Source organism: Syzygium oleosum, unplaced genomic scaffold (assembly GCF_021117445.2).
Source record: "Syzygium oleosum isolate NSW1041296 unplaced genomic scaffold, Sole_v2.1 Sole_v2.49, whole genome shotgun sequence".
NCBI lineage: Eukaryota > Viridiplantae > Streptophyta > Magnoliopsida > Myrtales > Myrtaceae > Syzygium > Syzygium oleosum.
The window spans coordinates 170,527-272,162 of NW_026607533.1; the positions used below are offsets into that span (position 1 = coordinate 170,527).

The 101,636-nt window shown below is 40.1% G+C and overlaps 2 protein-coding genes and 2 pseudogenes across 2 annotated transcripts; all 4 read right to left on the minus strand.

Annotated features, from left to right (window-relative positions):
• Window positions 1–2,538: 2,538 nt before the first annotated feature.
• On the minus strand, window positions 2,539–9,684 carry LOC115693074 (protein ACCELERATED CELL DEATH 6-like). Its single transcript, XM_030620045.2, has 3 exons — window positions 8,774–9,684; window positions 3,935–4,494; window positions 2,539–3,331 (listed from the first exon to the last, which is right to left on the minus strand). Exons 1-3 carry the CDS (start codon window positions 9,534–9,536, stop codon window positions 2,543–2,545), a joined length of 2,112 nt encoding a protein of 703 aa, XP_030475905.1. The 5' UTR covers window positions 9,537–9,684; the 3' UTR covers window positions 2,539–2,542.
• Window positions 9,685–30,348: 20,664 nt separating this feature from the next.
• On the minus strand, window positions 30,349–37,516 carry LOC115693073 (protein ACCELERATED CELL DEATH 6-like). The gene is made up of 4 exons (XM_056307066.1): window positions 37,461–37,516; window positions 35,813–36,585; window positions 32,134–32,687; window positions 30,349–31,307 (listed from the first exon to the last, which is right to left on the minus strand). Exons 2-4 carry the CDS (start codon window positions 36,573–36,575, stop codon window positions 30,519–30,521), a joined length of 2,106 nt encoding a protein of 701 aa, XP_056163041.1. The 5' UTR covers window positions 36,576–36,585; window positions 37,461–37,516; the 3' UTR covers window positions 30,349–30,518.
• A 7,739-nt stretch (window positions 37,517–45,255) lies between these two features.
• On the minus strand, window positions 45,256–75,015 carry LOC115693072 (ankyrin repeat-containing protein ITN1-like; annotated as a pseudogene).
• A 3,565-nt stretch (window positions 75,016–78,580) lies between these two features.
• On the minus strand, window positions 78,581–86,477 carry LOC115693071 (protein ACCELERATED CELL DEATH 6-like; annotated as a pseudogene).
• Window positions 86,478–101,636: the final 15,159 nt, after the last annotated feature.

Here is a 101,636-nt window from a genome sequence, read left to right on the forward strand (position 1 = left end):
CCTTAATGAATTGAAACACTCCGAGTCCCCAACAGATGACGACGGTAGACGATAGCACGTCTTGTTTGCATATCTTGCATGCGCAGCAACAGTTGGCCAGGACACAGCAGCGGCAACTCCACCGGTGCTGATGATGAGGGTGGGGGAGGTGCAGAGGTTACCATTTTAAAGGCGTGAATAATAATCATTATGTTTTTATTTTTTATTTTTTATATTTTTTAATTCTCAAAAACAAGTTTGGAATATAAATTCGTTTAGCAACGCAACTTTTTATTTATTTATTTTCGGGACAAATTTTTGGCCCAGAAATAGATTTTGAAATAGAAATAAAAAGTAGATTTTTTTTTTACTTTTCTATTTCTATGATAGAAATAAAAATAACAACTCTTCTTATCTCTCATTCTCGCCGCTCGCCACCTCTCCTTACCGCCGCCCGTCACTGAACATCGCCACCCGCTGCACGCCGCTGGCGAATAGAAATTTAAGAACAATCTATCAAATGAACTTCTATTTCGAAAACGGAAATTTTTTGTCGTTATCAAACGCTACTTTCTAATTGAAAACTCATTCAGGGAATAGAATTAGAAAATTTTGGCCAGAAATTAGGCCAGGGAAGAGAATGATTTTCATTCGTGCCCTAACCAAATAAAAATCTTATTTTTGACTTTGACAATTTCTGTCTTGTTGTGGGAGAAGGTGCAACCACACTTCTCCTTCCTTCTTTTTCTAGCTCATGCTGTTTGGGATTTCTATTTTCTTGCATGGAAATTGACTTTAATTTTACGAGGTATGCCACAGCTAGATAATTGTCGTCTAGAGAAGGTAGGTTACCAAATCCTGTATGCTTCTAATTGTCCATCATGGATCATTGCAAACCTGGCTTAGGGTTTTTTGCCGAAAGGACGAAAAATTCAGGCCCGACTCGTTTGGGCTCGCCCTCGGTTCAATATATTATTCACGTAGTTTTACGAGGAACTTGAGCAATTGATTTTGTATTTGTTGTACCTATATGGAAATTTTTTTTTATCTATAGTGAACATTATTAATTGACTAAGATTTGCAGAAAAATAGAATAAGGAGGCTCTCCATTCGAGGAGCATCATTTTTCAGTGCCACTGAAGAAGAGAATCATTGGCAACATCAACCTGTCAATCTAGTAAGATATACTTCTTGAATGCACTTTTTATATATGAAATACTTCTCATCCCAATTTTATATTTGTAAATTTCCAACTATTTTCCTATTTTGGACTAGGCACTCTGCTAGGGTGTGATAATAGTTGGATTAGGTATAGTGAGAACTAGAATTAAGTGAATACGTGTCGCGATTAAAAGATGAACACAACAGATGAATCTATTATAAGGATAGCATCTCCGCATCCGTGGAATGGACCCACGCCACACGTTCCTCACTCAACAGACAGTGCTGTTTCAGGTCAATGACATTAGTATCTTAAGGACAAAGGAAGGTACGTTAACCCACAATTTGGCACATGACATCTATCGACAGATTTTCCCAATGTTTGCTACCTAAATCGGATGAGAATAACCTTAGAGTTCCATTCTACATGTCGATGCCAATCATCTTTGAAGTAAAAGCAGAGCTCGGAGATGGAACTCAAGCGCCAAACTCATTCGTATGCATAGGAATTGAGTGTCAATTGCAAAATTTAATTCCATGGAACACATGATACGACCACTCTCGTCACAAAATAGTTACATAAAGGAAAAGCTTGTTTATGCCATGCGATGTAGTGTTTCAATAGATTGCGAGCAGACACCTTTCACGTCGATCTAAGCCCCATCAAGAAATCGATTCGTCGTTCCTGTACATGCACAAAAATCTAGGTCTTCGAACACTGGACAAGTACGTTCCTTATGGTTTGTTTGGGAAGGAGAGGTGGGGGAAATGAAAGGGGTGTAAAGAGTTGAGTTAAAATTTAAATTTTTGTAAGGAGTGAAGAGAAATATTCTTCAATGTTTTTCTGGTTTTCTTCGCCAAAGGCTCGAGTTAGAGTATAGGTGTTGAGAATTATTTTCTCCGCAAATTGGATTGGTCCACGGTAAATCTTCCATTGCCGCTCTAGAAGAGCGATTTTATAAAACCGCAAGCTTCTACATGTTCAGAGCTAATGGATTGATTTCAGAGCAGCGAAATGGATGAAATGAGTCACTCGTCCATTCAATTGACACAGCATGTCGCACGACGCATGTTTCACCGTGAAATTTTGTGTAACTACGGCTAATCGCAATGCTTGATTTAATTCAAATACTTTAATACTCCTCATGCATGAGCTGAACTTTGCCTTAAAATTAAAACATGAGAATATGTAATAGATAAGGCAAATAGGACTTGGAAATGTCTGAACTCAGAATTTCCTGATCTAATACTACTATGTAAATTTCACGAGATTACATCCAAGTGTTCTAAAAGTTTAAGTTATGGTTTAATTCAAATACTTTCACAATCACCATTGATCTGAAGCAGTAGGAAAGCAACTGTAGAATGAGCCAAAAACACCAAGGCAAATATATTTTTATAACTAGAGATTGGGAGGATGTGGCGTGTCACCACATTTCGCTGTCGTCGAGTCATCAGCACGAGATTCACTAGCACCATTCGGAGGCTGACTCGCGGCGGTGCTGCTCGCCTTTCCATCCTCTTCCGAATCATCCAAAGTGTACGCCTCAACTCTCCAGAAATAAATGTAAGCGCGAATATTCCAGGACAACAGAAGACGGATAAGACGAAGGTTGTGCCAGCGGACGAAAAAATACCTTGACAATATGGCAACTGTGATAATGAGGACGAAGACGAGTCCCAAATAAAATATGGTGTTAGCAAGCCAAGGGAGTTTGCCAAGGGTCGAGATGACACCAGTTAAGAAAGCGACGGACATCGCCGCGAGGGCAATCGTTAGCAACGCTTCTGAGTGACTTAGTGCAGATGTCACCAAGTCGATGTCTTTTGTCTGCGCCCAAATGAGGTTGATGACCGAGGTTATTGAGCAGAACATCGCGATGGTGTTGCAAATCGCGAAGGCCTGGAACATTCTATTGTCCAGCATCGTAGCAATGCCTCGATAATCTTTGGAGGCCGCGTCTGTGCCGTTGAATCCTCCAGGAACTGCAAAACCAGCTGCGAAAGTCACAGTGGCCACAAGCGTTGCCACCACCAGACGGCTATTGATCACCTCCTTCATCAGGTTCAGGTTTGGCTTCTCTTTGCGTGATTGGACTATTGAAAATGCTTCATTTCGAGCTTCCGGCTTAAGTACAAGTATGTCCATGCTTACAGCTGACGTGGATGCCAACAAAACGTATGCGAAAAACTGACATTGGAAGCATATGAAAAGGAAAAAAAAGAACAAATTGTTACCACAGTGATGACGGGAATCAACTCTGGAGTATTCATGTAAAGGGAAACTTTTACTTCTAAAGATGCAGTGTCTTCTCCTTTCGAAGAATTAACACTAGAGTACGAGTCCATTTGAGATGAGAAAAGAGGCATTAATGAAATTTATATGGTCTATCGATGAATAGGTTGACTCTAGGATAATGTCATGAGATTATGCCAAATTTAGAGCGGTCAAATTTGCCCCATTGACCCCTGGCTTTTCAAGAAAAAACGAATGCAACATTGATCGTATTTATAGGCTCAACTAATCGAGATCTGTCACAATTTATCTCTACATTTTGTTGGAGATATTCTGCGTGTTTCTAACCGCGGACACATTCATGGCCACAAATTTTAACCACATCCTATCAAGACTTAACTAGAGACTTGTAGAACATCAATCTTGGAGGATTGAAAACCCCAACAATCCCGTCGGCTAGGAGACATAATGATTTGCACCCGAGATCAGCGCTCGACTAATGCATTGATCTATGAAATTTCCAATAAGTTGATAAATAAAATAGTGAATGTTACCTACCTTCCGCAACGTAGAGTCGCTTCCCCAGCGATCTAGAGCAATGTCAAGAGCAGTCATGCACTCGTGGTTGAGATGGTTGAGGCAAATTCTTTCATCCAGCACAAGAGGAATCAAAGTGGCGGGTTGTGAATGCATCGCGGCCAGGTGCAAAGCTGTATTTCCAGCGTGATCACTTTCATTTATCAGCATCCCCAATTCTAGATGTCTAAGTATATATCTCAGTGCTGAAGTTCTCCCATATTTTGCTGCGACATGAAGAACGGTTTGTCCTTTCCCGTTTAGCAAATTGGATATAGGGTGTAGTTTCCCGATTAGTTCAACATAACCCATCTTGTTCGCAATATGAATGGGAAGATCCCCATCCTTGTCCTGTTCTCGGGCCAAATATTCAGTTTCTGGTTGTATGAGTCTGAATAATCGAGCATGATTAGTTCTTGGTCGTGAGGGTTCCCATGGTCGAGGCCAATTCATGCAAGCTGCTAAATGGAATACATTACCGCCTCTAGAGTCGGTCATTGCAAATAGCTTCACGTCTTTCTTGAGTATCCGGGCAGCTAAATCTGGGATCAGGAGCTCCAAATTAGGGACCACATCCGCATAAACGTTGTACGGTGGTTGGGGCTTGGCTGGTGTTGATATATCTTAATCCATTTCGGGATTAGGATACCTTCGACACCTTAGACTCCGTTTGTTTTGCGGAAAATGATTAATTTAGAAAATATTTTCCTAAAATAATCACTCATGACACTTAAAAAAAATGAATGAACAAACAATATTTTCATTGTTCACAAAAATATTTAAATATAAATTGTTGCAGATAATGAAAATATTTTTTATTAATTATAATTTCAAGCAATGCAATCGATCAACTTTAGGAAAATATTTTTCAAATCGTTTATTTTTTGCGAAACAAACGGAGCCTAATCACTAATTTGATTGAATAAATCAAATGCTTCTAATGGTTTCCTAACCCATTCTCGGTTCAAACAATTTTATGGATCTTCGAGCTTTGAATCTCGAAGCATCTGACTTTCCTTCTCCAGCATGATGGACCAAGACCTGTGAGACTTTAGATAAATTTCGAAAGGATCCCGTTTATGTATTTTGGAGACTTCAGGTAAATTTTAGACCATTTTCATACAAAGCAATGCGACAAGGACATGTACTAAGGTTTTACTATAAACTTTTAGTAAATGACATGGCAGAAAAGGAAAATGATCTTTTCCTATTATGTTCTTCAAATTCTCGCAAGTATCAGGAAAATTTATTCTATTGTGAAGAACATTGCAATAACCTCCATGGGCACCGTACCAAAATGCCCATTGAAATATTTCTACCCTCTTTAGAATGAATGTCATCTTCATCGTAGCGAACATTGCAATAATCACATGCGTAGAATAAAAGAGACTACAAAATTAGTTTAAACTTGCATTCCTTGGTGAATGTTATCAACATAGCTGAAGATACTAATCCGAATAATCTAAAAATGTCTAATTATTTTCTGTAGTGAAATCACGTATGTGTGCATATGTTGATTTATTAATTAATTGATGACTAAAAAAAAAATATTTCTCCCTTCACACAATACAGGAATCTTATTCAATAATTAAGGGAAATTGACACGAGTGATCCCTTAATTTTTCTTCAATGTTCAATGTGGTCTCTAAATATTTTTTTATTCAATCTAATTACTGAACTTTCAAAAACTGATTAAATGTAGTCTTCACATTAAGTGCATCGCTATGTCACGTGCATTTTTCTAGCGTGAACTGCTATGTCAGCGTTTATCAAGCCAAACTAACGACGTAGATTGCCGAGAAAATATTGGGTACCCAAGTGATGCCATGTCAGCAAAATCATAGTCCACTCAGTGATGGACACGTGTCGCCCGGGCCCACCTGTGTCAGCCAAATTTTCAGCCCATCTCTTTTCTCTTGATCTCTCTCTCCTCCGCTTCACCCTTTTCCCTTGTCTGACCTTGAGCCCTAGCCACCGCCATTGTTGGCCACGGCGAAGAGGACCCTCGGAGTCTCCGGCAACGGGCTCACAGCCGATGAATGCTTGTCCCTTCGTGTGCCTCACGGTCGGGAACCTTGTATTGAAAATCCCCATTGCCGCCAAACCCGCCCGCTCCACCTCCACCCGTCGTCCTCCCCCTGCTTCCGTAAGATCAAGCTCAAGAGCTTCCCCCTCCAAACCGCCATGGTCGCTTGACCACCAGCTCGCGACCATGGTTACTCGAGGTCGAGCTCCATGGCCATGGTGGCCGCAAGCGTCGGGCTCGAGCTCCAGGGCCGGGGATGGAGAAGACTCCGGGTCCGCTTTTGGTTTCCATGGAGAAGATAAGGAATTGCAAAGGAAGCGGCAGAGAGAAAGAGAAGAGGGAGTCTCGTGAGGGACAAGAGGGGAGAGAGAAAGTGGGCCCCACACAGGAGAAAATATCCCTGAAAATGGGCCCAGGCGACACATGTCCATCACTGAGTGGACTATGATTTTACTGACATGGCATTATTGGGTACCCAATATTTTTCTCGTAGACTGCCATGTTGTTTTCCCATCTTAGCAAATCTTTTTTCGTTACTTTTCTGGCTAAAATAATGAGAGAGAGAGAGAGAGAGAGAGATTACGTGGAAGTCGCATGTACACCACATGGACACCAACATGGCAAATATAATAACTTCAAGTTAATGGAAATTATGATCACTTCAACGAATGATGTTAGAATTTTTAACGAAATGACTACATTATCAGTTCAAGGACTAGATTAAATAAAAACATTTAAACACCACATTAAATATTTAAGAAAAGTTCAGGATCATTCATGTCATAAATAATTAATAGAAATATTATATTTATATTGTCATTTAGATGACTAATAAATGAAAAAAAATCAACTAAAGTTTTTTCAATAGCCAATTTACTTGTTTAGTGTCTCTTATACCGTGATATATCTAAATTAACAAACTACATAAATTAATGTTCGAAAATTACTCAATTACATTATTTATAGACTAAGTGGCACAATGAAGCATTTTTTGTTTTAATTTATGTAAAGAGAAATGGGAAGAGAAGGGAGCTTTCTGACAATGCGGCTCAAGTATGATGAGACTACCTGATCCGCCAAAATCGTAAACGGGGTGTTCACTTTAGGAATATGATTCAATAGCCAATTTGTTGCTTCATTTATTATTAGAGGATGAGATTGGATCATATTTTATTAGGAGAGTAACGATGTAATTTTTAAGCTTTGCCCTTTTTCTTACTCAAAAAAAAAAAAAAGGGCACAGAGCTAGTCGCCCCAAGGCAAATATATTTTTCCCGGAAAAAAATAGGGAACGAGGCAAAAGATACAGGGAAGGGATCTACACAGACCCGGTCTATAATTTTTTTCAAAATGCATATCAATTACAAGTAATGCATTAGAATGTAGATTATCATGAGATATAACTAAAGATATTAAAGTTATTCACTTAATCTACAAATTCATGATTAAATTGAAATATGTGCTAATTTTTTCATGGATGAATTTTCATTTAATATCACATTGATTCATCATTACAATTACATAACTATACAAAAACTAAAATGATATATCTTTATGAAGAAATAAATATAGGATAGTTATGATGAAACTTTTAATAGACGTCTGTACTTGATTAAATATATTATGATTATTTTAAAGATAAATAAAGAAGTGTGGGGTCAATGGGCGCTCCGCGCAGCCCCACCCTATGCCCAATTCTACTGGGAAAACGGGACAGATTTAGGGTCAAATGCTAAAAATCCTATAGAGTCTGGAATGCATTTGAAGTTTTGTAGCTGTGGAATCCGATATTCAAACATAATTGTATTAATTGCAAAATTGATCTGATTTTCTTGACATCTCTTAGGTTATTTAATCAGTAAAGAAACAAATTCTAACTCTACTAGGAATTGAGTGTATCATTAATTGAGATTAACTGTATTAGTTTGGTCTAATAAAGGTGAGATATATAGATTCTTAATAAGTCTAATAAATGGCTGGCTAGTGTGGGCCAAGTACGGCTTGGCCCGTAATGAGAGGGTCCGTGGTCGAAAACTCTATAAATAAAACTCAAATGCCTCTTTTAACCTGATAATGCACAATTTGACTCACATACGGATCTAGAGAGGAATTTCTTCTCATGAGTGGCAATCTCATTAGGCTAGTATTTTGACGAAGGGTATAGGGAAGAAGCACTTGAGTTCGTGTTTGGAAACTGTTGCCAATTCCGCGTCAAGTTCAATGGATTCCAAACAAGGTATGCGAATCGATAACTTCTCAATTTACATGTTTCGATTTCTGATTATGATGTTCCTGGGTGTGCCATTTTTGTGGCCAACATTGAGATGGTTATGAGATTAACCAGACAGGTAAATCCAAAACCAAAATATGATAAATCATTTACCAAACTAAATCTACTCTGTTACAAAACTAAAAATATAATTAGTGGACCCTTAAACAAGACCAACTGTAATCTAACTTTATCATCAACAATCATCATTTCAAGCCTATCTTTCTCCTTTTGTCATTGTTAGTAGTTAAGATCAACAATACATGAGTTATTAGTAAAATGGTTGTGTTTGTAAATTTAAGCTGACTATTATGTTCTAATGGGAGTTAATTTGTTTATTAAGAAAATTATATGGCTAGTTGCTAGTGCTCTATGGGTATCCAACTACTATGGTAAGCGGGGTTTAAAATTTTATGTAAAAACCCATAACGGGTTTGGATAGGTGCAAAAAGTAGTTGCACAGATTTAAGACGACATCAGTTTACACATACATGGATATTTCCCACAAGCAGATTTAGGTACGTACCATAGTTACGACGCACAATGGCACCATGAACGGGTGCCAAGCCTTCTATCCTCGATGGTTCGAGCGAGTTCGAAAATAAAACCTCAAGTATCTCAGAGTCGTCAGTTTCGAGGGCCAGGTACAGGGGAGATTTCTGATACTTGTTCTTCCAGTACACGGGCTCCAAATCTTCCCTCAACAGATGACTCACAAGGCCAACGCCGCGAGTGAGCACGGCCTCGTGCAAAGCGGTGTTTCCATGTTTGTTCTTTATCCTCAGGATGTTCTCGACGTTGGGAAGCTCTCTTGCCTGGTGAATCAACATATAGGCGACTTCAAATGCCTTGGCCTTAGTGGCAATGTGGAGGGGGGTATTTCCCCAGTCATCTTTGGCGGCTATGAGGTCGGCATCGACATGATCAAGCAGGAGCCTTAGGATGTGGCTCTTGCCGGTGGCTGCTGCAATGTGGAGCAGTGAACCCCTCGATAGCCCCCGAAAATTGAAAATGGCAGATGAATCAGTTTGATAGGCAAGCATTTCGATCGTGGATCTGATATCTTCGACATTGGCGCCTTTGATTATATTAGCCAGTTTTTGAGCAGCTGCATACACTTCTGCTGGATCTTGTTGCTCCGCGGTTCGCGCAGTTTTTTCTTCCTTCATAGAATCCATTTCATCGTCTAACATATAGAGGGAAGCTCCTCCTTCATCCTTCTGGACCTCCTCCTTGATCGAGGTGTCCGTGCCAACCTCGTCCTCTTCTATAGATAGCTTGACCTCCATCGAGCCTAAGCTTTGCAAGTAATGTAGTTATTGCAAGGGAACAAGGGTTGTGTAAGAAGACAAAATATAAATCTAAATACGAAGCAACGCATTTATACTTTTATAATAGTTATCAGGGTCCTACAAAATTTTATATGGATCCAAACATAAACTTTTCTAATTTTAAAATCATTGCACAAAATCACGGTAGCGTGAACAAATACAAAATATTCATTATGAGTATTTAAGTGCAAGAAATTAATAAGACGGCATGGATTTGTGTGGTGGTTCGGCCGGAGGTACCTACTCCACAAAAAGAGATTGATAAGGTGTTTCACTTTAAACAAGCAAAAGATTATGAGTGCTAGCACAAAAAATCTTCAGAAAAATGAATCAAAGGGTAAATTAGAGGTTCGCCCTCTAAAAAGTCTCTTGAGAGAGAGAGAGGAGCTGCCGGGCAAACGCTTGTGGTAAATGCTGCCGGATTGAGCTTAGAGGCGGTGGTCGCTAATTGACATAGGTAGTTCAAAAGTCATCCAAACTTATTGTTAAAATTGGCAATACAAATGCATGTTAGAGACCGTTGTGACATGATGAAGAAGTTTAAGGATAGAAATCTAAAAATAATTTTTTCTCTATATGAACATGTAATAATCCGAGCGTGTTTACCCGTTAGATCCTTTTGTTCCGTAACTCGGGCATATTTATTCCAAATCAAATGCCCAACTCACAGCAATTAAAACATGATACTCAAAGATTATCTTATACGAAAAATGATAGACTAATTCGCTCAGAATATTGGTGAAATGGTGTGATCTAAACTTGCATAGAAAATTTGATTGACAGCCCAAATTGAAGGAAGGTTTTGCAAGCTCTTGCAAGCTCGTAGTACCCATTTTAGTGCTGTCCTTAAGAGTTAGCAAGAACGACAAATTCATTTGTAAACATGCAAGAGAAGTGGTTACCCGTACTATGAGTAAAAATATTTTTCTAGGTAAGAGAGAGCATATAATGGGCTCTTTGTAAACACTAAGAGGTGTGGTCGATAGTTTGGGGAGAGAATCTTCTGTGCTATATGTACAAAGTGTGAGAACGACTATACTTAGTTTATAGCAAGGTTGCTGCAGAAGGAAGTCAAGTTCTGCGGTGGCAGCAAATTCTACACTTGTAACACGGTGATGTTTATACTTTTGCCATAACTAAAGGAATTTAGACTATTTGGGCTACTAGAGCTCGTAAGAGGAGTAGGCACACCCGAAACGAACCTTTATAGATCTCATTTGCAATTTCTCTTTCTCTAAACTTTTTAATATCCATAGTTAATATCCACAGTGATCCTATAAAATTTTGTTGATTGATAGGAAAAATTTTGCTGATTGATTGGAGTTAAATTCTATATATGAACAACTATAATATATTTCTATGCATACTATGATCCAAAAGGTCTGTCATATCATCTTTTGATGATTGTCGCGACCTTCCTGAACCGGCCTGGTTGCCTAAGGGGTTTGGCTAATGGATTACTAAGTTAAACCTAACTCGAGCTCTCTCAAGCCCATTTCAACTCGCGACTTAAGGTTTAAGTTGTTAACATGCAAATCAATTTCATCTAGGAGTCGCCACTAATCAGTTTTTGGTAGGTCGATTAGACACCTACGTAAAGCATGGGAGAAATGCTTCACTTCTACGAACTAGAGACTCAATGGGTACGGAGACTTAATTACACTAATTGACCAACTAGTGCCCTTTCGGTACCTAACCTTGTTCAATCACCACCTAACATGTTCACACTAATTGGGAATCTCAAAATTCCATCCCTAACCAAGCTAAGGGAAGCAACAATCAATACATGAACCTAACATATATAATCAACCACATGCAAAGTTAAATTAAACGAGCATTTCAAAGTGTATGAATCAAGCAACGTGCAATCAAACAAGATACTAATCACACAAAAGGGTAAGAAAAACCAATTCCAAATCCCAAATAATGTTTTTTGATTTTCTGGATTTTTTTTTTTGGAATTTTTCTAATTTTTTTTATTTTTTTTTAATTTTCTGAATTTTTTGATGTTTTTCTAATGTTTTTTTCAGACTTTTTAACATTTTTTGGATTTTTTAACATTTTCGAATTTTTTTGGAATTTTTAATATTTTTATATATATTTTTTAATAATTTAATATTTTTATTAATAAAATAAGAACTTCGGACCGAGTCCCCTGACCCGATCCGCCCGACACCTGACCCGACTCTCTCGGACCCGCCCAGGATCCGTTTTTCTTTTTCTTTTCTGATTTTTTTTTCTTTTTATCCCTCTTTTCTTTTCCCTTTTTTGTTTCTTTTTATTTTTCTGTTTTTTTTATTTATTCTCTTTGACTTTTCTTCCCCTCTTGCGTGACTCTCTGCCCAGAACGTCCCCTTCTTCACTGTTCTTCACCAAGACAACTTCTGATTCTTTCACCAAGAACTTCTTCACGCGTCCAGCCGAGACCACGCCGGGAACCTCACCGCCGGCCATCGGCTCGGGCCGCTAGCGCCGACGGCGAACGCTGTCCGTACGCCGTCACCGCGGCCGACGCTTCGGCGACCACACCAGCCACTTAGAGAAACGGCCACAACTCTCCACGACGACAAACGCACTTTCCGACCATCTAGCTTTCGGCCCCAACGACAGACTCTAAGTGTGAAACAACAGGCATACACGCACCAAGCAAGGCATATAAAACTGACACAGTGGGGCTCCAAATCAAGACATCACCGGAAAACAAACAGTAGCTCCGACTCGTACACTCATCCGTGACCGATATCGGGGACAACGGAATATGCCATGCAAACACGTAAAAAAGGGAAAGCTTGGGGTCAGTAACTACACTAGAACCATTCAAGCATGTAACAAAACTTTAGAGCGTCGGTATTGCAAAAACGGATTCATAGTTTCACTTGGACATTTTGTCGAATAGGTGGTGGGCGAAAAAAAAAAAAGGATCCACAGGTCCGATTTTGACGGGGTTCACGGCGTGTTTTCAACATACAATGCTCAGAAAAGGTTTATGGAGTGTCGAATGAATGTTAGCCTCTGTCGACGGGGCCGGGCGACCACCGAATATGCTCAGTGTGCCTGGCACCCGAGAGGCAGGGGAGGAGGAAGCACAACAGGGGAGCAGAACCAACCCTCACCGACGAAGCACGGCGGCTTGGGGGGTTCGGCGGCGTCTTAGGTGGCCCTCCGGCAAATGGGTAAGACTCAAAACTCACCGATTTCACTCAACTCTCTGTTTTTTTCTCTGTTCTCTTCCCTTTCTTCCTCCTGTCTCTCCTCTCGCTCTCCGTCAAACCAGCCCCCCAGTATCTCTCGCCGAGCCTCCTCCTTTTAGACTCCCGCCGGTCCTTTCTCTTTGGCGTCCCTCCAAAAGGGTCCCCGGGTCAGTCAATGGATCGAGCTCTTTTTCTTTCTATTTCCAGCTCGAAGCTGCCACTGATCAGTCTGCCCTCACTGCTCTGCTCTGCTTCTCTGTCTTGGTCAAAACGCATACGGAGTAACAAACTTATAATGTTTATCAAGCTAATTGTAATTGCAAAAAGAGTAAGTGATTGCGAGCAGGCAATTTGAATACTTGAATGTGCATACATAGTTCAGAAGGTAACAAACTTATAATGTTTCGAAGATCCTCGAAGGAGATCAATTCCAGAAGACAAAGAAAACCATTGCCGAAACCCCAGATCTAACTGAATATGGCAACACCCAAAGAACATCAAAGAACAGAAGCAACGAGTTGAGAGATCAAAGAAACAGAACCTGAAGAAAAAACGAAGGGCAGGACTAGAGAAGAAAAATGTGTTGTCGGGATGCTGATGCTCTGAAGTGGAAGGTCCCAGAGACAAGGGACTCGAAGCGAGGATACATATTTCGCCAGCAATTATTGAAGTGAAGTCACCAAAGATGGGTCTGCTCGTCATCATCAAACTGTACGATGAAGCTACTTTAGGTGCATAATAGCTGGTGAAACTTAATTATATTTTGGCCTTTTGTACAGCTGGTGAAGAAAGACCGACAGCAGAGAGAGAGAGAAAGAGACAGAGAGAACAGTTAACAAAAATGTCACGGGGCGTTTGTATTATTGAAAGTTTATCAGAAATTGTTTTTAGAAAATTTAATTTCAGACAAAGTAAATAATTTTCTGGTGTTCGTGCCAAAACATGTTGAAAAAAATTAATTTTATGGTGTTTGATATCATGTGAATCCACTAAAATGCATTAATAAAGTCTAATTTAGGCTAATTTAATCAACAAGAATTAGCAAGAAATTAGGAACGATGATTTCTTACCATAAGCAGAAATCTTTTTTCCAAATATAAATTTATTGTTTTCAATTCACAAAAAACCCTTCTTGGTAGATTAACTAATTTTCCGTCATCCAAACATCAAAGGCCGAAAAATTTTCCATAAACAGTTTTCCCTTGAATAAATGGACCCTTGATCTATCTCTAAAAATTTGTGATAAAAGCTTGCTTGAGAGCTAATTGTAAGATGCCCGGAAGATTCTGCCACATAATAAGTCGATATCCTTCGTCACAAACATTAATCTTCCCAAATTATTAACTTAGATGCTGTGTTTTTCATTGACCCTTGTCATTCGTCAATCAACTAAGGAGGTTGTCATGTTTTGATTTTTTGAGGGCAACATCAACACTAATTTCGGATCAAAGGGGTGAGTAAACAAAAATTCGATGATATAATTACACTTTACTCGCACATAATATACGTAGCCAATAGAAAGACATTATTAAATATGGTCGACGTTGCGTGACACGGGTTCCATTTAAAAATGTCTTTTGAGAGTTTATTCCTCCGATTCATGCGATACGTGTTGATTTTTCTTTTAAGGGATGAAATCGAACGCTGACGACTTCATGTCAGCGAGGAAGATGACATTAATGTGGAGATGGAAAGTGAAGATTAAAGAATAGGAGAGAGAGAGAGACCTGAGAGGTTGAGATAGACTAGGGTCCGCGTGTACGTGAGAATAGACCTAACACTTGCGGGAATGGCCAAAAATATTTCTAGATTTCATCATTAGCCACAAAATTATCTATGCCAAAGTTTGAACTTTCTCCGTCTAGCAATTAGCCCTCGAGCTAGCTTTTTCACCTCTTCGGTCCGAAATTGTCGTAATCAATTCCGATGTGGAAAAATTATTAGATGACAAATTCTAAAATTGTCGTGTTAACAGACACTCTGAAAAATTTAAGTTAGGAACAATTTATTCATCATACGCAATTTCAACGAGAATGTTAACTTTACAGAGAATCTGATTTGATCATATTCCAACTAGTAATACTCCTGATGATTCTTCCAAAACCTGACTTGTTGAACCTTGAGTTCCGACTCAAAAAGAAAGAAACTTTGTTGAGTAAAATTTGGGGTCTTATGTACTGAGAATCATCAAACATTTGTCTTTTAAGGGGATTTTTTTCATCCAGGAAGAATGAACGATCAAACGGTATCTGTCCGAGCTGACGTAGTATGTTGGTTTGATCTATTAGACCGAAACCACATTCACACATGTGAATATCATAATAATACTAGATCTTAATTCAAAGATTGCATTATAAAGTATATTTATCAAAAGAGTGGACGGGATTGGTTTGCCAATATATTGGAGTTTTGGAGGTCGAATCTAATAGCAAGAAGAACATTTGTATGTTCCTAGAACATCGCATCATCGTCATGCCCAATAATTTATTTGATATATTTAGCTAATCCATAAATGATATATGTACATATACATATACATACATATATAATACGTATTGCTGTTTGGTATTTATAATTGTCTCGAATTTTATAAAATTCTATTATACGTATTGTCGTTATATATATATATTATATATATGATTGTCTTGAATTTTATAAAATTATATGATATTTCGTATGGGGAGATTCATTTCTATGAGTGACACAAATAATATATTTCTCGACAGCTCACAATTGGTGAGCCGAAATCTCATTATGCTGTACGGCCGAAGGCCCACACGACTTGCCCCAACGTGCGCATTTAGTCAGGCCACATTGCATTACACGTGTCACTACGAGAGATGCCTGGCGGAGAAATAGGTTCTCCACGAATAAAGCACGTGATGTTCGCTGAATTTTTTACCATGCTAGACAATTTCAGTCACGTCATGGGAGAAGGCGCAATATCACTTGTCACACTTTTCTCTTTTCTTTTTTCTTTTTGCAGTTTGGGATTTGTATTTCAATAGGTTTTAATATTGTGAGATATGTCGAAATTAAACAATGTAAATCGAACTATTCAGAGATTTGCGTACATCGTGAATCAAACTCGTAAATGATAATTGACCGTTTTACTCCAAGGCCAACCATATTAGTCATATGAAAAAGGTAAGTCACCAAGTTCAGGTATGCTCCTGATTGTTAATGTATGGTCCTGACCATTTTGTAAAATGGGTTGAGACTACAAATTTTGGGTCCGACTTATTTCGGTTTTCTTTATTATGAAGTTTTCAGTGAAACAAACATATAACCCAAGCATACAAAAGATGATATGTGATCAATTTTGTATTTGTTGTACTTGCATTGCAAGTCTTTATAGTCGAGACATATTCATTGGTTATTAAGATTAAATGGAAAAAATAGAAAAAAAAGGATGCTCTACATTCGAGTTGCATCATTTTTCATGCTACTTAAGAGGAGAACCATTAGCAACATCATTCTGTCAATCTAGCAAGAAGTACTTCTTGAACGTACTTTTGCATATAAAAAATGACTCTCATCCTACCTTCATGAATTGAAACGCCGAGTCCCCAAAATGCGCGAAAGTTACAAACAGATCATCGTGTGCGATTGACTTGGCGGCCAACTTTGATGATGAAGGTGAATCGGACGAGAAAAACATTGGAGTTTTATTCTACATGTCAAGACTACCCAACAATGATATTAAAGCATAGATCAAAGGAGGAAAAATACATATCTAGTTATTTTTCCACAATTTCCCCCCTCTCCGAATAAGGTATTGTAATTCTTCTCTATCTAACCCCTAAGTAGATTTTTGCGTCTGCTGCTCACTAGATTATACGCAACACGGATTAAACACCAAACTCATTTGTATGTATAGAAATTGAGCGCCAATTGCCAATGTTAATTCCATGAAACACATAATACGACCGCTCTTGTCACAAAATAGTAACATAAACGAAAAGCATGTTTATGCCATTCGATTTAGTGTTTCGATAGAATGCAAGCGGAACCTTTCACATCCTCAAAAGCCAGATTGAGAAGTCGATTTATTCTTCGTATATATGAACAAAAGGCTTGGTCTTTAAACATCAGGAAAATTACCAAAAAAGTCCTAAGCATAGTGCAATTGTGTCAATTCAATCCTAAACATTTTGTATTTATGCCAATTCAGTACATCCGGCTAATTTTGACCATAAATCAATAACACAAATGCCAATCGTCTTATGTAGCGCAGCTGGTATTAATGTGGACATTTTTTAATGATATTTTTAATAATTTTTTGAATTTTTGTAATTTTTTTGAATTTTTTCTATTTTCTTTTCTTTCTATTTACTTTTTTTTTTTTGGTTGAGTGGGGGGGTTAGGGCCGGCCGGGAAGAAGCAATCTCCCTGTATCTCAACTCCAAGCAATCTCAACTGGGCATGGAGTCTATGGAGCCATGGACGGCGGGCGTGAAATCAAAGATGAAGGAAGCATCGCGCCTCTGGTTCGAAGGATTAACGGACACGTGTTGCCTTCTCAGAGCCGTCTTCCTTTGCCTCAAGTACCGTCCTCTTCTTTGTCTTAGCTCATTGTTGCTCCTTCTGGCCTTGCTTTGGCCGGCAAAGGCATCGCGGCCCTCACCCAATCCGTTAAAAATTTGTGAAATTTGTCCACGGGCATAATTTACAACAAATTTATAGTTAGATATGATTGACAAGAAAAAAATGTCACCTGAGAATGCTATTGAGGTTTAAATCATGCGCAACAATGGTAACTTTGATTCAAATAAATGTGAGAAAACTAAAATTGCATAATAGTTCTAGTCACATATATTGCACATGATTAAACTGAATCATGACACCGCAAAACATAGGGAAGATTACCAAATCATTCATAAATCTATTATACAAATGACAATTCAGACCTAAAATTTTCAATTTTGCAAATGTAGTCTTACACCTTTGTACGAAATCTCAATAGAGTCCTATCGGCTAATTGGTGCCGAAATTGCTAATGTGGTATCCAGTAATTATCGGCCGTCTTACGTGGCACATTGATGTTAAAAGACTTCATTGGTACTTCGCACAAAGGTTTAGGTCTACATTGACAAAAGGAAGTTTAGGATTGAATTAAATTCTATGCAATAAGTTTAGAAGTGATTTGTTAATTTTTTCTTTGTGTTTATACTGTGGATATCTTATGTTACTACTTTTTGATGAGACGGAAACGGTGAGAACCACCTAGTCAAGGGGAGAATCACACTATTTGCCCATATTCAGGGGAGTTCATTACGTTTTACAGACATATTTTCTATGTTTTATTAAAATGTCACATGTAGAAGCATGCATGCATCGTCTCCGGTTCTACATTTTATTAGTTCTGCAGAGTATACATGCGTATGTGCACAACTCAATCTTATTGAAAGGAATGACTTTGTCATGGTCGAAAAATGGAAAACTGTTGGAAAATATCCCTAAAGGATTTTGATAATAACAAAACTTAACCCAAGTATTTAAAGAGTTCATTTGAGTGAGCAGAGGATAAACCATGCATAAGCTAGGTTCAAATTCTATACGTATACGAGTCAGATTTTACTAAGTCAGAAAAATTACTGCAGAAATGGTGCAGAACCAAATTAGGTTTTGCAAAACGGTTAGATTTTGTTAACGGACACTTTCGATATATAGATTTAAGTTTGTTAGAGTTTGTAAGTCAAAACCCCAGCTCATAGCGATAAAATGCAGTATTCCAAAATACCACGACCAATGGACTAATTGGCTTAGGAGATTGGTGAAATGATGTGATCAAAACCTGCAATAGTGGAATATTTGATTGACAGCCCAGATTGAAACAAAGTTCTACACGTGTTTTTCAAGGAATTTTGCCGAGACTTTTTCACAGAGGATTAGATGGATACAACAGCTACAAGAGAACTTGAGCATTGTCGGGAGATTTTTCAGTTACTCTCCTTTATAACCTTGTAATACTCATTTTAGTACTATTCCTAAGAGTTAGCAAGAGTAACAAACCAATTCGTGTAAACATAGGAAAGATGGGGTTGTACGTGCTAAGAGTGAAGACATTTGTCTAGGTGAGAGACAAAGTGTATAATGGACTCGTTGTGGTTTGTGAAGGCATTGGTCGAGTTGTGGTTTATCGTTTAGGGAGAGGATTAGCTGTGCTGTTTATACGAGGTGCAAAAATGACAATTGGTGGGTCCAATAGGGATTTCTGTAAAAGGAAAATCGGTTCCGCGTGATTTAGTAAGCAGCAAAATTTAGCATGTTGGAGGATCCTCAAAAGAGATCAATCCCAGAAGACAAGAAAACCATTGCAAAAACCCAGATGTAAGAGAATAACATTAAAGAACGGAAGCAATGAGTCAAGAGATGAAAGAAGAAAACCTGAAGAAAAAAAGAAGTGCAGGACTTGAGGAGAAAAATATGGTGTTCGGAGTGGAGGACGATGCTGATGCTGATGCTCTGGAGTGGAAAAACTGATTGGAGTGAAGTAAACAAAGATAGGTTGTTCTTTATCATCAAACTATACGATGGAGATACTTGTGGTGCATAATCGCTGGTGAGACTTGATTATCTTTTGGCCTCTGTACAGCTGGTGAAGAAAGAGCAGCAGCAGCATAATGACTCGACATCCTCTTCACAAATTTTAATCTTCCCAAATTGTTAACTTAGATGCGGTCTTTTTCATCAACCATTGTCAAATGTCAATTAACTAAGGAGGTTGTCATGTTTTTTCATTAACCCTTGCTCGAGAACACTTGTATGTTCCTAGAATATCATGTCATTGTCACGCCGACAAGTTATTTCATCAACCCTTGCTCGAGAACACGTGTATGTTCCTCGGTTGACCTCGCCGAATGGCTGCAAGGGCGGCCTCGCGTTGGGCTGGCGAGGGTCAACCCTCACCAGCCATGGGCGAGGCCCAACCTTGCTGGCCCTGACCCCTCGACGACCGGTTAAAGGAAGAAGAAAGGAGAGGAAAAAAAAGAAAAAGAAAGAAAAAGAAAAAGAAATTATAATATTATAAAAAGTTATCCACGTCAGCGCCGACCATGCTACGTAGGTTGTCCGGTGTCCACGTTAGCAATATCTGGCAAAAATTAGCTGGAAGAACTGAATTGACACTAGTTCAAAAGGTTTATGACTAAATTGGTACAAAAAAAAAATTTAGGACTAAATTGATACAAATGCAATAGATTTAGGATTTTTCTTAACACTTTTTCCAAAAAGGTATGTTATCAAAATTGTGTGTTTTCTTAATTACTAATGTATGTTCTTGTCCATCATGGATCGTTGTGAAACGGGCTGAGGCTTTTTGGTCAAAAGGACTAAAAGTTCAGGCCCAACAGTTTGGGCTTGCCTCGGCTCAATATTTTTATCCATGTAAATTTATGAGGGACTGAGCATCAAAAAATTGATAGATGATTGATTTCTGTATTTGTTGAACTTGTATGGCGAGTTGTATAATACTATCGTTATCAATTGATTTGGAAGATTAGCCGAAAAATGAAGAAAAAGGAGGATCTACGAGTGCGTTCGAGTAGCATCATCTTTCATGCTACTTAAGAAGAGAACCATTTGCAACATTAATCTATCAATTTAGCATGATATACTTCTCATCCTACCTTAATGAATTGAAACACTCCGAGTCCCCAAAAGATGACGACGGCAGACGATAGCACGTCTTGTTTGCCATATCTTGCATTCGCAGCAACAGTTGGCCAGGACACAGCAGCGGCAACTCCACCGGTGCTGACGATGGGGGTGGGGAGGTGCAGAGGTTACCATTTTAAAGGCGTGAATAATAATCATTATTTTTTTTTATTTTTTTTTTAATTCTCGGAAACAAGTTTGGAATATAAATTTGTTTGGCAACGCAACTTTTTATTTATTTATTTTCGGGACAAATTTTTGGCCCATAAATAGATTTTGGAATAGAAATAAAAAGTAGAATTTTTTTTTTATTTTTCTATTTCTAGGATAGAAATAGAAATAACAACTCTTCTTATCGATCACTCTCGCCGCTTGCCAACTCTCCTTATCACCGCCCGTTGCTGAACATCGCCACCCGCTGCACGCCGCCGGCGAACAGAAATTTAAGAACAATCTATCAAATGAACTTCTATTTCGAAAACGAAAATTTTTTGTCGTTATCAAACGCTACTTTCTGATTGGAAACTCGTTCGGGGAATAGAATTAGAAAATTTTGGCCAGAAATTAGGCCGGGGAAGAGAATGGTTTTCATTCGTGCCCTGACCAAATAAAAATCTTATTTTTGACTTTGACAATTTCTGTCTTGTTGTGGGAGAAGGTGCAACGACACTTCTCCTTCCTTCTTTTTCTAGCTCATGCTGTTTGAGATTTCTATTTTCTTGCATGGAAATTGACTTTAATTTTACGAGGCATGCCACAGCTAGATAATTGTCGTCTAGAGAAGGTAGGTTACCAAATCCTGTATGCTTCTAATTGTCCATCATGGATCATTGCAAACCTGACTTAGGCTTTTTTGCCGAAAGGACGAAAAATTCAGGCCCGACTCGTTTGGGCTCGCCCTCGGTTCAATATATTATTCACGTAGTTTTACGGGGAACTGAGCAATTGATTTTGTATTTGTTGTACCTATATGGCAATTTTTTTTTATCGATAGTGAACATTATTAATTGACTAAGATTTGCTGAAAAATAGAATAAGGAGGCTCTCCATTCGAGGAGCATCATTTTTCATTGCTGCTGAAGAAGAGAATCATTTGCAACAGCAACCTGTCAATCTAGTAAGATATACTTCTTGAATGCACGTTTTGTATATGAAATACTTTTCATCCCAATTTTATATTTATAAATTTCCAAATATGTTGGAGATGTGATTGAAGATTCTGATATTGGGCACTGATCTTGATTGACTAATTGATTTAGTCAATCCATGATTGATTTTGATAGATAGGGAATTGTAATCTTTTATATATTGTTTTCCATTTATCTTTCTTATTCTTTCACTATAAATAGGTCATGTACATGTATACTGAAATATACCAATACAATATAAAAAATTCTCCAATTCCTTTAGTTTTCTGTCATGGTATCAGAGCCTTCTTTCCTGGCATAGCTTCCGCAATTCTGAAATTGCCTCTGGTTCTATCCTTGCTTTTGTTGTTGCGACCCTTGCAAAACAAATCAGCCAACCAGTAGGAATTCAAATTTTTTGTTTCTTGATACCATGTCAAACAATCAAAATACAAATGAGGAATTGCTGAACTCACCTCAAAGTCAAACAATATCGGATCAAATTAATCCGATTCGAGATGGGCAGCCTTCGCACAACGACAATCTTCAACAGTCAGCCGGATTTGTTCCTGCTCCAGTTCAGGCTTCTGGCCCAATTCAGGTTTCCGCCCCATCCCAATGGCCTCCGATTCACTGGTATCCCGTTCAAGGTCAATGGGCTACGGGGCCAGGACAATCATGGGTTGCACCTTATCAACATGGTCCACCTGGAGAGGAAGGCGTACCAGGCCTCGGAACTTTGCCCAGTGGAGATGGGATAGACCTAAATGGCGGATCAGGTTGGACAAACACGGGTCACAGACCCGGATCCATCCCACCGGGTCAAGGGATGAATCCCTACCCGGTTCTTCAACCCGGATACCTACCTTACACGTTTCCAGTCGGCGGCGGCGGCCGCCCCGAGCCCGGCGATCCACTTTACACCTCGCCGGCGGACGGACCAGAGCTACGGCTCATTGGTTTGCAGCTTACAGGACCGGAGAACTATAACGCCTGGGCTCGGGACTTCCGGCGAGCCCTTGTCACTAAAGACTAGGACGGCTTCATTGACGGAGTTGTTCCATTTCCGGCCGACGAACGACTTCAGAGACTTTGGCGGAAGTGCAACCAACTGGTTCGCACTTGGATCGGAAACAGCCTAGCCCCCGACGTCGCGGCTGGCCTCCCACCGACTGAAGATGCAAAGAAAATATGGGAAAACATCCGCGAGATGTACGGGCGACTTGATCGGGCGAGGATTTTTACCATAACTCAGGCCTTGTCGGAATTGAAGCAAGGGAACCTCTCGGTTACCGCTTGCTTCAACCGGCTCTCAGCCTTATGGAATGAACTCGAGGCAGCCGAGGAGCAGCTCGAGGGACCCGAGAGTACGCTTCGACAGTACAAAGAAATGAAGGAAAGAGAGAAAGCCACAAGGTTCTTACTGATTCTCAACGAGTCGTATTCGTCTTTCCGGTCACAAATCCTTGCGATGGAACCTCCACCACCACTCGACCGGATCTACCAATTGGCTGTCCAGGAGGAGAGTCAGCGGCTGGCTGCAACCGAGCATGCGAAGATGACCGAAGGAATCGCCCTCGCCGCCTTACCATCCGGCCTTGCTACGGTGGAGACGACGACCGGAGGACAGAGAACCTTCGGGAGCGCTGGAGACAGAAGACTGGCTGCGGTGGGGAAGGAAAGTGAAGGACGCCCTAGACTTTCTCGAATGGACAGCTTGGATCAACGCATGGAATTAGATAGTCCATATTCATCCATCAGCTCAAGCGAATCCCATGGCCATCATCAGGCCACGTCGGCACCAGTCTATAAGGGATCTACGGCCTACGAAATTCCACGTCATCTGGGAAGGTTAGTGGGCAAAATTCTAAATTCAAGAATAAATATTGTGAATATTCCAAACGCCCACACCACACCATTGACACATGTTGGAAATTACATGGGAGACCAAATGATAAAGAAAAAAGGGAAAAGGAAATTTCTGCTTATCAGGTCTCTGCACAAAAAATTGATGGAACACATCAGACAATTACTCAAGAGCAATATCAGAATATTATGAAAGCTCTGAGTCAACTGAAGACCAGCGACAAAAATGCAAGTTTCTCTGGTACGTTTCTTTACAAGACAGATTCGATTTCAGTTGATGCATGGATAATCGATTCAGGAGCCAGTGACCACATAATTTGTGATAAGAAGTTATTTTCCCACATTCATGATCCACAATCTTCCGTATCCGTACGTCTTCCAAATGGGAATGTTACTCATGTTACTAAAATTGGCACTGTTCATCTTGGTCCCAATTTTATCCTAAAAAATGTTCTATACATTCCCGATTTCGAATTCAACCTCCTTTCCGTCTCAAAAGTCTGTAAAGACAATTCTTGTTATGCTATATTCAATTCAGAAAATTGTTTCTTTCAGGACCTTTCGACTGGGAAGCTAATGGGCTTGGGTAGTGTTGCACAATGATTATATTTCTGGAAGAATTCCCCAGGAGATTTAAATTTATTAAATAAAAGCATTTCTTGTAATGCAACCACTCATAATAAAAATCTCCTTTTTCATCAACGCTTGGGACATAGTGCACGCTTCCCTCATCCAAAATGTCCAATATGTCATTTGGCTAAACAATCTCGAGCATCTTTTCCAATTAGTACATCTCGAGCAAACAGTCCTTTTTCTTTACTTCATATGGACATCTGGGGTCCCTATCATACCCCTAATCGTGATGGATCTCGCTTCTTTCTCACAGTCGTTGATGATTATACCCGAGCTACTTGGGTTTTCCTTATGCAATCTAAGAGCCAAACTTTTTCCCATCTGTCGAAATTTATTTCTCTAGTCAGCAACCAGTTTGATAAATCTGTCCAACGAATTCGTACAGATAATGGACGTGAATTCTTCACTTCTGATTGCATATCTTTTCTATCCTCTCATGGCATTCTTCACAAAAGTTCTTGCACTTACACTCCACAACAAAATGGAGTTGTTGAACGCAAGCATAGACATCTCTTGGAAGTAGCTCGGGGGTTAAAATACCAAGCTTCCATACCTGAGACTTTTTGGGGAGATTATGTGGTCATGGCAGCCTATTTGATTAACCGCATGCCAACTCGAATTCTTGATGGCCGAACACCTTTTGAGATGCTTTACGGAAAAGAGCCAGAAATTAATCATCTCAGAGTTTTTGGCTGTTTATGTTATGCAACAACTGTGGGGCCTCGAAATAAAATGGATCCCCGTGCCATTCAATGCATCTTCATGGGATATCCTCCTCTTCAGAAAGGATACAGAGTTATGGAACTATCTACAGGGCATTTCTTTATAAGCAGGGATGTTACATTCCACGAAGATGTATTTCCATTTCAGGAAATGGTGCCCTCATCTAAATCATCCTTGTCATCATCCGATCAGCGTCAATTCTTGTCAGATGAGGACTTGTCTATGATTCCTCAATATGTTCTAGTCCCACCAGAATCACCTATACAGGTTATGAGGAATTCTCCAAGCCACACAGTTGAATCACCAGCATTATCATCTACAGATATTGATTCGACTCCAGTGTCGTCATCTCCACCACAGTCTGCACAAGAATTGTCTCCACCAGTACCTGAACAACTCCAAATTGAACAACCTCGACGCTCTAAACGGCACATTCGTCCACCTACATGGACAAAGGACTACATATGTTCTACTCTAAGTTCTCGAGGTACACAATATCCTATATCCTCATATGTCTCATTTAGTCAATTGTCACCAGAGCATATGTGCTGCATTAGTCGCATCTCAAAAGAACATGAGCCATCTTCATACAATGAAGCAGCATGTGACCCTAGATGGCAAAATGCAATGGCATCTGAACTTAATGCCCTCATGGAAAACCACACTTGGGATATCGTTCCATTGCAATCACATCAGAAACCAATTGGCTGTAAATGGGTATACAACATCAAATTCAAAGCTGATGGCTCTGTTGAGCGATATAAGGCTCGCTTAGTTGCTAAAGGATTTACACAACGAGAAGGGTTTGATTATCATGAGACTTTTTCTCCAGTTGCAAAAGAAGTAACAGTCCGTTCCTTCTTATCAATTGCCGCCATTCACAATTGGTCATTACATCATATGGATGTACACAATGCTTTTCTACATGGGGATCTCGATGAAGAAATTTATATGGAGCTTCCACAGGGTTTACGCAGACAGGGGGAGTCTCGAGTATGTCGTCTCCGTAAATCCCTGTATGGGCTGAAACAGGCTTCTAGGCAATGGTATGCCAAATTCACTGCTGCACTAACAAGTGCAGGTTTTCAACATTCCAAACATGATTATGCTCTATTCACATGGACTGCAGGTAATTCATCAATTTATTTGCTGATATATGTTGATGACATACTTATCATGGGAAATGATGACTCTCATGTTGCAAAATTCAAAGAGTATCTACATTCTGCTTTTCATATCAAAGATCTGGGACCTCCAAAATATTTCCTTGGCATTGAGATCGCTCGATCCGACAAAGGTATCAACCTTAGTCAACGAAAATTTATCTTGGAGATTGTTTCTGAAGCAGGATTGTCAGGATGTAAATCAGCCGTTATACCAATTGAGCAGAATACCAAACTGACAACACATGAGTATGATATGGGTTCATCTTCTTCTATAGAGGATCCATTACTTAAGGACCCATCGGGATATCAGCGGCTAGTTGGGAAACTGATATATCTCACTATGACAAGACCTGACATATGTTATGCAGTACAAATACTCAGTCAATTCACGCATAATCCAAAACAGTCTCATATGAATGCAGCACTGAAGGTGGTAAAGTATTTAAAAGGATGCCCAGGACTTGGTATATTTTTGTCTTCTGATTGCAACATGAAAATGACAGCTTACTGTGATACAGATTATGCTACTTGCCCGATGACTAGGAGATCCATCACTGGTTTTTGCATCAAATTGGGTAAGTCCTTATTATCGTGGAAAACGAAGAAACAGTCAACTGTATCATTATCATCAGCTGAATCAGAGTATCGAGCCATGGCAAAAACTGTCTGCGAAATAGTTTGGATACGAGGACTACTCTCGGATCTTGGGATTCAAGTCGATGGACCAAGTGAACTGTTTTGTGACAATGATGCCGCACTTAAACTAGTGGCAAATCCAGTTTTTCATGAGAGAATAAAACACATAGAAGTTGATTGTCACTTTACCCGAGATAAGATTCGAGAAGGGATCCTTGTAACAAAAGGAATTGGAACTATGCAGACATTTTTACTAAACCACTATGTCGAAGACAACATACACACCTACTAAGCAAGCTGGGTGTCCTTGACATATATAGGCCACCAGCTTGAGGGGGAGTGTTGGAGATGTGATTGAAGATTATGATATTGGGCACTGATCTTGATTGACTAATTGATTTAGTCAATCCATGATTGATTTTGATAGATAGGGAATTGTAATCTTTTATATATTGTTTCCCATTTATCCTTCTTATTCTTTCACTATAAATAGGTCATGTACATGTATACTGAAATATACCAATACAATATCAAAAATTCTCCAATTCCTTTAGTTTTCTGTCAAAATATTTTCCTATTTTGGACTAGGCACTCTGCTAGGGTTCGCTAATAGTTGGATTAGGTATAGTGAGAACTAGAATTAAGTGGACACATGCCGCGATTAAAAGATGAACACAACAGATGAATCCATTATAAGTATAGCTTCTCTGCATCCATGGAATGGACCCACGCCACACATTCCTCACTCAGCAGACAGTGCTGTTTCAGGTCAATGACATTAGTATCTTAAGTACAAAGGAAGGTACGTTAACCCACAATTTGGCACATGACATCTATCGACAGATTTTTCAAATGTTTACTACCTAAATCGGATGAGAATAACCTTAGAGTTCCATTCTACATGTCGATACCAATCATCTTTGAAGTAAAAGCAGAGCTTGGAGATGGAACTCAAACGCCAAACTCATTCGTATGCATAGGAATTGAGTGCCAATTGCAAAGGTTAATTCCATGGAACACATGATATGACCACTCTCATCACAAAATAGTTACATAGAGGAAAAGCATGTTTATACCATGCGATTTAGTGTTTCAATAGATTGCGAGCAAACACCTTTCACGTCGATCTAAGCCCCATCAAGAAATCGATTCATCGTTCCTGTACATGCACAAAAATCTAGGTCTTCGAACACTGGACAAGTACGTTCCTTATGGTTTGTTTGGAGAAAATTCAGTGGTTCGTGCGCGCCACGTCACATGCCTACGTGGCGTGCATAAACTCACGTGGACCAATAATAATAGGACATGTGGCTCTGACCTGAAATAAAAAAAATAAAGGTATATTTTGAGTCTCCCTCCTCTGGCGCCCTAGGAAGAAGACTCTCCCTCCTCTGTGCCTATAGGAGGAGGCATGAGCAAAGAGGTGAAGCAATTAATGCACGCATTAATTGCTGTGTTCTCTCTCCCCCTCTTCCTCTCTTTTCTCTTTCACGTAATTTTGAATGTCTATTTCTTTTTCACTCTTCTCCTTCCCTTCCCAGAAGGCTTCCTCTCATCTCATCCTTATTCTTAGCTTTTCTTCTTCACTTTCGTTGTCGGTGGTTCCGCAAACCGCCGGTGAAAAGCGGAAGGCCGGTCACAGTGACTGAGTCCCGAGACGCCTCCCGCCTCCGCCTCGGTCCTTTGCTCGCCTTGCACGCCCGAAAGGGAGTGAGGCAGAGGCCAAGGGGCAGGTGACCGCCCTTGACATACAAGCTTGGGGGTGAGGTTGGGAGACGGCATTTTTTTTCTTTGGTCGAAGGCGGCAACTCCCATGGCGAGAAGGCCGTTGTTGCCGCCAAGCCCAAAGCAGTTGCAAAGTCGAAAGTTATGGTGGGTGTGAAGAGAAAGGCGGCCAAGAAGCCGAAGTTGAAGCCCGCGACGAAGGCGGTGAAGACTTCTGCCAAGGCGACGCCCGGGAAGAAAGCTATGGAGAAGGTTGCCGCCGCGAAGCTGAAGAAGACGCCGGCGAAGAAGCTGAAGAGCGTGAAGACGCGGATGAAGAAAGCCAAGAAATGAATTAGTGCTGTGTTCTTTACTAGCGTGAGGCAGAGGTCGAGAGGCGGGTGACTGCCCTCGACAAGAGCTTCGGGTTCTCGAAGTTCTTCTCGATCAATGCGAACTTCACCTCGGCATCTTGGCGCACCACAGTTAATCAAGCTTGATCGCATGAAGAAGAAAAAATACTGCAAGTAGAGGAAAATTCTTGGGCTCTGTTTTGTTGTTTATTCTTGTAATTTTCTTATCAACTAAAAAAAAAAAAAAGACCCTTTCCCGACCCCGTCCCTAAGCTCGTACTTGCTCCCGAAGAACTTTGAGAACCCGAAGCTCTTGTCGAGGGTAGTCACCCGCCCCTCGGCCTCTGCCTCACACTAATAAAGAATATAGCATTGACTCACTTCTTGGTTTTCTTCATCCGCGTCTTCACGCTCTTTGGCTTCTTCGCCGGCATCTTCTTCAACTTCACGACGGCAACCTTCTCCACAGCTTTCTTCCCGAGAGTCGCCTTGGCAGAAGTCTTCACCGCCTGCTTCAACTTCGACTTCTTGGCCGCCTTTCTCTTCACACCCGCCATAACTTTCGGCTTTGCAGCTACTTTGGGCTTGGCGGCAGCAACGACCTTCTTGACATGGGAGCTGCCGCTTTCGACCAAAGAAAAAAAATGTCATCTCCCAACCTCGCCCCCAAGCTCGTATGTCAAGGGCGGTCACCCGTCCCTTGGCCTCTGCCTCACTCCCTTTTGGGCACGCGAGGCGAGCAAGAGGACGGAGGCAAAGGGGGTCTCGGGACCCAGCCGCTGCGATCGGCCTTCCGCTTTTCACCAGCGGTTTGCGGAGCCACCGACGATGAAAGTGAAGAAGAAAAGTTAAGAACAAGGATGAGATGAGAGGAAGCCTTCTAGGAAGGGAAGGAGAAGAGTGAAAAAGAAATGGACATTCAAACTTACGTGAAAGAGAAAAGAGAGGGAGAGGGGGAGAGAGAGAACAAAGCAATTAATGCGTGCATTAATTGCTTCACTTCTTTGCTCACGCCTCCTCCTATAGGCACAGAGGAGGGAGAGTCTTCTTCCTAGGGCGCTAGAGGAGGGAGACTCGAATATAACTTTATTTTTTTTATTCCAGGTCAGAGCCACATGTCTTATTATCAGTGGTCCACGTGAGTTTATGCACGCCACGCGGCGTGCACAAACCACTGAATATTTTCTCGTTTGTTTGGGAAGAAGAGGTGGGGCAAATGAAAGGGCGTAAAGAGTTGAGTTAAAATTTAAATTTTGTAAGGAGTGAAGAGAAATATTCTTCAATGTTTTTCTGGTTTTCTTCGCCAAAGGCTCGAGTTAGAGAATAGGTGTTGAGAATTATTTTCTCTGCAAATTGAATTGGTCCACGGTAAATCTTCCATGACCGCTCTAGACGAGCAATTTTATAAAATCATAGGCTTCTACATGTTCAGAGCTAATGGATTGATTTCAGAGCGGCGAAACAAATGAAATGAGCCACTCGTCCATTCAATTGACACAGCATGTCGCACGACACATGTTTCACTGTGAAATTTCGTGTAACTGCAGCCAATCGCTCAACACACTTAAATTATTAGACAAATTCTTGATTTAATTCAAATACTTTAATACTCCTCATGCGTAGTCTGAACTTTGCCTTATAATTAAAACATGAGAATATGTAATAGATGAGGCAAATAGGACTTGGAAATGTCTGAACTCAGAATTTCCTGATCTAATACTACTATGTAAATTTCATGAGATTACATTCAAGTGTTCTAAAAGTTTAAGGTATTACAGTAAAAGGTTTAATTCAAATACTTTCACAATCACCATTGATCTGAAGCAGTAGGAAAGCAACTGTAGAATGAGCCAAATACACCATGGCAAATATATTTTTATAACTAGAGATTGGGAGGATGTGGCGTGTCACCACATTTCGCTGTCGTCGAGTCATCAGCATGGGATTCACCAGCACCATTCGGAGGCTGACTAGCGGTGGTGCTGCTCGCCTTTCCATCCTCTTCCGAATCATCCAAAATGTACGCCTTAACTCTCCAGAAATAAATGGAAGCGCGAATATTCCAGGACAACAGAAGACGGATAAGACGAAGGTTGCGCCGGGAGAAGAAAAAATACCTTGACAATATGGCAACTGTGATAATGAGGACGAAGACGAGTCCCAAATAAAATATGGTGTTAGCAAGCCAAGGGAGTTTGCCTAGGGTCGAGATAACACCAGTTAAGAAAGCGACGGACATCGCCGGGAGGGCAATTGTTAGCAACGCTTCTGAGTTACTTAGTGCAGATCTCACCAAGTCGATGTCTTTTGTCTGCGCCCAAATGAGGTTGATGACCGAGGTTATTGAGCAGAACATCGCGACGGTGTTGCAAATTGCGAAGGCCTGGAACATTCTATTGTCCAGCATTGTAGCAATGCCTCGGTAATCTCTGGAGGCCGCGTCTGTGCCGTTGAATCCTCCAGGAACTGCAAAACCAGCTGCGAAAGTCACAGTGGCCACAAGCGTTGCCACCACCAGACGGCAATTGATCACTTCCTTCACCAGGTCCAGGTCTAGCTTCTTTTCGCGTGATTGGACTATTGAAAATGCTTCATTTCGAGCTTCCGGCCTAAGTACAAGTATGTCCATGCTTACAGCTGACGTGGATACCAACAAAACGTATGCCAAAAACTGACATTGGAAGCATATGAAAAGGAAAAAAAAGAACAAATTGTTACCACAGTGATGACGGGAATCAACTCTGGAGTATTCATGTAAAGGGAAACTTTTACTTCTAAAGATGCAGTGTCTTCTCCTTTCGAAGAATTAACACTAGACTACGAGTCCATTTGAGATGAGAAAAGAGGCATTAATGAAATTTATATGGTCTATCGATGAATAGGTTGGCTCTAGGATAATGTCACGAGATTATGCCAAATTTAGAGCGGTCAAATTTGCCCCATTGACCCCTGGCTTTTCAAGAAAAAACGAATGCAACATTGATCGTATTTATAGGCTCAACTAATCGAGATCTGTCACAATTTATCTCTACATTTTGTTGGAGATATTCTGCGTGTTTCTAACCGCGGACATATTCATGGCCACAAATTTTAACCACATCCTATCAAGACTTAACTAGAGACTTGTAGAACATCAATCTTGGAGGAATGAAAACCCCAACAATCCCGTCGGCTAGGAGACATAATGATTTGCACCCGAGATCAGCGCTTGACTAATGTATTTTTTTTTTTTTTGATAATCGAGGTGTCCGCGTGGCCGGCGAGCTAGGGCTCAAACCAGCGGTGATGCCCGACTAGTCCTCGAGGGGGGCTAGCGCAGCATCCCACCGCCACGACCCCCACTTAAATCACCGATGGGCGAGTTTTGAACCCAGGACCTCTCGTGAAAGGAACTGAGCGCAAACCAACGCGGCCACCGATGGGTAGGTCGCTTGACTAATGTATTGATCTATGAAATTTCCAATATGTTGATAAATAAAATAGTGAATGTTACCTACCTGCCGGAACGTAGAGCTCCCGCGATCTAGAGCAATGTCAAGAGCAGTCATGCACTCGTGGTTGAGATGGTTGAGGGAAATTCTTTCATCCAGCACAAGAGGAATCAAAGTGGTGGGTTGTGAATGCATCGCGGCCAGGTGCAAAGCTGTATTTCCAGCATGATCACTTTCATTTATCAGCATCCCCAATTTTGGATGTCTGAGTATATATCTCAGTGCTTGAGTTCTCCCATATTTTGCTGCGACATGAAGAACGGTTTGTCCTTGCCCATTCAGCAACGGTGATACTGGAAGTAGCTTTTCGATTAGATCAACATAACCCATCTTGCTCGCAATATGAATGGGAAGATCCCCAGACGTGTCCCGTTCTCGGGCCAAATATTCAGTTTCTGGTCGTATGAGTTCGAATAAGCGAGCATGATTAGTTCTTGGTCGTAAGGGTTCCCATTGTCGATGCCGATTCATGCAAGCTGCTAAATGGAATACATTACCGCCACTAGAGTCGGTCATTGCAAATAGCTTCACGTCTTTCTTGAGTATCCGGGCAGCTAAACCTGGGATCAAGAGCTTCAAATTAGGGACCACATCCGCATAAACGTTGTACGGTGGTTGGGGCTTGGCTGGTGTTGATATATCTTAACCCATTTCGAGATTAGGATATCTTCGACACCTTAGACTCCGTTTGTTTTCCGAAAAATGATCAATTTAGAAAACATTTTCCTAAAAATGATCACTCAAGACACTTAAAAAAAATGAATGAACAAAAAATATTTTCATTGTTCACAAAAATGTTTAAATATAAATTGTTGCCAGTAATGAAAATATTTTTTATTAATTATAATTTCAAGCAATGCAATCGATCAACTTAGGAAAATATTTTTCAAATCGTTCATTTTCTGCGAAACAAACGGAGCCTAATCACTAATTTGATTGAATAAATCAAATGCTTCTAATGGTTTCCTAACCCATTTTCAGTTCAAACAATTTTATGGATGTTCGAGCTTTGAATCTCGAAGCATCTGACTTTCCTTCTCCAGCATGATGGACCAAGACCTGTGAGACTTTAGATATGGCCTCGAAAGGATCCCGTTAATGTTTTTTGGAGACTTTAGGTAAATTTTAGGCCATTTTCATACAAAGCAATGCGACAAGGACATGTACTAAGGTTTTACTCTAAAACTTTTAGTAAATGACATGGCAGAAAAGGAAAATGATCTTTTCCTATTATGTTCTTCAAATTCTAGCAAGTATAAGGCAAATTTATTCTATTGTGAAGAACATTGCAATAACCTCCATGGGCACCGTACCAAAATGCCCATTGAAATATTTCCACCCTCTTTAGAATGAACGTCATCTTCATCGTAGTGAACATTGCAATAATTACATGCGTAGAATAAAAGAGACTGCAAAATTAGTTTAAACTTGCATTCCTTGGTGAATGTTATCAACATAGCTGAAGATACCAATCCGAATAATCTAAAAATGTCTAATTATTTTCCGTAGTGAATTCATGTATGTGTGCATATGTTGATTTATTAATTAATTGATGACTCAAAAAATATATATCTCCCTTCACAAACTACAGGACTCTTATTCAATAATTAAGGGAAATTGACACGAGTGGTCTCTTAATTTTTCTTCAATGTTCAATGTGGCCTTTAAATATTTTTTTATTCAATCTAATTCTTGAACTTTCAAAACCTGATTAAATGGAGTCCTTACATTAAGTGCATCGCTATGTCAAGTGCATTTTTCTTGCGTGAACTGCTATGTCAGACTTTATCAAGCCAAACTAATGATGTAGACTGCCATGTTGTTTTCCCATGTTAGCAAATCTTTTTTCGTTACTTTTCTGGCTAAAATAAAGAGAGAGAGAGAGAGAGAGAGAGAGAGAGAGAGAGAGAGAGATTATGTAGAAGTCGTATGTACACCACGTGGACACCAACATGGCAAATATAATGACTTCAAGTTAATGGCAATTATGATCACTTCAACCAATGATGTTAGAATTTTTAACAAAATGACTACATTATCAGTTCAATGACTAGATTAAACAAAAACATTTAAACACCACATTGAACATTTAAGAAAAGTGCAGGAATCATTCATGTCATAAATAAATAATAGAAATATTATATTTATATTGTCATTTAGATGACTAATAAATGAAAAAAGAATCAACTAAAGTTCTTTCAATAGCCAATTTACTTGTTTAGTGTCTCTTATACCGTGATATATCTAAATTAACAAACTACATAAATTAATGTTCGAAAATTCCTCAATTACATTATTTATAGACTAAGTGGCATAATGAAGCATTTTTTGTTTTAATTTATGTAAAGAGAAATGGGAAGAGAAGGGAGCTTTGTGACAATGCGGCTCAAGTATGATGAGATTACCTGATCTGCCAAAATCGTTAACGGGGGTGTGTTCACTTTAGGAATATGATTTCAATAGCCAATTTGTTGCTTCATTTATTATTAGAGGATGAGATTGGATCATATTTTATTAGGAGAGTAATGATGTAATTTTTGAGGTATGCCCCTATTCTTACCAAAAAAATAAAAAGAAAAGAATGGGCACAGAGCTAGTCGCCCCAAGACAAATCTACTTTTCCCGGAAAAAAATCGGGAACGAGGCAAAAGATACAGGGAAGGGATCTACATAGACCCGGTCTATAATTTTTTTCAAAATGTATATCAATTACAAGTAATGCATTAGAGTGTAGATTATCATGAGACATAACTAAAGATATTAAAGTTGTTTATCTACAAATTCATGATTAAATTGAAATATGTGCTAATTTTTTCATGGATGAATTTTCATTTAATATCACATTTATTCATCAATACAATTACATAACTATACAAAAACTAAAATGATATATCTTTATGAAGAGATAAAAATAGGATAGTTATGATGAAACTTTTAGTAGACGTTTGTACCTGATCAAATATATTATGATTATTTTAAAGATAAATAAAGAAGTGTGGGTTCAATGGACGCTCCGCGCAACCCCACCCTATGCCCAATTCTACTGGGGAAACGGGACAGATTTAGGGTCAAATGCTTAAAATCCTATAGAGTCTGGAATGTATTTGAAGTTTTGTAGTTGTGGAATCCGATATCCAAACATAATTGTATTAATTGAAAAATTGATCTGATTTTCTTGACATCTTTTAGGTATTTAATCAGTAAAGAAACAAATTCTAACTCTACTAGAAATTGAGATGGTTATGAGATCAACCCGACAGGTAAATCCAAAACCAAAATATGATAAATCATTTACCAAACTAAAAATATAATTAGTGGACCCTTAAACAAGACCAATTGTAATCTAACATTATCATCAACAATCATCATTTCAAGCCTATCTTTCTCCTTTTGTCATTGTTAGTAGTTAAGATCAACAATACATGAGTTATTAGTAAAATGGTTGTGTTTGTAAATTTAAGCTGACTATTATGTTCTAACGGGAGAAAATTTGTTTATTAAGAAAATTATATGGCTAGTTGCTAGTGCTCTATGGGTATCCAACTACTTTGGTAAGCGGGGTTTAGAATTTTATGTAAAAACCCATAACGGGTTTGGATATGTGCAAAAAGTAGTTGCACAGATTTCGGACGACATCAGTTTACACATATATGGATATTTCCCACAAGCAGATTTAGGTACATACCATAGTTACGACGCACAATGGCACCCTGAACGGGTGGCAAGCCTTCTATCCTCGATGGTTCAAGCGAGTTTGAAATTAAAACCTCTAGTATCTCAGAGTTGTCAGTTTCGAGGGCCAGGTACAGGGGAGATTTCTGATGCACGTTCTTCCAGTACATGGGCTCCAAATCTTCCCTCAACAGATGGCTCACCAGTCCAACGTCGCGAGTAAGCACGGCCTCGTGCAAAGCGGTGTTTCCATGTTTGTTTTTTATCCTCAGGATGTTCTTGCCGTTGGGGAGATCTCTTGCCCGGTGAATCAACATACCGGTGACTCCTAATGCCTTGGCCTTAGTGGCAATGTGGAGGGGGGTATTTCCCCAATCATCTTGGGCGGCTATGAGGTGGGCATCGACATGATCAAGCAGGAGCCTCAGGATGTCGCTCTTGCCGGTGGCTGCTGCAATGTGGAGCAGCGAACCCCTCGGTAGCCCCCGGAAATTGAAAATGGCAGACGAATGAGTTTGATGGGCAAGCGTTTCGATCGTGGAAATGATATCTTCGACATTGGCGCCTTCGATGACATCGGCCAGTTTTCTAGCGGCTGCGTACACTTCTGCTGGATCTTGTTGCTCCGCGGTTTGCGCAGTTTTTTCTTCCTCCATAGAATCCATTCCATCGTCTAACATATTCAGGGAAGCTCCTCCTTCATCCTTCTGGACCAACTCCTGGATCGAGGCGTCCATGCCAACCTCCTCCTCTCCTATAGATAGCTTTACGTCCATCGAGCCCAAGCTATGCAAGTAATGTAGTTATTGCAAAGGAACAAAGGTTGTGTAAGAAGACCGAAATATAAAACGAAATACGAAGCAACGCATTTAAGCTTTTATAATAGTTATTATCGTCCTACAAAATTTTATATGGATCCGACCATGAAGTTTTCTAATTTTAAAATTGTTGCACAAAATCACGGAAGCGTGAACAAATACAAAAGATTCGTTAAGAGCATTTAAGTGCAAGAAATTAATAAGACACCACGGGTTTGCGTGGTGATTTGGCCAGAGGTACCTACTCTACAAAAAGAGATCAATAAGGTGTTCCACTTTAAACGTGCAAAATAATGAGTGCTTGCATAGAAGAAATCCTCAAAAATATGAATCAAAGCGTAAATTATAGGTTCGCCCTCAAAAAAAGCCTCTTTGTAGCTGCCCGGCCATGGTGGTCACTGGTGTTGCCACCGTCACTATGCGCGTGTTTTGCAGGTCCTTTATTTTGTCCTGTTTCGTTGGGCCGGAGATTGGTTGCTCCGGGAATCGACTTTTTTGGCCGGAGAATGCATATACAGCCGATCATGGGCGATGTCGTGCGAAGTGCAAACTAAAATTACCACGGTCAACTAGTGGTGTGCGGAGGCAAAAAGGAGTGACAAGAAAGGACACTTTGAGCTAACTTGAGAAAGAATGGTAGTCCAAATGCAGTAGGAAACAAGAATATACTATTGATATACTAATGACATCATTGAATAAAGTGAACCAATTAAGAAATAATACATTAAAAAGTGTGTGATCGAGCATCAAGATTTAAGACAATTAGAATTAGCAAAGGAAATATTAGACAATTAGCAAAAAGAAAAAGGAAAGGAAATATTAATCATTTTGAAAAAGACATACCTTCCAATGTTAAAACGTCCTTCTCCAAGATCTAGAAGCAATACCGAAAGCAGACAAACTCGTTTGGCCCACGAAAGACGAAACAAAGCAGCCATTTTATATTGCATTAAAGGGCTAAACTTGTTGCTCAATAAATCCTCGTACATGGTTTCTTTTTTGCTTTGAGTCCCTTTAACTGATCCTATTGTCTACTTTAACCTGTCCCCAGAGGATCCAGGTTGCCTACCATACAAGCAAAGAGGCTTAGAGATTCAATTAGTCCTTTTGGAGTTAGCTTTGGTAAATATGAAGCTACGAATGTGGTTAACTTTTCGGTTGCTCCACCACCATCATACCGTTCAACTTTGATCGCCACCGGTGAGAATTTACTTTGGTATGATACAACTCTGAGTGTAACTTTAAAACCAGCTACTAGGATCATCCTTCGTACCGATTATTGTAACATATCAAAGTTTAGTAATTATTGACAAATCGGTTTGTAATTTAATTTACGTATCATTAGAACGTCACTTGGCAGCCTCTAAAGCTCGATATCGTGTCTCGAAAGACCAGTTTTTGCATATCGTGTCTCCAAAGACCAGTTTTTGCAGGTTTGTCGGCTCCAATAGTGAGAAAGCATGTTATGTGTAAATCACACAACCCAATATGGCTAACCTACTATTCACATTGCGTTTTCTATTCGACTCTTTCTTGTACGGTCAACGTGGGTCTAGCCACGTGGCATCATCCGATCGGCGAGCAGTCACCAAGTGAGCAAGCTCATGTGGGCTCTTGCATGAATACGGCGATAGCCGGTGGGCCATTTTCACCGCCCAACCTAATTGCCTGATCCGATTGAAGCTCCTTCTTACTTCTCTTTCATAAGAAGTAAAATGTAGAAATCGAGCCAAAACAATTAAAATTAAAATAGGGATAGGGGAAATCACAAATGGAACGAAAGACAATGAACATGAATTTCATAGCTGATGACTCGCATCCACGAATGTCCAAGCATCGCAGAGATGATTTTGGGAATATCAGGATAGAAATTTTAATACCTCAAGAGCAACAGGAATTCAACCCATTTACATCCAGAAAATTGCATGCTTTGGAAAAATCTTGTACCTATTTCAAATCGAGGATGATCAAGATCAAGAAGTTGTCGAATTTTTTTCTATTATGAAATTTGCTTGACTCATGGGGAAAAAAATTAGTTTTCATCATATGATTCGATGAATAATTTGAAATCTATGTCAAATTGGTAGATAATTTCTATCAAATTAATATGCCAAAAGACAGTAGAGTTTATTCATTTTCTCTTGTATAAATCTTTGGGGGTTGCGAAAGCTGAGTCATTCTATTCGAATATAGCTATGCTAAATGCTAATAGAGTAAAAAAAATTTGCAAATGATATAGACCTGGAAAAAGAAGCTTTGGTCTGATTGATTCAATTGCGATAAAGTAATCCACCATCGCTTTAATGACTCTCATCTCACGGCTTCATACTTCCATCTACTCTACCATAAATTGACTGATCAGGCTTTAGTTAATTTGTTGGTTGTGACTTAATCTAAGGACACAAATTTCGTACTTAAAAAATACACCTAGTCTCAATGAAATTAACCTTTGGCCTTGGCTGCTAACCTCAAGAGAGCCTTTATTAATGCACGTGCACGAACCAATTTGCGTACATTCATCGAAATTAATCGACTCAAGTATTGGAACACCTCATGGTATAAAATAAGATTTCTCATTTACTTCTACTCAAATAATCATTGTTCTTTTATGATCTTTAATCGATTGCCTATAGTTCTAGGGTCTTTTCAGTCTTCCAAACTTTTAGATTGATTGACAATGATATATATCTTAAAAAGAGAGCAAATTAATTGTCTACTTCGCGTTTCGGATAACGTCTTACTTTCAATTTTCCGCTTTTACATTTTCTTTTCTTTTTTGGCAAATTTTAAAATACATAAGTATGGGTTGCTTTCCCAACTTTTATATTGTTCACAAGACTATTATAATACTCATAGAGGATGGAATCGAATAGTATGGTACGAGCCCGCTATAGTGAGCAGGTGCTTGAGGTTCAGGTGGTCAGGTGTCGGGGCCGGCGCCAGCGCCGGACTTGGAGGGGGAGATTTGGTGGTTTGAGCTTTTGCTTCTGGAGAAGACAGTAGCAGACTAACTGTGGTAATCAAGAACACTGTGGTTGACTTCATTTCTTCGGAGGATTCGAGTTACTCTCTGCAGATTACAACTTCCAAAAATCAAAGTTCGCTCTTATGCTCATATATAATGGGATTGTTGACAGTATGACAGCAAGTTCATGAAAACCAATCACTGTCGATTAGTCAACAGCAACAACACATCTTTGTGAACAAGGACGCTGTTTAAATCTGTAATTCTTAATATGTTTAGATTTTAGTAGGGCCGGCAAGATGGGTTCCAACCCATTTTGTGACTCAGAATTAATGAGCTAAATACTTCGTTTGGGCTGGCCTCGGCTCAATACTTCGTCAATAATTTCATGAGGAACTGATGACGCAGAGAGAAGCGATAACTTGGAAAACTCTTCCACGATTCGACTGGAATTCAATTCAATTCAATAATATCCCCAGAATACAAAGCTGGACGTCCTTTAATAATGATAGGACTCCTAAAGATATCTGAATTAATGAAGATAACATCAAAGCAAATCGAATCTAATCTTATCTTATCTAATAAAATTCAAACGAAATATTGATTATTCGAAATTGCCTAAAGTAAAAAAAACTGCCTGAAACTCTATCCAGACGACTTCAAAATGCTAAAATCCATCGTATGTCACAGCAAAGCTGTGAGTCCGAATGGTCGTTTTCCCCAAAATCAGAAAAACTGTCGAGATTTCCGGCGATTACGGTGATCACATTCTTCAAGATAATCACAGACTAACTGTTCTACATCATTCCCTCCCTCTTCGGAAAAACTCGCCCTCGAGTTATGATCAGGATAGAGGGGTGTATCGGGAGCATGATACTCAAATAAGTCTGCCACATTAAATGTAGGGGAAATGTTGAGATCATCAGGAAGGTCAACTACATAGGCATTGTTGTTGATCTTCTTCAGGATGCGGCAAGGACCAATCTTCTTGTGCTTCAGTTTATTATAGGTACCTACAGGAAAACGCTCCTTTCACAGGAAAACCATTACCTCATCGCCTACCTCAAAAATTTTCGAACGTCGCCGTTTGTCAGCATCCTCCTTATACTTTGAATTAGAAGCAGCCAATTGACTAGCAATAGCAGCTTGGACTTCATTAATTCTGGTTGCTAAATTCTCTGCTGCGACACTATAACCAGGAATCCTGGGCAAGGGAACCAAATCCAGAGTATGCTGTGGTGTACGCCCATAAACAACCTGAAAAGGAGATGTACCAGTAGAGCGGTTAACCGAGTTGTTGAAGGCGAACTCAACAGGAGCAAGATATCAGTCCCACTGCTTAGGCATATCACTGCAGAGGCAGCGAATGATATCCGCCATAGTACGATTCACAACTTTCGTCTGACCATCCGTTTGGGGATGAAAAGAACTACGATATTGTAAATCAGTCCCAAACAAACGCCATAAAGTACGCCAAAAATGGCTCAGAAATTTCGTGTCACGATCGGAAGTGATTGTTTTCGGCACACAATGGAGACGGACTACTTCATGAAAGAATAAACTTACCACATGCGAAGCATCCGAAGTTTCCTTACAAGGGATGAAGTGCGCCATCTTCAAAAACCGGTCAACCACCACGAAAACAGAATCTAAACTCCATTGAGTGCGAGGAAGTTCCAACACGAAGTCCATCGATATGTCTACCCAAGGACCCGAAGGAATAGGCAATGGGGTATAAAGACCAGTGTTCTGAGAGTGGCCCTTAGCGGTCTGGCAAATGTAGCATTTACTGACAAATCGCCCCACGTCTCGCTTCAACATACAGAAGCAACAAGATTGTGTCAGTGCCACGATGAAACACAAAGAGAGAAGGGTCTGTGGTGCTGTAGAAAAAACCAAATTCAAGAAGGAAGTTGCTGAATTTCTCAAACCATGCTCGTGGAGCCTATCGAAGACCATACAAAGATTTCTTGAGTAAACAGACATGATGAGGCAAAGTAGGATTGATAAAACCAGGGGGTTGCTCCATATAGACAGATTCAGTGAGTGTGCCATGTAAAAAGGCATTTTTGACATCTAGTTGACGAATAGGCCAGTGCTTTACCATAGCCACTGATAAGACAATACGAAGTGTGGCTTGTTTCACTACAGGGCTGAAGGTTTCAAAAAAATCTACTCCTTCTTCTTGGTGAAACCCTTTAGCAACCAAACGAGCCTTCAACCTGTCAAGACTTCCATCTGATGCTAACTTTGTTTTAAACACCCACTTACAACCTATAATATTCATCTCAGCTGATCTTGGAACTAATATCCAAGTTTGATTCATATGTAGGGCATCCATTTCCTCATGCACTACTTGAGTCCAGCCCTTATGAGCTAGAGCTGATTGAAGTGATTTCGGTTCAACTGGAACATTGTATTCAGCTAAGCAAGCATATCTGGGATTTGGTTTAGCTATACCAGACCTGAGTCGAGTATGCATAGGATGAACAGAGGTATCATGGGAATGATGGGAAAAAGCACTTGGATGGGCTGGATCATCAACAGAAATGATTGGTGCTGCATTATCTGGAGCAGAGCATCCTGAGACCTCATGGTTAATAGGAGGTTGTGAGGATGATAAAGACATGTGGTTGCACGGTTCTGTGATATGTGGGACACGAATATGACTAGGCTCCATAACGTCAGTTTCCTGTAAATGACCAGTGGTACAAATAGAAGGGTGTCGCATGGAACGCAGCTTGTTAGAATCCAGAAAGTCTACCTCATCAACCCATTTGCGATACAGAGAAGTGTAGTGAGGATAGTCACTATTTAGTTTCTTGGTAAAAGGAAAGAAACATTCATCAAACTGCACATGTCGACTGACATATATTCTACCATCAGTAGGAACTAGACATCGATACCCCTTATGACGCTCACTATATCCCAGAAAAACACATGTAAGGGATCGAGGATCAAACTTGTGTTGTGCATAGGGTCTGAGGCAGGGATAACAAGCACAGCCAAAGACCCTAAGATGATCATAGCTCGGTACTTGTTTAAACAACCTACTGTGAGGCGAGTCCATCTGCAACTTAGGAGTTGGAAGCAAGTTAATGATGTAGTTGGCAGTCAAAAAGGAATCAACCCAATATTGTAATGGAGTTCTAGCATGGTAGAGCATAGTCAGGCCCAATTCTACTACATGACGATGTTTCCTCTTGGAAATCCCATTTTGTTCAGGGGTGTAGGGGCAAGATAAGTATTGTTTAATACCACAAGTTTCCAAGTGATGCTGAAATCTGGTGCTAGTGAATTCACCGCCCCCATCACATTGAAAAACTTTGATTTTATGATTAAGTTGGTTTTCCACAAACTTCTGAAACATAAGAAAAACATCATAGAAGTCTGACTTCAGCTTCATTGGATAAAGCCAACTATAGCGAGAGAAATTGTCAACAAAGATGACATAAAATCTGAATCCCTGAAGTGAAGTCACTGGTGATGGACCCCAAATATCACAATGTATCCTTTCTAGAGGAACTTCAGTTGCAGAATCAGAAAGGGGAAAAGGTAGTGAAGTACTTTTGACAAGTTGACAACTACCACACACAGATGGTGCTTTCTTAGTGCAGCAGATCCTTTGCTGTCGTTGGAGATGCTTCAAGATCTGTGAATTGGTATGAGCAAGTCGTTGATGCCATATTTCTTCTTCGACTGCCTTATGCCTCTGCGTAAGTAGAGCCTTAGTTTCCTGCGGATCCACTCGGTAGAGCCCCCCAACTTTTCTCCCTAGCATCACTGTGGTGTTGGTACGATTGTCCTTCACATAGACACCATTTTTATCAAACACAAAAGAGCAGGGAAAGTCATCAGTCAGTTTTGAAACTGAAAGAAGGTTCTTCTTGATTTTAGGAACCACCAGTACATCATTTAATGGTAACACATCAAGCTCAGAATGTAAGAACGCATTACCAGTGTAAGTAATAGGAATACATGATCCATTTCCTATCATGACAGTATCATGTCCAGTATACTTTGAGGGGTTATGAATTATACCAGGATTAGTAGTGATGTGAGCTGTGGCTCCTGTGTCAGGATACCATTCACTGCCTGTAGGATCCTCAAGATGTGTGGCTGTTAGAGCTTGAGGAATAGCTTCGTCTTGATAAGAATTGTCGAACCGATACCAACATCGAAGTGCATCGTGCCCTGGTCGTTTGCAGATTTGACATGCTACGCGAATTCCATCTGTCTCTTTCACAACCTGTAGATTCTTATAAGTTGCAGAGGTTTGAGTGGAATAAGATTTAGTCTCTTGATATCTCTGTGAAGAATCAGCATGTGGTCGAAAACCAGGACCTGCACTATAGGTGTTAGTCTGTGGTTTAAAATGCTGAGCCTCCTGATCGTGGGTCAGACTAAATGATCTATAACTCTGACTTTTTCCTTGATAACCATAACCACGACCTCGATTGTCGAAGGAACGACCTCTGCCATAGTTTCGTCCTCCCCTGAAGCTACCTCTCTATCCCATAAAAGCCAGACTAGGCTGATTAAGTTCTTTGCTAGTAACTATCTTCGGTTCCATCTCAACATTTCTTTCTCCGTAATATGCCAAGTTAGGATTAAACTGATTCAAGGAATAGTTCTGCAGTCTTGTTTCAAATCTTTCTAGCTGTGATATCACCTCATCATAATCAGGTTGAGGTTTCAAACAATACATGGTTGTTTTGAAGTTTTCATGCTCAGATCCTAGTCCTTCCAAGACGCCAAAAACTTTAGTTATTTCATCCACAGGTTTTCCTATTGCATTTAACTGATCGCAAATCAGTTTGTACTCTCTAAGATAATCAGATAGCTGTCTATTTCGTTTCTGACATACCGCAGTTTCCCCCTCAACTCAAACTCCCTAGCTACTGATTTCTGTGTGAATCTATTTAGCAAAGTCTGCCATACCTCATAGGATGTTTCCAGGCTGATGATTAGCCCCGGGATATTCTCAGAAACTGCACCACTTATCCATGAAGATACCAGTTGATCAGTTTTCATCCAATCAGTGTAATCAAGATTGACTACTTCAACCTCTCTCCCGTCAACTTCAGCTTGTATTGTCTGTGGAGGTGATGGAATTTCTCCATTGATGAAGCCAAATAGCTCTTGACTGCGAAGAAATCTATAAAACTGAGCTTGCCAGAGAAGAAAGTTGTCTTCAGCAAGCTTGATTGTAACGAAGTTAGTAATGTTGACATGAATAGGAAAAGGATATCTCGGTGTTCTTGCTGCCATTGTTGCGTTCTTCAACGAATGAGATCAGAGTTCACAGCTTTGCTCTCAGAGATAGCTCTGATACCATGTGAAAAATGCTAGAGAAATGGAAGAAAGAAGAAAAAGAAATCCATAGTTGAAGAACTTGAACTTCATCTGAGAGCTCAGCCTTTACTCTCGTGTATCTTGCTGTTTATATACAAACCACAACAGTAACACTTGAGTTAACAGCTCAAATACCAGAAAATGCAACTGAACAACTAAACTAACAGAAGAAACAAATCTTGTTGAACTGAACTAACAGAATGCTAACTACTCTGTTTTTCCTTTGCTCTAAGAACAGAAATCAGTTACATAGAACAGCGTATAGAAGACTTGAAGAACTTCCTTCAGCTTTCCACATCTTCTTTCTCTCCTGTATTCTCAACAATGAGCACCATCTTCAGGCCGACTAACCAATGTCTTGCTCGCCGTTCCGTCATCTTTCGCGTCATCATGAAGGCGCGTCCCTGCATGTCTCTGTTGCTGAAGCATCGGTTTTGGTTGACGAGCACCATCTTCAGGCTGACTAACCAAGGTCTTGCGTGCCGTTCCGTCATCTTCCGCGTCATCATAAAGGCACGTCTCAACTCGCCACAAACGAATGCAAGCGAGAATAAGCCAGTATATCAGACGACGGACAGGACGACTGTGGTGCCCAAAGGCTGAAGGGTACTCTAAATATTTAGCACCTGAGATAATGATGAGGAAAACGAGTCCCAAATAAAATATAGTGTTAGCAAGCCAAGGCAGTTTGCCAACGGTCAAGGTGACACCCGTTAAGAAAGCGATGGACATTGCCGAGAGTGCAATTCTTAGCGGCAGCGTTGTGTGCTCGTATGCAGTTACCGCAATGTCGGCATCATTTAGCCGTGCCCAGATGAGGTTGACAACCAGTCATTGAGCAGAACATCGCGATGGTGTTGCAAATTGCGAAAGCCTGGAACATTCTGTTGTCCAGCATCGTAGCCATGCCTCGGTCATTTTTGGAGGCCGTATCCAAGCCATTAAATCCTCCAGGAACTGCGAAACCAGCTGCAAAAGTCACAGTGGCCACAAGCGTTGCCACCACCATACGGGAATTGATGAAATCCTTGACAATCTCCCAGTCTGACGTCTTTTTGCGCGAGCAGACTAATCCAAACTCTTTATCTCGAGCTTCCGGCCTAAGTACGAGAGAGTCTCCGTTTACATCATCAACTTTCTTAGTGCATGAGCAAGCCAACTCTAGGGATGCCAAGTGCTGAGATCGGAAGAAAAAAGAAAAAAACTTTTACCATATTGATATTGGGAATGAACTCTGGAAACTTTTACTTTTGACGAATTAACACAAAAGTACAGGTTCATTTTAGATGAGAAAAGAGGCAGGAATGAAATGTATGTGGTCAATCGTTGTCACGTAATGATAATGTTATGAGATAGTGCTACATTTGGAGTTAGTAAAATTTACCACGTTGACCCCTAATTGTTTTATAAAAACAGAATGCAACGTTGACAACCCCTGCCTTTTATACATGACCGTATTCATAGGCTCAATTAATCGAAATATATAAATTGTTATCTCCGCATTATCAAAGATTCGTTTCTTGTTTCTAACTGCAGAGAAATTCATGACCACAAACTTCAACTGCCTCCTATTAACACTAAATTTGAGACATGTAGAACATTAATCCGAGAGGAGTCTTGGCTATTCTAGAAAATTGATCAATACTGTGACTGTCCTGTTGACTGGGAGGCATAATGATTTAAATACAAGTTCTGTCTTAACTAATTTATTAGTCTACGAAATCTCCATTAAGTTGATAAATAAAATAGTGACTGTTCATGTTACGTACCTTCCGAATAGTATACCCCCTTGCCACACAATCTCGAGCAATGTCAACAGCAGTCAAGCATTTGTTGTTGGGAATGGCGGGTTCAATTCTTTTATCCAGCAAAAGTGGAATCAAAGCAGTGGGTTGTACCTTACCAAAAAAAAAAATCAGTGGGTTGTGAGTGCATCGCAGCCAAGTGCAAAGCTATATTTCCATCATGATCTATTGTATTTATCTGGTTCCCCAATTCTGGATGTCTAAGTATTTATTTCACTACTGAGGCTCTCCCATATTTTGCTGTGACATGAAGAGCGGTTTGCCCTTGCCCATTTGCCCTCTGTGATACTTGTTCTAGCTTCTTGATTAGTTTAACGTAACCCATCTTGCTTGCAATATGAATGGGAAGATACCCATTCCCCTATCTGTCTCGTTGTTGGGCCAGATATTCAGTTTTTGACCCTAAGACTTTTGAACACTTTGGGCCGATTCGTGTAAGCTGCTAAATGGAATGCATTACCGCCTTTGGAGTCGGTCATTGCAAATAGATTCACATTTTTGTCGAGTATTTGGGCGGCTAAACTTGCGATCAGGAGCTCCAAATTAGGGACCACATCCACATAAACATTTTAGGGTGGTTGGGGCTTGGTTGGTCTCAACATATATAAACCCGTTTTGTAATAAGGGCATCTTTGATGTACCCTTAATCATTACTAGGATTGATAGTCGACGAAAGATAATGGACCGAATATATTTGGTAAAAGTTTTGTGATTCTGGGAAGGATAATTTTACTCAATAAATCACATTATTTGTTCTATCTTGGATGTGCATTGCAAGTAATCATATGAGTCCCAGTTATAACGACCACATGACACAACACAAACGGCGGCCAACAAAACGACTCTCATTTCACCGCCAGAAAAATTACATCCATAATAGGTTCAGTGACTTTTGCAAATTAATTAAGACTGTTGTATCATCTATATTAATAAATAATAAATTTTTTCTTTAAGGATTGTCTCTAAAAGTGACATATAGGACTCTATTTTGTAAGGGATTGATTTTTTTCCTTACAAAGAGAATTTCTCTTGCACTTTCCACTTATTTTGCTTCAAACTAGGATTTATGTTTGCCGCATTCAATACCATGATTTTTTTTCAACAAAAAGAGACATTAGTTTTATTGAAATTAGTTCTAATGAGTTTCAAAACTGCAAATGGGCAATTATGGAAAATTCTACATTTTCTACAATACTTCCTATAAAGTATACTCTAATAATATTGTTATGTACATGTAAAATTTTCGTGTGTCATATAACAATGATAAATTACGAATATCCTAAATGCTGTCGAGTCCCTTATATTTCACATTAATATATAACATGAATTAAGAATTTCGCATGTATTCTTTTCAAAAGGGGAAATTTGATATGAAATAGAATACTATTTGACCAATTAACAAATTATCTCTAAATATAAATAAAAAAGATCTTGAAGTTGAGTGGGACACGATTGACCTAACTTAAAATATGTGGCACTATATAGATAATCATCACGTATATAACATTAAGTTGGAGACCCGTGCGTTTCACGGATTTAGAAATTTGCACATTCAAATTGTACCGAGGTAATATAATATTGTAAAAATAGTATAAAATGCATAAAAGTTTTGAATGTTCAACGACTTCGTATTAATCAACAAGACAGCAAATACTTATGAGTTGCATGGTCATTACTTTATTATTTATCTAAAAGTATATCTCTTTTGAATGTTCATATTATATAGATACTTGACTTATGGATAATTTTCCTACCACATGATGCGACGAGATTCTCTATTATTTTTAAGGGATCTTTTCCTTCTTTCTTCCCAAAATGCTATAAAAAAATATCTTTAAAGTACATTGATGTGGACAAATGCGTAGATCCATGAATTTTCTTAAACAAGAATAACTTTACGTTAAAATTCAACATCAACTCAATTCATGAATCCCATGTCTTGCAATTCCCTTTGTACTTCTCACTCTTGATCTTTTAAGTTTTGTATGCTATGTGATAACCTCATTCTCAAAATTAAGTACACATATCTATGTCTGATTTTGCATATGGATACTTGAAAATACACACAAATTCTATAGAAATAGTCTGCACCTAACGATTCACTAGTAACATTTCAATTCTATTTACTTTTAAGTCATAGCATCTTCTGTGTGGATATAGTATGCAGGAGAATCTTCAATATATACATATTTGAATTTATAATGCATGTCCAAAATGAAATTGCGATTCGATAGTATAAATACATAATTAGATGTTTAGAACAAAAGAGACTGCAAGATTAGTATCAACTTGCATTTCTTGATGAATGTTATCAATATAGCTAAAGAAACACCACATACTGTGTGAATTCGCATAATAAAAAAATGCATAATTATTTTTTGTGGTGAAGTCATGCATGTGTGCATATGTTCATTTATGGGTTAACTAATCACTCAAAAAATATATATGACCTTACAGAAATTTGCCTAACTTGTAACAGCCCGAATTTCGATGTAATTTCCGGGATCAATGAAACTGATATTATTTCGCATTTCATTTTAGTAAGTCTCACCCAGAGCTGATCACTCTAGGGATACTAACCAATAGGGTATGGCTAGCTAGAAGATGGTACGTGGACCGGGGACCCTATCGCGAAAGGGATACCGATCACGAGAGACGTTGAGGAAATATTTTGAGCCAATGTGGGCTGATCTTAGGAAAGAGTAATGGATTGGGTTTGGCCAAGGCCAACGATGTACGATTGGGACGCAGGTGATTCTGCAAGACCAAAAGTGCACGTGGTCAATCAGTCCGGAACTTGAACCTAATGATTGTGACCTCGGGAACTAATGATAATTTCTCATTCTCTCAATGATCGAGACCATCACGATACGAATAGCCCTAGGTCGATACGCGTAACCTCTAAACAGCCGCCCGTTAGTGAGAGACTCTGAAATTGAAAGTTTAGCGGGTTTTGTTCACGGAATTGGGCCCGGATTTCGGTATCGATTTTCAAAGGCTTAAGAGGCTATTTTTGGGAATCTGACGTCATATTACGCTGGCCACTCACATGTGGAGTTAGTACGAGTAAAAATTGGAATTTCGGTCCGGGGGTGAAAAAATTACGATTTTGCCCCCGGGATGCCAGCGTCGCTTTTCGAGACCAAATGAGGTTATTTTTCGTGGCCGATGCCATTTTTGGGTGGCCACGCTTACCAGGAGTCATTTTGGACAAAAACTGGAATTTCGACAAAAATTGGAAAAATAATATTATTTTATTCCCGAAACTTTGACGTGGATTTTCGAGGGCTTGCGCGATGAATTTCGCGATTCCGACGCCATATTATGTTGGCCACGCATATATGGAACGCGTATGTGCGAAAATTGGAATTTCGGTTCGGGATTGGAAAATTACGAAAATGCCCCTAGGCCATTTTTGATTAATTCCGAAAATTGGATTTAATTTTGGGATTAACCAAGGTGAGTTAAGGTTAAACCAGGTCTGGTCAACCATGGTTAGGGGCAAAAGACCATTTTACCCCTAAATTATTGGATTAGGGCAAATCCTAGCCTTTGGATCAAGGGCAAAATTGTCCATTGGCTTGATTTTTGACACATGGCACCCTAGGCCCTAGTTGTTGACTAAGATAAGCATTTTTCTCTCTCCTCTCTCACTCCCACGACCAGACCAGCCTTCAGAAATTTTTTTTTCTCCATTTTCCCCTCACTTTCTCTCATTTTCTCTCAAATTTTCACTCTCATTTTCTCTCTCGCCGGAGCTTCGCCGGAGCACGCCGCCGACCGCCGTGCCTCGCCGTCGACCCCTTGGTCCCCCGCTTCAGCTCAGTCTCGGTTCCGTCCATTTCTCTCTCTTTTTTCTCTCTCTTTTTCTCTCTTTTTCTCATTTTCCATTCTGTGAACAGTACCGCCGGAGCTTCGCCGGAGCTCCGATCGCCGTTCCGTCGACACCCGGCTGTTCAGCATGTCCATACGTCGCCGTTCAGCCCAGTCCGTACAGTGACCGTACAGTTACTGTTCATCGTCCCCGTACGGTCACTGTTCATCCGCGACCGTACGGCCGTCGCCGCCGTGACCGGCGCCTCGCCGGCCACCGTTTCCCAGTCGTCCGTACAGAGTGTCCGTACAGTGTGTACTGTTCACGCCGTCCGTACGGAGGTACTGTTCACCCGTCCGTACACCGCGCCGCCGTCCGCCGGGAATTCCGCCGCCGGTTTCACTGTTCACCAGTGATCGGCCGCCATTCCCCGTCGTCGTTACCCTTGTTTTGGTGAGTAAAATTCCTAAACCCGGATTAGGACTGATGTTGCGTTTTTCTGGACTGGTTTAGGTGTTATCGGTGCATTTTGGACTGGCTTAGATAATAGCAGTGTGTAATTGAGACTGGGTTGAGAATTGATTGGTAGAAATTATTATCGGAAAAATTTAGTGGATTAATGAGAATCGTTGGGGAGGATAATGGGGTTTAATGACCAATTTAGGAGTTCGTCGGTGAAATTGCCGGGTATGCCGGGTTGACTGATTGTACGTCAATTGTGCTTAATTGTGGTTGATTTCGTACTGTTATGTCGTATGTGGTGTGGTTAATTTTGTGGAGTGTGATTGGCCATTGTTTGGTTTGCAATGAATTACTAACTTGTGAATCGCACGTTAGGCCACACGGTATTAATTGGGCCAATTAAGCACGTGTTGTGACATTGGGTGTCTGAATTATTGGTGCTCGTGGTTCATTGCATTGCATAACATGGACACGCATTGTGTATGCCAAGAGTGAGGCATGTGATGAAATTGTGCGAGAATGCGTGTCTGCCATGAGCATGTGATCACCTAAAATACCCTGAAGCGTTATACGCTGGGTTCAGATAATAATGAGTTGTGTGATCACCTACGGACCTTCGGGTCGATACCGTCCTCATGCACTTTGAAGCAGGACGATACCCGGTACGTCCGGAAGGCGACCATCCTCATGCACTTTGAAGCAGGCTCTGGTTCGCAAGGAGAACAGTGTTGCGCCTCATGCACTTTGAAGCAGGCTAGAGACACTGGGCCAGATTGGTTCTTGCGCCTCATGCACTTTGAAGCGAGGCTAGACGCAGGGCCATGAAAAATTGATGACTCGAGTCGTAATAATAATTAATTTGGGCAAGTGTGCCAGTGTGGGCCAGTGGGCCAAAGAAATGTGCATGACATGTCAATGACATTTGCATGCATAAACATGCATTGATTGGCATGCGAGTGTGTGAGACTCGGTGTGTGAGCATGTGATTGACATACGTGTAATTATGCGTGCCACGCATGTGTCGTGATTATTTTATGTGGATCTGCCTAACTTGCAGGGTCAGATAATTGTTTGACTATTGTGGTATTGTGATTTGAATAATTGTTTCCAGTCAGGAGATTGCATGCTAGCCTAGCCTAGGTTTAGGGGTTGAACTCATTGAGATTCGTCTCACGGTTGTGTAAACCGGAACATTTCAGACCCTCGGCCGTGAGGATGGAGAGGCCACCGCCTCTTTTTGGGATCCCGTTGCAGATCCAGCAATATACCAGTACTTACCCCTCGGGAAACGGGGAGGCTTTTGTGAGATATCGATCCGAAGTGATCGTGAATATAGGCGAGTATTTTTATCGAAGCGAGTACGTGGCATGGTGCCACCGGGATGCCGCAGGAAATGAGGGAGAGCCCCTCAGGACCTTCGATATCCCAGTCGATAGTATTGGGTTGTTGCAGCCGATTATAGCGGGTGGTGAGGTGATCAATCCAGAGGCCACGCCTGAATGGATCAGGCAGGAGGAGGATATGGACGAAGAGCCCGGGGTATTAGCAGAGGACCCTGAACCGATGGAGGAGGATCAGAATGGCGAACCCGAGGCCATGGAGCAGGACGAAGAGGAGGACGGAGAGGTGGCAGAGCTAGGATCGGATGAGGAAGGGGTTGAGCTTTACCTTGACCCAGAGTTGGAGCTGGACTCCGAGGACGAGCGAGCTCAAGCTATGGATTCGGAGGAGTCAGGGCCCAGCGAGGACGCCTCCGAGGAGTTATCAGATGACCCTACCGAGTCGTCCGATCCTGACTGGGAGCCTTAGGGCCGCCTAGCGTTCTTAGTTAGAAATGAGGGCCGCTACTTTTTGGACTGTCGCCCTCTCCCCTAGTTTAGCCTGACCTCCCTAGCCGCTTATCCCTTTTTGACCAGGTGGCTGCTAATCTTGTGTAGTTTTTGTGTGTTCCTGTAAATGTTGTACAAATGTTTTTTTTTTTTATATATAGTAAAACAAATGTGTAATTATTTTCTATGATGGTATATAATGTATGGCTATCCTCGGCTCAATATTGTAATTGTCTGGGTTTGTTTATTTTATACTTCCGCTTGTGCTTGATCTCTGTATGGGCGTGGGTCGGCGACGCTTCCTGGGACGTCGCAGTCAACTTATCGACCGTGAGTGGGATGCTCTTGCTTCGTGGGGTACGGAGCGTGACATCCCCGTTTGAATTGGTATCAGAGCAAGGTCAGGTCGGTCCAATTAGGTCAAAGCCTGGAGTGATAAGGAGCGATGAGACCCTGGGTAGCCAGTAGGGTGACCTCGTGTGCTACATGCATCTCCTGACAGCTTGTGATTGTTTTTGAATTGTGATTGTGTGACCCGTAAGTGCAGGTGCGGCAGGATTCGAGGTGAGTACGCGAATCCCTTGGGTGATGTGTTGGATAATTGTTAGACCGCATGCTGATTGTTTAAGTGTTGTTTAATACCTGCCTAGGACTTAGACTGGGATAGATTCGTTTAAGTCTTTAATTCCTTTGTGGAATTATAGCAGGTAGTCGTAGAACCGAGTGACCAAGATGAGTAGCGAGGGGAGAGGTATAGGAAGAATTCCCAGAAGGGGTGCAGGAAGAGGAATCCGAGGTAGAGGTCGTGCTCGAGTAGGAGCAGTAGACAATCTGGGAGTTAATATGGGAGCTGCAGTAGACCCCCAAGTTGATATTAGACCCGTGGAAGATCCACGTATGGAAGGAGTTCTGCGAGTATTAGAAAGGATTGGGAACGTGCTGGATAGGCAGACTCAAGGGCGAGATAATGTAGCCGCTGCTGCGGTAGATGAGAATCAAGCTAACGCTGGACAGGCTCAGCCAGCCGGGGTGAGGCAGATGCCCCAGTTAGTAGAACAGTTTATGAAATTGAAGCCGCCTAAATTTCATGGTCGTGGTGACCCCGAGGCTGCGCCAAGATGGATTGAGGAACTGGAGAAAACCTTCAAAGTTCTGGGGTGCACCGATGAGGAGAAGGTGACATTGGCGGTTTACCAGTTTCAAGAGGGTGCTAATGATTGGTGGAATGCCGTGGAGAATAGAGTGTTTCCAGTAGGAACGGCCCCGACTTGGGCTGCGTTTGTGGAAAATTTTTACGAAAAATATTTCTCGGAGAATGCGCAAGAAAAGAAGTTGATGGAATTTATGCGCTTGCGCCAGGGACAAATGACTGTGGATCAATACGAGGCCGAATTTGCAAGATTGGCTAAGTTTGCACCGACTATGGTGGAGAATCCGAGGGATAGAGCGCGAAGATTCCGGGATGGACTGAAGCCGGATCTTCGAAGTCTGATTTTGTCCCATGACATCAAAGATTACGGGGAGATGCATAGACGGGCGCAGATCATGGAACGAGACCAGCAGGAAAGGGCAGCCGCTTCAGGATTGCGGTTTGCTCAAAATCGAGATAATCGCCGTTTGGGAAAGAGGCCTATGACTGGAAATAGGCGATTTGTTCCACCAGCCAGACGAAATATCGGAAAACCGAATCCCCAGTTGGGTAGATATGGCGCATGTTTTAAGTGCGGGAGTATGGGACATCGGATCCGCGATTGCCCACAGATGCAACCATCAGGACCGTCCAGAGTGCCGCCACCACGAGCTAGAAATCAAGCCGGACCTCCCCCACCGGCTAATCAGGGACGACCGCTAGCTCAAGGAAGGATTTATGCAATGGCGCGCAAGGAAGCTGAGAATGCGCCGGGCGTGGTCACAGGTACGATTTCTTTGTGTGATCATGCCGCGTATGCATTGTTTGATCCGGGAGCAACCCATTCGTTCGTTTCAGAGCAATTTATTGAGTTGGTTGGTATGAAACCAGTGCTGCTTGAGCATGTGCTTTGTGTGTCGACACCTGTGAATGATAGGTTGCTAGTTTCTTTTGGATGTCCTAACTGTAAGATAATTATTGGAGGTAAAGAAGAGAGTATCGACTTGGCAGTAATAGCCATGTTCGATTTTGATGTGATTATTGGAATGGACTGGTTAGTCCGACAGAAAGCTGTAGTGGATTGCAGCGATAGGACGATCCAATTTAATCCGGATGGACGCCCTAGTTTTGTATTTCAGGGAAACCGAGGAGGAACCTCGATTCCTTGGATTTCCTCGCTCGAGGTAAGTAAACTGTTGGACGAGGGGTGTGAAGGGTATTTGGTAAATGTTGTGGATCCAACAGTTGTTGAACCTAAGTTGGAAGATATACCCGTAGTAAGCAATTTTCCCGATGTGTTTCCTGAGGAATTGCCGGGTTTACCGCCTGAGCGAGAGGTAGAGTTTGTGATTGAATTGGCGCCAGGAACAGAGCCGATTTCGAAAGCACCATATAGGATGTCCTTATCAGAATTGAAGGAGTTGAAGGTCCAGATACAGGAATTACTGGATAAAGGTTTTATTCGCCCTAGTGCGTCCCCGTGGGGAGCACCAGTCCTGTTTGTCAAGAAGAAAGATGGAACTCTGAGATTGTGTATAGATTATCGGCAGTTGAATCAAGTGACAGTGAAGAATAAGTACCCACTGCCGAGGATTGATGACCTGTTTGATCAGTTGCAAGGAGCCTCAGTGTTTTCCAAGATAGATTTGAGGACCGGGTACCATCAGCTAAGGATCAGAAATGAGGACATTCTCAAGACTGCTTTCAGGACTCGGTATGGGCATTATGAATTTACAGTTATGCCCTTTGGATTAACAAATGCCCCAGCCGCTTTCATGGATTTGATGAATCGTGTGTTCAAGGAATTCCTGGATCAGTTTGTAATAGTTTTCATTGACGATATACTAGTGTACTCCAAGAGCCTTGAGGAACATGAGATACACTTGGCTGAAGTGCTACGAACTTTGAGAGAGCATGCATTGTATGCCAAGTTCAGCAAGTGTGAGTTTTGGCTCAACAGAGTAGGATTCCTTGGACATATCGTTTCTGGGGATGGGATTTCGGTGGATCCAGCTAAGATTGAAGCGGTTACCAAGTGGCCTAGACCGACGTCAGTAACGGAGATTCGAAGTTTTCTCGGATTGGCGGGCTATTACAGGCGATTCGTAGAAAGATTTTCATCAATAGCCATGCCAATGACAAGGCTGCTTAAGAAGGAGGTGAGGTTTGAGTGGGATGACAAGTGTGAAAGGAGCTTTCAGGAACTGAAACACCGGTTGACAACTGCTCCTGTATTGACCATTCCGTCGGGCCCAGGAGGATTTGAGATTTATAGCGATGCTTCGCTAAGAGGATTGGGCTGTGTGCTGATGCAGCATGGAAAAGTGGTAGCATATGCGTCGCGTCAGTTGAGACCGCACGAGATGAATTACCCGACGCATGACTTGGAATTAGCTGCTATAGTGTTTGCACTTAAAATTTGGAGGCACTACTTATGTGGGGAGAAGTTCCAGATTTATACGGATCATCAAAGCCTCAAGTACCTATTTTCGCAGAAAGAGTTGAACATGAGGCAGCGCCGATGGATGGAACTTCTAAAGGATTATGATTGCGACATCCTGTATCATCCTGGGAAAGCCAATCGAGTGGCAGATGCTCTGAGTCGAAAGTCTAGTTTGGCGCATCTAATGGTCAAGGAATGGACCTTATTGGAAAGACTCAGGGATTCAGAGTTTAAGCTGGAGATGAGTCACGTATCGAATTTACTAGCCACCTTAAGGATTGAGCCAGAGATTCAGATCAAGATTAAGGAACTACAGTCTACGGACCCAGAAATCCAAAAGATTATTGAGATGGATGCAGCTAAGAGGAAACCGGACTTTCGAGTGTCCGAGGATGGAGTTCTGAAGTTTAGAGGGCGACTCTGTGTACCAGATGATGTGAAACTTAAGGAAGAAATCTTGTCGGAAGCTCATAGGAGCAATTACAGTATCCACCCGGGAAGTACGAAGATGTATCAGAATTTAAGACAACACTACTGGTGGAATGGAATGAAGGTGGATGTGGCCAGGCACGTAGCTAAGTGTTTGACGTGCCAACAAGTGAAGGCACAGCATTGTAAGCCTGGAGGATTATTGAGACCATTAGAAATCCCAGAGTGGAAATGGGAACATGTTACAATGGATTTCGTGTCGGGACTGCCGAGAAGCCAGAGAGGACATGATTCAATTTGGGTGATAGTGGATAGATTGACTAAATCAGCGCACTTTCTGGCTGTGCGAAAGGACTTTGAGTTGGAAAGATATGCAGACTTGTATGTGAGGCAGATCGTGAGGTTGCATGGAGTACCAGTAACGATCACTTCGGACCGTGATCCGAGATTTACAGCCAACTTTTGGAAAAGTTTGCAAACGGCCTTAGGAACGAAGTTACAGTTCAGTACGGCCTACCATCCGCAAACAGATGGCCAGTCTGAAAGGACCATTCAAACCCTGGAGGATATGCTGAGAGCTTGTGTGATAGATTTCCAAGGCAAATGGGAGGAACAGTTACACTTGGTGGAGTTTGCCTATAACAATAGCTATCAGCAGAGCATTCAGATGGCACCGTTTGAAGCCTTATATGGCAGGGCGTGCAGGACGCCAGTATGTTGGGATGAAGTGGGTGAACGGAGTATCACGGGTCCAGAATTGATCCAACAAACCGTTGAGGCAGTTGAGGTTATTCGAGACAGACTCAGGACAGCGCAGAGTCGTCAGAAAAGTTATGCCGACAGAAGACGACGATCCTTGGAGTTTCAGGTTGGAGATCACGTGTTCCTTAAGGTGTCGCCTATGAAGGGACTATCTAGATTCGGCAAGAAGGGAAAACTGAGTCCTAGGTATGTCGGGCCATTTGAGATTTTGGAAAAGATTGGGGAGATGGCCTATCGACTTGCCTTGCCGCCCAATTTGTCCCAAGTACACAATGTTTTCCACGTATCGATGTTAAGAAAGTATGAACCAGACCCGACTCATGTCTTGCGGTACGAGGAGATAGAAGTGGACGATAGAGTGTCGTACGTGGAAAGACCAGTCAGGATCGAAGATAGAAAAGAACGGGTGCTGAGGAACAAAACGATCCCGATGGTCAAAGTTGTCTGGGAGCACCACGGAACAGAAGGTGCCACGTGGGAAAGCGAAAAAGCGATGAGACGTCAACACCCCCAGTTGTTTGAGTAGATAAGGATAGATTGCAAATTTCGAAGACGAAATTTTTGTAAGGGGGGAAGATTGTAACAGCCCGAATTTCGATGTAATTTCCGGGATCAATGAAACTGATATTATTTCGCATTTCATTTTAGTAAGTCTCACCCAGAGCTGATCACTCTAGGGATACTAACCAATAGGGTATGGCTAGCTAGAAGATGGTACGTGGACCGGGGACCCTATCGCGAAAGGGATACCGATCACGAGAGACGTTGAGGAAATATTTTGAGCCAATGTGGGCTGATCTTAGGAAAGAGTAATGGATTGGGTTTGGCCAAGGCCAACGATGTACGATTGGGACGCAGGTGATTCTGCAAGACCAAAAGTGCACGTGGTCAACCAGTCCGGGACTTGAACCTAATGATTGTGACCTCGGGAACTAATGATAATTTCTCATTCTCTCAATGATCGAGACCATCACGATACGAATAGCCCTAGGTCGATACGCGTAACCTCTAAACAGCCGCCCGTTAGTGAGAGACTCTGAAATTGAAAGTTTAGCGGGTTTTGTTCACGGAATTGGGCCCGGATTTCGGTATCGATTTTCAAAGGCTTAAGAGGCTATTTTTGGGAATCTGACGTCATATTACGCTGGCCACTCACATGTGGAGTTAGTACGAGTAAAAATTGGAATTTCGGTCCAGGGGTGAAAAAATTACGATTTTGCCCCGGGATGCCTTCGCTTTCGAGACCAAATGAGGTTATTTTTCGTGGCCGGTGCCATTTTTGGGTGGCCATGCTTACCAGGAGTCATTTTGGACAAAAACTGGAATTTCGACAAAAATTGGAAAAATAATATTATTTTATTCCCGAAACTTTGACGTGGATTTTCGAGGGCTTGCGCGATGAATTTCGCGATTCGACGCCATATTATGTTGGCCACGCATATATGGAACGCGTATGTGCGAAAATTGGAATTTCGGTTCGGGATTGGAAAATTACGAAAATGCCCCTAGGCCATTTTTGATTAATTCCGAAAATTGGATTTAATTTTGGGATTAACCAAGGTGAGTTAAGGTTAAACCAGGTCTGGTCAACCATGGTTAGGGGCAAAAGACCATTTTACCCCTAAATTATTGGATTAGGGCAAATCCTAGCCTTTGGATCAAGGGCAAAATTGTCCATTGGCTTGATTTTTGACACATGGCACCCTAGGCCCTAGTTGTTGACTAAGATAAGCATTTTTCTCTCTCCTCTCTCACTCCCACGACCAGACCAGCCTTCAGAAATTTTTTTTTCTCCATTTTCCCCTCACTTTCTCTCATTTTCTCTCAAATTTTCACTCTCATTTTCTCTCTCGCCGGAGCTTCGCCGGAGCACGCCGCCGACCGCCGTGCCTCGCCGTCGACCCCTTGGTCCCCCGCTTCAGCTCAGTCTCGGTTCCGTCCATTTCTCTCTCTTTTTCTCTCTCTTTTCTCATTTTCCATTCTCAGTGAACAGTACCGCCGGAGCTTCGCCGGAGCTCCGATCGCTGTTCCGTCGACACGGCATTTATTCAAGCATGTCCATACGTCGCGTTCAGCCCAAATTGCATACAGTGACCGTACGAGCATCGTTCATCGTCCATACGGTCACTGTTCATCCACGACCGTACGGCCGTCGCGCCCGTGACCGGGCGCCTCGCCGGCCACCGTTTCCCGATCGTCCGTACTGAGTGTCCGTACGATTATGCTATTCACGCCGTCCCGTACGGAGGTACTGTTCACCCGTACGTACACCGCGCCGCCGTCCACCGGGAATTCCGCCGCCGGTTTCACTGTTCACCAGTGATCGGCCGCCATTCCCCGTCGTCGTTACCCTTGTTTTGGTGAGTAAAATTCCTAAACCCGGATTAGGACTGATGTTGCGTTTTTCTGGACTGGTTTAGGTGTTATCGGTGCATTTTGGACTGGCTTAGATAATAGCAATGTGTAATTGAGACTGGGTTGAGAATTGATTGGTAGAAATTATTATCGGAAAAATTTAGTGGATTAATGAGAATCGTTAGGGAGGATAATGGGGTTTAATGACCAATTTAGGAGTTCGTCGGTGAAATTGCCGGGTATGCCGGGTTGACTGATTGTACGTCAATTGTGCTTAATTGTGGTTGATTTCGTACTGTTATGTCGTATGTGGTGTAGTTAATTTTGTGGAGTGTGATTGGCCATTGTTTGGTTTGCAATGAATTACTAACTTGTGAATCGCACGTTAGGCCACACGGTATTAATTGGGCCAATTAAGCACGTGTTGTGACATTGGGTGTCTGAATTATTGGTGCTCGTGGTTCATTGCATTGCATAACATGGACACGCATTGTGTATGCCAAGAGTGAGGCATGTGATGAAATTGTGCGAGAATGCGTGTCTGCCATGAGCATGTGATCACCTAAAATACCCTGAAGCGTTATACGCTGGGTTCAGATAATAATGAGTTGTGTGATCACCTACGGACCTTCGGGTCGATACCGTCCTCATGCACTTTGAAGCAGGACGATACCCGGTACGTCCGGAAGGCGACCATCCTCATGCACTTTGAAGCAGGCTCTGGTTCGCAAGGAGAACAGTGTTGCGCCTCATGCACTTTGAAGCAGGCTAGAGACACTGGGCCAGATTGGTTGCTGCGCCTCATGCACTTTGAAGTAAGCTAGACGCACCGGGCCATGAAAAATTGATGACTCGAGTCGTAATAATAATTAATTTGGGCAAGTGTGCCAGTGTGGGCCAGTGGGCCAAAGAAATGTGCATGACATGTCAATGACATTTGCATGCATAAACATGCATTGATTGGCATGCGAGTGTGTGAGACTCGGTGTGTGAGCATGTGATTGACATACGTGTAATTATGCGTGCCACGCATGTGTCGTGATTATTTTATGTGGATCTGCCTAACTTGCAGGGTCAGATAATTGTTTGACTATTGTGGTATTGTGATTTGAATAATTGTTTCCAGTCAGGAGATTGCATGCTAGCCTAGCCTAGGTTTAGGGGTTGAACTCATTGAGATTCGTCTCACGGTTGTGTAAACCGGAACATTTCAGACCCTCGGCCGTGAGGATGGAGAGGCCACCGCCTCTTTTTGGGATCCCGTTGCAGATCCAGCAATATACCAGTACCTACCCCTCGGGAAACGGGGAGGCTTTTGTGAGATATCGATCCGAAGTGACTGTGAATATAGGCGAGTATTTTTATCAGAAGCAGGAGTACGTGGCATGGTGCCACCGGGATGCCGCAGGAAATGAGGGAGAGCCCCTCAGGACCTTCGATATCCCAGTCGATAGTATTGGGTTGTTGCAGCCGATTATAGCGGGTGGTGAGGTGATCAATCCAGAGGCCACGCCTGAATGGATCAGGCAGGAGGAGGATATGGACGAAGAGCCCGGGGTATTAGCAGAGGACCCTGAACCGATGGAGGAGGATCAGAATGGCGAACCCGAGGCCATGGAGCAGGACGAAGAGGAGGACGGAGAGGTGGCAGAGCTAGGATCGGATGAGGAAGGGGTTGAGCTTTACCTTGACCCAGAGTTGGAGCTGGACTCCGAGGACGAGCGAGCTCAAGCTATGGATTCGGAGGAGTCAGGGCCCAGCGAGGACGCCTCCGAGGAGTTATCAGATGACCCTACCGAGTCGTCCGATCCTGACTGGGAGCCTTAGGGCCGCCTAGCGTTCTTAGTTAGAAATGAGGGCCGCTACTTTTTGGACTGTCGCCCTCTCCCCTAGTTTAGCCTGACCTCCCTAGCCGCTTATCCCTTTTTGACCAGGTGGCTGCTAATCTTGTGTAGTTTTTGTGTGTTCCTGTAAATGTTGTACAAATGTTTTTTTTTTTTTTATATATAGTAAAACAAATGTGTAATTATTTTCTATGATGGTATATAATGTATGGCTATCCTCGGCTCAATATTGTAATTGTCTGGGTTTGTTTATTTTATACTTCCGCTTGTGCTTGATCTCTGTATGGGAATGGGTCGGCGACGCTTCCTGGGACGTCGCAGTCAACTTATCGACCGTGAGTGGGATGCTCTCGCTTCGTGGGGTACGGGGCGTGACATAACTCTTATCTAATAATCAAGCAAAATTGACATTAGTGGTTTTTGAACTTTTCTTCAATACCCAATGTAATTCCTGAATTTTTTTGTCCAATATAATTTAAACTTTCAAAAGTTCGCTTAATAGAGTCATTCGATTAAGGAGGGAAGAATACTACAAGTGCCAAACTCTGATTTAGGTCGCCGGAAATATGACGTTGTCATATTTTATTAATTTCTCAGTCCTATGTGACACGTCGATGCTGACGGGGACAATATTTAATAATATTTTTTGATTTTTTAAATATTTATTTTCCTTCTTTTCTTTTTTTTCTTTTCTTTCTTTCTTCTTCTTCTTCTACCTTTGGCTGATGACCAGACACTGACCACCGACCATGGTCGGCTACCTGGCCTCGCCTAGATGAGGCCACCGTCACCTGCCATAGATGAGGCTCGGCCGACCTCGCTTAGGCGAGGGCGAGCGAGCCCCGACGAGGGTTGGCCTCGCCTAGGCCACGGCGGCCTCGTCGGGCATCGCCTTCCCACGAGCGACACCCAGCGAGGCCACCGTGGCCTGGGTGAGGGCCGGCCTTGCCGAATCTGGCGAGGCGAGGCGGACCCTCGCCCAAGCGAAGGTTTGTTGGGCCTTGCCTGTGGTGGGTGACGGTGGCCTCGTTCGGGCGAGGATAGGCGGTCGGCCATGGCCAGTGGTTGGTGTCCAATCACCGGCCAAAGGTAGAAGAACAAGAAAGAAAAGAAAAAAAAAGAAAAAAAAATCAGAAAAAAATTTAAAAAATCGAAAATATACATGAAAATGCCACGTAGATTGATTTTTTTAAAAAAATGCAACTCAGGTTAAAATTTTAATTATAAAAATCACGTATTAATTTGGTAGGAATTTCTCGCCATTAGCACTTAAGTGATCATTTTTCTCTGATTTAGTACTTAAGTGAGCCAATAAAAATTTTTGACACTAAAGTGAGTGTTGTATATAAATTTTGACACTTTAACTGTTTTTTCCCTTTCGATTAAGTGTATTATCATGTCGTATGCATTTTTCTGACACCAACTGCCACAGCAGCGTTTGCTTTGCCCAATTAATGATGTGGACTGGCACGTCAATTTCCCATGCTAGCAATCTTTTTTTCTCTTTCTTTATGGGCTAAAATGATGACAGAGAGCGCCAGCTTTGTGGACTAAAATGATGTGAGAGAAAATTAGTGGTGAGCATTATCCGGATTGGGTCGATCTACCCCCTAACCTTAGGATCAACCCGCACAGTATTGGTCCTTAATTTTTGGGACCGAGGACCGACCCAATTGAGCCTGGGATCGAGGACCGAACCGACCCAATGGGTTCAGTCCGGTTCCATGGTCAACCCGGGATCAACCGATAATTTTTTTGTTTCATTTTTTGTACTCCTTGAAAAGGCAAACCTACTATTTCAAATTACATATCCATCGACAATATGGCGTTGTACAACCAAACTATAAATACCAGTACATATTTAACAAATTTAAGATAAGACAACAATAGAAATTTCACACATGCTAAAAGCAAGAAACCATAAAAACGATTAAGACCGCTCATAGAAATATGGGATAAGATGGGAAGTCCTTGTAATCAGCTGTCAATAATACTCATAACACCATATGCAAAAACGTTTTCCAATCAAGGAGAGTCCAATCAACCCAAAAATGAGCTTCACATCACTTGACTAGCAAATCATCGTAGCAACTGCAATACTACTTTTCAAAAACTTCTACCATTTGACACAAACTAAAAAGCAAAGTGCAACTGAAACTTACTAGTGAAATACAATTAAACCATAAGAAATTCAAAATACTTAATATAAACCATGAATACACAACTTCACATCTTGTTAATTCACTTCAACTTCTGAACACCTGGAAACAAAACAAACGACTTACATAATTAATACTTGACAAAAGTTTTAAATTGAAATTACTATTAGGTAGCGCATGATAACCATTCTAGTTCTGTCTAGAACTAATTTTATGTTCCCAGAAACGATTTTGGAACATAAACTCATTTGGTAACGCAATATCATTTTTCTATTTCTGGGACAACTTTTTGTTCCATAATCGATTCTAAACCAGAAATCAGAACAAAAAAAAATAGGTTTTCTATTTCTAGACCAAAAATGAGAATCATTTATGAGAGAGCTCTTACTTCAAAACACATGTTCATTTGGAAGTTACGATCTTTGAGGTGGGAAAAAAAAGCAAAAACTCAAAAATTTCAAAACTTCACAGAATGGTTTAGAATCTATGGCTACCCACTTTGAATGAAATTTAAATTTTTTTAGGTACTGAAAAAAATAAAAAATAAAAATTCACAAAATAGCTTAGAATACCTATGGCCACCCACTTTGAGCGAAATTTAATTTTTTTTAGATGTCAAAAATAATAAAAAATAATCAAAAAATCTAAAATTTAAAAACTTCACAGAATTTCTTAGAATACATGTGGCCACCCAATTTGAGCGAAATTTAATTTTTTTTAGGTGCTGAAAAAAATTAAAAAAAGCAAAAAATAAAAAATTTCAAAACTTCACAAAATGGCTTAGAATACCTGTGGCCATCCACTTTGAGCAAAATTTAAATTTTTTTAGGTGCCGAAAAAATAAAAAAAATAAAAAAACTTCAAAACTTCACAGAATGGCTTAGAATACCTGTGGCTACCTACTTTGAGCGAAATTTAATTTTTTTAGATGCCAAAAAAAATAAAAATAAGCAAAAAATAAAAAATTTCAAAACTTCACAGAATGGCTTAAAATACCTGTGGCCACCCACTTTGAGCGAAATTTTATTTTTTTAGGTGCCGAAAAAAATAAAAAAATAAAAAAATTTCAAAACTTCATAGAATTGTTTAGAATACCTGTGGCCACCCACTTTGAGCAAAATTTAATTTTTTTTAGGTGTCGAAAAAAATAAAAGTAAGCAAAAAAGTAAAAATTTCAAAACTTCACATAATGGTTTAAAATACCTGTGGTCATCCACTTTGAGCGAAATTTTATTTTTTTAGGTGCCGAAAAAAATTAAAAAAAAGGAAAAAATCAAAAATTTCAAAATTTCACAGAATGGCTTAGAATACATGTGGCCCATCCACTTTGAGTGAAATTTAATTTTTTTTAGGTACAAAAAAAATTAAAAATTAAAAAAAAAATACCATTTGGGCACCTAAAAAAAATTAAATTTCACTCAAAGTGGGTGGTTAAAGGCATTCTAAGTCATTCTGTGAAGTTTTGAAATTTTTGATTTTTTATGTTTTTATTTTTTTTCAGCATCTAAAAAAATTTAAATTTCGCTCGAAGTGGGTGGCCACAGATATTCTAAGTCATTCTGTGAAGTTTTGAAATTTTTGATTTTTTGCTTTTTTTCACCTCCAAAAATTAAAATTTCACTCAAAGTGGGTGGCCACAGGTATTCTAAGCCATTCTATGAAATTTTCAAATTTTTGAGTTTTTGAATTTTTTTGGGCACCTTAAAAAATTTAAATTTCACTCAAAGTAGGTGGCCACATGTATTTTAAACTATTATGTGAAGTTTTGAAATTTTTTATTTTTTTGGGCACCTAAAAAAATTTAAATTTCACTAAAAGTGGGTGGCCACAGGTATTTTAAGTCATTCTATGAAGTTTTGAAATTTTTGATTTTTTTTGAAAAAATTCAACAAATTTCCTATTTTCCCGAAATCTGAATTTTTTTTTATTTTTTGGAAATTGTGATGAATTTTTCTAGAATTTTTCAATTTTTTTGGATTTTTTGAATTTTTTTGAGATTTTTAGGAATTTTTTGGATTTTCTAATTATTTTTATTCCATTTCTAAAAAAATGGATTTTTGTTCCTAGAAATAGAATTTTGTGTTGTTTATCAAACGGGTTTTTGTTTTAGGAAATAGAAATTTTGTATTGTTATCAAACGGGTTTCTGTTCCAGAAATAGAAATTTTTTGTCGTTATCAAACGGGTTTCTTTTCTCAAAAACTCATCCTGAAACCAGAAATAGAAAAATCTATTTCTGTTTCAGGAACTCATTTTGGAACATAATGGTTATCATGTGCACCCTTAGTGCTATTTGTGACATTCCGAAATTCCACCAATTGGAATTTATTGAATAATTGAGTTTTATGAGATATGCACGCAGTAAGTTCTCACCCGGAACTGATCATTCCTGGGAATGCTAACCATTAGGGAAAGGCTAATAGGGGAATTAAATTCGCGCGACTAAAGGAAATTCGATCGTGAATGGATTTCGACCATTAAATCGCGGAAGTGATATTTTGAGCCACTGTTGGCCGATCCAAGGATAGTTAGGGGTCAGTTCGCCACTGTCCTAGTAGTGGATCGCGGGTGATTCCGTTGGACCACGAAACGACTTGACGAATGATTCTGAAATTATACCGAACGATCGTACCCTTCGAATCAAGTGATTGATCTTCGCGATTTTAATGACAACCGAGGTCGTCACGCACCGAACGGACTTGCACGTGACTCGATTCAGTATCAGTCATGAGTCGATTTTTGCGAATTTCCCTAGCAAGCCGCCCGTTAGCTCGAGAAACGCTCGAGTTGCGTTTAATAAAATTTAATTATTGAAATTTTGCCCAAATTGGACACCGGAAAATTAGGAAGTCACGACAGAACGTTAGGACGACGTTGCACGTGACACGTGCGAATTTTTGGTGCGCTCAAATCCTTCGGAAAAATTCGATTTGAACAAGAAACGAAGGAAGTGACCAAAATACCCCTAGGATTTATTAAAGGGCAAGCTTTAAGAGTAAAGGGTAGTTTGGTAATTTTGCCCTAAAATTTTGATTGGGCAATTTTACCCTTGGATTTTTGGGAAATTACAAGTATGCCCTTGGATATTTTTGTGCAAGAATCGATCTCGGCCGTCGGATCAAGATAAGATCGAATAGGGACCGTCGGATTAAAATTGTGAGACAAGGGCATTTTGGTCTTTTCCACCTTGGTCAATTGGACACTATTTGAGTCAAGAATGTTGTCTTTCTCCCCATTCTCTCCTCTTATTCTTCATGATCAGCCCCCCCTTTTTGCCGTGAACCCTTCCCCCTCCTTGCCGTGAGCTTTCCTTGGCCGTTTCTTCCCCACGCCGGTGCCACCGCCTCGCCGCCGCCGCTGGACCGCCGCCGCTCAAGCTGGACGCTGCCGTGTCCGTTTATGTGCCGCCGCTCCCCGTTCTAGCCGTTTTAGCCTAGAACTTTGTAAGTCATACTCTAATCCCGATTTAGGATATTGGGTATCGATGGATAATTTGATTTGGGGTGAAATTGACAATATACGGGTGCGAAATATTGGTGTTTATGATTGGAAACGTTTGGCGGGCCTTGAGGATTATTTTTGGATTTTTGGAGGACAATTTGAGGTGAATTATAAGCTGCGAGTTACTGTTCACAAGCTGCGAATTACTGTTCACGGGCTGTGATGATTTGTTCGGGACGCAAGTTGGATTTTTAGAACCATTATTTAATGGCGAGAAAGTGTCGTGAGGATCGGAATTAATCCGACGCCATTTAGTTGGAGAAAATTGGCAATTTACGTGTTTTAGGAATGTTTGAATTATTCTGGATGGGGTTGATTTAATTGAGTGCTTATTTGTGTGTTTATATAGTGGACATATGTCTGTTTGGTGCACGCGTGGGCCAGATCGAATTAATTGTTGATATTGGCCATGTGAATTGTTGAGTGAGCTCTGTCTGCGTGTGACTCAATGCGTGCACGGATAGCGTGTGATGGGCCAGTTGCGTGTGGTAAATGCATATCGAGTATGTGCATGAGTAAGGAGAAGTTGTGGTGTGACAAGTGATTGTGGGAAAGTATGCGAAGGTGTGATAGTACGAGAATGGGATCGAGCCGGGTATCGTAAACTCGGGCAGCGATCACGTAGGTCTGTTGCATTTGGCACAGGCTGAGGCTTGAAAAAGCAAGTATAAGAATCGGTCCGAGGCACGATCAGCTCGGGTGAGACCGAGATTGGACCGAGGCATCATAAGCTCGGGTTCCAATCATGTAGGCCTGTCGCATTTGACGCGGGCTAAGTTGGGATCGGGCCTGGGGTGTGTGATGCTCAGGTCACGATTGGGGCCAGAGGCGTGAATGGGTACGCGGGCCGGATGTGGTGAATGATCGCAGTGTGCCTGAGGCGTGTACTTCAACGCGGGTCACTGGCGAGGAATATGAAAGAGAAATGAGGATGGAAGGACCAGTGGGATGAGAATGGTACATGCGCGTGTTTGCATATGATGTAATTGTGATTGAGTGCGGGTGTGCGCATGATTGAGCCTGACCATATTTATTGATGTGCTTGCTTTGTGATTACTTGATGTACGTGAATGTGTGTGATTGCGTAATTGTCTGGAGGTACGTGATAGCCTAGGTTGGGTTTAGGGGTGTACTTGCTAAGATATAATCTCATGGTTGTGTATACCAACAATTTTCAGAACCCCGACCTGAGCGATGAACCCTCCACCACCGCCACCAGTACGTTTTGAAGTACCAGTGCATACGAAGTATGAGGTAGCTGAGTTTCCGATGGGTGACGGGATGACCTGGATAAGACACACGACGACCGTGTTTGTAGAAGTGGGAAAGCTTGCCTTGGATGAGAACCGTTTTTGAGGTTGAACGTCAGGTCATCGACTCCTTTTTTATTTTGGTAGTTTCAGTAAAGTGTGCACTGGTAGTCAGAGGTTTGTTTTATTGTATATATGGTGGAACAAGTTGAACAAGAAATGGAAATGTATATTCTCCCCATTCTCCCCAGTTTAAGTTTGTCCGAGTGTTTTATGGTTTTCGTTTGCGCGATTAAATCTCTGATGTTTAGTTGAGGTTGGCGATAACCTGGGACGTCGCAACTGTTCGACTGGAGGCGGGATGTCGCGGGCTCGACGGGGGTTCGGGGCGTGACACTATTGATAGAACATCTCACCATTATATCCATTCAACTTCAATGTACAAGCTCTATTTATTGATGGTAATCTCCTCGGTAAGACAATCCATATCTAAAAAAAAGAATTCGTTCATTAGATAAACAAAAGAATTAACAAGTAAAAATAAATATGCATAATTTAAGCTTACCCAATTCAAACTTTTCAGCATTTTCAATGCACTCTTCAACATTAATAGGCATGCGAGCAGCTCTCAACTAGTCTTGAGTACAAATTAAAGCTTCTACCACTCTGGCAGTCAAAGAATTTCGAAAACCATCAATCACACGGCCCGAAGTACTAAAAGCTGACTCTGAAGCAACGGTACTAACAGGAATAGACAAAACATCCCGAGCTATCAAAGATAAGATTTTATATTTCGAACCAGTACTCTTCCACCACATCAAAATGTCAAGATCAAGAATATCTTTAGATTCCTCTTCAAGATACCATTCAAGCTCCGATTTGTTGTCATCACGCCCCCTTTTCTTTTGATGGAAAAAGTTTTTCCGCCAAACTTTGATGTTAACCTTGTCGCTCCCATCATTTCCATCGGTATTGGAAGCACTGCTACTACCAACAGTCATACTTTGATCACCAAAATATCGATGACCATGACCAATAAAAGATTGCTCATAAAATGCATACAAACGCTCCAACACGTACTTTACCTTATCATACATCTTATCAATTTTTGCTTCATCATCATAAATTTGTTCATAACAATACTTCACATAATGCAACTTTTTTGTAGGATCAAATGCCACCGCAACCAAAACCATGATGTTTACTTTGTCCAAACTCCCATAGTATTTATCAAACTTCTCATTCATCTTCATACCCATAGCTCTAAGCTTAGGATCCAAAGCATTACTTGCATCTTTCAAATATTTATACAAAAAAGGTAACCCCTCAAAATAATCATTCGAAGTAGTATATAAACTCCCTGACATTTGATTGGTAGCATCATAAAACTGTTTCAAAATTTTGGAAAGAACAATGGCATTTTCCCAATCTTCATTTTTAGGAGAATCATTATTAAGCTCAATTTCAAAAGACAAATTATCTTTTGCCATTATTTCAAAAGCTTTTCTGAACTTTATGGCCGTGTCTAACATGAGATAAGTGGAGTTCTATCTAGTGGCAACATCTAGACAAACCGAACACTTGTAAGTGATTCTTTCGGCCTCAATGCAAGATTGGAATGCTTTAGCTCTCATGGGAGAACTCGTCACATATCTAACAATGTTTCGGATACGTGCAATAGAATCACGTACCTCAAACAAACCATCTTTTACAATCAAGTTCAATATATGAGCAGTGCACCTCATGTGTAAAGCCTCACCAGTTAAGACCAATGACCAATCTCTTGAAAATTTATCTTTCAAATAATCAATGGCAACATCATTCGCACTAGCATCATCCACTATGATTGTAGACACGTTTTTTTGTATTCCCCATTCATATATGCATTTTTCAACTATTTTCCCAATCTCCCTACCCTTGTGACTATGTATTACCACAAAATTGATGATCCTTTTATGCAATTTCCAGTCTTCATCAATAAAATGTGCAGTAAGACATAAATAGTTCAGATTTTGAATGGAAGTCCATGTATCGGTCGTCAGTGCAATCCTTGACCTAAGCTTACCAAAGAAAGTCTTCAAACAACTTCTTTCACTCATATACAACTTTATGCAATCCCTAGCCACTGTAAATCGTGACAAATGTGTGAAGAGAGGTTGTATCTCAGTACCAAAATCAGGAAACCCAACACACTCAACCGTAGAAAATGGTTCTTCATCGACGATGATCATCCGAGCAAGCATGTACCTAGATCGGTCTTGATCAAATTTCCATGTTGTTAAGACATTACCACTATCAATACCAACACCGGTATCTCCCCCTACCTTACCAAGCACATTTGCATCACGTGGTGCAAACAATTTTTGCCTCTTATCTATATTGGGAGGATACTTGTTGCACCTTTTCAAGTGCTTCAACATTGTTAAAGTACCATTATTAACAATGTATGAGTACTCCTTCCCACAATGAATGCACTTAACCAAACATGTTTTTGGGGTCTTCTCATTTATGACTCTTGAAAAATTATCCCACGCAATGGATTTGGATTTATCTATTTTCCGCTTCTTACAAAGAGTAGGATGATTAGTGGATACCTTGGTTGACTCTTTTAAGTCTTCTTCACATCCATGGCCAGGCGATTCCATCATGGGATTGATCTCGTGACATCCCTCCACTTCAAATGACATGTTATCTAAATTCATCAAGTTCACCTGAATATTTAAGTACCGGCGTGTAAGCTTCAGCACTGCACTCACTGACAAAACAACAAATATCAGCTACGGTTTCGTTTTTGAGGTGGCAACATCAAATAGCTATTCATCAAACTATATGCAACAAACAATAGAATAAGGACAAAATGGTAAAAATTCACAAGTGCATCCTATGCAATTCTAATCACGATGACAAATGCATCATAAAATAGTTAAGTCATGTCAATTTAGAGCCAATCGCATTCACCTTTCGTCAAATTTGGGGATATCTCTTTTGTAGAATTTCTGTCCTGTTATAAAGAACGTCATGAGGTTGGCCACAATTTCAAGCTCCTTAGCAACTTCGTTGCCCCACCATATCCTATTCAGCTGCCCAATTAGCCTAATCTCTGGCTAAGGTGGAAGGAAACCATTAGATGTACAAACAGATAAAATTTGGCCATGGATAAGTTGGTGAAGGGGAACGGAAATCTCAACTAAATTAGCCAATTTAGCAACTATACAAGTTTGAAAATCAATCAAAGTCAGAAAGCTGGTGAAGTAGCTCAGTTGGCAGCCTTGGTGTGTTGGAAAGAACTGACTAAAATCTAGATTAATTCAGTAGACAAGCACAATAAAACACACTCTTTTGAAGCATATAACTTTGGACACAAGATGCACTTGAGAGAGTTCTCGATGACCCCACCAATCAACTCTGAAAAAACTAGCTTCAATCCATAAACTCCAAACTCACCCTTTGAGAGAAAATGAATTTTTCACAAATTTCCAGCGAAAAATAGCCAAAACCTTCAACTAGAGAGTGGAAGTACACTGACGATCTTTCCAACCATAGATCGCGTGTCCCAAACGGAATTCGGGTAGGCACCCAAGATCCCCCCCCCCCAAGGGTACCCTCTTGGTGAGCAAAGGTAAAAACCTGAGAAGTGTTGGAGGTTTGGTCGCGAGCCGGGAAAAGAGTGAGATTTTGAAAGAAATGAGAAAATTTTGAACCAAGAAACTCACTGGGGGTCAAAGTAGGCATGTTCTAGCTCAAAAAAAGCTTTGCATTGTCCGTTGATCAGCTCTTCGTTCTAGTTAAGGTGAGAAGAGTGCACCAGAGTAGGCCCACAAACCCAGCTCTAGATACGTGAAGTAAAAGTGGAAAAATAATAATCCAACATAAATCAAGAACATACATGTGTTCGGAAAGAAGGGCGAAGAGAGGCGAGCGACGAGGGGCGAGTAAGGCGAGCGGCGAGTAAGGCGAGCGGCGAGTAAGGCGAGCGGCGATCGCGGCGAGCGGCGCGAGCGACGAGCGGCGAGCGACGAGCGGCGAGGGACGAGCGGCGAGCGACGAGCAGCGAGCGGTGCGAGCTTCGAGCGGCTAGAGGCGAGCGCCGAATGGTGCGCGAGTGGCGAGTGGCGCGAGCGGCCAGAGGCAAGCGGCGAGCGGCGCAAGCTTCGAGCGGCCAGAGGCGAGCGGCGCAAGCTTCGAGCGGCCAAAGGCGAGCGCTGAATGGGGCGAGTGGGAAGTTTTTTTCTTTGATTTTGGCAAAGTGAAGAGTCTAAATACCAAAGAGAGACTGTACAAGGAAGACTAAAGAGAAGAAGTTGTCAGCACCAGAGGAGGACCGAAGACGTCGTGAGTATCGCTGTTTTGGACGATTGAGAGGCGTGAAAAAAGACTGTACAGGGAAGATTAAAGAGAAGAAGTTGTCAAGTATCGGAGGATGACGCCGTGAGTAACGTTGTTTTGGACGTGTAGAGCTGTTTCCCACCTTTTCTTTTTTGGTCAGTTTTTCACACCATTTCACAGTTTCACTTGGATTCTCTACATAAAAAAAATTATAAATAATATATTAAATATATAATATATAATATATATTTTAGATATATTATATATAATATATATAGTCCGGGTTGGTTCAGGTTGGACCGACCCTAAATTACCTGGACCGAGGACCAACCCGCACAGTGCCGGTCCAGGGATCCCAGGACCAAGGACCAACCCAGTCTCCCTGGGAACCGGATCAGGATTGGCAGGGTTGGGCCGGTCCAGGGTCAGTCTAGGGTCAACCCTGGACCGATGCTCACCCCTAGAGAAAATGATGTATGAGGGATGACGTAAAAGCCACATGTAAACCACATGGATGCCACAAATCTATCAAAGTCAAGTAAATAGAAATTATGGTCACATTATGTAATGGTGTCGGAATTTTTTAATGACAGGATTATATTAGGTGGATAGTTTAAATTTTGGTGACTACATTGAACAAATTTTTTTTTTTGCAAGGACCATATTGAATATCAAAGATAAATTTGAGAACCATTTGTATCATTATCCCAATAATTGATGAGTACATGTTAGTCTATTACAAAGCAGAATATGATAAATCATTTATTAAACTAAGTTACTCAGTTGCAAAGCTTAAGATATTATTTTGTGAACCGTTAAACAAGATTAATTGTAATCTAACAGTATCCATCATCACTTCAAACCTATACCTCTCCTTTTGTTATTGTTAGATTCTAGAATTTTATGGTCGTCGATCTTAGACAATTGCACTTCATAGTTTTTCTAATCAAAGATAACACGTGAAATGGTTGTATTTGATATATATAAGCTGATCTATCATGTTCTAATGTGAATAATTTGTTTATTGTGTGGCTAACCGATGGGTATCCAACTACTTTGATAATCGGGGTAGGGAATTTTAAGTAAAAACCAGTAAGGGGTTCGGGTAAGCGCAAAAAGTTATTGCACAGATTTGGGATGAATTAGTCTACACATAGATAATTATTTTCCCATAAGCAGATTTAGGTACATACCGTAGTTGGGACGCATAATGGCACCGTGAATGGGCCGCAAGCCTTCTATTCTTGATGGTTCTAACGAGAGCGAAAATAAAACCTCTTGTATTGCGGGGTCATCGGTGTCGAGGGCTAGGTATAGGGGAGATTTCTGATCCTTGTTCTCGAAATACACGAGCTCCAAATCTTTGTTCGACAAATAGCGCACCATGTCGATATGACTATTAAGCACAGCATCGTGCAAAGCGGTGTTTCCAAGCTTGTTCCGTTTCCTCAGGAGTTTCTTGTCCGCGTCGTTGGGGAGGTCTTTCGCCCGGCGAATCAACATCGCAGCAGCTCTAGACCGCCCCAGCATAGCGGCAATGTGGAGCGGGGTACTTCCCCAATCATCTTGGGCGGCTATGAGATAGTCACCGACAAAATTAAGCAGAAGCCTCAGGATTTCGTCCTTGCTCTCCGATGTTGCAAAGTGGAGCAGTGAAAGGTTCCACGGCCCCAGGGTATTTAAAACGGCAGACAGATTGGTTTGATCGGCCAGCCTTTCGATCATGGAAATGAACTCTTCAACATCGGCGCCTTTGATGACACCCACCAGTCTGCAAGCAACTGCATTCACTTCTGTTGGATCTTGTTGTGCCATGGTTCGCACAGCCGCCAATGCATTTTTCATTCTCTCCATTCGACTCCTCCAGATTTCTTCTTCCTTCAATGAATCCATCTCATCCTTCTTGACCTCCTCTGGGATCGAGTTGTTCATTCCAACGTCCTCCACTTCTATGGATAGATCTCCGCTCATTGAGCCCAAGCTGTGCAAGTAATGTAGTTATTGCAAGGGAACAAGGGTCGTGAAGGAGACGTTATATCATTTAAACATTCATAAATTTGGTTCTGCTTGCTCCGTCCTTAAGAATGCTAGTGATCATGTGGGAAAGTTGGACTCTAAGTTGGATAAATGTATATTTCTTGGATACTCTTCTACCGTGAAAGAACCAAAACGCTTGAAAAGTCTATTCTTGTCATCTTTGATGATCCCCTGTTGAAGATTACGTTGTTGTAGAAGCAGGTTATGGAGAAGCAGAATCTAGAGAAACTGGTTTTGGAAATGCAGGCTATGCAGAAGCCGGCTCTACAGAAGCTGGCAATCCTACTAGTTTCACACCCGGTGCTTCTAAAAAATCAGCAGACCCAAGCCCACGCTAATTCACATATCCCCCAAGATGCACGTCAACTAGCAAAGAAACAGATCTAGATCAGCTCATTCGAAAGTTACCCGAAATGTCAAAAAGGCAGAACTACAAAAAAAAAAAATGTGGAAGCGGCATTGTTAAACCGCAGATTTTAGATGAATATGGTACACACGAAAGAACATTGAAGAACAGAAGCAATGAGTCAGGAGATGGAGAACAAAACCTGAAGAAACAAGAAGGCAGGACTTGAGAAGAAAAATATGGTGTTGGCTCTGGGGGTTGATGCTGATGGTGATATTCTGGAGGGGAAAGTCTGATAGTAAAGGACTTGAAGCGAGTTTACTTGTTCGGAATGAGTGCAGTGAACAAAGACGGGTTGTTCTTTATAATGAAGCTGTAAGATGGAAGCTAGTTGAAAGGGATAATAGCTGGTGAAGTAAGCAAAGATGGCTCGTTCTTCAATTGAGGAAGACTCAACGACCAAACGGTGATTTTTTAAGTTGACACGGGAGGTTGACTTGATCTGTTAGACCCAAACCTACTTTAGCGCACGTGAAATATTATAGTAATGCTAGATCTCGACAGCTTGATAACATGTGTCACTATTTTTGTAACATGTAGACAAATTCTGTTTTCCACGATGACTTAACTGTTGAAAAAGAAACAAAATTGAGCGTTGCGTGATGCTTCAACAAGGGATGCATGGCAGAGAATACAAGGCATCTAAAACAAATTTAATTAAAAGCTAGAGCATGTGATGTTCGCTGAAATCCGTGCACTAATTGACGTTAGCATCTTCGTCAAACTAAAATCTCATTTTCTACTTTCTTAAGACAATTTCTGAGAAGTCACTGGAGAAGGTGCAGCCAGACTTGTCCCACTTTTTTTTAGCTCTAGCAATTTGGGATTTGTATTGCACGGAAATTAATTTTAATTTTACAAGATATGTTGCAACTAGACAAAGCAGCGTGAGCCATTCAGAAGTTCCTTCACAACTTGAATCAAACTCACGACCTCTTAAAAGATGATTGACCTTTTTCTACAAAGCAAACCATTTTAGTCGAATGGAGAAGGTAGGTTACCAAAATCATGTGTTCTCCAAATTACCAAGTTTGGTTTTGTCCACCATGGATCATCGTTGAGGACGGGCTGAGATTATTTTGCCGAAAGGACTAAAAGTTTAGGCCCAACTCGTTTGGGCTTGCCTGCTCCCAATATTTTATTCATCTAATTTTATGAGGAACTTTTAGCATCAAGAAGTTGATAGATGATGATTCTAGCAACAAAAAAAAAGTTGAGAGATGATCGATTTGGTAGTTGTTGTACTTGTATTTGCAAGTTTTTATAGTCGTAACTCTATTGATTGATTTGGAAGATTGCCGAAAAAAATAGAAAAGGAAGCTCCGCATTCGAGTAGCATCACATTTCATGCGACAATTTTATATGCAAAATACCTGTCCTCCTACCTTAATGAATTGAAACACTGAGTCACCCAAGATGTTGAAAGTTACAAATAGATCATAATGTGCAATCGTCTTGTTGCCGGATCCACAAGGGCCAAGGGGCCTTGGGCCCCCACTTTGACAATAAGGACTGGCTATGACGACGACGATGATAATAATAATCACGGTTACCAATCCTAACATTATATTTATAGACAAATACTTTGCACAAATTTTAAAAAACTTTCTTCATTTTGGGCTAGGATCTCTACTAGGGTTTGTTGGTATTTGGATTAGGTACAATAAGGACTAGAATTAAGTGAACATGTGTCGCAATCTAAAAATGAAGATAACATAGCAATCCACCATAAGGATAGCTGATATGCATCCTTAGAATGGGCCCAAGTCACGTTCCTCACTCTTTAGCGATGACGAGCAGACAATGCCACCACAGGTCAATGACATTACTATCTTAAGGACGAAGAAGGAACATAAATCGATATTTTTGCACTGACATATACCAATATCTTTTCTCTCCGTTTACCATTGAATAAATCGAATGAGAATAACATTAGAGTTCCATTGTACATGTCAATACCAACCAGCATTGAAATAAAAGCAGAGTTCAGAGGACGAAAATCACATATCTAGATATTTTTCCACAATTTCCCCATTCTCTTACTTAGGTATTGCAATTTCTTTTTATCTCACCCTTGACTAGATTTCTGCATCCACTACTCACTAGATTATACCTCAACATGAATCAAACACCAAACTCATTGGTGTGCTTAGAAATTGAGTGTCAATTGCCCATGTTAATTCCGCGGAACACAAAATACGACCCCTCTCGTCACAAAATAGTGACATAAACCAAAAGCATGTTTATGCCGTTCGATTTGGTGTTTCAATAGACTGCGAGCAAAATCTTTTCACAATGCTCTAAGCCAAATTAAGAAGTTGATCGTTGTTCGAGTATATGCACAAAAGGATTGTTCTTTAAACAGTAGTCAAGTTCATTCAAGTTCTGCTATGCGGAAGTCCCTTATGATTTGTTTGGGAAGGAGAGAGGTGGAGAAATGAAAGGAGTGTAAAGAGTTGGGCTAAATTCGAATATTTGTGAGGACTGAAGAGAATTTTTTTTAAATTTTTTCTCTGGTTTTCTTCGCCAAAAGCTCGGCTTAGAGAATTGGTGATGTTAATTATTTTGTTTACACAAGAGACATGTGAGTGAGTGCCTAGGATGTCGTGACTCGAAAGTACCGCAAATTGGACTGGTCCAGATGACATCGTCCATGGTCGCTCTAGACGAGCAATTTCATGAAACCCCGAGCTCCTACATGTTCAAAGCTAATGATTCGATTCTAAAACGGTGAAACGGATAAAATTAGCCACTCATCCATTCAATTGATATAGCATATCGTATGACACATGTTTCATTGTGAACTACTGTCGACTGTACAAAAAATGTAAACTACTTTAATACTCCTCACGCATAGAAGAATGTGATAGAGGAGACAACTATGGCCTATAAATATTTAAATTCATAAGCTTCTACTCTGACGACATATGACACTTTATGAGACCCATTCAACTGTTTTTATAGTTCAAGCAATTAGTAGAATACGTTGTTTAATTCAAATACTTTAACAGTTACCATTGATCTCACGCAACAGGAAAGCAACCGTTGAATGAGCTCACTACACCGAGGCAAATGTATATTTATTTATGCAAATCATAGATGATTCCGAACAATCAATCGAAACAAGTGACCGAGAGGATGTGGTGCGTCCCAACCTTTAGCTGTCGCCGTGTCATAAGTCATTCGATTCACTAGCACCATCCGGAGGCCGACTAAGGGAGTTCTACCGGCCATCATCTTCCCAGTCATCGGAAACGTTAGTATCAACTCCCCAAAGATAGATGTAAGCGAGAACGAGCCAGGATGTCAGAATACGGATAGGACGACAGTGGCCCCGATAGAAGTAAGGGTACTCTAACAATGTAGCACCTGAGATAATGAGGAGGCAAACGAATCCCAAACAGAATATGGTGTGAGCAAGCCAAGGAAGTTTGCCAACGGTCAAGGTGACACCAGTTAAGAAAGCGCCGGACATCGCCGGCAGTGCAATTGCTAGCGGCAGTATTGTGTGCTGAAATGCAGTTATTGCCTTGCGGAAGTCGCTTTGCTGCGCCATCATGAGGTTGACGACCGCGATCATTGAGCAGAACATCGCGATGGTGTTGCAAATCGTGAAGGCCTGGAACATTCTCTTGTCCAGCATCGTAGCCATGCCCTGGTCATCTTTGGAGGCCGTGTCCGTGCGGTTAAATCCTCCCGGAACTGCGAAACCGGCCGCAAAAGTCACAGTGGCCACAAGCGCCGCCACCAGTGACGGGAATTGATCACCTCCGTCGTCAGGTTCATGTGCAAACCGAATCTTGGAAACTCTTTATCTCGAGCTTCCGGCTTTTGTAAGATTAAGTCCCTTCTTCCAGCTGACGTTGATTCCAACACCATGAATGCCAATCGCTGAGATCGGAACCATATAAAAAGGAGAAAAGCACAAATTGTTACCATATCAATAAGGGGAATGAACTCCGTGAGCACTCATTTAGAATGGAATTATTACTTCTAAAAATGCAGTGTTTGCACTTTTTGAAGAATTAACACTCGAGTACCGATTCAATTTAGATGAGAAAAGAGGCATGAATAAGAAAATATGGCGGTCATAGGCTGACTTTATGATAATGTTGTGAGATTATGCCATATTTAGAGTGGTAAAATTTGACACATTGACACCTGACTTTTTAAGAAAAAAAGGATGCAACATTGACAACCCCCGTCTTTTATACGCGACCGTATTTATAGGGTCAATTAATCGAGATATGTGACAATTCATCTCCACATTTGTCAGAGATATTTCAGTTGTTTCTAACACCGGACATATTCATGGCCACGAACTTTAACTACCTCCAATTATAACTAAATTAGAGACCTGTACCACATTAATCCTAGAGGAGTCTCAGCTATTCTAGAAAATTGATCGACACTTCAACAATCTTGTCGGCTAGGAGACATAATGATTTAAACTCGAGATCTGCGCTTAACTATTGTATTAGTCTACGAAATTTCCAGTAAGTTGATAAATAAGTAGTGGTTGTTCATGTTACCTACCTGTCGAAACGTAGATTCCTTTCTGACATGATTTAGAGCAATATCAATAGCAGTCAAGTCATCGTGGTTGAGAAGGAAGGGCTTAATTCTTTCATCTAGCACAAGATGAATCAAAGCGGCGGGTTGTGAATGCATCGCGGCCAAGTGCAAAGGTATATTTCCATCTTCATCTCTTTCATTTATCAGCTTCCCTAGGACTGGATGTTTGAGCATATATCTCACTGCTGAACTTCTCCCATATTTTGCTGCAACATGAAGAACTGTTTGTCCTTGCTTGTTTAGCAATGGTGATATAGGACGTAGCTTCTCGATTAGTTCGACATGACCCACCTTGCTTGCGATATGAATGGGAGGATCCCCATTCACGTCTTGATCCCGGGCCAATTTTATAGTTTCTGGTCGTATGAGTTCAAAAACGTGGGGCTTATTCATGTAAGCTACTAAATGGAACACATTACCTTTTCTGGAGTCAGTCATTGCGAATAGCTCCTTGTTCACTTCGAGTATCTTCCGAACTAAACCTGGAATCAGGAGCTCCAAATTAGAGACCACATCCGCAGGAACATTTTACGGTGGTTGGGCTTGATTGGTCTAGAGATATTCTAACCCATTTTGGGATAAGGAAATCTTACGCAACCTTAATCACTACGAGCATTGATAGTCGCTGATGTTAGATCAGATTGCAATGGTGAACCACGGGTGATGATTCGATACGATAAATCAAATGCTTTAAGGTTTATCTAACCCATTTTCGGTTCAAACAGTAACGGCTCTTCGAGCTGTGATTCTCGAAGCATTGTGACTTTCCTTCTCTAGCATGATGAAACACGAGCCATGAGACTTTAGATAAATTTCGAAAGGATCCCATTTATGTATTTTAGTGAAACTTTAAAATAAATTTCAGATCATTTTCATGCAAAGCAATGCGAGATTGACATGTACTAAAATTTTACTATAAAACTCTTACTAAATGACATGGCAATTTATATGGCATTTCCATGTCATGAAGTATATATAGATTATATTATTATAAGAAAATAAAGGAAACAACATTTAAATTGCTAGGGCAAGATCAAGAAACGGAAAATGAACATTTCCTATTATGTTCTTCAAATTCTAGCACTTATCAATCAAATTTATTCTATTGTCAAGAACGTCGCAATAGCCTCTATGGCACCGTACTAAAACCCCCATTGAAATTCTTCCACCCTCTTTAGAATGAAAGGTCTATGACACCTATTAAGCTTAATTAAGAAATTACGTATTTACCAAAACTTTTGAGTAAAAACTAAGTAGATTATGTGACCAAAATCTCTTTCTAAGGATGCACTTCTTTCAATGAAAAAGTTTCCATGAATTAGTTTTCAAGACTTTCACGCGTTTGGTTCGCCGAAACTAATTAGTCAACTAAAAAAACATTTACGGTAAAAGAAAACACCCACACTTAAGATTAAGAAAATGAATTCCCATTTCTAAATAGAGAAATTATTTTCCTAAGCATAACAAGTCTTTTGAAAAATGCTCACTTATCCCAAATGAGATCTGAACACCCAAAAACATTTCCAGTCACACATTTTTAACATACCACTAAACAAATAATAACTGACCATTTTGTTTAAAAATGATTATCATGAAAAGTATTTTCTTTTATCATGAAAATTTACACAACAAGTATATCCTTAGATTGGAAAAAGTAGAGTTTATGAAACACAAAATACAGAATGGAAAAGCTCAACCAAGAGAAGTTTCGGTCCAAATGTAAAAATTTAGATGTGCCAGAAAAGAGGATCAAATAATATGCGAGTGGTGTTTCAATTGTTTGAGAATACTCCAGGGCTGTTTGAAGATTGTGGTCGGCCATTGGACTTCAAGGACAGGTAAGAATGCTTTAGGGATAGCCTCATCCTTAGGGATTGTGCTACTCAGCAAAGAATAAAATAATAGATGGGAAAGCCTTGATCTTGCTCAATTTATGGATTTTTTCCGTTTTCATTTTCATTGCATTACTCTTACTTAGTCTAATGACATGACATATGCCATATCATTTAGTAAAACTTTAATACTTGTAACATTACTCTTTCATTTATCTTCGTACATACACAACTTGTGAAACTATATGTATTTTGTGAAATTATCCTTGTATTATATCCATAACTACCCACTTGCCATTATCATAGCCATGTAACTACACGCATGTGCGCGTGCCATTAAACTTTAAGCTATCTCCGCCACTTCCATCTTCTCCATCACTGAAACTTCCGTTCTCTCTCTCGAGAAAATTAACAAAAAGTCTTAAACCTATTATATTTGTACCAATTCTGTCCTCAATCTTTTAATTTGGTCACTTTAATCCTAACCTTTTGATGGTTTGCCAATTCAGCCCTAAACCTTTCAATTGTGTCAAATTAATCCTAATCATTTTAATGATTTGCCAATTCAATCCTAAACTTTTTAACGATTTACTAATTTAATCCTTCTGGTCAATTTTGGCAAGAAATCGCTAACATGTCAGTCTAGTCAGTGTTGACCGTCCTTTGTGGCAAGGCCGTCGCTGATGTGGATAATTTTTATAATTTTTAATTTTCTGAATTTTTTTTTTTTCGTTTCGTTTTTTCTTCTTTTCTTTTCTTTGTTTTTTCAAACCCTAGGCCGGCGACCCTCGCTTGGTCTGGGTGAGGGCTGGAAAAAAAAAAGAAGAAAAAAGAATATAAAAAATTCGAAAAAATTAAAATATTGCAAAAATTATCCACATCAACGCCAATCATGCCGCGTAGAACAGCTGGCATTAACTAGACCTCCATATCAGCGATTTTCGATCAAAATTGGCTGAAAGGACTAAATTTGTAAATTATCAAAAGGTTTGAGACTAACTTGATAAATCATCAAAAGATTTATGATTAAATTGACGCAATTGAAATATTTATAACTAAATTAGCACAATTGAAAGGTTTAAGATTGAATTTACAAATTTTCAAAAGGTGTAGGACTAAAATGGCCAAATTGAAAGGTTTAGGACTCAATCGGCAAATATTCTAAAGGTCTAAGACTAAGTTGGCCAAATTAAAAAGTTTAGAACGGAATTGGCATAGGTACGATAGGTTTAGAATGTTTGTGGTAATTTCCCCCTCTCTCTCCGCACACGCACAATAGTTAATGGACCAAGTATATTTTGTGAATTTTTAATGATTCTGGGAAACATATTTTTACTCAATAAATCACATAATTTGTTCAATCTTTCCTGTGCAATGCATGTAATCGTATAAATCCTAGTTATAACGACCACATTGTTGAGCTATGATGGCATAAACACAATGGCGGACAACAAAACAAGTCTCATTTCACCGCCAGCAACTTACATCCATAACACTAAAAGTTCAATGACTTTTGCAAATCCAGTTGGACTATTGAAACTTCTATAAAAACAAAAAAAATAAGTTTTCGTGAAAGATTGCCTCTGAAGGTGACACATAAAACTCTAATTTGTGGATTGAATACTTTTCTTACAAAGAGTGCTTTTCTTGCACCCTCCACTCATCTTACTTCAAGCTGGGATTCGTGATTATCCCATTCAATACCATAAGTTTGTTCAAGAAAAGAAAATAGTTTTAATGACATTAGTTCTAATGCTTTCAATCTTGCAAACTAGCAATCATAGAAAATTCTGACATTTTCTGTAACTCTTCCTATAAGTACATTATAATAATATTATTAACTACATATGAAATTTCCTATGTCAGATGACAACGATAATTAGGAATTGTCCCATTGTTAGCAAATGCCTATTTTCACATTTAAATTAATAATTTCACATTTATTCTGTTCAACAGAGGAAAATTCATATGAAATATAATACAATTTAACGCATTATTTATAATAAAAAAAATTCCAATTTTACACAGATTAAAAAAAAAAAGAACTAACGCCCGTGTAGCATAAGGGTATTCTGCTAGTTTAAAATTCACGCCCTAACTTTCATATGTTCATTTTGATTCAAGACTCTCGTTTGCTTCAAACATGGAATGTTTATTGCTCCTGGCAAACTTAGTCCTAAATAATTTCTTAGGCAATATAAAATATTTCCAAAGTAACCGAACCATGTTCTTGAAATTAGGACACATGCAAAATCTTAAATCTAATCACACGCAAATCAGTGTTAGGAAATTATACTAACACAAAATGTGGGTTTTAAATCTCACATGTAATATCGCATCTCAATGTAATTATGCAGCCAAATAATAATCTGAAAGTTACTAAAATATAATTGAAATTGCGATGATTAGCTACAATAACGATACAAAATGAAAGTAAGAGACTATAATCACATGAAAATTAAAGTTTACTATAAATTTCAATTTTTTAATCATTCTTGTTTATGTTTAAGCATTTATATAGTTGAGGGGATTTATTGTTCATGCAAAAATTTATTACGACTTGGACTTTTCGAGTTCTATTGGGATCCAATTGTTGTTTTAAAACTTATCCGAACGAAAAAATTAATAGTGTCAACTATTCCATCTATTCAAAATATATCTAAATATAAATAAAAATATTTTAAAGTTGAGTGGGACACGATTGACCCAGCGTAAAATATGATATCACCATTGCATAAATATATAATCGTCTCATATATAGTGCATTTTACGGATTTAAAATTTTGGACATTCAAAATTATCGAGCTAATATAATATGGTGAAATAACATAAAAATTTATAAAAGTTTTGCATGTCCAACGACTTCATATTATTCAACCAGACAGCAAATTCTTATGAGGAACCTGGTCGTCACTTTATCATTTCTCTCAAATTATGTCTTGCTTATTTGAATGTTCCTATTATATAGATATTTTATGAATAACTGATGTTCCTATAAATTCTTCCCAAAATGCTATAACAAAATTTACCTCTAAAGTAATTGATGTGGACCAATTGCGTAGATCGATGAATTTATTTAAACAAGAATTAATTTGTTAAAGTTGGACATCTAATTAATTCGCGAATCCCGTAACTTACAATTCCCTTTGCACTTTCTCACTCTCGATCTTTAAAGTTTTGTATGATATGTGATAGCCTCGTTCTCAAAAATCAAATATACGAATTTATGTCCCAATTTACATATGGATAAGTGACACTACGCACACATTTTATAGAAATAGCCTGCACCTAACGATTAACTATGACTATTTAAGTTCTATTTACTTTGAAGTAATAAGAATTTATGTGAGATTTAGTATGTATGAGGACATACTATGCATTTTTTTTCTTTGGGATTGCTTATTCATGTCCACAATGAGAATGCATAATTACATGGGTAGAATAAAAGGGACTGCAAGATAAGTATCAACTTGGATTACTTGGTAAATGTTATCAACATAGCTTAAGAAACACTATATAATATTCGAAGTCGAATTATCTTAAAGGTCATAACTATTTTTTGTGGTGAAGTCATGTCTATGTGCATTTGTTCATTTATGGGTTAAAGGATAACTCGGAAAAGATATATGACCCTACACAATATGCCTATTGGTATCCAACTACTTTAAGAACGGGGGTTTGGAATTTTATGTATAGACCCATTAACGGTTTTGGATAAGCACAGAAAGTTGCCGTGAGGCCTTCTTCACTTAATAGTTTTCCATAAGTAGCTTTAGATACGTACCATAGTCCGAGCGCAAAATGGCACCATGAACGGGCGACAAGCCTTGTATCATCGATGGGTTGAACGGAAGCGAAAAGAAAATCCGTTCTTTCATGGAGCTGCTGCTGTCGAGGGCCAGGAATAGGGGAGATTTCATATCCGCATTCATCCAATACAACGGCTCCAAATCTTCTTTCAACAAATCAAATACCAAGCGGACGTCATTATTAAGCACGGCCTCGTGCAAAGCGGTGTTTCCTTGTTTATTTGTCTCCCTCAGGACCTGGTTCTTGACCTCAACGTGCAGCTCTGTTGCCCGGCGAATCAAACTCACCGCGGCATTATATCCCCTAACCTTAACGGCAACGTGGAGGGGGGTATCTCCCCATTCGTCTCGGGCGTGCAAGAGGTGGTCACCAACATAATAAAGCAGGAGTTGTAGGATCTCATCCTCGTTAGCGCCTGCTGCAATGTGGAGCAGTGAACGGCCTGATGGCTCCCGGAAATTGAAAATGGCAGACGGATCAGTTTGAGCAGGAAGCTTTTCGATCTCTGAAATGAACCCGTCGACATCGACGCCCGGGATGACACATACCAAACTTTGAAAAGATGCATCCACTTCTGCTTGATCTTGTTGTGCTGCATTTCGCGCAGATGCCAATAAATTATCCACTCTCGTCCGTCGACTCCTCCAGATTTCTTCTCTCTTCTTCGATTTTTGTATCATTTCCATCAAATCTCCTCCTTCATCCTTCTTGACCTCCTTGTTCGATTTGTCCATGCCAACGCCACCCTCTTCCATAGATTGCCCTACGTCCATCGAGCCTAACCTACGCAAATAATATAGTTATTGCAAGGGAAAAAGGGCTGTGTTAGGAGACATTATATCATCTAAATATAATACAATGAATTCATCTAATTATTTCTACTTTTATGATAGTTCTAGAGGTCCCATAAAGTTTTATATAGCATTAGAATAGTAAGTTTTGGAGTTTAGAATTGTTGCGCAAAATCGAGGAAACATATTACGGCAAAGGTAGCTATGAGAGAGAGAGAGAGAGATAAATTGAGTTTTTTTTTTTTTGGTGTGATACTTTTATTTAAGTTTACACTTGGATGATGTGCATCTTGTTATAGTATAACGGAGTGAACAAAAGACAAACACAGGCTACATACAATATACAACTCTCGGCCTCCGAACACCCACTTTATCTCCTAAAAACAGAAATTGAAGCCCCATAGGTAAACTTTAAGTGAATAACAACATCTGGTCCTTGAAACTTGAAAGAATGCTGCATTGGCTAATTAGCCGGCACACAAACTTCCCCTTGCCACCCAATTTCCAAAAAATTATCCAAAAATTCATAAATCTATTACACTTTTGTCAATTCAATTCTAAACATTTTAATTATACCAATTGAGTCCTAAATATATTCACATTTTTCTAGTTGAGTCCATCTAGCCAATTTTGGCCAGAAATCACTGACGTGGACGCCGGCCATTCTATGTGCCACGGCCATCGTTGACGTCGCAATTTTTTAATAATATTCTCATATTTTTATTTTTTTTTAATTTTTTTCTTTTGTTCCCTTTTCCTTCTTTAATTTTTTTCTTTTTTTTTTCTTTTCTCTTCTCTTTTTTTTTCTTTCTTCCCACCGCCGACCTCCGCCGGCCATTGACGAGGCTGGCAATGGCCGGTGGAGGGAAAAAAAAAGAAAAGAAGAAAAAAGGAATTAAAAAAAATTAAAAATATTATTAAAAATTATCTACATCAACGCCTATTGTGCTATGTAGAACGGCCAGCATCCACATTAGCGATTTCCTACCAAAATTTGCAAGATAGACTCAATTTGGCAAAACATGAAAAGATTTAGGACTCAATTGGTACAATTACAATGTTTAAGACTGAATTGGCAAAAGTGCAATGGGTTTAGGACTTTTTGGATAATTTTCCCCCAATCTTGCCTCAACAACTCTAGAATGTTGCCAACTAGTTAATCAAATGCTGTCCTTGAATCGGTTTCTAGAATGATTCTTCGCATTTTGAGTTAATTTACTACATAGGTTTGGTCACATAATTGACAAGCCAAAAATGTTATGTAAGAATATAATTGAAGTTTAAAAATCATGTGCAATAAGGGTGACCTAGATTCAAATAAATGTGAGAAAACTAAAATTGCCCAATAGTTCTAGCTATTGGGCATGATATAATTGAATCATGACATAATTATTTAATCGATATAATAGCCCAAAAGTCATCCAATAATTTTGTCAAATTTGGCAATGCAAATGCATGTTAGAGACCGTAGTAACATGATGTAAAAGTTTATGGATAGGAATCTAAAATAATTTTATCTCTATTCGAACAAACGACCATATTTTCTACGACTCTAGCTGGATGGATTCTTTCTAGCCATACCTTTCATTGGTGGATCACACATATATGGATATCTAGGTTAGAAACAAAGTGTATAAAGGAGTCTTTGTAAATAATTAGAAATGTGGTTTATAGCTTAGGGAAAGGTTCTATTGTACTGGGTATACAATGTGTGAGAACGACTATTGAAGGGTCCAATAGTTACTTAGTGCATAGCGATGTTGTTGTAGAAGGAAGGCAAGTTCTACATGACAGTGGATTCGACACATGTTCTTGCCAATAACCACGCCTGCTGAATAGAAACATTAAACTAAAAGCCCATACAAAATGAGCACCTAGAAAAAAAAGGCCATATGCAGATAATGAAGAACCATAAGACTGAATTACTTGGGATGTCTGTGTCCATAAGAAATCGCGGAGCCACCCATTAATAGTGATGGAACTCTGCGCAAAGTTTATAACTAGGGGATAAGACAGTATTTGTACTCTTGGTATAACTAGTGGAGTTACGTTTATTTGAGGTGCTAGAGCTGGAAAGAGGAGTACTTTCTCTAAACTTTTTTTTATTTCTGCTGCTTATATTACTAATGTACTTTGCAGGAGAAGCAAATTTTTATTGGGGTAGGTTGTACAAAATTAGATTTTATTTTTTTGAAAAATCAATTCACTCCCTCTTAGTTGCATATTTGGACCACACAAATGTATTAGGATTGGTCTAGAGAACTTATGATATTGATCAGAAAAGTGATGATAATTATGACCATGACATTTCGACTCCCAAATAGTCATAATTACAAAGGGTGAGCAATAGTCCAATCCAACCCGGGTGCCGGACTAATCTAGCCGGTTCTGAGCAGTTTCAGGTTCCAAGTGCGGAACCAAGCCGCTTGGACCAGACCGATATGTTTTTTTTACTCTTCTTTTTCTCTTAAAGAGTAAAGATGATTGGGGGCAGAAGCTTCAAAACCCTAAAAACCTCTCAATTAGCCAAACCATTTCTTTCCATGATCAGTAGCTAGAAAAATAATATCTCATCTTTCATTGGGTGAATCCACATATTGATATCTTTCTCCCAACTTTACTTCCTTTTCGACCAACCTAGGAAACCAATAGAAAAGATAATTCTAAAAAATTCCAAGACAAGTGATCCTTTGTTAGACGAAAATGGCTTGTGGAATGAGATTGTCTTTGACTCAGCTGAAGCCCATGGTGCTCAAAACCTTGTTCAGATGAAAAAGGATATTTAATTGCAAAGATGTGTTTATGGAGAACCCCGACAAAAGCAACATTCATATTTGCATAGAGATTCGAGACACACTTGCAACCTTGCAGGAAATAAAAGGGAAAAAAAAAGAAAAAGAAATATCCGCCAATTCTGGGCCCCACCCGGGAGCCGGCTCGAACCAGTCAGTCCAGTCCGGTCATATTCCAAGACCAGCTGGGCCGATTCCTAATTCCACAAACTGAGAATCAACCCTGCCCGGTCCGGTTTTAGGTTCTAAGTTGGGAATTGACCCACCCCATAACTGATCAGCTTAACAATTACGCCATTTACATGACAACCTCTTGTTTAGTAAAGAGGTCACCCAGGCACAAATCGTTAAAATACAATTAAATAACTATCTTACTTTGGAGGGCTTCGTATTGGGTTTTGCTCACAGGTTCAAATTCGAGTCCAGAAATGACGAAACCGGTAGAGGAAGCTACGGTGGTCACTAGAGTCTCCACCACTAGGCACGTGTTTGCAGGACCTTTACTTCCTCCTGTTCCATAGTGCCGGACGTTGGTCGCTCCGGGACTCGACTTTTCAGCCGGAGGATGCATATGTCGCCGCCCATGAGCGATGTCGTGCAAAGTGCAAACTAAAATTATCACGGTCAACCAGTGGGGTGCGGAAGCAAAAAGGAGCGAACAGAAAGGACGCTCGGAGCTAACTAGAGAAAGAAAGGTAGTCCTAATGCAGTAGGAAACAAGAATATTTTATTGATATACTAATAACATCACTGAATAGAGTGAAACCCGATTAAGAAGTAATACATTAAAAAAGTGAGTGATCGAGCAACAAGATTGAAGACAATTAGAATTAACAAACGAAATAATTAGACAATTAGCAAAAGAAAAAGGAAAGGAAAAATTAATCATTTTGAAAAAGAAATACCTTCCAATGCGAAAACGTCCTTCGCCAAGATCTAGAGGTGATACCGAAGGCAGACAAGCTCGTTTGGCCCACGAAAGATGAAACAAAGCAGCCATTTTATATTGCATTAAAGGGCTAAACTTGTTGCTCAATAAATCCTCGTACATGGTTTTTTGCTTTGAGTCCCTTTAACTGATTCTATTATCTGCTTTAACCTGTCCCCAAAGGATCCAGGTTGCCTACCATACAAGCAAAGAGGCTTAGAGATTTAATTAGTCCTTTTGGAGCTAGCTTTGGTAAATATGAAACTACGAATGTGGTTAACTTTTTGGTTGCTCCACCGCCATCATACCGTTCAACTTACGACACAACTCGAGTGCAACTTTAAAACCAGCTATTCACATATTCCACTAGCTTTTCAATAGTTACTAGGATCATCCTTCCGACCAATTATTATCACATATCAAAGTTTAGTAATTATTGACAAATCTGTTTGTAATTTAATTTATGTTTTGCTAGAACGCTACTTGGCAACTCAAAAGCTCAATATCGTGTATCGAACGATCGGTATTTACGGGTTTGTGGGCCCCAATTATAAGAAAGTATGTTATGTGTCAATCACACAATCAATGTGATTACCCAACTAATCACATTGCTTGCATAATATGAATTTCATAGCTGATGACGCACATACACGAAGACGAGAGGCACCCTCGTGTTCCAACTTTTTCTATACGCTCGTGCTTTTGGAATCATTGAGATAGAAATTTTCAATACTTCAATAACAGAGGCATTTTTGTCCAAATTCATTTTTTTCATTCTTTATTGTTTTCTTTCTTCTTTTCTCTCCTTTTCTTTTCCTTCTTCCTTTTCGACCTTCGCCCTCACTCCTCCATCTTCTTCGCTCTGCATCACCTCTGTCGCGGTCTTCACCCCTTCATCAGCCTCCCCACCAGCCAGCTCGGGAGCTTCGCATCCTCGTGAAGGGGAAGGGGAGACTGCGGTGGTGATGGCAGCGCCACGCAGCCACTGGCAAGGCTCCAACGTCCCTAGTCTGGTTTAGGCGGAGCCGCCGCTGCCAATCCTTGGCTGAGACAAACATACTCACGCGAGGAAGCAACGCAGCTTGAGTAAGTGTTGGTGTTTGTTTGTAAAACAAACAAAAAAGGCTATTTCCTTGTCCCACGTAGGAAAGAAAGGAAAGTTTTGGTTTATTTATAAGTTAAGGTATTATCCTTTAATATAAATGGAGAAAATGAGTGAATGTGCTAGACCCTATAATACCCGCACGCGGGTGCGTGATTTTAACGCGCACCACAGACCAAAATAAATCTTAATCAACAATCTATTTTTATTTTATTTATTTTATTAAATTTCAAATTTATTATTATAAAATAAATGTTTTGTTCTATTGAAGTTATGTGACTGTTCACAATAGAGTTGCGGTTATTTTTTAATAATTTAATTTCGAATTTTTATTTTTTGCCTAACGGTAATTAGGCTCTCTTACAACCTTTGGAAGGTTGTGTCTGTTCGAACAAAATTGTCCATTTTGGGACACGAAAAGGTGTGTCCAAAATTTACATTTTTCATGCTTGAAAAGTTGTGTCCAAATTGCAACTTTTCGGATATGAATGGTTGTATTCGAATGACGGTTTTCGCACACGAAAGGTTATGTCTGAATTGCAACTTTTCGGACATGAATAGGTGTGTCCATATTGGTAGTTAGACACCAAGAGGTGTGTTCTGTTTGCTTATATATATTGGACAATTCTGTTCGATTGAAAGAAGAACAGAACTCCCTTCATTTTCGTCTGTTCGATTGAAAGAAGAACAGAACTCCCTTCATTTTCGTCTTCTTTAAGAGAAAAAATGAAAAATCCATTTTCTCAATCGTTTCGCAGAAAGTTTTAGGAGATTTACTGAATTGCTATTCAGTATTCTCGCTGTGTGACTTTATTGTATCCTGAAGGGAATTTGCCAGTAACCTATAGCAACTTCGTGGGGTAAATTGATCATAAAAGAGAGTCATTACACACCTCATAGTCCGACTACGTTCCGATTCCTTTTCCTACCAACATATTTTTTCACAATAGTAAGTCTTTATGGTGCGGAAAAAGAAGGCCCCGATCTTGTGCGACCTCACGATATCTCGCACCCTTTTCACGCTGTCCACCGGGCGCACTTCCTTCCTCGGCCATTTGCCGACGCCGTCCTCGCCGTCGAGGGCGTCGGCAATCTCCTCACGCTCGCCAATGTCCTCACCCTTCCCAATCTGATAGATCTAATAACAAAACCGCATGAAAATTGTAGGTGCTCGTTGCTGTTTCTTGCCAAATCATGGTAAGTCAAAATGATGATTTAATTTTGGTTGTTTATTGAAAGTTGATATTTGATAAAAATGCCCCAGTTCATAAATTAAAGCAATGTGATGTTCTGGGCCAAACTGTAGCAGCATAATCCCAACAGCAACGCGATATTCGCTATATTCACTCGTGCTTTTGTTTCTGTGAATGGTGTCTAAGCGTCTAGGCAAGGGTTGTGACATCTGCGAGGGCGGCCGCAGTTGCCGATGTGGAATGCGATAAGGGTCGCCACCGTCACCCAAAACTGTCTGGAGGCTGGCCCTTGCCCAAGCTCTCTCTCTCTCTTCCTAAGCCGGACAACACACGCCGGAATCTTGCTGTGCCTGGGTGCCCACCCAACCGCCGCATTTACAGTTTCCCTCCCCTTTCTCTCTAATTTTTCAATTTTTTCAATTTTACAGAAACGCCTTTGTCACTTTCGCCGGCTGATGAAGATTTGGGCCGGCCAACGAGTTCAAGGCCTTATTAAAGATTAAGTTGGCCATTTCAAGGCCTTAATTATGATAAATTAGGATGAGCAAAAGGAACCGTCTAAATCAAGAATCGCCTGAACCGGACTGAACTGGCTGATTCGGTGCCAGATTCCATAAAATTAAAGCCAATGAATATTGGTTCGGTTTTTGGTTCAAGGTGTAGACCTACCCATCGGGACCTAACCGACTTTTCATTCTTACGAACCTGTAAAGTGAGACATAATGAAAAGAAAGCCATAATTAGTTTGCCGTTCCCCATTCTTCTCAAACCCTAATCACTCAATCACAACTCACGCTCGCTCACACCTCTCGTTCACAAACCCTAAACGATAGAGCAAGCATCACACATCGCTTGGTCAAAACCCGAACTTACTACCTCCAGTCTCCGTGATATAGGCAAACTACAGCCAAACAGATACAACACAAAATGGAGATCAAATCTTCGTATGTATACAAGTGAGTACCAAAAACATCAGCTCGCACGTCACTTTCTCGTCCACGAACCCAGAAGCACGTGCAGATCAGACAAAAGTGAAATAGATAGAAAGAGAGAGAGAGAGATTATCCTGAGGAAAGGATCTTTGGGAGTGCGAACAATGTGTTGGAAAAAATTTGGATAAAATGGAATCAGATTGTTGTCGGACTTTAAGATGTGTAATCACTTTCTTTTAAAATCAATTTGCCTCACGAAGCTACTATAGGTTATTAGCAAACTCCTTTCAGGATACGGTAAATTCACGGTGAAAATATTGGCTAGCAATTCTAGTAAATCTCCTAAAACTCTCTTCGAAAATAATTAAGAAAATGGTTGTCTCATTTTTTTCTTAAGAAACACGAAAATGAAGGGAGTTCTATTCATTCTATTCAATTGAACGGTAATTGTTGAATATATATTTACACAAATAGAACACACCTCTTGGTGTCTAACTGCCAATACAGACACACCCATTCATGTTCTAAAAATTGCAATTCGGACATAACCATTCATGTGTGAAAACCGTCGGACATAACCATTCATGTGTGAAAATCGCCATTCGGACACAACTGTTCATATCCAAAAAGTTGCAATTCGGACACAATTCTTCAAGCATGAAAACTGTCGATTAAGGCTCATTTTGGTCTTAAGTGCACGTAATAATCGTGCACCCGCACGGGTATTGTGGGGTCTAACCCATTTTCTCCATTTACAATAAATGATAAAACTTTAACTTATAAATAGACCAAAACTTTCTTTTCCTTCCTATGTGGGACAAGGAAAGAGTCTTATTTGTTTGTTTTACAAAAAAACACCAACTCAATGTGATTAAAGATGGAATTGGCCATGGGAGGAAGATGGGCCTACCAAAGAAACTACAAGCGTGGATCAAAGTTTCTTAAGTTTGAAGCTTGGAAGCAAAGAAGCGATCATAGTGCAAAGGGAGTCCGGTTTTAAGACCAGGTGGGTCGTTTCCCGATTCACCAAACTGATAACCGGCATATTTGGTCCAGTTCCCGATTCCAATATAGGAATCGATCTACTTTGAAATTGATCACCCCTAAGATAAATACCATTCTCAATCCTCTTTGAGAAAAACGATCCCACTTCAAATTATTATTTGAAATTTTCGGTTTAATTGACTAATTGCCAGAATGCCACTTGACTTTCTCGAAAGATCAATATTGTGCATGGAAGGACATGTTCTTGCAAGTTGGTGGGCCTCAACCACGAAAAAGAATGTTATATATCGATTATATAGTCAACTGGCTAGCTAACTAATCAAATTGCTTAGATGATATGCATATTCTATACAATTTTCGCATGTGTATTGCTAAGTTCTCCCTCTTTATTCATTGGCTACACGTATTATTGCCGCGTGGCCTGAACTTCGTCCCCGAGAATGAGGAAACGTCTCCTTTCCATGTGGTCGGCGTGCAGCCAGCCACGTGGCATCATCCAGTCGGCGAGCAGTCAAACTCCTGTGGGGTCTTGCATGAATATGGTGGTGGCTGGCGGGCCATTCCCACCGCCCAACCTAATTGCCTAACTCCAAGTTAAAATAAGCATGAATTTCACAGCTGAAAAGAAGCTTGTACCCGTTTAGAGTAATTAGGGAAGCGGGGATGAAGATCAAGAAGTTATTGACATTTTCCATTTGAGGTTTTGTTTGACTCAGAGAACAAATTTAGTTTTCTTCATCATGTGAGTTGATTAAATATTTTGAGTTTACGTTCGAATAATTAAATAATATCATTCAAATGAATTTCGTTAAAAGAGAGTGGAGTTTTTTATTTTGTTTCTTTCACGTAAGATCTCGATCGATTATATATATGAGAATCGAGGCGAAGAGGGCCTACTTTTCCTGATGCTGAGTCATCCTATTCCAATTAAGGTATGCTGAGGGAACACGAAAAGTTGTCGGATGATAATAGACCCCTAAAAAAAGGTTTTCATGAGAATGATCCAAATGAGATAATAACTCATCCAGATATCTTCTTCCTTCAAAAGATCCATTTCATCCTTCTTGACCTCCCCCTTGATCGGGTTGCTTATGCCGGCGTCCTCTTCCCCTATAGGTAGCTTTACGTCCATCTAGCCTAAGCTACGCAAGTAATGGAGTTATTGCAGGGAACAAGGGTTGCTTAAGGAGACAGCTATATCAAGTAAGGGTTGTGTAAGGGTTGTGTAAAGCATTTAAACTTTCATAATATTTAATAGTGGCCCTACAAAAGTTTATATGAATCCAAACATAAAGTTTTGAGTTTAAAAGTTGTTGCACAAGATCGCAGATATAAATGATTTGCTGTGAGAATTAAGTGTAAGAAATTAATAATACGCCATGGATTTGCTTGGTGGTTCAACTGGATGTACCTACTCTACAAATAGAAGACTATAAGTGCTCGGACCAAAAATCCACACAAAAAAAAAACAAAAAGAATCGCAGGGTAAATTAGAGGTTCTCCCTCAAAAAGGTCTCTTTGAGAGAGACGGAGCTGCCTAGCGGTAATTGCGCAGGATTGAGCTTTTTCCCGTGGGGGCAACGAGAAAATGAAGATCATTTTTAACGCGGAGATTTTTTATTCACGGCCCTTAAGTTTGATATTCAGAGCAGTTATGCTATCAATCTCTTGAGACTTAGATTTTGCTAATCCAATCTAATGTTATGTGGTTTCGGTCCACAACTCCTATTTGTGTCGAACATCAATCCATACTTTTTACATGTAATTGAGTTACTTTTTTTGTTCCGTGTAATTGAGTTACTTTACAACATAGTTATACTTGCATAATTGACAAGCCAAAAATGTCATGTAAGAATAATATTGAAGTTTAAATAATGTGCAATAAGGGTAACTTAGATTCAAATAAATGTGAGAAAACTAAAACTGCCCAATAGTTCTAGTCATAGCTATTGTGCATAATTGGACTGAATCACGACATAATTATGTAATTGACATAGATAGTCGAAAAGTCAAAAAAAAGATTGTTAAATTTGCAATGCAAATGCATGTTAGAGACCGTTGTAACATGATGGAGAAGTTTAAGGATCGAAATCTATGATTAATTTATCTCTATCTGAACAGGTAACAATATGAGTGTGTTTGCATGTTAGATCCTTTTGTTATGTAACTCATGTATATTAATTCTAAATCAAAGACCCAACTCATAGCAATAAAAAATAATATTCAAGATTATTTATGCAAAAGATGACGGACTAATTAGATGAGGAGATTGGTGAAATGATGTGATCAAAGCCTGCACTAATAGAAGATTGGATTAACAGCCCAAGTTGAAGCAAGATTCTGCATGTGTTTTTCAAGGAATTTTGTCCAGATTTTTCACAGAGGATTAGATGGATATAAAAGCTACAAGAGAATTCAAGCATCATTGAGAGATTTTTGAGTTCGTCTCTTTTTTAAGCTTGTAATACCCAATTTAGTGTTGTCTCTAAGAGTTAGCAAGAACGACAAACTCATTTGTAAACATACAAGAGAAGTGGTTGTATGTACTAAGAGTATAAACACATGTCTAGGTGAGAGATAAAGTGTATAATGGACTCTTTATAAACACTTAGAGGTGTGATTTATAGTTAAGGGAGAGAATCTACTATGATGTGTGTACAAAATGTGAAAACGACTATACTTAGTGTATAGCAAGGTTGCTGTTGAAGGATGTCAAGGTCTGCGACTACAACAAGTTCTACACTTGTAAAAAGGTGATATATGTACTTTTGCCATAACTAAAGGATTCAATCTATTTGGGCTGCTAGAGCTGGAAAGATGGCATACCCAAAATGAACATTTATAAATCCCGTTTGCAATTTTCTTCTCTAAACTTTATAATTTTAGTAGTTTATAAAAGCTAATTTACGTTGAAGTGGAAGCACAAATTTTTTTTTATTGGGATTGATTCTACAAAATTAGTATATATTTTCCTGCAAAATCATCAACTCCCACTTCAATGCATGTCTTTAGAAATTGACTAATTGAGAATATACGATCTTGGTGAAAAAAACAGTAGTTATGATCATGACTTTCCAATACCCAACCATTCATAATTACCACAGTTACATGACGGCCTTTAGTTTCGTATGGAGGCCATCCAAGCACAAATCATTAAAAGATAATTGAGATACTAGTGTACTTTACCAGCCATCCACAAATGTTATCTCAGAATCTGTCATTAAAAATTTATTCAGAAATATCACAAAGAGAATATCCTAACAATTCTCTATTTTGCTCTAACGTGCTAAAACCAAAAGCCACCTCTTTTATATATAATATATGCATCCAAAATAAGAAATCCCATTTTAGTCTACTCAAACTAGAAATCGAACTTCAACAAGGATTTATAGATGCTTGTCACGACCTACCCTCGGGTGCACTACCTAGGGTTTAGCTAATGTATTACTAAGCCTAAACCAAGCTCAGGTTCTCCCAAGCCCATACTAATTTACATGCATATTATTCCATACCATTTTACATGCATATTATTTTTATTTAGGAGTCGTCACTAATCGATTTCATGGTCGGTCAATTAGAAACCGAACCAAAGTAATGGGAGGATTACTTTACTCTTACTAACTAGAGATGTAGGTTAGGTTCGGGGACTTGGTTACACTAGATTATTCTAATGCCCTTTCGATACATTTTCTTTTTTATTTCAAAAAAAATGTTTCGTAAGCAGCTTGAATTGATTTTAGATCTATTCATATGAAATGTTCATGCAGGTGCGCAAACAACAAATATAACACTCAATATGCAAAAGGCATTAAATTGCACTGAAGTAAAAACTTAATACTAGAGTTCTAAATTATTGATTTTTTTTTGGCTTTTCACTTAATCGAAACTTTTTGAACTGGACTCCGAATTGTAATTATGGAAATCTAGCTACTTCTAAACTACCTAATCTTCTAGCTAGTTAAGCAATTCTAATTAACTTTCTTATTTTTCCTTTAACGAAAACTATTAACGAAAACATGCAGTGAGGCATGCAACTAATTCTAGTTGAAAACTTTAAACACAGCAGAGATCACTCGACATATCCAACAAAATTCAAACGAGAGATTACGATATCCGAAAAAATAATCCGTTGTCTCGCGCCTCAAATTAACGGATATCGCAATCTTGAAAGAGAGCATCTACTCAACTTGGAGATAAAAATCAAACATAATTAAAAAATGGCCCGTTGTCTCATGGCTCGAATTAGTAATTAGATTTGATTTCATATGCAATAAAATCCTAATCGGATAATGCCAAGATAAAACATCAGTATCGATAAACTTATTTTAGGCAACAAACTATTAAAATCAAACCGGTTTAGAATTGTTACCTAGTATGGTGATCTTGTTTCCAAGTCCAAGGCAATATGGATCACGGACGGGATTTGGCCGATGTAATGATTTGACCGACAAAGAATTCCAAGCTAAAACTGGTTTCTCGGTTGACACGTAGTACACGATGCACACAATGGTCGTAGTCACAGAGAGGCTCGGACCGTTGGCTTTCGTGGAACTCACAATGCAGGAAACAAGGCATTACGTGGGACTTGTTGGAAAGGCTTCAATTATCCTGCAAACAAGGAGTTATCGTGAACCGGTGCTGAGCTGGACTGATCGGAACAAGCTGCAAGATGCGCTCGAGGACGCCAGGATGGACCTATGGATGCCGGGTTCTCGCCAGAACACAGAGGAAGATGTAGCAAGACTGATCCATCGCCGGACTCCGAGGAAGGACGGCAACGACTGCTGGTAGTCAGGAAAATCAGTTCTGTGATTGGTGATGCGCAGCACGACCAAGAGATGGACTCGCGGATTGCTCTTTCATATTTTCTCCCTTCTTTCTCGTGCTCTCTATTATCTCTCTACCGTATGTTAATAACGCTATTGATAGAAAGAGAGAAGAAAGCGCTCCCCCTCCAGCTTCTGTCTACGAACCGCTTTTTGTAGGTGAGGGAATGAAGGTTATCGAGGAAAGAGGCCAGACCTTATTTTCTATTGTGTACACTTTTAGAATCTCCATTTTATTCTTTCCTCCCCTTCTTGTGGCATTTTCTTTCTGTTCACGCCAATGGATACGTGAAGGCCTTCTTGATAGTATCCAATATATTACTCAGAATATATGCCCCATGCTGACCAAATTCCCTTTGCTTCTTTCCCTCCTTTGTTATTTTCTTTTCCTTTCTTTAATTTCACATGTGCAAAAATCGATTTTCTTTCCTTCTCACCCCCTTTAACCGCGGCTTCACAATCTTCCCGTGAATAATATGGCCAAGAAAAAAACGACTCACTTTCCTATTTTTCTTCCTAAGTTCCTCTGCCCATGCTGAACGAATCTACCCAAATCAACTTTGCTCTTTTTCTATATTTGTTCTTTCAAATAACCATGTGACCAAAAGATTTTCACGATATCTTCTAAATATCCCCAAATCCGATTTATCACACGCGTAATGCATATGTCAATCTTGACCACTTCAGGGAGTAACGGGTTTAGCTGAATCTTTAATTCGCATGGGCTTGATCCAATTAATTCCATTGAGTTCAGAACCTCTGCACTTTAGTCCATTAACTCCAGTTCAATTAAATTCTGTTAAGTCTGTCCGCCGCCGGTCTGATACAAATGCAACTATTTAATAAACGCTCTTAAAATTAAATGCTATGCAATTTAACTTTAATATTTTTGTCAGGGGCTAAAGTTTAGTCCCTAATTTTTGTGCAATTATTTCTAAACGATGAGCCAAAATTTAGGTGTGAACATTCCTTCAACATGTTTGGTCAACAAAAGTCCAATGAAGACTTTCCTAATTTAAATCACACGGTAGGGCTTTGTATTGGGTTTTGCTCATGGGTTCAAATTTGAGTCCAAAAATGACGAAGCCAGCATAGGAAGTTACCGTGGTCACTAGAGTTGCCACCACTTGGCACGTGTTTAGCAGGACCTTTACTTCCTCCTGTTTCATTGTGCCAGAGATTGGTCACTCCGGGACTCTACTTTTCAGCCGGAGGATGCATATGTCGCCGCCCATGGGCGATGTCGTGCAAAGTGCAAACTAAAATTACCACGGTCAACCAGTGGGGTGCGGAAGCAAAAAGGACGCTCGGAGCTAACTTGAGAAAGAATGGCAGTCCTAATGCAGTAGGAATCAAGAATATTTTATTGATGTACTAACAACATCATTGAATAGAGTGGACCCAATTAAGAAATAATACATTAAAAAGTGTGTGATCGAGCATCAAGCTTGAAGACAATTAGAATAAACAAAGGAAATATTATACAATTAGCAAATGCAAAAGGAAAGGAAATATTAATCATTTTGAAAAAGACATACCTTCCAAAATTAAAAAGTCCTCCAAAGATCTAGAGGCGATATCGAAAGCAGTCAACTCGTTCATCGAACGAATGATGAACCAAAGCGGCCATTTTATATTACTTTGAAATTCTAAACTTGCTGTTTAATAAAACCTCGTACATAAATCCTTTCTTGCTTTGAGTCCCTTTAGCTGATCCTATTATTTGCTTTAACCTGTCCCCAAACGATCATGGTTGCCTACCATACAGGCAAAGAGGCTTAGAGCTTCAATTAGTCCTTTTGGAGCAAGCTTTGGTAAATATGAAGCTACGAATGTGGTAACTTTTTGGTTGCTCCACCGCCATCATACCGTTCAACTTTGATTGCCACCGATTCACTTTGGTATAACACAACTCAGGTGTAACTTAAAACGAGCTATTTACATATTCCACTGGTGTTCAATAGTTACTAGGACCATCCTTCGTACCGATTATTATCACGTATCAAAGTTCAGTAATTATTGACAAGTCGGTGTGTAATTTAATTTACGTATCACTAGAACGCTACTTGGCAACCTCAAAAGCACGATATCGTGTATCGAAAGACCAATTTTTGCAGGTCTGTGAGCCCCAATCAGAGAAAGTATGATATGTGTCAATGTCGCGATCTCCCCGCAAGCAGCCTTGATGGGGCCACAGTGTGGTGTAAGAGGCTAATGAATTGCTAAGTCTAAACCTAGGACTTAACTCGGGCTCTCTCAAACCCATATCAACTCGCGACTTTAAATTTCAAGTTATGAACACGTAAATCAATTTTATCTTAGAGTCGCCACTAATCAGTTTAGGATGAGTAAATTAGAAATCC

Coding starts and splice junctions, on each gene's coding strand:
- LOC115693074 (XM_030620045.2), bottom strand. CDS start 9,536: ATGGAGGTCAAGCTATCTATAGAAGAGGACGAGGTTGGCACGGACACC. Junction 4,495..8,773: donor CATTGTGCGTCGTAACTATG/GTACGTACCTAA, acceptor TCCTGATCCCAG/ATTTAGCTGCCCGGATACTC. Junction 3,332..3,934: donor GCGACTCTACGTTGCGGAAG/GTAGGTAACATT, acceptor TTCCAATGTCAG/TTTTTCGCATACGTTTTGTT.
- LOC115693073 (XM_056307066.1), bottom strand. CDS start 36,575: ATGGACGTAAAGCTATCTATAGGAGAGGAGGAGGTTGGCATGGACGCC. Junction 32,688..35,812: donor CATTGTGCGTCGTAACTATG/GTATGTACCTAA, acceptor TCTTGATCCCAG/GTTTAGCTGCCCGGATACTC. Junction 31,308..32,133: donor GGAGCTCTACGTTCCGGCAG/GTAGGTAACATT, acceptor TTCCAATGTCAG/TTTTTGGCATACGTTTTGTT.